The 121,457-nt window shown below is 52.0% G+C and overlaps 10 protein-coding genes and 1 pseudogene across 47 annotated transcripts; 6 read left to right on the top strand and 5 right to left on the bottom strand.

Annotated features, from left to right (window-relative positions):
* Nucleotides 1-11,482: 11,482 nt before the first annotated feature.
* RESP18 (regulated endocrine specific protein 18) lies at nt 11,483-15,829 on the top strand. Its single transcript, XM_054505882.2, is given in 5 exon segments — nt 11,483-11,795; nt 13,470-13,574; nt 14,777-14,888; nt 15,480-15,566; nt 15,733-15,829. Coding segments are annotated over 5 exon segments (714 nt in total).
* An 8,884-nt stretch (nt 15,830-24,713) lies between these two features.
* PTPRN (protein tyrosine phosphatase receptor type N) lies at nt 24,714-43,874 on the top strand. 14 transcript variants are annotated; one of them, XM_045867336.3, is made up of 23 exons: nt 24,714-24,958; nt 26,419-26,469; nt 26,710-26,823; nt 30,385-30,481; nt 31,410-31,671; nt 31,757-32,111; nt 32,549-32,680; nt 33,268-33,302; nt 34,016-34,290; nt 34,511-34,597; nt 34,953-35,032; nt 35,208-35,272; nt 35,989-36,207; nt 36,639-36,839; nt 36,927-37,074; nt 37,234-37,307; nt 37,546-37,623; nt 37,709-37,828; nt 38,956-39,122; nt 42,026-42,079; nt 42,692-42,756; nt 42,964-43,037; nt 43,226-43,871. In XM_045867336.3, the coding sequence occupies exons 1-23, from the start codon at nt 24,844-24,846 to the stop codon at nt 43,295-43,297; spliced, it is 2,940 nt and encodes a 979-aa protein (XP_045723292.1). In that variant the 5' UTR covers nt 24,714-24,843; the 3' UTR covers nt 43,298-43,871. The 14 variants fall into 14 exon arrangements, 8 of the variants coding, with proteins under 8 accessions (XP_045723292.1, XP_064443164.1, XP_064443165.1 ...); XM_064587092.1 differs by lacking the exon at nt 24,714-24,958 and adding an exon at nt 25,699-25,986 and having other exon boundaries at nt 32,483-32,680; nt 43,226-43,874; XM_064587093.1 differs by lacking the exon at nt 24,714-24,958 and adding an exon at nt 25,701-25,986 and having other exon boundaries at nt 43,226-43,869.
* A 45-nt stretch (nt 43,875-43,919) lies between these two features.
* Nucleotides 43,920-53,093, bottom strand: DNAJB2 (DnaJ heat shock protein family (Hsp40) member B2). 8 transcript variants are annotated; one of them, XM_064587099.1, is made up of 10 exons: nt 52,897-53,093; nt 52,517-52,616; nt 51,756-51,865; nt 50,352-50,405; nt 50,057-50,179; nt 48,913-49,330; nt 48,651-48,721; nt 47,605-47,811; nt 45,184-45,272; nt 43,920-44,944 (listed from the first exon to the last, which is right to left on the bottom strand). In XM_064587099.1, the coding sequence occupies exons 2-9, from the start codon at nt 52,579-52,581 to the stop codon at nt 45,202-45,204; spliced, it is 1,119 nt and encodes a 372-aa protein (XP_064443169.1). In that variant the 5' UTR covers nt 52,582-52,616; nt 52,897-53,093; the 3' UTR covers nt 43,920-44,944; nt 45,184-45,201. The 8 variants fall into 8 exon arrangements, 7 of the variants coding, with proteins under 7 accessions (XP_064443169.1, XP_064443171.1, XP_064443172.1 ...); XM_064587101.1 differs by having other exon boundaries at nt 48,913-49,015; nt 52,897-53,090; XM_064587102.1 differs by lacking the exon at nt 51,756-51,865 and having other exon boundaries at nt 48,913-49,015; nt 49,238-49,330; nt 52,897-53,090.
* A 6,563-nt stretch (nt 53,094-59,656) lies between these two features.
* Nucleotides 59,657-61,972, bottom strand: LOC123838836 (tubulin alpha-1B chain-like; annotated as a pseudogene). The gene is made up of 3 exons (XR_010410302.1): nt 61,837-61,972; nt 61,357-61,505; nt 59,657-60,589 (listed from the first exon to the last, which is right to left on the bottom strand). The product of XR_010410302.1 is annotated as a tubulin alpha-1B chain-like (transcript).
* A 12,897-nt stretch (nt 61,973-74,869) lies between these two features.
* Nucleotides 74,870-78,733, top strand: LOC123838838 (tubulin alpha-4A chain). Its single transcript, XM_064587087.1, has 4 exons — nt 74,870-74,982; nt 76,760-76,982; nt 77,290-77,438; nt 77,689-78,733. Exons 1-4 carry the CDS (start codon nt 74,980-74,982, stop codon nt 78,658-78,660), a joined length of 1,347 nt encoding a protein of 448 aa, XP_064443157.1. The 5' UTR covers nt 74,870-74,979; the 3' UTR covers nt 78,661-78,733.
* Nucleotides 78,734-80,188: 1,455 nt separating this feature from the next.
* Nucleotides 80,189-83,703, bottom strand: STK16 (serine/threonine kinase 16). 6 transcript variants are annotated; one of them, XM_064587089.1, is made up of 8 exons: nt 83,568-83,703; nt 82,991-83,180; nt 82,195-82,414; nt 81,808-81,941; nt 81,517-81,637; nt 81,307-81,411; nt 80,802-80,923; nt 80,189-80,686 (listed from the first exon to the last, which is right to left on the bottom strand). In XM_064587089.1, the coding sequence occupies exons 2-8, from the start codon at nt 83,074-83,076 to the stop codon at nt 80,548-80,550; spliced, it is 927 nt and encodes a 308-aa protein (XP_064443159.1). In that variant the 5' UTR covers nt 83,077-83,180; nt 83,568-83,703; the 3' UTR covers nt 80,189-80,547. The 6 variants fall into 6 exon arrangements, with proteins under 6 accessions (XP_064443159.1, XP_045727049.1, XP_064443158.1 ...); XM_045871093.2 differs by having other exon boundaries at nt 81,307-81,402; nt 83,568-83,701; XM_064587088.1 differs by lacking the exon at nt 83,568-83,703 and adding an exon at nt 83,385-83,561.
* Nucleotides 83,704-83,713: 10 nt separating this feature from the next.
* Nucleotides 83,714-94,152, top strand: GLB1L (galactosidase beta 1 like). Of its 3 annotated transcripts, none has more exons than XM_064587085.1 (17): nt 83,714-83,857; nt 85,049-85,172; nt 85,359-85,525; nt 85,769-85,919; nt 86,090-86,150; nt 90,407-90,501; nt 90,591-90,765; nt 90,852-90,910; nt 91,011-91,132; nt 91,239-91,279; nt 91,478-91,596; nt 91,929-92,003; nt 92,123-92,212; nt 92,354-92,467; nt 92,770-92,901; nt 93,135-93,350; nt 93,723-94,152. In XM_064587085.1, the coding sequence occupies exons 2-17, from the start codon at nt 85,107-85,109 to the stop codon at nt 93,990-93,992; spliced, it is 1,953 nt and encodes a 650-aa protein (XP_064443155.1). In that variant the 5' UTR covers nt 83,714-83,857; nt 85,049-85,106; the 3' UTR covers nt 93,993-94,152. The 3 variants fall into 3 exon arrangements, with proteins under 3 accessions (XP_064443155.1, XP_064443154.1, XP_064443156.1); XM_064587084.1 differs by having other exon boundaries at nt 83,728-83,857; nt 84,871-85,172; XM_064587086.1 differs by lacking the exon at nt 92,770-92,901 and having other exon boundaries at nt 83,728-83,857; nt 84,871-85,172.
* Nucleotides 94,101-100,348, bottom strand: ANKZF1 (ankyrin repeat and zinc finger peptidyl tRNA hydrolase 1). Of its 3 annotated transcripts, XM_045867949.3 has the most exons (14): nt 100,253-100,348; nt 99,703-99,880; nt 98,826-98,938; nt 98,498-98,600; nt 98,182-98,375; nt 97,684-97,796; nt 97,441-97,588; nt 96,924-97,152; nt 96,618-96,764; nt 95,446-95,935; nt 95,167-95,278; nt 94,865-95,032; nt 94,645-94,730; nt 94,101-94,431 (listed from the first exon to the last, which is right to left on the bottom strand). In XM_045867949.3, the coding sequence occupies exons 2-14, from the start codon at nt 99,848-99,850 to the stop codon at nt 94,308-94,310; spliced, it is 2,175 nt and encodes a 724-aa protein (XP_045723905.2). In that variant the 5' UTR covers nt 99,851-99,880; nt 100,253-100,348; the 3' UTR covers nt 94,101-94,307. The 3 variants fall into 3 exon arrangements, with proteins under 3 accessions (XP_045723905.2, XP_054361985.2, XP_064443153.1); XM_054506010.2 differs by lacking the exon at nt 97,441-97,588 and adding an exon at nt 97,319-97,373 and having other exon boundaries at nt 99,703-100,324; XM_064587083.1 differs by lacking the exons at nt 94,101-94,431; nt 94,645-94,730 and having other exon boundaries at nt 94,951-95,088; nt 99,703-100,325.
* A 148-nt stretch (nt 100,349-100,496) lies between these two features.
* Nucleotides 100,497-110,079, top strand: ATG9A (autophagy related 9A). Of its 6 annotated transcripts, XM_045867953.3 has the most exons (17): nt 100,497-100,654; nt 100,931-100,991; nt 101,653-101,710; nt 102,114-102,245; nt 102,370-102,413; nt 102,953-103,017; nt 104,037-104,198; nt 104,395-104,536; nt 104,774-105,522; nt 105,606-105,759; nt 105,869-106,048; nt 106,339-106,587; nt 106,801-106,979; nt 107,084-107,201; nt 108,162-108,384; nt 108,581-108,726; nt 109,015-110,079. In XM_045867953.3, exons 4-17 carry the CDS (start codon nt 102,143-102,145, stop codon nt 109,018-109,020), a joined length of 2,520 nt encoding a protein of 839 aa, XP_045723909.1. In that variant the 5' UTR covers nt 100,497-100,654; nt 100,931-100,991; nt 101,653-101,710; nt 102,114-102,142; the 3' UTR covers nt 109,021-110,079. The 6 variants fall into 6 exon arrangements, with proteins under 6 accessions (XP_045723909.1, XP_045723912.1, XP_045723907.1 ...); XM_045867956.3 differs by lacking the exon at nt 100,931-100,991 and having other exon boundaries at nt 101,656-101,710; XM_045867951.3 differs by lacking the exon at nt 100,931-100,991.
* Nucleotides 110,080-110,483: 404 nt separating this feature from the next.
* ABCB6 (ATP binding cassette subfamily B member 6 (LAN blood group)) lies at nt 110,484-118,066 on the top strand. Of its 2 annotated transcripts, none has more exons than XM_045867950.3 (19): nt 110,484-111,349; nt 111,665-111,802; nt 112,052-112,238; nt 112,437-112,538; nt 112,709-112,892; nt 113,457-113,578; nt 114,103-114,212; nt 114,764-114,829; nt 115,014-115,139; nt 115,295-115,371; nt 115,460-115,523; nt 115,627-115,712; nt 115,934-115,991; nt 116,206-116,310; nt 116,695-116,869; nt 117,016-117,128; nt 117,370-117,464; nt 117,533-117,601; nt 117,787-118,066. In XM_045867950.3, exons 1-19 carry the CDS (start codon nt 110,801-110,803, stop codon nt 117,887-117,889), a joined length of 2,529 nt encoding a protein of 842 aa, XP_045723906.1. In that variant the 5' UTR covers nt 110,484-110,800; the 3' UTR covers nt 117,890-118,066. The 2 variants fall into 2 exon arrangements, with proteins under 2 accessions (XP_045723906.1, XP_064443150.1); XM_064587080.1 differs by having other exon boundaries at nt 114,016-114,212.
* Nucleotides 118,067-118,190: 124 nt separating this feature from the next.
* ZFAND2B (zinc finger AN1-type containing 2B) lies at nt 118,191-121,138 on the bottom strand. 2 transcript variants are annotated; one of them, XM_045867961.3, is made up of 10 exons: nt 121,071-121,138; nt 120,875-120,947; nt 120,487-120,581; nt 120,119-120,250; nt 119,836-119,987; nt 119,487-119,582; nt 119,347-119,407; nt 119,172-119,239; nt 118,772-118,844; nt 118,191-118,566 (listed from the first exon to the last, which is right to left on the bottom strand). In XM_045867961.3, exons 2-10 carry the CDS (start codon nt 120,927-120,929, stop codon nt 118,522-118,524), a joined length of 777 nt encoding a protein of 258 aa, XP_045723917.1. In that variant the 5' UTR covers nt 120,930-120,947; nt 121,071-121,138; the 3' UTR covers nt 118,191-118,521. The 2 variants fall into 2 exon arrangements, with proteins under 2 accessions (XP_045723917.1, XP_045723919.1); XM_045867963.3 differs by lacking the exon at nt 121,071-121,138 and having other exon boundaries at nt 118,191-118,462; nt 120,875-121,061.
* Nucleotides 121,139-121,457: the final 319 nt, after the last annotated feature.

Raw genomic sequence — 121,457 nt, 5'->3', positions numbered from 1 at the left:
AGAAAACTGAAGCTCGGCCAATTTAATTAAGTTGCCCAGGGCCACAGAAGTAGTAAGAACAGGGGTTCCAATGCTGAGGGAGGCAGAAGGCAAACTCCTGCCCCCCAGCCAGTCTCTGGATCCCTCCAATGCCCTGTGGTCCTTACACACTTGGGGGAAAGCAGAAATTCTAATCACACTCTGGTTTCTGGGGTGGGCCAATCCAGCCGTCCCAAGTGTCACCTCACACTCCTCCCTTTCTTCCTGCAAGACTGTTCTGGAAGGATGATGACCCTCAAGATGTGAAGACCCAGAAGATGGAGGACATGCCCAGGCTCCATGCCTCAGAGACCTGCATGAAGGATGCATAGGCAGCCTTTTCCATCATAACCACTACGTCAAGGAGGGTGAGGCCTGTGGTCTGTCCACACTGCGCATGACTGGTAGACAGAACAGTTGGGAAGGAAAGGAGTGTCAGGGTTGTAGGTGGGATCCATCAGAAGTCCAGTGGATAGAATGAAGAGAGCACCTGTCTGATTTCAGCCCGAAGCAATACCATGATACATTGGTCATGTCTGCAAAAGGAGGGGATTTGGACCCATGGCTACTACTTGGTATCCCTGGCTTAATCTTTGTTTTCTAGGGGCAAGTGCAAAGAGAAACTCTGATTGCTGTTCCCTAAGGTTAGGGGCCCTCAGGGATTTTGAAATTCTTCATTTGGATCCCATCTCTTTTCCTCTGGGCCTTTTCACCATTTCCTCTTCACCTTTGACTCCTGCCTTCCTTCCCCTCAGAGCCCAGTGACCAAGGTGAACAAGGAACAATGCTTGGACTCTGAAATGGTTTCAGAGGTCCTGAACCAAGAGATGACCAACCATGGCAAGGCCCCCCTGCAGGGGACGGCTTGGCCTTGTCCAGGAAAACTGAGCCCACCCAGGGCCTGTTTATAGAGGGAGGCAGGGTGAAAGAGGGAATAGACATTGGTTGATAAGGAATGAAAAGACTTCATTCCTTATGGCTGAATGGAGAACCTTCTGGAAGAGAGGGCCTGGAGGATGGAAAAGAACAGAGCTTCCAATACAGAGCCCGCCCAATCCAGCCTCTGCCGCTGCCCAGCTGTGATCTTGGACACATTCCCTAGGCTCTTCAAGTCCCTTCTTTTACATCTGTAAAATCGCAATGCTAATAAAGGCGACCCCCCTGGTGTTGCTGTGTGGATTAAAGACAATATATGAAAAATGCCAGTGGTTATGGGATTGAGGGGAAATTCTCCCTTTCCCCACTGGAGGGCGCCCCCACTTTCTCTCTCACAGAATTTATCACGGATTTCAGCAACTGCAGGATGCAGGGTCTGGGGGCCTCCAGTGGCCTCTTGTAAGATCAAGCACAGGCACAGAGCTTGAAGGGCCTGCAGAAATCTACTTGGGAGGTCTTACAACTTAAAAGAAATATTGGCTCTCTGTTTTTCTAAGAAAATCTTGAGTATGACATGACCCTAATCCTTACCTTGCCCATCCATCCATCCATATCTATATATCTATGTAAATTTCTCTTTCTCTATACACACACATACATACATATATACACATTTATCTCTAAATATAAATCTAAAGCTACGATCCTTCAGTGGGACAAGAGTACCCAGAGCCCCTCCCATTCAGCTTCCCCCTTGCCTTCTCTGTGGTGTGGAGGAAATCACCTGGGGAAAAAGGTCTCAGGCATCCCCTTGGTCCCTTGAGCTCTTGGGAGCCCAGGTAAAAAACTACTCACCTCTTAGTTATCATTCATCTTTAGAGCTGAGAAACTGAGTGGGCAGGCCTGGAGCAGAGCCAGACCTGGTCTCCTGACCCAACTTTTCCCCACCCCAACCCCGCCTCCTTTCTCTCCAGGGCCCCAGGAGAGGTTGAGCTACTCTGCACATCAGACTTCTCCACACTAATGATAGCCTGAGGAGGTGGCATTTGAACTTTGACCTAAATGACACTAGGAAGCAGCCCGGGAAGATCTGGAGGAAGAATCCCCAAGGCAGAGAGAATGACAAACACAATTGCCCTTAGGTGAGATTGCAGGGTCCTTCAGAGGAGAAAAGACAGCAAGGCGTGTGGCAGGAGAGCGGCCCAGGACTACTCAGCATTCATAGTCTATAAGACAGGATTTGGGTTTTATTCTAAGTGCAATGGAAATCATCAGCGAGGGAAGGGCAATGTGATAAATATTTTATAAAGATACAGTGATCTGCTGGAAGATGGATTATGAAATGGACGGGTAGAACCAATTCGAACTGTTTGGGGCTACTGAGTTGTCTAGGTGGGATCTGGTGGTACCCTGGACTAAGGTTGAGGCAGCATTGCTGGGAAGCTCCAAGCTGGACTCAATCCAGAGGCAGCCTGCACCTCAGAGGTGCTCCAGCCTTTTACCCCTTTCAAAGAAACTGGTCTTCCTGTCTGTCACCATGGCAGCCAGGCCTCCTTAGCTTGGATTGGTTGCTGGACCACATCGTTGGTCCTGTGACTGACCCCACAATGGGGGCCGGTTGCCATGGTTCTATCAAGTGTGCAAACAAGGAGCTAACATTCTCCTTCAGGCCCAGGGGACCAACCAGCCCTGTGTCTAATGGAAAATCCCTGGAAGGAGTTAAGATTAGAGATGGGGACCAGGGAAAGGCCTGTAGTCTGATGGCACCTGAGTCCCTTGTCTCAGGCCTTATTCACATCAAGACTGCTATGGAGACTTGCTTGCTCTGCATTTGGTGGGGAGGGCTGGGGAAAGGAGTTGCAACCCCTGCCTCAGAGCATTCACTGAAAATTCCTTGTTTCTTTCCATTTTAGGCTGTTTTTGAGCCATTCCCTAGTCTGAGTCATGAGTCACGAGTCACAACCTCACAGCTGATTGAGGTCTTAGGGGAAGCCTCCCATCCCCCACACCTTCCTGGTGCTCTCAAGAAGGACAATTTCAGGCTGATCCAAATTTGGATCCAAATCCAAATGAAAGCCGATTTTCAAGCAAACTCTTTCTACAGACTTGTTTGGAGGCAGGATGGGTCGGGTTTGGACCTGACCGGAGCCTCTGAGGTGAGAGAGGTGGGATCAGAACCCAGGGAAGGTTGGGGTGCGGGATTCAGAGAGCAGAGCCCTTGTTGCCCCAATGCCTGGGTTCCGATCCCTTCTTTCTCCCCTCACAGATCATTTCTAAGGCAGATGAAAGGCAAGATGGAATCACAGCTGGAGGGGCAGCCATCCCCACCCACATCTCTTCTTTTTTTTTTTTTAAAGATTTTATTTATTTATTTGAAGAGACAGACACAGCGAGAGAGGGAACACAAGCAGGGGGAGTGGCAGAGGGAGAAGCAGGCTTCCTGCCGAGCAGGGAGCCCGATGCAGGGCTCGATCCCAGGACCCAGGGATCACGACCTGAGCCGAAGGCAGACGCCCAACGACTGAGCCACCCAGGCGCCCCACCCACATCTCTTCTATCTGTGGAAAGAAAGTCTTCCCTCCAGACCTCGGGTCTGGCAGGCCTGGGACCTCACTCTGCCTGTGAGGTTCACAGTACCTTCTGCGCATTAGGGTCCTCTACAGACCAGTCATGCCAGCTCAAAACCCAAGAACCCACACAGAGAATTCTGTGACTATAGGCTTTGCACATTTAACATTCTGATACCTGTGGTCACTTTGCCCCTGGGAGAAGGGGACTATCCACCATTGCTCAATCCAACCAAACTCCAGACATCCCATGCCTCAAGCTTTTTATTTCTCAAAGCACTTAGCTCATTGATCCTCACAAATAGGAGCACATGGGAAAGTACCAAACCTACGGTCTGTTGAGGCTGATGTGACAAAATATTATAAACTGGGCAGCTATACACAACAGAAATTTATTTCTCACAGTTCTAGAGGCTGGGAAGCCACTAGGAGGCTCTGGCAGAATTGGTGTCTGGTGAGGACCTGCTTTCTGGTTCATAGACAGTGTCTTTTCACTGCCCTCACATGGATGAAGAGGCAACAGATCTCTCTGGGATCTTTTTTATAAGGGCACTACTCCCTTTCATGAGGGGTCCACCCTTAGGACCTAATCACCTCACAAAGGCCCCGCTTGCAAATACTATGTTATCATTTTGAGGGTTAGGATTTCAACATGTGAATTTTGGGGGGACACAAATATTCAGATCATTGCACCTACCTACTTATACAACCCAGGGAAATTAAGAGCCACTCCTCTGATAATACAGGCTTAACCATGCTGCCAAAGCATGTCGTCCTAACCCCTGCATCTGTGCATCTAAGGACATAGCTAAACCTAATGCTCAACTCATCCCATTTATCTATGTCTGGTTTTTTTTTCTCAAAGATTTATTTATTTATTTATTTATTTGAGAGAGAGAGAGAATAAGAGACAGAGAGCATGAGAGGGAGGAGGGTCAGAGGGAGAAGCAGACTCCCTGCCGAGCAGGGAGCCCGATGCGGGACTCGATCCTGGGACTCCAGGATCATGACCTGAGCCGAAGGCAGTCGCTTAACCAACTGAACCACCCAGGCGCCCTATGTCTGGTTTTTATTAGTTAGGTTGGCCCCTACCACCTATCCTACTTTTCCCTAGCATACATTCACTGTGTCTGGCCACCACAACACATGGTTCCTGCCTCTAGGCAACTGAAGCTTAGTCAGGGAAGTAAGTTATACATATAACATATCCATGCAATAGCTATTTATTGAACAACTGTGTAGCAGACCAGCAGATGCCCTGCTTCATATCCCCGGCCCATCTCTGAGTTTGCCTGTAGCTGCAGGTAGGCTATGTCTGTAGACGCCAGCAGCTTCCCATCCCAAGCTGGGGCTCTGCTTCTTGTCCTGTGGGATTTCTGGAATGCCAGGGGATCTTGCCTACCTGTGCTCAAGACAGCTCTGAGGTGTCTGGGATTTAACACCCTCAGAGGTAGCTCTCAATAGTTAAGGACGGAGTTTAGTGGATAAATACCCCAGCAGATTCGTCCCTGGTGGGGAAAATCTGAGACAAGCTCTACACAGATCCTCAGAGGTCCCCAGTAGGGTTCATTCCCAGTTGCCCATGATGATGGTGAATTTTATGTGTCAGTGTGACTGGGTAAAGGGATGCCCAGATAGATGGTAAAACATTATATCAGTATGTCTGTGTGAATGTCTCTGGGAGAGATCAGTATTTGAATTAGTAGACTGAGTAGAGAAGATGCCTTCACTAATGTGGGTGGGCATCATCCAATCCACCAAGGACCCAAACAAAACAAAGAGGTGGAGGGAGGGTGAATCTGCTCTCTGCTTGAGCTGGGACATCCATCCATTCCTGCCCCTGGACATCAGTGTTTCTGGTTTTTGGGCCTTTGGACTCAGATTGGAACTTATATCATCAGCTTTCCTGGTTCTCAGGTCCAGAGATGCAGCATTCCTGGTTTTCTGCTTGCAGAGGCAAACCATGGGATTTCTCAGCCTCCATCATCGTGTGCATCCTTTACTTCCTCATTTGGGGTTATTGAAACACTTTTTAGTATTTGATTTTAATGCATCAATTGTGTTTTTTATTATCTTCCTATACTTTTTAAGTGGTTGCTCTAGGCATCTGAGTATACACATTTAACTTTCCAAGGTCTGCTTATAATTGCTGCTTTACGGGGCACCTGGCCAGCTCAGTCAGTAGAGCGTGCGACTCTTGATCTTGGGGTTGTGAATTTGAGCCCCATGTTGGGTGTAGAGATTACTTAAAAATAACATCTTAAAAGAAATAATCACTGTTTTACCATTTTAAGTGGAATGCCGAGGTCTTACCAGTGTACGTTCCTTCCCTCTTCCCCATTTATGTCATAGCTGTCGACTAGAATTAATTACATCTACATACATTGGAAACTCTATCAATGTTAGAACTTTTGCTTTGAACCATCAAATGCTTTGTGAGTAATTCAAAAGGGGAAGAATAGCCTGTAATGTTTACACAGATAGTTCCCATTTCTATTACTTTCTCCTTTCTTGATGTTCTGGGTTTCCTTCTGATATCATTTCCCTTTTATCTGAAGAGCTTCTGTTAGCAATTCATTTAGAACAGGTCTACTGGCTACAAATTAGTTTTTCTCCATCTTTGTTTCACCTTCATTCCTGAAGTATATTTTGCTGGGTATAGAATGCTGCATTGACAGCTTTTCTTTTACCACTTTAAAAATGTTATTCCATTCCTTTCTTGCCCCTGTGGTTCATCATGAAAAATCCACAGTCATTTGGACTATTGTTCTCCTGTAAGTGATATGTTGTTTTTCTCTGGCTGTTTTCAAGATTTTGTCTTTGTTTTTAGTTTTTAGAAGTTTGATTATGATGTGTCAGGGCATGGATTTCTTCAAGTTTCTCCTGTTTGTGTAACCAAACCCAAGTTCATCTGCCTGACACAAGGCAAAGGCCAATCAATCACTGAGACATTGAGTATGCAGCAAGGAGAGGGTTTATTCAAGAGGCAGCCAAGTGAGGAGATGAAAGGGCAAGCCTCAAATTTCCCTCCCCAAAGGGGGAGAGTCAGGGATTTTTAAAGGCAAGCAGAAAAGGGTCTCAGTAAAGGAGAAAGAAGCTTCATGACCCCAAAATAAAGGAAGTTAGAGAGTATTATATGAGGCAAAATAAGTCAGTCAAAGAAAGACAAATACCGTATGATTTCACTCATATGTGGGATTTAAGAAACAAAACAGATAAACATAGAGGGGGGAAAAAAGAGAGAAGGAAACCAGAAAACAGACTCTTTACTCTAGAGAACAAACTGAGGGTGTCTGGAGGGGCAGTGCATGGGGGGATGGGCTAAATGGGTGATGGGTATTAAGGAGGGCACTTGTTGTGATCACAACAAGTGCTGTATGTAAGTGCTAAATCACTAAATTCTACACCTGAAACTAATATTACACTGTACATTAACCAATGAATTTAAATAAAAACTTGGAAAAGAAAAAAAATAAAGGCAGTTACTAAGTAGGAGACGTTCATTTCATTTTGCTCTTTCATGTCAAAGAGGTGGCCATTGGTCCTGACTGGTTCTGGCCAGCTTCTTACTGAAAACTTGGGTCTCTGCAAAACTAAGTCAACACATGGTTATCAGGGTGTCAGGCCAGGATGTTATCTTATAGAAACAGGGTGGCAGACCCATTCTCAGAAAAAGTTGTACCTGTGCTTATCTGCCCCATTAATCCTTTGGTTGCTGGTTTCATTTGGAGTTCACTGAACTTATTGGATCTGTAGGTTTCTGGCTTTTGACAAATCTGGGAAGTTTTCAGCCATTATTTCTTCAAATATTTTTAATGAACTACCCCTTTTCTCCTCTACTTCTGGGACTCCAATGACATGCTCGTTAGACTTTTAGCATTGTCCCACAGGTCCCTGAGGCTCTTGGTTTTTTTCCCCAATGTTTTTCTCTCTGTTGTTCTGATTGGATCACTTTTATTATTCCATCTTCAAGTTAATTGATATTTTTTTTCTGTATTCTTATTCTGTTATTGAGCATTAAGTTTTTAATTTTGGTTATTGTATTTTTGGTTCTAAAATAGCACAATAGTAAATAAATAAATAAATAAATAAATAAATAAAATAGCACATTAGAGGAACAAACAGCGCAGCCAGTGGTAGGAAATGCAGTTGGAGAAGTAGGCCCAGAACTGGCTACTGCGGCCTTGCAGTTAGTAGCAAAGAGTCTAGATTTTATACAAAGAGCAGAAGAAAATCACTAGGGATTTTAAGGAAATGAACAGAATTATGTGGTGTACAATTTTAAAAGACCGCCCTAGGGGCGCCTGGGTAGCTCAGTCGGTTAAGTGTCTGCCTTTGGCTTGGGTCATGATCCCAGGGTCCTGGGATTGAGCCCCACATCCAGCCCTCTGTTCAGCAGGGAGTCTGCTTCCCCCTTTCCCTCCGCCTGCCGCTCCCCCTTCTTGTACACACTCTCTCTCTCTTTGTCAAATAAATAAATAAATAAATAAATAAATAAATAAATAAATAAATAAAATCTTTAAAAAATAAAAGACCACCCTAGCACTGCTGGATAATGTATTGATAGAGGGCCAGAGTGGAACCGACAGGCCTGTTAGGAAGTATTGTTTTGATCTAGGGGACACTGTGATAGCTTGGACTGGGCAATTGCCTAGAGCTGAGTACTTCCAGCTGGCCATGCACTCTACCAGGAGACAGCCTGAACCTTGGAGGGCGGGGGGGGGGGGGGGCAGGCGGGAATCCAGACCCTCATGCTCTCCAAGGAAACATCTTCTGCCTCCTGTCACCATGGCAACTGTGCTTCATTGCCTGGATTGGTCGCTGTGGTGACATCAGCAGCACTAAGTGACTGATCCCCACAATGAGGACTGGTTGCCATGGTGCTAAAGTCTGCATAAAAGAATCTGCCACTTTTCTCCAAGTCAAGGTCCTTGACTAGCTCTAAAACTATGGGGACATCAGGGGAGGGAAGAGAAGATCAGATATAGGACCCAAGGGGACGCCGGCTGTCAAGCAGTTGCTAAGTCACTATGCCTCAGGACTTGCCCAAATCAGGACTGCTATTAGAGCCTATTATTTATTGGGGGAGAGGGGGTTTATGTTGCAGATGGGAAGTCCTCCAGCACATATACACACAAATTCCAAATCCCATGTTTCCTTACACTTCAGAGCTTTTTAAACTGTTTCCTTCTTGAGCAGAACTTTGTAGCTGATTGAGGCATCCCTGCATTACCAGCTAGAGGGGAAGTTCTAGGACAACCTGCTTCTGGATTTTTAAAGTGGGTTTTTAATCAAAACTCCTTCTGTGGGCTTGTCTGGTGGCAGGACAGGTGGGCTCCAACCAGAGCCTCTGGAGTAAAATATGTAGGGCCAGAACAGAGAAGAGATTTGGGGTGGTGATGGTGCAGAGGGTAGCCTGGTTTCAGATCCCTTTCTCCTTCCAGACGTCATTCATCAGGTGAATGCAAGGCAGGGTAGGGCCACAGCTGAATTGCAATCCTTCCTCACCCTCTCCCCCCACCACAATTTCTGGTGATCTTTTTCCTCTTGGGAAAGGAACTTCCTCCCCTTGAACTCCAGGCCTAATAGGTCTGAGAACCTGCTTGGTCTTCTGAGGTTATTACTCCCAGCTTTAAGGTGCCTTGCAAGAATAGCAAAAAGAAGTGCAGTAGCAATGCCTACATAAGTTATTATTTTGCTAGCTATTTCCCTGGCAGTTCAAAATATTTTTTTTTCTTTAAGGTTTTATTTATTTATTTGAGAAAGAGAGAATGAGAGAGAGCACATGAGAGTGGGGAGGGGCAGAGGGAGAAGCAGACTCCCTGCCGAGCAGGGAGCCCGATGCGGGACTCGATCCAGGGACTCCAGGATCATGACCTGAGCCAAAGGCAGTCACTTAACCAACTGAGCCACCCAGACGCCCTGGCAGTTTGAAATCTCAGAAAGGAGAGAGAAGCACTGCCACCTCTGCTCAACTAACCAAGAACCAGTATGTGCCTTTTTCCTATAGCATTATAGATCTCAAAGCAGATTCAGAATCATTTGCTCTTAGGCCTCAAATTATTTCTGTAAACAATTTTCAAATATGTATAGCACAAGTTGGTGATAACCAGATAAACCTCTAGTTCCTGGTGTGACAAAATGGCTTGTGTTAGTCTCCTAACATTGAATATATATGCCCTAGACAAAATATAAAAATAACTGTTTGAAAGCATGGAGACCACCCAAAAGCAAGAAAAGCTAGAGGGAATATAATCCTTGAAAAAAAGAAAGTCCACAGATGAGTCCTACACTTAACAGGCTTTCCTCCTCAGGACACTTCACAGTTTCCTGCAGCACATGGGGAAATAGAGCTCAGGCAGAAAGTGGCAGTCTGACCAGCCTCAGAAACACAGGTTGGAGCACAGAAATGCCAGAGCAACTGGAAATTGAGGAAGAAATCTGGGAAATGAGTGAAGTGAACCCAAAATCCACATACAAATTTCCCTCAAATACTTAATTACCTTTTATTTATTTATTTTTAAAGATTTTATTTGTTTATTTGAGAGAGAGAGAATGAGAGAAGCAGGAGGAGTGGCAGAGGGAGAGGGAGAAGCAGACTCCCTGCTGAGCAGGGAGCCCGATCTGGGGCTCAATCCCAGGACCCTGGGATCATGACCTCAGCCGAAGGCAGAAGCCTAACCCACTGAGCCACCTTCTGAAGGCTTAAATGAAGAATCATTTTCTTGCCTTTTTCAGCTTCTAGACACTGTTTGCATTCTTTGGCTTGTGACCTCTTCCTGGCATCTCTCCAACCTCTTCCAATGTCACATCTCCTACTACTAACTCTGACCCTCCTGCTTCTCTCTTATAAAGACCCTTGTGATTGTACGGCGCACACCTGGAAAATCCAGGCTAATCTCATCTGAGGTTAATCACTTTCTAAGATTAATCACACTGCAAAGTCCCTTTTACCATATAAAGTAACATATTCATAGGTTCAAGAGACTCTGACATGGACATCTTTAGGGGCCATTATTCAGCCTACCACAGATGCCTGGTATTGTGATTATGTAGGAAACTATTGTTAATTCTAAGAGAGGCATATTGAATTATTTAGGAGTGAAATGTCATGATGTCTGTAAGTTACCTTTATTTTTTTTTAAGATTTTATTTATTTATTTGAGACAGAGAGAATGAGATACAGAGAGCATGAGAGGGAAGAGGGTCAGAGGGAGAAGCAGACTCCCTGCCGAGCAGGGAGCTCGATGCGGGACTCGATCCCGGGACTCCAGAATCATGACCTGAGCCGAAGGCAGTCGCTCAACCAACTGAGCCACCCAGGCGCCCTGTAAGTTACTTTTAAATACTTCAAGAGAAAGAAGCAATTTTGACAAAATCTTAATAATTGTTAAGTCTAGCTGATACATATATGTGCTCATTAGATTCTTCTCTTTTTTAATATTTGAGGATTTTCATAATAAATTTGTTAAGCTTAATGAAAAAAATATTGAGGGGTGCTTGGCTGGCTCAGTAGATAGAGCATGTGACTCTTGATCTTGAGGTCATGAGTTTGAGCCCCACGTCCGGGGTAGAGATGACTTAAAAATTTTTTTAATGTAAAGAAAAATGTTGAAATGCCAGTCTATGGTTTAGAAAGCTCACACACTAGCCTATAACTAAACAAGAATAGACGCAAGAGATCAGTTAGCTTGTTAGTGGTTTGAACCAAGGCGATGGTAGTGGAGAGAAGTGGATGGATGTGCGATATATTTTGCAGGTTGAACTCATGCATGTTGAAGGTTTTTAAGAGGTGAGGGTAAAGTAAGCATCAAGGATAATAAAAATAGACTAGTTACATTGAGTGTCTACTGTCCAGTTGCTATTCATATTTAATCCTCATAACAAGCTTATGAGGTAGGTACAATTCGCACCCGCATCTTACGTGCAATTCGTTTGTACAACTTTGGGGCTGAGAGTAGAAGCAGTAGTCCTTGGGACCTGGTTTACGTAAAAAAGCGGGTGCCTGGGGGTGAGTTGGGATGGCTCTGCCTGCGGTAAAGGGAAGGAGTTGGCTACGCGTCCGCGGGGGCAGGGACGAACCGCGATTGGCCAAGCTGCCAAGGGAGGGTTGTGCAGATCCAGCGCACACTGCGGGTGGGAAGCTACAGTCCAGCTCAGCCCCTCCAGCTGCTGTCTCTACTTTCTCTGCGACTTAGGAGGGGGGCGAGCGCGCGGAGCTGAGGAGGATGCAGCACCTGCTGTGGCCTAGGGGCTCCGGGGGGTTCTGGCTGCTCCTCTGCTTCCTGCTGCTGAACAGCCGCCCAGGGGGCTGCAGCGACATTAGTGGCCACGGTCAGGAGGAAACCTGGGTGGGGCGGGGGAGGGGGTGCGGGCAGACCAGAGAGCGCTCCTGAGAGAAGTGGAGGAGAGGGCCTCAAGATTAGGAACTCAGGAGGAAAAGGATGTGTTGAGGGACGTGAAAAGAGATCAATGTAGAGAGCGTCTTGTAGAAAGAGACGCAGGCTTGAGGTGGGGCTCCGCGTATGGGATCTGGACTTAAGAAAAGCGACGGAAAGACGAGTGGGCAGAGGGAAGTAAGCCCCGCCTATGCCGCCAAAGGAGAAGTAAGACACACCGAGGGGCCAAGGAAGAGAAGCCCAGGGCTGAGGGATAGGCAGGGGACCCGGATTTCTGGACAATAGGAGCAGAGACGCACGGGTACGGGGTCCTGGCTCCAGAGAGAAAGCTGGGCGGAGAAACGAACTAGGATTTCATCACAAGCCCTCTGAGCCTGGTATCTGCGCTCTGATTTCAGATCAGAAGGGGAATGTTAGGCTGGGGTAAAAGAGAATGGAGGGGGAAAGAGTCCATCCTTCTTCCTCTCCCTCCACTCTGAGCCTTCGGGGTAGACCAGCGCTGACAACGTCTGAGCGGCCAGAGACCGACTGCGCAGACTCGAAGATTCCAGTGCCAGGCGCCTGGGGAAGAGCGCGCAAACTCCTAGTCTGACGCCAACTTTCCCCGCCCGATTCTTGGGTTTAGAGGCCAGTGCAGAGGGCTCGCGAAGAACTGTGGGAGGAGGCCTGGTGGCGGATGACAGGAGAGATGTGGGTGTGGCGGGGGAGGGGGACGTTCTTGTAGGGATGCCTCTGCCGCCCAGACGCCTCTTCAAGCCACGCGTCCGTCACTCCCTCAGCACCAAGGACAGCGCCAGGAGCCCTGTGGGTCTGGCAGAGGGCGTCCAGGTCACCACTTTTCCTATCTGTCCTGGAAGGATGCCTCAGACAACAATCTCCCTTCCAGAAGAAGCTCTTTTCTTTCTCATGAGGGTGCTGGAGGTTCTGCTCCTTCCGAAAGCCAGGAAACTGGTGTGGGAATCCATTTGATTTCGGAGGACCATTCCCTTTTCTTAACGCCTGTCCATAATGACTCATGGTAATTCCACTATATAAAAAATGGACTCTCTACCAACTCTACCCCATCTACTTGGAATAATGAAGGCGTTGTAGCATTAGGGATTATCCCCTCCCACACTCTGTCGTTCCCCTATGCACAGTTAGATAAACTGTGGCTTTCAGGACAAAGATCCGGACACACAAACCCTATGCATACCAATACTTGCTTCCTCAAAGGATTCTAGGCCTCAATCTCCTCCAGGCTTCCAAGCCTTTGAGATGCAGTTCACCTGCTTCCCATGCCCCATTGTTCATCTGATTATCCATTCCATGTGTATAGCTTTCTGAGCCTCTGCTTACTTCATCCTCCACAGGCTGCTCTTTGCTTGTAAGCTTGGTTCTTATCTGGAAGTTGGCATCAAAGGCGAATGAGGTTCCAAATAACAGGGCAGGTGGTGATGGGGAAGGGAAAATGAAAAGAAGGAGGACTTGAGAGGAGGAAAGGGTCTGGTGAGGGGGACAGAGACTGGGGAACCCAGGGGTAATAGTGGAAGAAAGATGCTTTTCTTCAGCTGGGATTTGAAAGGTTTCTGGCCAAGCTCCTTGCTGATGCCACCATTCTGCCTCTTAGATGGTCAGGGCCAAGTGGGAATGGGGCAGCTCTGGCCCCTCCAAGGATTTGCCAGTCCAGTTTTCCAGCACTTACAAGCTGTATTCCAGCAGATTGTGCCCCAAGGTGAGTAAGGGCTGGAGAAGAGTGGCTGGGACCTGATCAGAAAAGTTGGAGAGAGTGAGGGGCTGTTTGACCTGAGGATGGGCTTTCTTCCCCAGATGTCTCTACTTGAAACTTTCCTGTCATGCTCACCTCATGGAGAAGGGGGTATGACTGGAATGGGGGTGGAGTTGGATGGGTGGGCTCTTTGCCCTTGAACACTCTGGAAGAGGCCAGCATCCAGTTCCTTCTGATGAGTCCCAACCCCTAGTGCTATCTGAGTTTTTCCATAGCCAGCAATCCTTGGGTTCTCAGCCAGGAGAACACACCTACACACCCCTCAGCCTCTGAGTAGGAAGCAGAATAAATAGGATGATGAATAGATAGGAGGCATGAAAAGGAGTGAAAATTCCCTTGGAGACAGAAGGCTGACACTTCCTTAGAGCAGAATTTCATGGATGGGGGAAGGGTCAGAAAGGAAATCTACCCTGAGTTCATATTACTGCTGTTACTACTACTGATGTCTAATATGTGTGTGATGCCTTAGAGCAATGGTTCTCAAAGTGCATCAGGACCAGCAGCATCAGCATTACCAGAGAACTTGTTAGAAATGCTCATTCTTGAGCTTCACCCCAGACCTACTGAATCAAAAACTCTGGGTGTGGGGAACAGTAATTTGAGTGGGGTTTTTTTGTTTTAAAGATTTTATTTATTTATTTGAGAGAGAGAAAGAGAGCATGAGTGGGCAGGGGGGAGGGTGAGGAAGAAGCAGACTGCCCACTGAGCAGGTAGCCTGGCTCAGGGCTCCATCCCAGGACCCTGAGATCATGACCAGAGCTGAAGGCAGACACTTAACCAACCGAGCCATCCAGGTGCCCCTAATTTGTTGGAATTGGAAATTCCAGAATTTGGAAATTCTGATGCACACTAAGGTTTAGGAATCACAGCCCAAGTTTTCTAAGCACTCTTTACACCCCTAAGCTCATTTAGTCCTCACAATAGCCTCAAATGAATCAGCAAACAGAATACAATCCTAGTGGAAGGTTCACTATACACCAGGCACTATGCTAAGTAATGTTTATACACCAGCTCATTTAGTTCTCTGCACAAGTTGTGATTCTTTATCTACTTGAGGGAGAGGGGGATTGCTGGTCTCACTCCAATTCCTGGAGTGGACCAGTCAGTGTGTCTCAGGTGTCAGTTCACCACATCCTTTTACCCTGCAGGTTTGTTCTGGAGGAATGACATTACCCAGAAGCACATCAGCAGATTCCACCCCCAAGATCCATGTCTGAGGCATGGGCAGGCAGCTTTTCCCACCAAAACCACTGGGATAAGGTGCGTGAGGTCAATGGCTGGCCCATGCTGTCTAGCAGACAGACAGCAGGGAGGGAACAGATGTTAAAACTGTAGGGAAGAGGGGCACCTGGGTGGCTCAGCCGTTAAGTGTCTGCCTTCGGCTCAGGTCATGATCCCGGGGTCCTGGGATCAAGCCCCGCATCGGGGTCCCTGCTCCGTGGGAAACCTGCTTCTCCTTCTCCCACTCCCCCTGCTTGTGTTCCCTCTCTCGCTGTGTCTTTCTCTGTCAAATAAATAAAATCTTAAAAAAAAAAAAAACTACAGGAAGAGCTGCGGGCAGGACTATGAGAGTCATCTATGAGAGGTTCTGTCTGGGATCCATGAAAAACAACCACCAGCCTCTGCAGAAGGAGAGGAGATGGGTGTTAGCAAGTTTAGCTTCCATCTGTCATCCCTGTCTCTTTAGGGGCAAGCAAGAGGAGAAACTTCGACCCCTATTCCCCAAGGTAAGACTTATGTGTCTTCTCAAGAGTTTTCAATCCCTGACTTTGGATCCTATCCCTTTCCCTTCTGGAACCCTGTCATCCTTTTCTGCCTTCTTCTTGACTCCTGGCTTCCCCTCTCCCAGAGCCCAATGGCCAAAGTGAACAGGGAGCAATGCTTTACCTCCAAAGTGGATTTGAAGACCCTCAATGAGAGGGGACCGACCCTGTCAAGGTAAGGGGTTTACTTTTTCTCTGGAGGTTGGAATCACCAAGAACCTATTTAAAAGAGGGAGGCCCCTATGAAGAAGGGAATAGATATTGAGGTGTGAACAGATAAGCTGAAGAAAAGTTCTTTCCTTTCCCAATCAAAGGTTATCCCCATCCTACTTCTCTCACAGAAACACCTGTGGGCATCTGTATGAGAGGTTGGGAGGGTATCAGTATGAGAGGTTAGGAGGGCAGACGCTGGGAGCCTCTAAGGATGAGATGATCTAAAAGATTGTGCACAGACACTGAGTCTCACATAGGCATTGAAAGTTGCCAAATTAAAGCAAATTAAATTAAATTCTTTTTTTTCTACTCCATGGCCTGGGCAAAGTGACCAGGGCAAGGCTCTGGGTTATCTCCTTGAGATGCTTGAACTCTTCAGAATCTAGATTTGAAACGCACATCCAGGGGCGCCTGGGTGGCTGTCAGTTAAGCATCTGACTCTTGATTTCAGCTCAGGTCATGATCTCAGGGTTGTGGGATTGAGCTCTGTGTTGGGCTCCTTGCTCAGCGTGAAGTCTGCTTGGGACTCTCTCTCTCCCTCTCCCCCTCCCCCCGCTCACACTCTAAATAAATAAATAAAATCAATCTTAAAAAAAAAAACAACACGCATCTAGCACTCCCATCTGTCTTTATAGATGAGACATTGGGGCTGGTCAAGGGTCAGGTTCATGGCAGAGCCAAGACTGGACCCAGGTCTCCTGAATCATAGACATTTCCCTTGCACAGCCCCTGCCTGTCCTCTCAGGGACTGCAGTGAGAACAGGGCTCTTCCAAACGTCAGACTCCTCCACACTGATGAAAGTCTTTTTTTTTTTTTTTTTTTTTAGACTAAGACCTGAATTGCAAGAAGGTGGCAGCCAGAGGAAGGTATAGGGAGGGGCATCCCAAGCAGAGAGCACTGCAGTGACAAATGCCCCGAGGCAGGTATACCATTCACTTTAGAGGAACAGGTGGAAAAGTCAGTGGCAGAAGATTAGGTTGGAGAAGTAGGCCCCGGAATGACCATCCAGGGGCTCATGGATCCTAGTGAAAAGTTTGGATTTTAAGTGTAGTGACAACTTCACTGGGAAGTTTCAAGGAAGGAGTGACATAATGTGATACACAATTTCAAAAGGCCCCTCTCATGATAATGGGGTATAATCTCTGTGAGAAAAGCAAGCGTGAAAACTGAGAGCCTGCAAGGAACTCGCACCTCAGGGGGCTTCCAGACGCTCAGGCTCTCCTAGGAAACCAGTTCTCACTCCATCAAGTGACAGCTGGCCTTCCTAAGCCTGGAGTGGTTGCTGGGTCGAGGCATTTAGAGCTAAGTGACAGACCCACTTGTAAGGGATGGTTGCCATGGTGCTTCTGTGAATGCAAACAAGGTGCTGCCATTTTTCTCCAGCCAAGAGCCCAAGGAAAAGCACAGAAGGGAGGGTGAACTATTTGTGGGAGCCAAGGGGACAGACAATGGGTGGGCTGAGTCACTGTAGCTTACATAAATCAGGCTCTTATTGAAGGATTTTGTGAAGGAGAGTAGGTAAGGAAGGGGCCACCTCCCCATATACTGATTCCAATCCTTTGTTTCTTCTTGTTTTAGGGCTTCTTTGAGCCACCCCCCACTGTGGGCCAAAGCCTTGTTGCTGACTGAGACCTCAGGTGGAGCCCCTCTGCCCCAATGCTCTCCCATTTGCCCTCCAGAGGGACAGTTCTAGGATGACCCTAATCTGGATCATTAAAATGGACTTTCATGCAAACTCTTTCTGTGATTTGTCTTGAGGCAGGATGGGTGGGGTTTGGAAATGGCCAGAGCCCCCGAAGTAAAAGAAGAGGGGTGGACCAGAACAGGTGTGCAGTGAAAAAGCACAGCTCTTCGGTACTGGTAGAAGGCTGGTTTTTGTCTTGTCTTCCCTGAAGTGGGGAAAGTGAGAGAAGGACCAAAGCTGGAATGCAGGCTTCCCCACTCACACCTACCTGCACTGTGTGGTCTAGTTGCATGCCCTTCCATGTCAGACACACCTGGACCCTGCTATTTTATGAGGGTCTTCCTCCCCCTGCCAGCCAAGAATCAAGAGAGAAGTGCTCTAACCAAAGTGTACACACATTAAATATTTTGATGGCTCTTGCCAGTTTGCTCCTGGTAGCTGAAAATCTTAAAGGGAGTGGGTAATCTGACCACCTATGCTCAGCCCAGCTGAACACCAGAATATCCTGTTTGCAGAGCTTTATACTTCTCAAGTACTCTCACACTCATTGGAACTCAGTGTAAGCAAATGGGCAGGTATCAGGATTTGATTTCTCTAAGGAGTTATGGAGTTGTATACCTATGCTAATGATCATATAGCTATAAACCTAAGTTTATAGACTTCCCTGGCTGTAAGTTATACTTCAATAATAAATAATAATAACTATGAACTTCTCAAAGTAAAAAATGTAAAAAGGAAATAGGAGAAAAGATGTTTCTGAAAAGAAGAAGATGGGATGATTTGCTTTACCTGCTATCAATACTCAGTATGAAGCTGTAGTAATTAAGAAAGTGTGGTATTGGAGCACCTGGGTGGCTCGGTCAGTTGGGCATCTATCTCGCCTCAGGTCATGATCCCGGGATCCTGGGATTGAGCCCCGCATCGGGACCCTTGCTCAGCGGGGAATCTGCTTCTCCCTCTCCCTCTGCCCTCCACCCCACTCGTGCTCTCTCTTTGTCTCTCTCTCAAATAAATAAATAAAATCTTCAAAAAAATATAAGATAGTATAAGAATAACTTCATGTCCTAATGGTTAGAAAAGATTTCTTAAAGAGGAGATGAAAGTGCAAAAAATAAAGGAAAAGATAGTACATTTAGTACATTAAATTAAGAATATCTATAAACTCTAGGGGCACCTGGGTGGCTAAATTGGCTAAGCCTCTGACTCTTGATTTCGGCTCATGATCTCAGGGTCATGAGATTGAGCCCCACATTGGGCTCCATGTTTGGCAGGGAGTCTGCTTGGGATTCTCTCTCTCCCTCTGCCCTTCCCCACGCTTGTGCACACACTCTCTCTCTAAAATAAATAAGTAAATCTTTTTAAAAAAGAATATGGATAAACACAACTGAAGTAAAAGTTTTAGGATATACTATTATCTCTGCCATGTGAATGCAAAATTCTTCCAGCTATCTTCCCTGATAAGAATGGGAAATAAAGAATTTTCTAAGTCAGTGTTGTTCAGTAGAACTATAATTTATAATTATATATGTAATTTAAAATTTTCAAAAAAAATAAAAATTTCTAGGGGTGCCTGGGTGGCTCAGTCATTACGCATCTGCCTTTGGCTCAAGTCATGGTCCCAAGGTCCTGGGATCGAGCCCCGCATCGGGCTCCCTGCTCCGCAGGAAGCCTGCTTCTCCCTCTCCCACTCCCCCTGCTTGTGTTCCTCTCTGTCTGTGTCAAATAAATAAATAAAATCTTTTTTAAAAATAAATAAATTAATTAATTTTTAAAAAGTACAGGGTTTTCATTCAAATAAAGGACAAGAGTAGAAGCTAGGATTAAGCTAGATATTCCCCATTTTCCCATCATATTCAGGCTCCATCTTTCTTCACCCTGATCTATGGCCCCAGGTTAATGTCTATGAACTGTATCAACTGTACGTCCTTGCTCACTGGCTTATAGTTGGATTTGGCCAATAGAAGGTATTGACAAGCTATCAGGGTCCAAAGAGGGAGAAAATTCAGGGTGTGCATTCCTCTGGCTCCCTCCCTGACTGGCTGTGAGTTGACAAAGGTCTATATTTCTTTACCTGTCCATACATTTATAAACAGATCTATAATTAAACTCTTTGGATTTACTTTGAGTGTACCATGGTTTCTGGCTGAGTTCAAGGCATCAGACTGTACACATGTGAAGAGAAAATTAGTAAACTGGACTGTAGTTCAAAAGAAAATATCCAAGGGGCGCCTGGGTGGCTCAGTCGTTAAGTGGTCTGCCTTCGGCTCAGGTCATGACCCCAGGGTCCTGGGATCAAGCCCCGCATCGGGCTCCCTGCTCTGCGGGAAGCCTGCTTCTCCCTCTCCCCCTGCTTGTGTTCCCTCTCTTGCTGTGTCTCTCTCTGTCAAATAAATAAATAAAAATCTTTAAAAAAAAAAAAGTCTTATAAAAAAAAAAGAAAATATCCAAAATGAAGTACAGAGAGACAAAAGAATGGAAAATACAAAAGATAAGGTAGAACAATAAAAGATATCACATGACAGTCTAATATACATTTACTTGGAGTTCCAGAAAGAAGGGAACGAGAAAATGGGGGTAGAATCAATATTTAAGGAGATAATGTCTGAGAATGCCTCAAAATTGCTGAAAGACACCAAGCCATGTATTCAAGAAGCTCTTTGAATCTCAAGGAGAATAAATGAAAAGAAATGTCTCTCTAATGACAGCCTAGTAAAATGTTGACAAAGATAGGTTACCTACAAAAGAGTAACAATTATACTGACAGATAATTTCTCAAAAAGAGAGAGAGAGAAAGACAGAGGGGGGAAAGGGGGATCAAAAGCAGATACCCAGATACCTCAAGTTTACCGCTAGGATCTGCCCTCTACTTGTCCTCACCCTATTTCCTCTCCCAACAAGCTAACCTCTATGGACTACTTCAGTAAGCTCCCTCTTCCTCTGGATCCTTTTAGGTTAGGACAATGGGAATACCTAGGAGAGATCAGAGGGAGGGAATGAGGAGAATGAGAATAGGGTGTCTTTCCCCCCCCATCTTCCTCCCTTTAAGGTTGTTATAGGCTGTTTGCTCCCCCTGGCACACATGTGCAACAGGAAACATGTACAACTGTATACATACTCACACTACTCATGATAAACCAATACCGGGGATAATCCAAAATCTATATATCTTTACTTTTCTTTACAGTTTCATAACCTAATCATGCATCCTTAGGTTATAAAACTGTAAAGAAAAGAAAAGCAATAGGGTCAAAAAAAGAATGAATAATGGCCACCTTTGGGGGGTGCCTGGGTCACTCAGTCAGTTAAGCATCTGCCTTTGGCTCAGGTCCTGATCCCAGGGTCCTGGGATAGAGCCTGCGTCAGGCTCTCTGCTCAGCGGGGAGCCTGCTTCTGCCTGCTGCTCCTCCTGCTGTGCTCTCTCTCTCTGTCAAATAAATAAATAAAATCTTAAAAAAAAATGGCTACCCTTGGGAAGAGATAATGACTGGGGGACATGATAGGGTTTCCAAGGTGCTAGAAATGTTCTATTTCTTGACCTGGATTACATGGGTGTTCACTTTGTGATAACTTACTGAGTTGTTCATTTTTGTTTTATGCATTTTTCTGTTTGTTTTATTTCACAATTTACACAGTTTTAAAAAAGGAAATAAGTGAGTGAAGTGATAAAGATGGCAGGAGGAGGGTGGCTGGGTGGCTCAGTCTGCTGAGTGTCCAACTCTTGGTTTTGGCTCAGGTCATGATCTCAGCGCCCTGGGATCAAGCCCCACATTGGGCTCATGCTCGGTGGGGAGTCTGCTTGAGGATTCCCTCCCTCTCCCTCTGCTTCTCCCCACCCCCGCTTGTGCTCGCTCTCTCTCTCTCAAATAAATAGGAGAAAATAAATAAATAAATAAATCTTAAAAAAAAAGATGGCAGGAGAAATTGTGGAAGGTGCAGAGAATTCCCTGGGTATATTTTATTATATAGTTTTGATTTCTGAAAAATGTAAATATTTTACATATTCAAAAAATAAAATTACAAAGTAAAAAAAAAACTTCTCCTCATGAATGGTTGAGAACAAACTGAAACAAACAAACCAAATTATATATCAAGTTGGTAAAAATGCCTACACAAAAGAACTATTTCAAATGACTTTAGAATGCAGTATTTTGATGGTATACCCTAAGGGATTATATTCCAAGGACAAAATGAACTACCACACATCTTAAATGTCTTTATTGTTTTATTAGTAGGGTAATATTTGCATTATTATTTGTAAATTATTATATTTATATCGTACGATTACACATATAAGCAATTATATTAATGTCGTAAGAAATCAAAATTTTCAGTGTAAGAATAAAGAGATATGGGGGTGCCTAGGTGCTTCAGATGGTTGGGCGTCTGCCTTCAGCTCCAATCATGATCCTGGGGTCCTGGGATGGAGCCCCACATTGGGCTCCTGGCTCAGCGGGGAGCCTGCTTCTCCCTCTCCCTCTGCCTCTCCCCCTGCTCATGCTCTCTCTCTCTGTATCTCTGTGTCTCAAATGAATAAATAAAATCTTTTAAAAAAGTTTTTTAAAAAAAGAATAAAGAGATACGAGTACAAAATCAAAAGAGCTCAGTAAAAATCACAGTTAAATTTTAGTTGGAAATATGAGTGTGTGTGAATGTGTGTGTTTATCTTAATATTCCAGCTCTGTGCACTGAAAGGGCCTATAAGCAACGTCATCTCAGTTTCTATTATGACCCTTAAATCCCAGACTGTGATCTCTAAAGTCAGTCCTTACTAAAAGCTACCAAGTCTCTTGGAAGAATGGCTGCTTCCATGTCTAGAGCAGGGAATAAAAAAGATGAACCTGGTACATCTTGGAGTGATAGAAAGCAAGAGAACTGTCAGTGATTAGTGGGATTTTTCTTTTCTTTTTTTTAAAGATTTTTACTCATTTGATTGACAGAGAGAGACACACAGTGAGAGAGGGAACACAAGCAGGGGGAGTGGGAGATGGAGAAGCAGGCTCCCTGCTGAGCCCAATGTGAGGCTTGATCCCAGGAGCTGGGATCATGACCTGAGCCGAAGGCAGACGACTGAGCCACCCAGGCGCCTCTAATGGGATGTTTCAAAAGGACCTCAGAGAGGGACGCCTGGGTGGCTCAGTTGGTTAAGCGTCTGCCTTCAGCTCAGGTCATGATCCCAGAGTCCTGGGATCGAGTCCTGCATCGGGCTCCCTGCTCCGCGGGGAGCCTGCTTCTCCCTCTGCCTCTGCCTCTCTCTCTCTATCTCTCATGAATAAATAAATAAAATCTTTAAAAAAAAAAAAAGGACCTCAGAGACAGTTTAAAGGAGCTTTCACTGACTTATTCTGAGGCAATTTGAATATAAAAAAAATTACTGCAATTGATTGATGCACATTGAATATATGAAAATCCATACTTCCATAGTAATGATCAAACAAGAAACGTCATTAAAATATTTTTTAAAAATTTATTTGTCACAGTTGGAGGGAACTACTATACCTAAATTCATTACGCTGCAAATTGGTAAACCAAAAAAATAAGAATGTATGCTACCTTTCCAGTTGGAGCTGTATTTCAGGGTAAATAACCCCAGCTGATGAAGAAAGCTCTTCTTTATAAAATAATATCAGCTAATAAATGTTAAAGGGATGATAGAATTAGAAAAGTCACCATTTTGCGGCCTCTAATGAAATAATTTAGTCGAGGACCATCAAGGAAGAACAAATCCATTAGGTGAAAAGTTGATGGGAACTAAATATTTTCACAGTGCCAAAATATCACCCCACAGATTACATATTAGTCACAAGAGGGAAACGTAAGTTTACATACAGTGATCTGTCTTTACCTTAAACCAGTGATCAATTTTAGCATCACTAATAGTAGGACAGGCAGACATTACCCATTTCCTGAAATGACATAATTGGACGCATAAGCATCACCTATAAAGCATTTTGCTTAAAAAATGTTTAACCTGATCCAATCAAGACTTTAGATATAACTCCTAGTTTACAGAAAATGCAGGGAACATACAGGATAGACACAGGGGAAATACAGGGAAAACTATCATGAGGAAATTATCAGACAAATTCAGAAGGTGGGGAGTTGTAAAGAAAAACTAACCTGGTCTATTCAACAAGACAATGTCAAAAATGGGGGGGGGGGTGTCTATATTATTTAGAGAGAATTAAGAAACATAACCACATGCAATGGTGGTCTTTGACTCCTTTTTTTTTTTTTACTCCTATTTTGAACAAAACAGATGGAAAAAGGCATTTTTGGAAACAATTTGAGAATTTGAATATGAACTGAGCATTAAGTGATATTAGAGAGTTACTGTAAATTTTGTTAGATGGGCATTTGGATTATGTGGGAAAATATCCTTATTTCTTGGAGATGCATATTGAAACATCTATAAGGGAAACAGAATGTCTATAATTGACTTTTTAAAAGAAGCAAATTTGGAAAAATAGCAATAACTATTAAGTCTAGATGATGAGTATATGCGTATTTACTATGCACTCTATCTTTTCCTGTATTTTGGAAAATTTTTAACGAGAAGCAAGAGAATAAAGTGACCAAATCTGAATTTTAGAAAGCTCACTCCCTAACTTATTGGGTGAGAAGACTGAAAGCAAAAGACTAGTTAGATGATTACAGTAATATTCGTGATGAAAGAGCACAGTGGTTTAGATAAAGTAGTGAATATGGAGGAAAGAAGAAATAGACAGATGGGAGATACATTTTGCTGGTAGAAACCATAAATTGTTGATAGGCTTGAGGCAGGAGGGGGTAAAAGAAAAGGGAGTCAAGGCTAATAACAAAAGCGAGTATGTATCATGTGTTTAGTACCTACCAGTACAGTCATTGTTCTAAGTGATCCACATGAGTTTAACTCGAGTAATCCCCACAACCACCTTGTGAGGTAGGAATTATTAGCACATCTCTTTTACAGATGGGGAATTTGGGCTCAGAGAGGTTAAGCAACTCGCCCAAAGTTATACTCCTAGTAGGTGGCATTGCTAAAACTGGAATCCAGGCCCACATGCATAACCATCCCTGGTGTTAAGGATGATACCAGTACCATCAATTGAGAGGCGTAACAGTACCTATTCTACTCACTTTTATGCTCATTTTAGGGCTTATACTTAGACTCACGTATATTTCCTGGCTCCCACCCAACTGTAGCCCTTTTCTCCAACCTTGGGATTGAGTGATAGAGGTGGTAGTCCTTGGGGTGAAACATTACGTCAAAAGGGGGTGGGGCCAAGTGGGAAATCTAGTGAAGCGCCTACTATTTGGTGGAGGACAAGAGCTGCGGGTACGCACCTCCGTAAGACAGAGCTCTTACGCCACGTATGACGCAAATACGCGTAAGAGCCGGGGGTGGAGATGCCGTCACCACCCGCCCAGGGTTGGCCAAGTTGCCGCGAGAGGGGCGTATAGACCCCGCCTCGTAGGTGGGTGGGGAGTGGCAGGCCCCGCCTCGGCCCCTGTGGCTGGCTCCGGCCGGCGTCGCTGCGGTTGTGGCAGGGGAGCGAGCGCGCCGAGCCCAAAAGGATGAGGCGCCCGCGGCGGCCTGGGGGTCCCGGGGGACCCGGGGGTCTCCGGCTGCTCCTCTGCCTCTTGCTGTTGAGCAGCCGCCCGGGAGGCTGCAGCGCCATCAGTGCCCACGGTCAGGAGGAAATGCGGGGGGTGGGGCGGGGGGTGGAGGGTGGTGCCGGGAGCAAAACTCGGTGGGGTGTGGGGGAGGGGTGTCACGAAGGTAGGAAGCTCAGGTAGAATATGTGTCTGGAGTAGGGTAGGGGGAAGCACTGGGAGGTGAGGAAGCTGAGAGGGCTTCTGAGAGGAAAGGGGCGTAGGCCTGGAGGTGGGGCTGGGAATACGGGGGCGGGACCTAAGAGAAGCAGGCTCAGGGCAAGATTGCGGGTTTGGGAGGAGGAATGGGGGTGCATATGGACAGAAGGATTTAGAGACTGGCTACAAGACCACGGGAGAAGTCGCGCTGAGAAGCCAAAGAAGTGGTGACGCGCTAAGGGATTGGGGGTAGGAAGTAGGGATAGGAAGAGGGAGTCCTGACGTCCAGGCAGTAGGAGTTGGGGCCACGAGCATGGGGGTCCCAGCTCCTAGGAGAGGATCAGGCCGAAGGAGGGGCCAGGGTTTCTCTTTAAGCTTAGAGAGGCAGATTGCTGCGATCTGATCTCCAATAAGAGGAGGACGGCTAAGGGAGGCGGCAAAAGAGGGTGAAGAGAGAAGGGTCTTTTCCTGTCCCCCTCCCCACAGCCAAGCCGGTGCTGACTCACATCTGAGCGGACAGAGACAGTCAGCGCTGACTCATGGGCCGGGGGAGGGTGGGGTGGTGGGGCGCGTGGGGGAAGGGGCGCAGCCTCATCGTCTGACACCCTCCTTCCCCACCTGGCTTGGAGGCCAATGCAAGGTACTTCCTGTGGCCCTGTGGGTTGGTAGAGTGGCAAATGAAGTCTGGAACGGCGGAGGGGTCAGGTCTTGTGGAGACTCCTGACCCTAGCACCCTTCCCTCCCCCATAACTGCTTCCAGGCTAGGTGGCCCTCGGCGGGGCCCAACTCAGAGCTTCAGCACCGCGGACAGCGCTACCGGCTCCCGGGCCACTGACTGCAGGGATGGTGTGGGGAGCATTGCTTTAGAGACACCCCACCCATACCCCTTTCCCACACGGAGGGAAGGTGTGCTAGGGTTTCCATCTCTTTTGAGTCCCAGCCCATCGTAGTTACAATGCTTTTGGAGATTTGGGGAGGAAAGTCTCACTTTCCTCAGAATTTGGCCAAAAATTCCCCCCATAGTAATTCTATGAGAGTAGAAGTATATGATCCTCCACTGCCCCCTGCACCTGGAAGCCTTATCCCCATCACTCAGTTAAGCAAACTGAGGCTTTTAGGGAAAGGATCCAGACTCTCAGATCCTTAAAATCCAAAGCCAGATCCTGTGCTTCCTTTTCTTAAGAATTCTAAGCCTCTTCCCTACTCTCCTCCCAGCTTAAAGCCTTTCTTAGGACGAAAGAATGGACCCCATCTGTTTCCCCCTTTCCCAGCCTGTCCCTCCTCTGACCATTCTATGTGTATGGGTGTCTGAGCCTCTGCTTGCTTTTCCCTCTACAGGCTGTCTGTTTGACCGCAGACTCTGCTCTCACCTTGAAGTCTGTATTCAGGGTGAGTGAGGCCCAGGCATAGGATTTACAAGACAGGGGGCACAACAAGAAAGAAGTGTGCGGGAGGCCTGGAAGGGGGAAGGGATACCAGTCCAGTCTTGGGGAGAAGAGAGAATGGCCTGAAGGAGCAGAGTTCTCTGAAGCCAAGAGAGGAGATGGAGAGAGTGATGCCCATTTGCAACCTGGACTTTGGAAAGCCTCTTGTCCAAGCACCCTGCTGACACCACTTTTGTGCTCTTAGATGGCTTGTTTGGACAGTGCCAAGTGGGAGTGGGGCAGGCCCGGCCCCTTTTGCAAGTCACCTCTCCAGTTCTTCAGCGCTTACAAAGTGTGCTTCGACAGCTCATGTCCCAAGGTGAGGTCTATCTGTACTGAAGGAAAGACACTGGGGCTTTGTTAGATAAGGGTGGGGAAGTGAGGGACCACCTGACTCAAGAATTTCTCTTCATGAAACATTCTTTTTTTTTTTTAATTTTATTTATTTGCGAGAGAGAATGAGACAGAGAGCGCATGAGAGGGGGGAGGGTCAGAGGGAGAAGCAGGCTCCCCACTGAGCAGGGAGCCCGATGTGGGACTCGATCCCAGGACTCCAGGATCATGATCTGAGCCGAAGGCAGTCGCTTAACCAACTGAGCCACCCAGGCGCCCCCATGAAACATTCTTATCACGCCTACTTCTAGAGCCTCACCTTTCCAGACCTTGCTGGAGAAGGGGGCAAGACAGGAGTCTTGGGCTGTTCACCATAGAGATGGGCTATTCACACTTGGACTCTTTGGAGGAGTCTAGAGGAGGCCTTCACAGAAGGAGCCACTGCAAGAGGCCAGTGTCCATCTCCTTAGGACCAGCCCGCTCCCTGAAACTGTCTGAGTGCTCCAGAACCATGAATTCTGGAGTCCTCAGCCAGGAGAACACCCCACCCATCAAATTCACTCATTCAACAACTTTTATTGAATACTTACTATGTGGCAAGCTTAGTTTTAGGTGCTTGGGATGTATCAGGGAATAAAACAGACAAAGATCTCTGTCTACTGGGGCTTACATTTTGGGGAGTAAGGGGAATACAATATATAAATTAGAAAATATATGGTATATTATAAGGTGATAAGTGCCATAGAAAAAAAAACCAAATCTTACAGCATGATAAAAGGGTCAGAAATGTTGGGGTGGGAAGCTTCAGTATCAAATTGAGTGGTCAAGGTAGACCTTATTGAGACTATGAAATTTGAACAAAGACATCAAGGAAGTGGAGGTGTTTTCCAGAAGGTTATCTGGGGGCAATGTTTCAACCTGATCAAAGAGCTAGAAAAGCCTTTACTAAAGCAGGATCATGAGTTTGAGGAATACCATGGAGAGCACCTCCATGGTCTGGCTGTAGAGGAGTGATAGAGAGGGAAAGTGGAAGGTGTTGGGGGAAGGGATGCAGATCATCATAGGGACTTATAAGAGAATGTATGGATGGATGTTGTCTTTACTCTGAGTAAAAGAGGAACCCATGACAAGGTTTTGAGCATAGGGGTGCATAAACTCACCTCTACTTTATTTTATTTTTTAAAGATTTTATTTAGGGACACCTGGGTGGCTCAGTCAATTAAGCGTCTGCCTTCAGCTCAGGTCATGATCCCAGGGTCCTGGGATCGAGTCCCACATCGGGCTCCTTGCTCAGCAGGAAGCCTTCTTCTCCCACTGCCTGCTTCTCCCCATGCTTGTGCTCACTTGCTCTCTCTCTCTCTCTCTCTCTCTGACAAATAAATAAATAAAATCTTAAAAAAAATAAAGATTTTATTTATTTATTTATTTGTCAGAGAGAGAGACATCGAGAGAGGGAACACAAGCAGGGGGAGTGGGAGAGGGAGAAGCAGGCCTCCTGCCGAGCAGGGAGCCCGATGCAGGGCTCGATCCCAGGACCCTAGGATCATGACCTGAGCCGAAGGCAGTTGCTTAGCTGACTGAGCCACCCAGGCGCCCCTCACCTCTACTTTAAAAGGATCGTGCTTGTTCTTGTTGAGAATAGACGGAAGGGAGTCAAGGGTAGAAGCAGGGAGATCGTGAAAAGCTACCACAATAACTCATGTAAGAGATGAATGTGGCATGGATCAGGTGGTTGCAGGGAGGTAGAAAGGAATGACAGAATTCTGCATATATTTTAAAGGCAGTAAGCATGATTTCATGAAATATTGGACAATGCTGTGAAAGAAAGGGAAGTGTTGAGGATGACACCAGGTTTTACTGCCTGAATAATTGGGTAAATGGAGATGTCATTAACTATGCAAAAGGATCAACCTGGGGAGGGGTGTTCAGTTTTGAATATACTGAATTTAAGATATTCATTCACGTAGAGTGGGAAATTGAGAGTATGAGATTGGATTTTGAAAGAGAGATGGAGGATTCTGGAGTGGAGATAGGAATTTGGAATTCTTTGGCATATTAATGACAATTAAACCCATGAGGTAGATGAGATAACCAAACGATTTAGTGTATATGAAGAAGAAGCCTAGAGAATTATAATATTAAGAGGACCAGGACAAGGAGAGGAACCAACAAGGGAGACTGAGAAGGGGGAGCCAAGGAGGTAGGAGGAAAAACAAGAATGTTCAGTGTCTAGAAATCAAATGGAAGTGTATTGCAGAGGAAGGAGTGATCAACAGTGTCAAATAATGATGCTATGTGAAGTAAGATGAGATCAGAGAATTGGCCACTGGCTTTAGATAAGCAGAAGTCACTGGTGATTTGGATGAAAATATTTTGGTAGAATAGGTGGGAATAAAATCCTAAATAGAGTGGATTAAGAGGGAAGGAGAGAAAAGAACTGGATACAGCCAGGAGAGAACACTTTCAAGGAGTCTTGGTGCAAAGAAAAGGAAAGAAATGGAGTGATCACTGGAGAGGAATGTGGGGTCATGCAGTAACTTTTTAAGATGAAAGGAATTCCATCATGTTTGTATGCTAAAGGGAATAATTCAGTAGAGAACAGAGGAAAATGATCATGTAGGAAATATGGGAAATTGCGGAGAAGATGTTCTTGAGTAGGTAGTAAGAGATGAAATCCAGTGCTCAAGTGGAGGAATTGGCCTCTGATAGGATGAGTTACCTAATGTTCAGAAGCAAGAAGGCAGGTATGGATGCTAGTCAATCTTAGAATATGAGTTAGGAGCAGTACAGACTATTAACTCAGAAGCAGGAAAGAAGAAATGGGGGTGGAGAGTGGGAGATTATGCCTTTAGAATAGGTAACTGACCTTTCATGAGAGCAGTTTCATGAAAGGAAAGAGTCAGACAGGAGATCTGCCCCAGCATAAGATGATTGATGGTGGTGGTGGTGGTGGTGGTGGCAGTGAAGGTTTAAAATGTGTATAGTGCTTTAGAATTTTGTTAGCACTTCCATTTCTCTGATTGCACTTGATCTTCACAATAGTCCCACGAAGTATGTATTATTCCCACTTTACAAAGAAAAGTAAGTTTCGGTATCAACAAAAAGGATAGAAATAATAATGATGATGATGATGATGATGATAAGAGCAGCTGTTTAAAGTTCACTATGTGACAGGTACTATTCTTACCATGTTATATTGGGTTATTTTAATTATCACAATCTTAGGAGGTATCAACCCCCATTTTACAGATGAGAGAATTGAGGCTCAGACAGGTTCAGCAATTTGCCCAAAGTTGCACAATGAGAAATGGCAGAGGATTCAAACTTTGTCTCACTGATGGCAGTCTGACTCCAAAATCTGTACCTGAGTGTGGGAAGAGAACAGCTCAGATTACCCACCAGGTCTCTGGACCACCTCCACTGCCCCTCTGCTCTGCCAAACTCAATACACTGCAGGGTAGGGAGTGCGGTTTTGATTTCCACTGGTCCCTGTTACTGGGCCCTCAGACTCTCCCAAGCCAACTCACCCTATCCTGTCCCCTGGCAGGATTGTCCTGGCACGATGACCTCACCCAGTATGTGATCTCCCAGGAGATGGAACGCATCCCCAGGCTTCACCCCCCAGAGCCCCGTCCAAAGGACAGGTAGGCATCCTTTCTCAATAGCTCTAACATGGCAAGGCTGGTGGGTCTGTGGTCCTGTCCTGATGGACAGAGGGAAGGGGGAGGGAAATGGGCATCAAGGTCAGCAGCCTCAGGCATGGGTAAAAGAGGTTCAGGAGTGGTCATGTGACATGTTCACATGCTCAGTATGAGCTGAGCGAGCCCCAGGGATCCAGCAAAACAGCAGGAAAAAAAAGTTTTGAAAAACTTGGACATTTCATAATTTAAAAGAAGCATCAAAGGAGTCAGCATGGGACAAATGAGAATTTTGTCATACGGAAAATGTTTAATGTTCCATTTCATTACTATGTGGAAGTGTATGTGGAGAGACCATCATCTTTCTGTGGTTAGGGCCTCTGAAGGCATTGTTCAGACCCTGCAAGCAGAGGAAAGTCAACAAGGTCCATGGGGCCCCAATAATGATAGCAGGATGAAAAAGGCAGAGTGGGGTAGAAGGGCAGAGTTGGCGGGGGGGTGGGGGAGGGGAAGGGAAGTACTGAATCTTTGAACTGAATGCTTGACCACACACTTGGAGAGCCAGGTGTGGGGATATGAATACAGGAGGAACGGGGCAGACTCCAGCCATAGTTTATCTATAGAGGTACCTGGCTGCCTTCTCCTGCACCCATTCTCTCCTCCATTCCTCATCTCACACATCCCTAACCTCCCCTGCTGTGTTTCAGGGACCTAGGCATGCTTCCCAGGGAGGCGATGACCTGTGCCCAGGCTTGGCCCTCTGGCCCTTCCCCATGCTACTCTCTTCCCCTGAGCCTATCTCATTTCTTAAGAGGTCATGTTTACTCTAAACTGCTGAGCCTGTCTGGTCCCACCATCTCTGCCTCCTGTAGGTTCTGTATGCCCTTGCCCCACACAACCAACACACACACGTACACTTTGCTTTCTTCCCCAGATCTGGCTTGGTGCCCAGGAGACCTGGTCCCGCTGGGGAGCTGCTCTTACAGGGCATCCCTACTGGCTCCACCCCTGCAGCCCAGCACCGGCTTCCTCAACCTCCAGTGGGTGGGGGTGGAGCTGGGGTGGGCTCTCCACTCTCCCCTCTGCAGGCTGAGCTGCTGCCTCCTCTCTTGGAGCACCTGCTGCTACCCCCGCAGGCCCCCCACCCTGCTCTGAGTTATGAACCTGCCCTGCTGCAGCCCTACCTGTTCCATCAGGTGAGCCTTAAACACTGGCCCCACCCCAACACCTATCCCTGAGCCCCGATACCTGCTCTTACCCGGATCTCTGGTTTCCCCACAGTTTGGCTCCCGCGATGGCTCCCGGGGCTCAGAGGGCTCACCAGGGATGGTCAGTGTCGGCCCCCTGCCCAAGGCTGAACCTTCTACCCTCTTCAGCAGAACTGCCTCCAAGGGCATGTTTGGGGCTCCCTCTGACCACTCTTATGGGGACCCTCCAGGGCCTTCACCTGGTCAACTTTTCCAGGAGTCAGGGCTTCTCTACCTGGCCCAGGAGCTGCCAGTGCCCAGCAGGGCCAGGGCACCAAGGCTTCCGGAGCAAGGGGACAGCAGCCGGGCACAGGATTCCTCAGAGGGCTATGAGGAGGAAGGGCTAGAAGGTCGCAGGGAGAAACCTCCTTCTCCAGCAGAGCTGCCAGGTAACAGAGTTCTCAGCATCCGTTCCCTTCCTGGGGGCTGCATTCAGGGGCTCCTTCCTAATGACCCATGCATTTGTTAATTTGTCCTTAAAGTCATTCATATATTTAACTAACGTCTACTGACAACCCAATCTATGCCAGGCACTAGGTAGGCAGTGGGGATACCGTGCGGGGTGGAGATAACATAACTCTTCTGCAGCTGGAGAGTCAAGATGTCCATGGTGGGCCTGAAGTTTGGTCTTGGCCCTAAGAAGGCCATTCCCCCAAAGTGTGGGCAAGGGCTGGAAGGTGGAGGGCATCAGTGTCCTGGGGTTGGAGAAGAAGCTTTTAAGTGTGCTAGTACCCTCCCGCCCCCAAATGCCTCCCACAAGTTCATCTCGCCAGCACCACCTCACCGCCACCATCTCGCCATAAGCTCTGTGTCTGGCTCCCAGCAGACGTGACTCTCCAGAGACTGGCAGCTGTGCTGGCGGGCTATGGGGTGGAGCTGCGTCAGCTGACCCCTGAGCAGCTCTCCACCCTCTCAACCCTGCTGCAACTGCTGCCCAAGGGCGCAGGACGAAATCTGGGTGAGTGTCCAGACAGAGAGACCAGCAACCACCAGCTACATGATGGCCCCTTGCCCCACCTCTCAAGCCCACATGGAGTAGCCTAGAGGGGAAGGTCAGGGGGCAGAGAAGGGAGCTCTTTTGAGACACGAACACAGGGTCATTGCCTGCCAGGGGCAGGAAGCAAGGGAGTGGGGTGGTGAGCTGAGTTAGAGTGGGAAAGAACTGGAGGGGAGAGTAATGGAAGAATAAGCCAACAGGGGGTATGAGCAGGGATCATGAGGCACCAAGGAACAGCTTCTAAGGAAGGAAGTGGCCAATGCCAAATGAAGCCAGTAATTGAGGGTGGGGGAGGACTGGACAAATAGTTTTGAGACGTGTGGCCAATAACTCTAGAAGGAACTGATAAAACAATTATAAGGTAGAAGCAAACAGGCATGAGACCATGCTTAGGATGAGACCAAAGGCAGGGCTGGGTCACTGACTGAGGAAAAAGAGGCCACAGCAGATGCAACAGGCTCAGGGTCGCTGGCCCTTTTTCCTACCTGTGTTGTATGGACCTTCACCTTGGCCCTTTGCCCAGAGTCTTGTTTTTCCTGTCTCTACAGGAGGGGTTGTAAATGTTGGAGCTGATATCAAGAAAGTGAGTTTGCGGCACCTCCCTGACCCATAGTGCCCCTAGCAGCAAACCCCCTTGTCAAAATCTAAACCTCAGCATTGGGATCCAGATCTGTATCTTCCAACACTCCTCATTTGTGGGGGAACCAGGGCCCAGAGCCTGCAAGTCCTTGCCTTAAGATCTCACCTCAACTTGATGGCAGAGCTGGGTCTAGAAGCTGGAATTCTCAATTTGCTGCTTTTTTCACTACAGTCATTTCAGACCCTGCTCTGAGGATCCCTAGGTGAAGAGGGGAATTGCATGCAGGCTCCTGACCCGCCTGTAGCCTGAAGAGCTCTATCTTTTTCACATGTTCGACTTCTGAGATTTTGTGGCTAAACAGAAGTCTAAAAACCATTACCTGCCTGTTCATTTCTCCTAACACCACCTTCCCTCACTCCAGAGGTTCTCCCCACTCCAGTTCCATCTTGTGGACCATTACTGATCATGTTGCATTCATTCAGTCTTTTATTCATTCATTCATTCATTCATTCATTCATTCATTCATTCATCCACCTGACTCACTTTTCTGGGTGACCTCTCTGTGCCCAGTGCTGCCCTGGGTCCTGGGGGAGGGTAGAAAGAAACAAGTCCCAAGGTCCTCTTTAGGGACCTCAGAGTCCCTAAGATGTGGACCCCCAACCCCCCCATCCCCTCTATCATCCAGAGACCACACCTCTATCCTCTCTTCCAAACAGACAACGGAGGAGCAGGTGCAGCGTGGAAGCACAGCAGAGCCTCCACCCCCCACACCCTCCCTGCCTGGATACCCCACTGCCAGCCCCACTTCCAGTAAAGCCCAGCGGGTGCTGAGCTCTGGATCCTCCGAGTCCCCCAGAGCTGCTAGCCACCTTGCCACACCTGTCCTGCTGGAGAAGAAAAGTCCACTGGGCCAGAGCCAGCCCCCGGTGGTGAGGCGGCCGGCAGCTCAGCCATCAGCAGAGGAGTATGGCTACATTGTCACTGACCAGAAGTAAGGGCTTCAGCCGGGGCAAGCCTTCCAGTCCCCCCAACCGGCTCCCCTGGGGAGGGGGTGTTGTGTGGGCTGGCCTGCCTGGCGAGAAGCAGAGAGCAGAAATCCAGATGTGAAGTGGACAGAGGGGGGCTCCTCTGTAGCCCAGGAGGTAGTTTGTTTCAAGAAAGTGGCCAAGAGGATCCCCACTTTCCTTCCTCTCCCTGCTCTCCACCTTCAGGCCCCTGAGTCTGGCTGCAGGAGTCAAGCTGCTGGAGATCCTAGCTGAGCATGTGCACGTGTCCTCGGGCAGCTTTATCAACATCAGGTGGGGCTGGTATCTAGCTGGGGCAGCCAGGATCTAGAAGGTAGCTTGAGGGGAGAGGTGGCTGGAGGGGCTCAGGGAAGGAAGGGAAGACAAAGTCTTGGGTAAGTGGCCAAGGTGGGGTCAGAGATGCTCCTAGCTGCATTGAAGGTGCCCCCCACAACACACACACACACACACACACACACACACAGGCACTGGATGCTGGCCTCATCCAGCATTTCTCTCAAACATCCCTGTAAGGCATGTCTGATCAGCCCCAGCTTCATCCTCTCGTGGGAGAGGGCCAGAGCTGGCCTCTCTGTTACAGTCTGGGGTCTGTGGTGGGTGAGGCAGTAATGTAGCTCCTGTTTGGCAGTGTGGTGGGACCAGCCCTCACCTTCCGCATCCGACACAATGAACAGAACCTGTCTTTGGCTGATGTGACCCAGCAAGCTGGTAAATATTGCCTGGTCCCAGCCCCAGCCTTAGTAGGACATACCCAGGCCTGTGGCTGATGCCCCCCTTGAAATATTCCCAACACACACGGGCCCTGCCTGCCACCTAGCATAGCATGACGTGGGGTGGAGACCACATGGAGCTGGAGAGAGTCTGACCCACAGCTTCTCCGCAGGGCTGGTGAAGTCGGAACTGGAAGCACAGACAGGGCTCCAGATCTTGCAGACAGGAGTGGGACAGGTATGAGCTAACCGAAGAATCAGCTGAAACCCCAGAGGGCTGACATTGCCCACAAGATATGGGGGCAAACTTGGCAGGAAAACCAGAGCTGAAACTTCATGTACCTGGCTGGCCCACAGGCTCTGCCAAAGCAGCCCTCCCCATGCGGTTCACTTTCTGGCCAGCAGATGGCCCTAGTGGCTGCCCCTCCTGCCTCCCTCCCTCCCTCCCTCCCTCTCCCCCCTTCTCCTCCTCCTCAAGGGCAGGACCAGTCTTCCTGTAGGAAGGCCTCCTGCTTGGAAGAACCACCTGAGGTGTCCATAGCCTTATGGAGCAAAGTTTCTAAATTCCAAGGGAAAACGCTATGCAGTAAGGACATTAAACTCAAAATAGATTTCTATTCTGCATCCAACACTGATGCCTCACATTCTACTATTCGATTCCTTGCAACTCTCCAAACTCCTCTACATTCATTTTTTAAATGCAAAAACTCCTAGTGGGGGTCATCCACTAAGTTTCAGGCAGTGCGGTGTGCTTGAGTTGGTCCGATGGGGATCGAGAAGGAGGATCTTGGGTCTATCTGAGCCCTTCTGCCAGTGCTGCCATGCCCTTGCCCTCCCAGCTTTGCCCTCGGAGATGCCCTAGCAGGGAGCGTGGCATGGGGGGTCAGGGGTTGAGGATCAGCTCCTAAATCTCCCCTGCCACTGCCCCCCTTGATTCTAGCCTTGTTCCCACAGAGGGAGGAGGCAGCTGCAGTCCTTCCCCGACCAGCCCGCAGCACCTCTCCCATGCGCTCAGTGCTGCTCACTCTGGTGGCCCTGGCAGGTGTGGCCGGGCTGCTGGTGGCTCTGGCCGTGGCTTTGTGTGTGCGGCAGCATGCACGGCAGCGGGACAAGGAGCGCCTGGCAGCCCTAGGGCCTGAGGGGGCCCATGGTGACACTACCTTTGAGTACCAGGTGTGTGGCCCCGAAAGCCTGTAGATGAGAGGGAATGGAAGGGCCTTGGGAGTCTGGGTCTCACATGGGGTGAGGGTGGGGTGTTGGATGGGGAGTGAGCACCCATGCCTGGGAATACCCGGGCTGGGGCTACAGAAACCCAAGCAGGGGCGTTGCGGGGACATTTTGAGTGGACGGGAATTGGGAGCAGATGCTTCCTAAGGTTCATTCCAGGGCCACACTTCTGGGACTCCACTCTCCTCTCTGAGGCTGTCAGAGGCACCACCCAAACAGAACAGCCTTGAAAAGAATGAGGACCAGGGCAGCGGAGCCTCCCCCAGAGGAGACGGGTTTCATACAGAATCAGTCAGGATGAGCCTAGGACGGAGCCCAGGACGATGCTGAAAGGGCTTCAGGGGCCCTGGGGCCCTGCCTGACCTTTTCTCCTGCAGGACCTGTGCCGCCAGCACATGGCCACAAAGTCCCTGTTCAACCGGGCGGAGGGTCCGCCGGAGCCTTCTCGCGTGAGCAGCGTGTCCTCCCAGTTTAGTGACGCAGCCCAGGCCAGCCCCAGCTCCCATAGCAGCACACCGTCCTGGTGCGAGGAGCCCGCCCAGGCCAACATGGACATCTCCACGGGACACATGATCCTGGTCAGGACAGGCCCGGGGCCCAGAGGGGCTGAACGGACGGGATGCTAGAAGAGGCAGGGCCAGAGCCAGGCTGTGGTATCCCTGCAGGCGTACATGGAGGACCACCTGCGGAACCGGGACCGCCTAGCCAAGGAGTGGCAGGCCCTGTGTGCCTACCAGGCAGAGCCCAACACCTGTGCCACGGCCCAGGGGGAGGGCAACGTCAAAAAGAACCGCCACCCCGACTTCCTGCCCTGTGAGTGAGTCCTGCTGGTCAACCGGCCCAGCTCTGTCTGCTGGGAGCCCTGGAGGGCTTGGGGGGAAGGGCTGGGCTCCTGGCTCAGGCCAAGTGGCAGAGGTACCAGGACCCCAATAACTGGAGGGGCATCTGAGGTGGGATGTGGGGTCTGTGCAGATGATCACGCTCGCATCAAGCTGAAGGTGGAGAGCAGCCCTTCTCGGAGTGATTACATCAATGCCAGCCCCATTGTAAGTGGCCCTGGCTCCAGCCCCCTCCTCCGCCCCGTTTTTATCCTGCCTGCATAAACTCCATTTCTTTCTGGTCACCATCTGCTCCATCTGACGCCCTGGAATTATGAGGCCTGATATCCTGGCGTGGAAATGGGGGTTTCTCAAGCTCTCCCAGATCCTGGCCCGCTCCCTCCGACCAAGCCTCTCCATTGTAGCATTTCCCACTCTGACTCCTGATGTGTCTTCCCTGCCCCAGATCGAGCACGACCCGCGAATGCCAGCCTACATAGCCACACAGGGCCCACTGTCCCATACCATTGCAGACTTCTGGCAGGTGAGTTCTTGGAAGGAGGGCTTCTCCAGGGACCAGTGGTCTTTGAGGGCAGCCGGAGAGGTTAGAATGGCGTCTCTGTCCCTAGATGGTGTGGGAGAGTGGCTGCACCGTCATCGTCATGCTGACCCCACTGGTGGAGGATGGTGTCAAGCAGTGTGACCGCTACTGGCCAGATGAGGGGTCCTCCCTCTACCACGTATATGAGGTCAGCAAGACCCCATGGCCGGGGGACGATGGGAATGGAGACAGTGGACGGTGAACCATACATACATGTATGAATGCATATGCACATACACACATGCACACACACATACATGTACTATACCTTTATACGTGTGTGTCAAGCCAGGGCCAGAAAGCATTTGTAGGGACCTATGATGAAAGGTACAGAAATAAAACTATAAAACCACCAAAACTGAGGTCAGAAGCTGGAAGCCGAGAGTATATGAGACAGGGAAGAGAAGTAAAACCAAAGACCAACATTAAGACCTACGTTAATCTAGCCTCACTTACCTCTCTCTGAGTTTCCAAAGCCAAGAAAGAAATAACCATCAGTCACGTATAGAATAGAAACAAACTTTTTCATTAGGAGAGAAGATAGGTGGGGGGGGGGGGGACTGGGGAGAGGCAAAGCCAAAAGAGGAACAGAGTCCTGACACGTGGAAGATGACCCCCTGTAAAGCAGGAGACACTAAGAGAAAACGGAAGCTTCTCATTACTGGGGGAGCACCGGATAGTAGTTTTTCATCATCCGATGAGCACTCAGCAGTCTTTTTTTTTTTTCTTTTTTTTTCCTTTTTCCGTCTTTTTAAATTTTTATTTATTTATTTATTTATTTTATTTTTTCTGTTTTTTAATTTATTTTTTCTATTTTTTCTTTCTTTTTTAATTTTTTGGGTTTTTTGTTTTTTTATTTTTTCTTTTTTTCTTTTATTTTTTTTCTTCTCTTTTCTTTTCAGCAGTCTTTTTTTAAAAGCTTTTTTTTTTATTGGTGTTGCTCATGCTTAAAGGAAAAGAGACGAATAAAAATATTATAGAATCTCATCAAAGTTTTTGGTGTGTGTAGCACAGACGCTTTGCTAGACTCTGTGAGGAAGGAGGAAGTCTGACCTCAAGAAGCCCACAGTAGCTGTGTCTGGGCGGAAAAGCCACCCGTTGTCCTGAGCAGCCCATAAGCGACACACACAACTAGGGGTCTTGGGGACAGCTGGGGCAGTAGGAGCGGGCGGTTGGGTAAGCTTCCGGGAGGATGTAGAGTTTGAGCCGGCCTGGGAGGCTGGGACGATATGGAGAGGCGCTGCCGTGCTCAGGCCCGGGCCCACTCCTCGGCAGGTGAACCTGGTGTCCGAGCACATCTGGTGCGAGGACTTCCTGGTGCGCAGCTTCTACCTGAAGAACGTGCAGACCCAGGAGACGCGCACGCTCACGCAGTTCCACTTCCTCAGCTGGCCGGCAGAGGGCACTCCGGCGTCCACCCGGCCGCTGCTGGACTTCCGCAGGTGAGGGGGGCGGGGCGGGGAGAGAGCCGCACGCGAGCCGGGGGCCGCGGAGCTGGGCGTCCCCACCGCCGCCCCCCGCCTCCCCGACCACCAGCTCCTCCTGGGGGCCCTGGTCTTGTGAGGCGGGCCCTCCAGCCCGACCTGGAGCCTCGGCCTCCGACCTCCAGCCGCCCCCGTCCAGACCCCGCAAGCCCGGACTGATGCTCTGGCTGGCTGTACGCATCCCTCCACCCGCGTGCTCCCGCTCTCTGCTCTTCTGCCTGCTGTGTCCCCCTCGCCCCTTTTCTCTCCCTGCCTCCCCGCGTCTGGCTCCTCCATCACCCCCGCCGCCGCCAAGAAGGGCTCACCTGAGTTCAAGCTCCCTCCCTCTCCTGGGTCCCGGCTCCTGTCTCACCTGTTCGTTGCCTCCTGTGCTGCTATTGGGGATCTCCAGCATATTCTGGGTCTGCTATGCCCTCGGCTCTCACTCCCTCCTGCCCATCTGTCCTTCTTTATCCCTCGCTGTTTCTTGGCCTGTTATTTCTCCCCCGTCTGTCTTTCCTTCCTTTCCCTCTCTCACCCCTCCCCCTGCCTCTCCCCTCATCTCTTTGTCTCTCCCACTGTCTCTGAGTCTGTCCCACTTTGTATCTCCATCTCCCCTGCCCTGCAGCTCTCCCCTGTTCCATCCCCTCTCTCCCTGCTTTCTCCACCTCCCTGCCCGCTCTGCCTCTCTCCGTCTCTCCCTCCCTCTGTCTCCCCACTCTGTCCTTCTGTCCTTCTTCCACCCTCCTCCTCTGTCTCTCTCCCTCTCACGGCTGCCAGTGTCATTTTTGTGATCTGCAGCTAGTGTTCTCTCTCCAGTTGCATAGTCACAAAAGTGATCATTGGCAGGCGTGGCCGCTGCATGGACAGGACAATCCAATCAGGACTGTGGGCCCAGGGGCCCCATGAAGGCTGCTGGGAGAGCTGGGGGCTAGGGGTGGGGGTGGCGAGGGACTCGGAGCAGACGAACACTATCAAAGGCAGTGCGGAGGATCTTGGGATTGCTGGGGACTCAGGGGAGCCGGTGGAGGCCGGGACAGGAAGCTAACTAGAGGACTTTGCCTGTTCTGACAACAGCCCCCCGACCAGGCCAGTCCTCCAGCACCCCCAATCTCCCCCCTCGCCCACACTGCAGCCTTCACCTGCTTCTCTGCCTCTTGCCAGGCTGGCCTGAGGTCTCCAGGTGCTGGGCAGAGAGCGGAGGAGCAGAGCTGGGCTGGGAAGCTGGGGATAGTTTCTTTCTTTTTTTTTTTTTAAGTTTATTTAAGTAATCTCTACACCCAATGTGGGGCTCGAACTCAGGACCCCAAGATCGCATGCTCTTCCCACTGAGCCAGCCAGGCGCCCCAGCTGGGGATAGTTTCTGAGCCTCAGGATGATGGTTTCTAACTGGGCCCCCTGGAGCCCGAGACGTGGGCTTCTCAAAAGCAATGCCAGGGGTCATAGAGCTATTTTCTGTTTTCCACATTTAAAAAAGTCTTTATAGAATTAGTGCATGGAGCGTTTTTAAGACCGCACAGGTAAGCTAAAAGATTATATTGCTTTAGGCCAGAAGTATGTAAACTCAGTTGCCATTGGACACCCAGAGCAAATTAACTGCTGCCTAATAAATATGGTTTGCTAAAGGTCTACCAGAGGGAAGGCACACTAATTTTTTTTTAAGTGCTAAAAAGTGACCCCAAACAAGTTTCTTGATCTCTGTTTTCTTACCTGTGAAATGAGGATGATGACCCATACTTTAGGGAGTTGTTACAAGAGTCAATGGGATAAAGTCTGTAAAATCTCGTTTAAGTGCCTGGCACACAGCAAAGGCTCGATGAATTCTAGATACGATTCATTGTCATTATTAAACAATTGGGAGCTACTGCAGAGACTTCTGTTCAACCCCAGCTCTCTAACACATGAGACAACTTGCTAGAAAATCATGTGGACTCCTGTAAAATCAGAGTCACCTAGCCCTTGCAGGTCTGGGGGAATCACACTGGTAGACCATTAAGTTCCAAGCTTCCCCCTCCCTGGTCCTGGCCCACTGAGGGTATCAGGATTCTGCAGGTAACTTTCCAAGCAGGAAAGTCATAAGGGACAAGGGCAGGTTAGACTAGGCCACTGAGGAAGGGAGAAATCCCCTGCTCCCTGCTGAGAGGGCAGCAGTCAGGGTAACAGAAAAGAGTCTGAGATCCAAGTGGACCCCAAGTCTAAATATGACCCAACCACAGAGCACCTGTGCTGAGATGAGGCTGATTCTGGGAGACAGACAGCCGCATAACATTCAGAGCTGAGAGGTTGTCTTCCCCTGGTCAAAAGAACTTTGTGCCTATGGCTACCTGACCTCATTGCTAGTGAGGACTACAAGGGCCTGAGTGGGGAGGGGAACAGCCTGGGCAGTTGTAAAGGAGGGCAGAGGGGCAGAGCAGGAAGGTGACAAGACTGACACCCTTGAAGTCACCAGAGAGCCTATTCTCCCTGGACTTTAGCAGAGGTGGCTATTGATATGATGTAGTATCATTAATAGTACTACCATTTATTGAGCACCCACTGTATGCCTTATGCTTAATTCTTTACATCGATTATCTCACGCAGTCACGGTGAGAACCCTAAGAAGAGGTTTACTATTATTATCACCCTCACTTTACAGACAAGAAAACTGAGGCTCAAAGAGGCCAAGTCAACCGTTCCCAGGTGCATCGCTTGGCACCTAGCTCATTAAGTGACAAGGCAAGCCCAGGGCCACCCACACCATCTCTGGTTCTTTGCCTCCTGCCCTGACTCATTCCTCCAGCCCCCTTCCCTCCTCTGCCCTGGGCACGTAGGGAGAAGAAGAAAGAAAGGCCCCCAGGGGTGTGCTGGTGTCTCCCTGCCCTCACACCCACTTCTTGTTGCAGGAAAGTGAACAAGTGCTACCGGGGCCGCTCCTGCCCCATCATTGTGCACTGCAGGTGCGTGCGGACGAGCTGGGGGCAGGGGTGGGGATCACAGGGGACAGGGCAGCCCAGGCCAGAGGGCCCCGAGGTGGGGCATTCCTGATTCCCGCCCCTCTCGCTGGTCCTCCGCCCTGGGCACATCTCCCATGCATGCTGCCTGCCTAGCCCCTTGATGCTGGCCAACGACAGCCCAAGGGCCAAGTTTAACGTACCACCTGTTTTTTTTTCAATGGCCCATGAGCTAAGACTGGTGTTCGCATTTTTAAATGGTTAAAGAAGAAGAAAAAAAAAAAGAAAAAAGTTTCCTGAACCAAAGCCTGGCCAGAGGCTGGAAAGGGCCATTCCCATCCCCTCTGGCTGTTTCCACCTTAGGACTGAGCCAGGGCTCTGCTTTTAGGCTGGCCCACTACCCAAGTGACACCCCGTGGGGCACAGGTTCCCCACTCAAGGCCCAATTCCCAGGGCCCAGGGGCTATGATCGCTGCCTCCTCAGCTCACTCATGCCCTCCCCGAGCCCAGCCTAAACGGCCCCGCCAGTATCTTCCCCACCCCAAGCCTCCCTGTCTCCTCTGCCCCTCCCCCTTTCTGCTGGTCCCAAGCTGAGCCTGTCATTATCTCTCGTTTCAGCGACGGTGCAGGGAGGACTGGCACTTACATCCTCATTGACATGGTACTGAACCGCATGGCAAAAGGTGAGGGCCTTCCCCACCACCCGCAGCCCCGCCCCGATGAGCTGTCCCAGCACCCAGGCTCACGGGAGCTCCTGGAGGGACCGGTTATCACACCCCCGGGCTTTGCCCAGTCCTCTAAGCCTCCCAGCCCAGGACGCTCCAGGCTTTCTGGGTCCTCTCCTCCTCTGGACAACCCCTGAGCAGCCCTGTGCCCTCTTCAATCTCCAGGAGTAAAGGAGATCGACATCGCTGCCACCCTGGAGCACGTCCGTGACCAACGGCCTGGCCTCGTCCGCTCTAAGGTGACTGTTCCTCCCTGTGCTGACCCGAGCTGCCGGCCTCCCCCAGGGAGGCCAGCAACAGCCTGCCTCCCCCACCAGCCCTCACCTTCCCCAGGAGGACTCCCCCTCACCCAAGTGACCTCCCCGGCTCCCCCTTCCAAAAGCCCGCACCCCCTCTCCATGACCATCCTCCCCCTGCCCTTCCCCAGGACCAGTTTGAATTTGCTCTGACAGCCGTGGCGGAGGAGGTGAACGCCATCCTCAAGGCCCTGCCCCAGTGAGACCCCTGGGGCCCCTCAGTGGGCAGACCAGCCTCTGTTCCCTCTTTGCCTGTGTGAGCATCTATCTGTGTACCCCCTCCTCACCCCCCGCCCCCACCGCCTCGGTCCCTCTGGGGCATGGCCAGTCGTCCGAGAGAAGTGTAAAGAAGAGGATGTGGGAAGGGTCGGACCTACCCCCGGGAAGTCCCATGGGGGCGTGGGGGGCTGGTAGCCAGCCAGGAGCAGAGGAAAGTCCTCCACCCAGAGCCTTCTCCTGCCTGAGTTCCTTGGCCCCCAGCTCCCGTTCTTCCGAGAGCTCCCAGGATGCCCGTGTGGACGGAACCGGGTAGAGGGCCTGCCACCCCCCCACCCCCGCCCTTCTTGCTTGTCCAGCCCCTGCTGCCTGCCGCCCTGCCTCTCTGGCCCACACTCTGGCCCCTGCCCTCCCTGCCTTCCTCAGGCCTCCTCCCCTGCCCTCCTGCCACGTGCCACTCCACTCTCGCCCTCTGGCACAAGAGACCATTTCTAGAGAAATCTACTTTTGTATCAATGTGAATAAAGTTAGTGTGTCGTGCGTGCAGCCACCCGGACTCCTACACTTGTCGTCGTCTCTGCTGCCAGCCTCCATCTCCAGGCCCCGTGAGGAGCCGGGCCCCGCTGCGCTGCTCGGGAGACGCAGGTAGTGCCGGGTGAGCCAGGCTGCGGAGTCTGGCTCTCCGAGGCTTGAATGGTAGCCAGGACCGAGGCGGTTGTCCCTCCGCAGCGCCTCCCCTGGGGCTGGCAGTTTCCCAGGTGCTCCCACGCACAGCTTCACCGTGATGCTACCCCATCGGTAGCCCAGAACATTCTCCCGAGGTAACCCCAGTTGCATATAGTGGAGTTTGGATTCAAAGCCCGGCATGCTTAACCTCTTTACTGCCTCTCCTCTTAGTTCGTGAGCAGCTGCTTCGTGTTCTTCAGCCTTAGGAGAATGTACCTCGGGCAGGCCAAGTGCCTGGCCCACCACAAGCAAAACTAGCTAGACTCCGATAGCAGCTTGTAGACCAGGCCTGTGAGACGTCACAACAGGCATCCATCCAGCTGGGGGCAGGGGGCACTTTCTCCCCCTCCCCCAACCCTCCTCCCTGTAGGGCCCCAGGGGAGCCCTCACCTGCATGTCAGGAGGCTTCCTTGGACACAGAAATGTGTCCTGGTGGGCACAGAAGTGAGGCCAAAAGAGCCTTGGGCCTGGAGCCACTTGGGAATTAGGAACATTTAACCTTGGCAAAGCTGTCCCCTCACATGAAAAACGGGGGTGGGGGGTGGTCCCATCTGCCCGGCACAGGGAGCAAAGGGACCAGTGAGCAGACCACAGGTCTCCCTACACCTCACCTGTGCTCCGCTGAGGCTCCGCTCCAGTGTTTGACATCTCAAAGACTAGAAGTGGGCAAAACAGCCATGTTAGAAACTTCCAGCAGCTTCTCTTTCAAGATAGAGGCCTGAAGTGCCTCTTTCAGCGCAGGCTGCTTCCTTGCTTTGAGAAAAGTACAATACAGGCCCTTCAGCTGTTGAAGACGAAGCTAGGCACTTATCCTGGAATGGAAGAGAGAGTCGCCGGGGAGCCATGGCGCTCTGCTTGACGATGGAGAGTTGTTTGTTCCGTGGCTGAAAGGGCATCTCCGAAGGTGTCTAGAGAGAAGGAAGGAGGAGGTCCCTGGCCCTTTCCTCCCTAGGTCCTGAGGAGTTTGGGGCCTGGACCCTGTGTGGGGTGGACTTGGACCGCTCGCTCCATATAGGAAAGGCAGGCCTCTGAGACTGGCCACCGGCCATGAGGTAAGGCAACCCGGGGAGGGGCTCAGTTTGTGGGCCTCAGGAGTAGTTTTTACAAGTTTTCACCACGTATTCCCTACTTTCGGTCATTCCCATACTTGCAGTCGAGTTGTAACTTAGTCCGGTCCTAGCTGTGGGGCAGAGTAGTGGATGGTGGGTCCCCTCCAGGGAGGCGAGCAGCGGCTGCCTGGGGAAGGTGAGGGCAGAAGAACGTGAGCGTTTCTTGGGACTCAACAATGTACTCGGGAGGGCAGCCTGGTCAAAGGGGGGGGGGGGGGGGACTTCTGCTGTCATCTGGGAAGCCTTGTGACCTCTGGGTGTTTGGGCAATAGAGGGGGCTACGTCACCCACTGGTCCCGTAGGGTCCCCTTTGGGGCCACCCTGGAAAGGAAGAACATGGGAACACAGCACACCACCGAGCGCTCAAAACAGCTTTATTTGTTGACTTCCAGTGTTTCTCTCTCCGTCTGAGCTCAGCCTAGCTGGCTTTGATAGGTCTCTGAGATGCAGTGTCACAGGGCTAGCAACACCCTGGCTCCACCGCTCCCCTCCCTGGCCACGGGGCTCCCCAGGCAGGGAGGAGGAGAGGCAGCTCATTTGTGGTGGTGGAGAAGAAGAATGGGCAGCAGGGTCAGAGGCCAAAGAAGCCATACAAGCAGCAACATGCCTGGAGCACCCATTACACACCAATCCCGGCCACGCACATGCGTGCTCTCTCTCTCTCTCTCTCTCTCTCACACACACACACAAACACAAACACTCCCACACCGGTGGCCTCCCCTTCCAAGCTCTCTGCCTGCCTACGCCCATCAGTCAGCCTTCTGGGGCCCCACCCTGCTTGGCCATCCCATCCGGGCCTGTTCCGACTGCCCACAGGAGAAGAGCCTCTCCCAGGTGCCGCAGGGCTTTGATTTGTACACTCTAAGCCCGGCACTAGCAAGAGGTGTCAGGGGAACCGAAGCCTGGCCCACTACCCCTTCATCCACATTCTTGCCACCCCTGCCAGAGTCAAATCAGATGACAAGATCTCCCCTTCTCACAGCGAGTGACAAGCTGACCTGGGCTAGAACTACATGTCCCAAGATGCACAGCTCCACAACCACACACCGCTTCCCCTAGCGTGATCTATCAGAAACGAGGCAGGGTGTGTTGCATTCTGGGACCTGTAGTCCCCAAGAGACAGCACCCAACAGGGAAGAGTTCACAGGCTAAGACTACGGATGCCTCCCACCCGGCCCCCCCCCACCACCCAGGCCCAGCTCTACGCTCAGCATGGGTGAGGGAGAGGAATGGAGGGTACCCTCCCAGCGCACAGGGGAGGGCGCTGTCCTGTTGGAACTGTGCAGCGGCTGTGGATCCCGGACATCCAGCTCAGAACACATCTGAGGAGAGAGCGGGGGCGGGGTGACAGGAGACAGGGTCAGCAGCCAGCCGTGGAGGATGGAGCTGAGCATGCAGACCTGGGCTAGCCCTGTGGCCTCTCCCTGAGCCCTGATGCATGGTGAAATAGGACGGGGTACAGTCCCCTCCTAGGCCTCCCTCCTGGGGCACCCTGGCCTTATCCCACCTCTCCAGGGATAGCCAGCCTCACCTCTGCCTAGTCCCGAGGCTTGGGGCAGGCTGAGGCAGCAAGAGGAAGGGAGGAGGAGGGGGCTCCGGTTCCGAATCTGGAGGAGAGGCTCCCGCCCCACCCAGCTAGCCTCCCCAGAAGACCTTATGGCCCTACCGGCCACAGCATCTTCCTGGTCACACTGAGGCTTTCTTGGGGAAGGAAGAAGGGAGTCCTAGCCAGATGGCAGTGAAAGCAAGCGACGCGGCCCGCGGGCAAGTGCAGAGAGAAGAGAGCGAGGGAGGAGCAGCAGCACCAGAAGGGAAGCAACAGAGACGTCAGAGCTCGATGCTGCACCGAAACCAGGGTGGGATGTCTGCAGCTGGACAAGGAGCACGGGAGACTCCCTGGTGTAGCTGCCAACTCCGGCTCAGAGAACCCCAGGCCAAGTCCTCCTTCCTTGATGTCATCAGCAACACAGGTGGCAGAAGACCTGGGCACAAAAGGCCCGACCCAAACCACTAATGCCCCTTAGAAACTCCCGATCTAATAGGAGTTAAGTGCATCCTGGCTCCTGGGAGGCCCTCCCACTGCCCGGAGGCTCCCCACCCTGGGCTTCGCCAGGGACCTATCAGCTGTGGGCTGAGCAGAGCAAATCCCGAGTCCACACTGGAGTGCAAGTGGACATGGGAGGGAAACCTGTTGGGGGAGCACTGAGTTGGAGAAGGGCCCCTGCAACTCAGGCCCTGCCCCTCTGCTCCTGACAGTGAGCAGGACCCCCCCGGTCGCCCTGAATCAGGGTGGTTTGGGCCTGGTGATCAGAGGATGAGGCAGCGAGAGGCCTTCTCCTCTGGGGATGGGCTGGGTTTGGCCGCATCCCCCCTTGCAGCCTCAGGGGTCCCCCCCACGCCGGGATCTTGGTCCTGGGCCTTGGGCAGCCCCTGCCGACGACGCTGCGCCCCCCGCCCACCTGCTGGTTTCTTCCCAGCTGCCTCCATCTCTGACAGGCTGTAGGCCATGGCGAGCTGCAGGTCTTCATCATCCTCGGAGAGGTCGCTGTCAGAGGTGCGGGAGGCAGGAGTCTGCCGGACCTGTGTGCCCCCTGGCCTGGAGGTGACAAACTGTTGCTGCTCGCGACGGCTCAGCTCCAAGCCCAGCGCTAGGTCATCTGGGACACCTGTAGGAGTCATGGCCACCATGGAGCCCTCTGACCCAGGCCAGGGGAACCAGGCCAGGCTGCCTCATGCAGTGGCAACTCTGACCGCTTACAGCCCCTCCTTTGGAACCGGCACGCATGCACTCTGGCACCTAGCATGGTGGTCATGTGCGTGGGCAGGTACCCAGCGCCAGCAGATACGAGCTGTCTCCTTGGGCAAGTCACTCAACCTCCCTAAGCCCCGCTTTCCTCATCTATAAAATGGAAACGGTGAGAGTGCCTACGTTGTCCGATTGTTCCAATGACTAAATAAGACAGACCAGGAAGCGCACTCAGAGGCGGCAAGCAGGGAAGGGGCGCGGCGCTGACCATCCCATCCGGCGTGACACTGTGGGAAGGGTTCCGCCCCAGGAATCCTGCATCCTGCGGGTCACTCATGGCTTTACCCCTTACTAAGTAGGACAAGGCCGTGGGCCTGGGGCTACTTGGGAGTTAGGGCCATTTAACCATGCTGAGGTTCAGTCTCCTCACATGAAAAATAGGGCCAATATCAAAGCCCTGCCTTCCCCTTGCCTGCTTCAATACAGAGCTCATGTTATGCGCACAAGTGCTTTCAAAATAGTCCATGCTCTGCAAACCCCGGGCACCCACTAAGGATGATGGTGATCGGCTGGCCCTCTGAGACTCCTCAGTTCCCTGCCCTTGCCCGGGGATCCCCATCTCTGATTCTGCCAGTGGGGCCTGTGGCCGCCATTCCTTCCCTGCCCCAAAGGAGTTCCGAGAGGAGCAGTTTGGAGGGGGCCTTGGGGCCTGGGCCTGGGGCTTCCTGCCAGGGACTGGGTGGCAGAGCCATTCCTCACCATTGATTGTGACTGACTTCAGCTGTCCGTCTTCTTCCACTTCTACCCGTTCCTGCCCGTTCTCCATGATTCTGTGGGGGACGGCACGGTTCACTCAGCGAGCACGCACGAATCCTGCAGGTGCCTGTCCACGCTCCGGGATGCCGCAGCGAACAGGACAGACTCTGCCCACAAGGAGCTGACCTTCTAGTTGTATGCTGCTCCCCCTCTACCCCTCACCCCTGCACCCCTGCACCTGGGATGATCCCAAAGGAGCCCTCACCTGCGTGTCGTGATGCGGTGTCCTTGGACAAAGGTGGTGGATGTAGAAACAGAGCGAAAAGCACCAGCCCCAGGACTGAAGGAGAAAGATGAGGAGGAGAAATCTGGCATGGACACAAGGGAGGAGGCAGAGAGGTTGTCAGAGGGAGGATGGAGCCGGCATGCTGCAGTCAAGACGGGGCCAGGAACCTCTGTGGGGTCTCCCTGCAGAGATGCCCGAAGGCAGGGCTCCACATACTCAGGAGAGAAGGCTTGGAAAAGGAATGAGCCGGGACGAGGGGATCCAGGACCCAGAGCTTGCAAAAACGCGAAGGGACAGCACATACCAGAGTGCCCAGGGAAGGAGGAAGAGAAGGTGAAGAAGGGGCCTGAGTGTCGGGAGCCCCGACTCTGAAGCTCTGAGAAGGGGCCCAGGTCATCTGCAACAAGCAAGCAGATTAACAATCATCTGGTAAAGAGAGTTGCCCCCCAAAAATGTGTGAACCCTGCCTTTCAGCCTAGAAATATAACCTGCTAAGCATTTCTGATATTTTTTTCTTTTTTGATTGTGGACTTGCTTACGAATTAAATTTTTTTTTAACATTAGATATGAAAAAGATCCCTGGTAAATTCTGTCCACAGTAGACAATGAAGGAGGGAAGGGAAAGAGGAAGCGGGGACGGCTAGCTCCTTCGGCACAGGCAGGTAAGCATGGTGTAAAGTCAAGCCCACCCGGCCAGGAGGCCCGACTCTCCCATTTGCTGCGTGACTCTCAGCTAGTTATCTGGAAGTATCCTTGTGTTCTCATCTGTAAGTGGGGAGAAAATGATCCCCTCACAGGGTTCATAGTCCTCACTGCGAACATGTTATCTGTTGTGTGTGATGTCACTGTGATTGTCACAAGGCGCTCTGAGTCCTGCTTTGACGGCTGCTATTGTGCAGGCCTGACAATGCACCATTGTTGCCCTCATTTCATAAGGCGAGTCTCTGTGGGCTCAGGCCTGTGTCAGGTTCTGTCCCCGCTGTCCCTGGACCCACCCGCCCAAAATCTTCCATCTGTGGAATTCTGCTGCCCGCTCAGCCTCCTGCCTCAGGGGCTCCCGGCTGATGGAGGGCAGGCCTGGAACGGGAGCCGAGCCAATCAGAGGCCTCCTGAGCCCACTCACCAAAGAGCTCCGCAAAAGGGTCTCCACTCCCGAAGAACTCCCGGAAGACCTCCTCGGGGCTGCGGAAGGTGAAGGTGAAGCCAGGCCCACTGCCACCAGGTTCCGCCCGGGATGGGCCAGTTCCTGGAGAAGAGGCAGGATGAGGAGGGGCCTTAGGGCATGCGTCTTGCTCTGAGCCAGGCCACCCACTGAAGGCATGGCCAGGAGCCTCAAGAGCATCCGCTGCACTAAAAATCTGCCCTCCCCCTCTCCTCAGTGACCCACTTCCATCCCTGGGCCCCGCCGCTCCACCTACCTGCCCCAGTCAGCCCTTCCCGGCCATAACGGTCGTAGATCTCCCGCTTATGCTCTGGAAAAAGAGACCCGATCATTTCTCCCTCCCTCTGGGATGATGGCCTCCCCTTCCAGGCTAGGACCCTCAGAGGATCACCCAGTGACTGAGTCTAGGGGGACAGCAGGGTGCACGGGAGACATGGGCTATAGGTTTCAGCAGTGCCAGCTCTTCGCAGTGTGGCTCCCTCTCATCTGTAGAATGAGCACAATAACAGCACCAATCTCACAGGGTCATTGCAAGGGTTAAATAAGACAATCCACATAAACTGCTTGGCACAGTGCCTGATAACATAGTAAGTGTTCAACAAATATCAGCTAATTATTACTATGCTATTTATCAGGGCTTAGCCTCAATGTCGCCTCCTCAGAGAGGCCTTCTGTGACCACTGTAACAAAAAGGGTGCCCGTTATTCCCTATCAACATCACCCAGCTACTTCCCTGCAGAATACTCTTGTCTATTTCCTTGGTTAATGTCCGGCTTCCTGGGCCAAATATAATAAACCCATGATGACCAGGACAGTGTCTGCTTGTCCTCCGTTGTTCCCAGCAACGGTCCAGCACCATAAACACTCAATGAATATTTTCTGAATGAACGAATAAAGAAATGACAGACCTGGAGGGGCGCCTCGTGGCTCAGTCGGTTAAGCATCCGACTCTTGATTTCGGCTCGGGTCATGATCTCAGGGTCGTGAGACTGAGCCCAGCATAGGGCTCCATGCTCAGTGCAGAGTCTGCTTGAGATTCTTCCCCCTCCTTCTCCCTCCCCCTCTGCTCCTCTCCCTGCTCGCACTCTCTTTCCCTCTAAAATAAATAAATAAATAAAATCTTAAAAAAAAACCCAAAACACAACAGACCTGGATTCGTATTCCGACTGTGTGTGACCTTGAGCAACTTACTTCACCTCTCTCAGCCTCAGTTTCCTTGCCTATAAAGTAGGGATGATAAATCCTGCCTCACAGGATGGCTGTGAGGACTCTTGGGGATTACACCCACCAATGCTTGGCACACAGAAGGCTCGGCACACTTGGTTACTTGCCCTGCTTCCAACCCCCTGTCAAGACCCATGCTGCAACTATCATCCCAGATCCCGGGGAGCAGACACTGAGCACAGGGGATTCGGGAAAGAATAAAAAGGTACTTTGCACATAGTAGGTGCTCACTTGAATTGAAGCAAAAAAAAAAAAAAAAGGTCGCAGAGTCCCCTGTTGGGCGGGGGGGGGGGGGGGGGCGGCACTTAAATGCCAGTTTGGAAATAGGCACAGAGGATATGGGAGGTGGCAGCATGGCTTTGGGAAGGAGTACCACGGCGGCGCATGAAATGGAGGCGATAGGTGCTGCCCTGCCCTGCCCCCTCCTGGCCCTTACTGTCTGACAGCACTTCATATGCTTCCGCCACCTCCTTGAACTTCCTCTCAGCAAATTCTTTATTATCCGGGTTCTTGTCTGGGTGCCACTGAAGAGCCTTCCGCCGATACCTGCAGGAAGTGGGTCCAGTGGGTCGGGTCAGAGGACAAAAGCAAGCACCTCTCACCATGAAACAGAACGACCCACTTGCCCATTAGCCTGCCACTATCCTTTCTCCACTCAGATCCCCGTCCACCCCAGCTGCTAGGGCTGCCTCTGCTGCCATGTTTTAATGGAGTCCCTATCTCTCCCCTCTGCAGCCAGTGCTAGGACTACTTGCGGCAGCAGATGATCATGTAAGCAGGAGAAAGCCCCAGCCCTAACCCCTCCCTGGAGCTCACTGGGGCTGCAAAAGTTGGAAATATGTGTGGCCATGGGCTGTACAGGGCACTGGCCCCTCCTGGTCACAGGGCTTGGACATTTTTGCAGGCATCCTGAGAAAGCCCATACCTAGGGGCTGAGGCTTGAGGCAGGAGTGAAGGGGGAGGTGGGGGGGATCCACTGGAGAAGGACGCACAGTGCACCTCCCAGCAGAACTTCTTCACGCTAAGGACTTTCTCCTACTCTTCCAGGGATCTTCTTCCTTCCTATAGAGGGAGCCCCCCCCCCATCCTTTCTAAGGACCTAGTTCCCTCGGCAAGGCCTCTGAAGGACCCTATGGTGGTGTGGGGGAGGGGTAAGGGGGGGTGAGAGGCTTTCTGATGCGCAGCGGAGGCACTTACGCCTTCTTGATGTCATCAGCAGACGCACTTCGCGGCACGTCTAGGATGTCGTAGTAGGATGCCATGGCAACTCGTCGGGAGTCAGACGGGCCTCGGGGGGCTGCAGGGGAGGAGGAGGAGTCAGGCCGGAAGAACCCAGGGTCCCTCCCTGGGCCTGGAGACCCCCCGGGGGAGCCGGAGGCGCTCCCAGGGGGAAGCGGCGCCCACCGGGTTCGGCTTGGGGCCGGTGACGAGGCACCCTCCGGCAGCCTTATCGGCCCCCCGCAGGCCGGTGCCGAGGGCTATCTCGGCGCCCAGGCCCGGGGAGCCCTATCGCAGCCCCGTGACTCCAGCAGCCCGGCCCAGGGCCTCCCAGCCTGACCGGGGCCCCCCGCCCGCACCTCCTCCGTCGGGAGTCCCTGGCCTCCTGCAGCGCCCCGCCCCTGCCCCCCGCCGGAACCGTCTGGCACCGGCCGCCCCGGCTCGCGGCTGCTGCGTAGGACGCGCCCGGCCCAGCTGTGCGCGCAAGCATGCGTCAGCGGCACTGAAACTACGAGAGACCCAGAGGCGGCCGGCTCGGCCTGTCACCCAGGGGGCGGGGGTTGGGGGACTGCTGCAGGGGCTGCCGGGAGATGGGGGCGGAGCCGGCTATTTTGGGCTTGCACCCGGGCGACGTCATCCCCAGACGGGACCGGGGAGACCGCGGCCGGTGCCATTCCGGCGTGACGCACTCGCGGGCTAGCGAGCCGCCCGGCCCTGGTCCTTCTGTCCTTTCCTAAAAACGGGCTCGATGATCGATGGCTACTCACTCCGGAAGAAATCCCCCATCTCAAGGACTCAGACTCCCCGCTCTGGGCCTAAATCCTCCCCCTTCAGATCTCTGCTTCCGCCCCAGGTCCCGAAAAGAGGCTGCCCCAACTTCCCTGAGTAGGTCAGGCCTGCCTGTCAGTGTCTCCTGACACCATCACCCTCGTCTGAGCTACAAATCAGCCAGCCCTTGCTTGTTTGATTCTTTGATGGACCTTCACCTCCCCCATTAGAATGTAAATTCCACCGGACAGAGATTGGGTCTTTTTCTTGCCCTAGAGTATTTAAGGCAGTTGTGGGGTTCAAAAATAGCCTTTGGATGATTAAATAATGAACAGATTGGAACTTCTTGTTGACAGTTTTGACACATTTGGGGAAGGTGGGGTTAAAGGGTAAAAGGAAAACAAAAAAAAAAAAAAAAAAGGAAAAGGAAATTCTCCAGATTCAAGGTTTTTTGGCTTTTTGGTTTTCTGGGATCCACCCCCCTCCCAGAGTGATCCCAAATAGACCTTGTCCACCTCAAAATAATTCCTGGGTTCAGGCCTCATGGGAGAGTTAGAGAACTTTCCAGAATTGGCTCCTGCTTGATATCGTCCAGGCTAATGCACAACTATTAATTGAACATCTATATAGTAGATGCAGCCAGGATGTAAAATGAAGAATATGACCCAGTCCCTGACTTCACAGAGCTCCAATTCGGTAAGATACCAGCCCAACAATATAGCCCACTGGGAAATCCCAAGGTTTTATAAACAGACCTGGGTTTGCAACCTGGCACTATTATTGCGTGACTTGGCAAAACCTTTGAGGACTCAGTTTTTCCTACCTAAATACAGGTAACGCCTAGAGCTGTTTGAAAGTCAAATGAGGTGTGGTACATAGTACATCTGGGTCTTAGTACACACCTCTCTGGCATCATGATTGGCCCAAGCAGTCATGCTTATGTGAGTCCGGAAGAGTGTTTTCGGCTGGGTGACCCAGCAATCCTTCACCAAAGAGAAGGGCTTGAGCCAGACATGAGGGAAGAAGGTGGTGTCCACTTTCCCTGGCTGCCCACAGTCTCAACCTTCTGAATACCTTTGGGGAATTCCCAATGTGTAGGCCTTGATGGGAGGCAGGCCACCCCCTGTCACAAAGCCCTGACATGTGCTCTCCCAGACTTCTCGGCTCTAGGGGTACATAGCCATTAGCTCTGCCAATTGAAACCTCCAGCTGGGACTTTGAATGTGGAGCAAGTCACAGGGAAGCAAGGGCCGTTGAGAATTCATTTCTGCGGTGATTGTGACAGCGGAGTCAGCAGCGGCCTCTAGTGTCTGGAGGAGGAAATGTCGGTCTCGATGCCTGGGTGGGAAGAAGCCTCATTGCAGCCCCCTGTTCTGTAGGGAACCGGGGTCTTTTAGGCAGGCTGTCCTGTGCCCTGACCTTGACTAGGGTGCTGGATGCTCAGCTTCCCTTGATGCCTACCTGTTTGCGGAGTCTCATCTGGCAGCCCTCATATTAATTCTGTGTGCTACCCAGTGTCTCTCCAATGTGTGTGTGTATGCGGGAAGGGGGGGAGGGGTGTCTTTTTTCTTTGTTTTAACTTGCCAGAGCTAACTTCTGCTGTTTACAGTGAGAATCCTGACTGGCCTTAGTATAAGAGGAGGAAATAGGGTAGGTCACTCCAAAATCTTCCAAATCTCTTTCTTCTTACTTCTCTTATCTCAACAGACATTTGTCTGGCACCTACTGTGTATGTGATATTATATTAAGAATTGGGAATACAAAGGGGTTTAAGTTCCAGTCCTTGTACTCAAGGTGATAAAAATCTAGTTGGGACATTGACAAATGACAGCTGAGGGAAATTATATTGAACACATGTGGCAAACAAAGTGTTAATTTCCTTTGTTCGCAAGAAAGGACCAACAATGCAGTTTTTTACATGGGCAAAAGGCACAGACAAGACAGTTTACAGAAGAGAAGATGCTGATTTTTAAACATATGAAAAGATGCTCGATCTTATTCACAGCAAGAGAATTATAAAGGAAAGCTGCAATAAAATACTTTGTTTCACTTATCAGATGATTGACAAAGATCAAAAAATTGTATACATTGTGTGGGCAAGGCTGTGGGCACAGGCATGCTAGTACACTAACAGTGGGAGAGCAATATGGTGCATATCAAAGTTAAAGGTGCGTAGCCTTTGACCCAGCAGTTCTGATTCTAAGAGTTTTTGGTTGTACACATGGGCAAAGAAGTATGTACAAGGGTTCCAGAATTTGTTTCCAAAGCAAAGAATTAGAAACCTAAATACTCACTAACAGCAGACTGGTGAAATAAACTAGGGTACACTATCCAATGGAATAGTACATTGTTACCAAAAAGAATGAGGCATATCTTTATGTACTGATAAGGACCATCTTCCGGATTTTTTGTTAAATGAAAAAACGAGGGTAAAACAAAGTGTATCGAAGTGTGTGTACAGTCGTCCCCCTTATCCACGGTTTCAGTTATCTGCGGTCAACCACAGTCTGGAAGCAGATAATCCTCCTTCTGATGTATCATCAGAAAGTCGGAAGTAACCAACCACTACATTGCAATACCTACGTCATTCACCTCACTTTGTCTCATCATGTAGGTATTTTAGCATCTCACATCATCACAAGAAGGAGGGGAGTACAGCATGAGATATTTTGAGAGAGACCACTTTCGCATAACTTTTTTTACAGTATATTATTACTGTATATATTTTTATTTTATTGTTTTTGTTAGTTTCTTATTGTGCCTAATTTACAAAGTAAATTTATCATAGGGATGCGTGTATAGCAAAAGACATAGTATATACGGAGTCTAGTACTATCCATGGTTTCAGGCATCCATGGGGGCCTTGAACATATCCCCCATGGATCAAGGGGGACTACTGTATACACATTAATATATATGTAGATGTCTCTGGAAAGAAACAAGAACAAAAATGTTAATAGTGGAGGCTGTCAAGAGCGGAACAAAAGAAGGGGACTTCCTTTCACTTATAGACTTATTTTTGCTGCTTGGAAATCTCTTTTGTACCTTTTCAATTTGGAAGCATGTTCACAAAATAACTGTTCGACTATATACAGAATTTTTTAACATCTAGTTGGAGAAATAAGATATTGGCAAGAACCTGAGTGCCACCATACAAGGCAGTCCATGCCAAGTGCTGAATGAGTGATAGAGACAGACAGGAGTTGCTGGGAGAATCTCGAGCGGGGAGCTTCCCAGGGCTGGATGGTTCTGGGTGACTGTGACCTAAGCTGGAAGGAATGGCAACACTGAGACAAGCAGGGGGAGGTGGCGTTCCAGAAGGAGGGAATGGTACGAACACAGTTTTGGAGGCAGGCATGTTCCTGACACACCAGAGATGAAGGAATAAATGTGTTGGGTGGAATCCAAGTTGGGAATCTGTCTCTTGTGTCTGCCTGCAGGAGGTAATTGTACTCTGGCTTTAGAAGCATCGGGGATGAAAGCATTCCCTGCATTGAGGGAGTCCCCAGGAGGCAGAATGGGTGGCGCTCCTGGCTGCCCCATGGAGGGCTGGGTTGCCACCTCCCCACACCCACACTTAGCGCAACTGAGGCCTGCCAGTGCCTGTCAGCAGAGTTACTAGCTGGGAAGGCCTTGCAGGGTTTGAGAGGAGATGGCCACACAGCTGCCCAGGGCGGGCGGGCGTGCTGGTGCCGCAGACAGGAGGGGCTCCTGGCCCCCTCTCTGGATGCCCAGGCATCCTGACAGGTGAAGACCTCACATCCTTCTGGCCTCTCCCAAGCCCTTACCTCACCTCCTATGAGATGTTCGGACTGGGAGCCCTTTCCAGAGGGCACTGATAGCCCCCAAACCTGGCCTCAAAGATGCTTCTGCCCTCATTCAGTCCCAGAAGCTGTGTATCTGCCCTCCCACGCCCCCCACGTGCCCTCCACCACAGCGCCTGGGCAAAGGAGTGTCAAGCGTCACTCCCTCCTTGCCTTTGAGGTAGCTGAGTCACTGTCTGGGCATTAGAGACCTGGCAGGTTCAGAGACGTGGTGTCTGGAGGGATGCCTGGAGCCACTGTGGCAGGCGTGGGAAGGGCATCTGAGGGAAGGGAGGACAGCAGCAGAAGCTTCTGTCCAGGCTGACCTGGGTTGGAATCCCAATTGCTCCATTTATAACTGAGTAACTTTGGGCAAGTGCCATAACTTCTCCGAGCCTCAGTCTCCACATCTGTAAAAGAGGCATTCATTTAGCAAGTCTATTCAACAAATATTCAACACACATGTTGCCTAATATGTTCAGCCAGCGACATTCTAGGTGCGGAGAGTAGACAAGCCTTGTTCCCATGAAGCTTCCAGTCCAGTGGGTCTAACTGTATTTACCTCAGGATTTAACAAGGTAATATGGGCACAGGGCCTAGTACATAGTAGGTACTCAATAAATGACGATCTTTCTTGGGATTTGAAGGGCTCCCAAAATGACCCCTCTTCTCTTCCCAAGTTTGAAACCAGCTGAGAGAGAGAAAGACACAGGAGTCAGATAGAGATTTGAAAGTCAGCCCTTTCAGTGGGGTGAGGAAGTGGATTTGAGGGCATAGCTGAACTCCTCAGCCAAAACGGGTTTCTACATACTCCCACTGAATTAAATTACTCTCACCACCGCCATCACACGCACATGGACACAAAACTGCAGGCCTCTCTCTTCCCAGGACAGAGCTGCCCCTGTAAGCTTCAATCCTCAAAGAGAAGTTGAGAATACTTGCTGTCCCTGGGCACATAATTACAAAATGGAAGGAGCAAACTACTGTGCTGGGCATGCCCATTTTCTTCCCTAACCCCCCCACCCCCACCATCCTGCTGCTTTCACTCCATCCTCTGCTTACTACAGAGCAATAATCAGGACAAGACAGGGACAGGTGATGGGGACTAGGAGTCACTCCTTTTCCAGTTTGACCCGCCACAGGCCCTGAATGCTAGCTAGACCTGGTGTGGGTATGTGTTTGCTCTGAGATCCATTCCCCCACCTTCCTGGCCCTGCTCCGGATATCTCACTTGCTGCACCCCCTTGTCCCCAGGCCCCCTCGCCACCTAGCTCCTGTCTAGGTTCAGACAGTGGGAGCCACTAGCCGGAGACTGAGGGTGGGAGGAAGAAGTCAGGGTTTTCCTCCCCCTCTCTCTAAATCAGGGGCCACCTCAGGCAGTGGCTCTGGATCCTGCCGAATATCCCTCCCTCCTTGGCTCCTCCTGCCACCTCTGGGCAGCTCTGCTGTGGTTCCAGCTCCCACCTGGCGTCCCAGCTCCAAGGGTCTGGCATCACCATCTCATCCCTTGGCTCCTCCAGCCCTTTGGGTTGCTAGCAGCTTCCTGGTGTTGCTGACCTTTTGGTTGCCTTCCCAGCCTCCAATCCTGGGAAAGGGAAGCCGCAGGAAGGACAGAGCTGAGGGCAACGCTGAGCATTAAATCTCTTGGGGGTGGGGGGATGGGGGGGATTGTCCTAGTTTCAATCCCTCCAATGGTTAAGTCATCTCATCCCTCCAGCCCAGCAGAGGCTACAGAAAATCCATATATAACGATTTTAGGGCCAGCCATCTTGTTGGAAGCTGTGCTTGCATAGCCCAAGGCATGGGATTGAAATGAGGGTCAACTGTCGTTATCAAAAAGTGGTGCGTTTTGGGGGAGATTTCTGGGAGGTCAGCCATTTCCCCCATTGTTGTTGCCACTGTGCCTTAGATGCCAGCTTCTGGGCCCTCTACCCAAACCTCCTGCCTGGAAAAGACAGAGCTCCGATCTGTAGGGTGGGGGTAATGAGTGCCGGCTCTGGCGGCTCTGGCAGACTACTTACTCGGAGGCGCACTTGTGACCCTCCTGTGTGAGAGCCAGGCTCCTGTTGCAGCCCTGGGTGGCTGGGGCCGACTTCACTCCCCTCCTGCCCCGGGGGTTCCCTGTTGATGCTGCAGCCTACGTGGGTGCCACCCGGAAGGGCAGGGGAGTTCCTGCGTCACGGGGTGAAGGCTTAAGCAGTGGAGGAACGGAGCCAGGGGATACATTTCCCCACCCTCACCTCCTCTCCTGCCCCCTCACCCAAGGGCTGATTCAGAGATGCCATTTATTCGGCAGCATCTTCTCTGGGGTGAATTCTGCCTCCTTCTCTGAGGTACTCTCTCAGATCCCCATTCAGCTTCCTGGAATCGCACGCTTTAATAAAATCTGGAACCAGATCTAGTTTCTGGGGCACCTAGGCTAAGATCCCAGCCTTCCTATCTCTCTTGAAGGAGAAACCCCTGCTCCGCAAATTTTCCCCAGAGAAAAAGACACTTGCGAGATGGTAAGGCTACAGCACTTTATTTAGGATAGACACACGGGATTCCCCTAGTATTCATCCCCCTCCTCTTCTCCCTCCCCCTCCACACTATCCATGCCTACCTCCTCGTAATCCTTCTCCAGGGCCACCATATCCTCCCGGGCCTCCGAGAACTCCCCCTCCTCCATGCCCTCGCCCACGTACCAGTGCACAAAGGCCCTCTTGGCATACATCAGGTCGAACTTGTGGTCCAGGCGGGCCCAGGCCTCGGCGATGGCGGTCGTGTTGCTCAGCATGCACACGGCGCGCTGCACCTTGGCCAGGTCGCCCCCAGGCACCACGGTGGGGGGCTGGTAGTTGATCCCAACCTTGAAGCCCGTGGGGCACCAGTCCACAAACTGAATACTGCGCTTGGTCTTGATGGCGGCGATGGTGGCCATGTACTTGCCGTGACGGGGGTCACACTTCACCATCTGGTTGGCAGGCTCGAAGCAGGCGTTGGTGATCTCGGCCACCGACAGCTGCTCGTGGTAGGCCTTCTCCGCAGAGATGACTGGCGCGTAGGTGGCCAGGGGGAAGTGGATGCGAGGGTAGGGCACCAGGTTGGTCTGGAACTCCGTCAGGTCCACGTTGAGGGCCCCGTCGAAGCGCAGGGAGGCCGTGATGGAGGACACGATCTGGCTGATGAGCCGGTTGAGGTTGGTGTAGGTGGGGCGCTCGATGTCCAGGTTGCGGCGGCAGATGTCATAGATGGCCTCGTTGTCCACCATGAAGGCACAGTCCGAGTGCTCCAGGGTGGTGTGGGTGGTCAGGATGGAGTTGTAAGGCTCCACCACGGCTGTGGACACCTGGGGGGCGGGGTAGATGGAGAACTCCAGCTTGGATTTCTTGCCATAGTCAACGGAGAGCCGCTCCATCAGGAGTGAGGTGAAGCCAGAGCCGGTGCCCCCTCCGAAGCTGTGGAACACCAGGAAGCCCTGGAGTCCCGTGCACTGGTCGGCCTAGAAAGTGGAAGGTGAAGGGAAATGTGGGATATGAAGCACAGCTGAGGAAAAGGAAAAAACCAGCTGTTTCAAATTCCCCAAAACTTTCATTAAATCCTTGGAAGACTTTTCCAAGAGCACAAAGCAGGCCCATTCTCTCTCCTCTTGTTCTCCTCCTCTCTAAACCCTCCTGAAGTCTCTAACACACAGCTCTCTAGAATCTCATGACATAGTCATTTTTGTCCTCATAACATCATAACCCGCCCAGCTCCATACCTGCTTACCCCTGACTTAATTTCACATGTTTCATGTTCCCTACTGAGGTCAACAATCCAGGAACCTGATCCCCATCCTTGGTAGAGGCCAAATTTGATCATAGAGCCTTGGGTCAGGACTATTTGGATCCCTGTTTTTCACAGGGCCTTCTGCCCACATCCCTGCAACACAAGGTGATATTCTGGGAATCCCTATGGACCTCCACAGCTTGGCCAGACAGCCCATGGTCATGTTTGCCCTGGGGGCCACTCTGCCCAGCCTTGGACCAGTTGCTATAGGAGGTAAAGAGGACACCCAACTCCAGGCCAGAGTGCACACTCTGCCTCCCTTGATCAGTATGCAGGGCCCCTCCTCACTGGTCCTGACCCTGCATCTTTAAAACTCATCCACAAATAAAATAAAGTAAAATAAAACTCACCCAGGAGGCTCTCTTCCTGTCTGGTGTCCAGACTTCTTAGCTGAAGGAATCCAGATTCCCCCTTCCCCAGCCCTCAGCCACCACCACTCACCAGCTTCTGAATTCAGTCCAGTACCAGGTCGATGAGCTCCTTTCCAATGGTGTAGTGACCCTGGGCATAGTTATTGGCAGCGTCTTCCTTGCCAGCAATGAACTGCTCTGGATAGAAGAGCTGCTGGTACATGCCCGTCCGAATTTCATTTGCAATGGGCAGAGTTTTACGCACCCCCCCTCCCCTTGCAGCCTGGCTCCCCAAGTTAACCAGAAAGGGCGGGGCCACCAGGCCCCTAGTCCTACCCTAGAGGAGCCCCATTCATGCTGGTGTTATGGCCCTTGACTTTTAGTATTCTTCAATAAAAAGGAAAGGGATATAGAGCTACCCTGAGACTCTGGAGCTTAGGGCAGCAGATCTGTGATTTAATTGGCTACTACTCCTGGCAACTACAAATTCTAGTGCCCCAGGTATGGGGAAGGATGGGCTGTGGTGCCCAAGACAAGGTGACATATGTGACAGAGACTGATCATCACTCACCAATCACAGTGGGCTCCAGGTCCACAAACACGGCCTGGGGCACATGCTTCCCAGCCCCAGTTTCACTAAAGAAGGTGTTGAAGGAGTCGTCCCCTTCACCAATGGTCTTATCACTAGGCATCTGTCCATCTGGTTGGACCCCATGTTCCAAGCAGTAGAGCTCCCAGCAGGCATTGCCAGTTTGCACATTGGCCTGCCCCACATGCACTGAGAAGCACTCATGCTGAGTAGGCAAAGTGCAGAGAACACTCTTAGCAAAGAGAAGCCTGTCATGCCTGGACACGGTTGCTGCCTGCAATCCTTTCTTGAGTGGTTCTCTGGCTGAGAGCAAAGGTTGCTGCCCTCCTTGCCCCACCTCCTGTGTCTAAGGAATTACTTGTGGCCTTGAGGATCCACAGGCAGTGGCTCCGGGGGCTGGGCCAAAATCCTCAGAGGAAGCAGATGTGGGCAGTTTTAAGATTATAGAGTCTTAGTCTCAGTGACTAAGCGTCTTAAGAAGTGTTGAGGGGATCAGATGAGCCTGGCAAAACATGATAGTCAACCCACCCGTGTTCAGAAAGAAATGAAGGGCCATGGGTGAGCAAAGTAAGATCCAAGTGAGGTTTCAGGGATCTGAGACAAGGGAGAGGTTTTGAAAGCAGGAATAACTCTAGATTCGCTGGCTAGAAATGCCAGCAAGGAAGGGAAGAGTGGGCCTGGAATGGTAGGGGGTATGCTGTTCTTTCCTCTCTTGGGTGTGCATAATTCTGGAGTAGAGTGGAGTGGGGCTGGGAAAAAGGTCTTCCCTACATGATTCAAGGCTGGTGGTCAAAGACCGTTTGGCCCCTAAAGCAGTACTGGGATAAACTACCTGGTCCTGGAAATCAGAAAGGTCCACGCCCTTCCTGGGGAGCCCCATGAGAATCAAGAAGGTTGGACACTCTTGCTTCATCCAACACTCTGAGCCTCTGCTCTGTGCCTGACGTTGTGCTGACACTGGAGATACATAGCACCCAAAGCACAGTCCCTGCCCTCCAGTAGCCCACTGGGCAGGGAAGGGAGACTTTCATATGTTAATAGGGGTGGGACAGCATGGTAAGTGGGATACCAGAGTAGGCCTTCTTGCTCTGCTTGAGAATTACCCCAGACCTTGAAAACAAAATGAGCACATCCATCAGGTTTCCCCAAGCTTCAAGGCTTAACCATGTGGAGGATGTGGAGAAATGGGACTCCTTAGGCAGTTGGTAGAAGCCTAAATTGATGCATCTCTTTTGGAGAAAAATTGGGCAAGATCTAGGAGAGCTGATGACACTCTTGCTCTAGAGAAGTTCTCACACAGGTAAACAAGAACAGGTGCAAGAAGACTCACAGCACCATAGCAACAGAAACCAATTAAATGTCCTTCAACAGGAGAAAATGGATGAAGAATGATTCAGAAGTAGAAATGGATGAACTACAAGAAAGGATCTTACCAGGGTGCCTGGGTGGCTCAGTCGTTAAGCGTCTGCCTTCGGCTCAGGTCATGATCCCAGCATCCTGGGATCGAGCCCCACATTGGGCTCCATGCTCAGTGGGAGGCCTGCTTCTCCCTCTCCCACTCCCCCTGCTTGTGTTCCCTCTCTTGCTGTCTCTGTCCGTCAACTAAATAAAACTTTAAAAAAAGAAAAAAACCCAACAAAAAAAAAGAAAAGAAAAGAAAAGAAAAAACCCCAACAACAACAAAAAAGAAATAATCTTACCAAAAAATTTTTACGGGGAAAAAGAAAAGCAAATTAGGGAAGAATCATACAAAATGATACCATTTATAAAAATCTTTAGCTCGTAAAACAATGCTGTGCGTCATTTACGGATATATTTATATTTTGCTATATATTCTTGTAGTGCATGTGTATTACAAAAATAAGGAGAGCAAGTGAAAATATTAACACTAATTTGGAACAAAGGTTCTCTCTGGTAGAAGACGGAGGTGCATGCAGTTGGAGAGAGATTCTATTTCTTTTAATATTTTTTTTAAAGATTTTATTTATTTATTTGAGACAGAATGAGAGAGAGAGAGAGAGCTCATGAGAGGGGGGAGGGTCAGAGGGAGAAGCAGGCTCCCCGCCGAGCAGGGAGCCCGATGCGGGACTCGATCCAGGGACTCCAGGATCATGACCCGAGCCGAAGGCAGCCGCCCAACCAACTGAACCACCCAGGCGCCCCGAGAGATTCTATTTCTTAAGCTGGGTAGCAGGTGTTTATTATATTATTCTTTACACTTTCCTGCCTGGAATATTTCATAATTTTTAATGAGGATACTTTCTCCATAAATTTAACAGTTGCCTGACTTTTTAAATATGATGCAAGGGCCTTGACTTATGATTTTGAGATGACTGGGATTAAATCATACATCGTCATTACTTCTCTACTTGCCTTGAGCAAGAGTATTAACCTCTGTGGGCCTCCCTCCATCCCATGAACTGGGGCAAATAAGAGCCCCCTCCTAGAATTACGATGGGGATTAAATGAAAGAAGGCATATAAGTTACCTGGCTCACTGCATGACACATATTGGGGGTACCATACCTGTTGGGTCCCCTTACCAACTCCCATCCCCCAACCGTGCTGTCATAGTAAGAGAAGGTAATGAATTAAGCTGGGGGGTGTTCAGGGACACAAGGACTCCAGAAATCCCTGTATCCCACAGGGAGGACTGACAGGGCTTACCAGTCCACTGGCAAGGCCAGCGCTGGCTGTTGTAACTTCAAGCCTGCCCAGGCTCTGTCTACAAAGCCAGACACCATCTTGGCGCCCATGACTGCCAGCCCACGCAAGGCATCTCTGACCTCTTGGGTATACTTGAGATGCTAGAAATGATGCTGTGGGGCAACAGGTTTGAGGCAAAGAACTCAACCCCTGGAATCACATAGATTTAGGATGAACCCCCATCCCTCTATGACCTCAGACAAGTTACTTCTCTTTAGCTGCTCTAGTGCCCTTTCCTTGATTGTAAAAATAGTATGATCTCGTATGTGGCGGGCTTTGTCATTATATCATTTAGTTCCCCTGTGCTAAGCATTAATTAGGGGCCAGGCACTGTGCTAAGCACTCCACATACATTATTATACATTTCATCTTCATGACAACCCCATAGGTAGGTAGTTTCATGATGCCGATTTGCACATGAGGAAACTGACCCACAGAGAGCTTAAGCAACTAGCTGAAGGTCATGAGCAAAACCAGTAATATTCAGAGTGGGAGCTTGGCTCCAACCATGCTCTTCACTGCTCTTCTATCCCTCCTGGTGGGGAGCCTGGCAAATGATATCAAATGAGCCCCACGCACAGCCAGGTCTCGATAAGAGGGCGCACCCTCCCTTCCCCGCCACCTCTTCACTGTCTCTATTGAAATAAGAGGTCAGATCAGATGCATCAGCTGGACAGGGCTGTGAGGATGCTTGCCCACAGCTGGGAGGTAAGACCAGAGGCCAAGGGTGAATCTGCTGTGGGGCCCAGGGTTTGTAAAATGCCTGTATTTCCTGCTCCAGTCCTGCTTACTCCATACTCCTTACCCCTAAATCCAGAACCCCTCAGCAGCCACATCCTGGTTACATCACCCTGTCCTCCACCCTTGCATGTGCTCTCACATACCGGCACAATTGGGGGGCCACACTCACGTCTGGAAGTCTCTTTCCCTCTCCCCACCTCACATGCCCACACACTAGCCCCTGGAACACTTGGACTTCCCAAGGATCCCTCACACCACCCACTGGGGTGCACTAGGACCCTCACTAGCATGTTCAGCCCCCCACCCCTGCTCACCATGCTGCTTGGCTGGGGGCTGGCTTGGGTTGTCTGTCTGTCTGTCTGCTGCTCGATGAGAGGTAGATATGGGTCTGTGAGAGACCCACAGCCACTGGCCTCCTTATACTCTCCGATCATCTCTCAGTGGGGAAAATGTAGTCAGAAACGGCCCCAGGAGGACAGGCCTGTTGACCTGGTTACCAAGCGCTGGGCCTGGGCTCAAACAGGGCAGCAAGGTGGGGTGGCTAGAGGAGGGGTTCGGCTGGTCACCCCACACAGGTACACAGTGTCTGCACTCAGGCACACAATCCCATTTCCTGGTGGCTCAGCGGTCTCTCGCAGGTGGGAGAGGATTCAGAAATCAAAGCCCCTGAGCTCCAGCTGCAAGGCCACCCCTAGGGTGGGTGAGGACTGGAAGTGGAATGTGAGTGGCACTAAGAAGAGTGCACTAAACTGGAAATAACAAGTCCTAGGGCAAGAGATCAAGCCTCAGGGCCTTCGGGGTGCAAACTCAGGCTATTATAGGAACATAGGAATTAGAGCTCAGTCTTAGGGCCAGCTCTGGCATTTAAGTTCTTTTCCCACCTCAGTTTGTGTATCTGTAGAATGGGGAAAGGTAGTATGGTGAGGATGAAACCATATAAACTAAGAGTGCTTAGTCTAGAATTGCTGTTATTCTCCACAGGGAAAGCACGATGAGGAGCAGGGGCTCAGGGCTACTTGTCATGGTCTCTCCCCATTCTAAGCAAGTGGCTGCGGGCATCACTTGGCCTTATTTCCCCACAGGAGTCTCCCTATGGCCTTAGGCAAACTTCTGAAATACAAATGTTAATCTTTCACATTTGTATCCCATTTTGTGGCTCTTGAGGTGGCTACACCCCTTATCTCCTTTGAGTCCCTCAACAGCTTTGTGAGGTAGGCAAGGCGGGGCCTCCATTTCCTTGAGAAAGAAAAGGAAATGGAAGCCTCTTGCCCGGTTTGCCCAAGGTCACGTGGGGGCTCATTAGTGGTGGAATTGAAATTCACCTGGGACTCAGGCTCAGTGCTTCTCCCCTTTCCACAAGACAGAGCTTTCACTGTCCCTCATCCCCCTCCTATGTCTTTATCTCCTTCCTTTCCATCTTAAATTCCACGGTGGCCATGATCACTCCCTTGCTTCCCTCCAGCTTCAGCATCCTCGTTTGACTAAATCACAACCCTGGTTCTTCACCAACTGTGCGCCTGTCCTGACCCAGCTAAACAGTGGCTATAGAAAAATCCAGAACTGGGCTGACTGACCTGACTTCAAATGTATGACCACTAACCTCAAATGGCCTCTAATGCTGACTAGAAACCACACTGCGCCTCTCCATCCAGTCATTCTTCCAGTCAGCAACCATGACCAGGAATAGGAATGCCAGCTTTAGCAAATAAAGGAATTTTATCTAACAACCTTATCCACGAAGCAGTTGCTAATATGAAACTTCAGTCAAGGTGCCAAATGGTGGGGGAGTTATTTTGAGTTTGGGGGCTTTTTTCAGAGCCCTTCTCAACACAGTATGCCAGGGAATGACCCAGAATATCAAGAGGGTTAACTCCGATTTTGACTGTGGAGTGCAGTCATCACTCTCCCAACTGGAATTAAGAGACCAAAATCCCCAGAGAGAATACACGGCCAACCAACACTTCAAAGGTAAGCAAGCCCAGCCTACACTGGGTTGATCCATGAAGCCATAGACCTCAGGAATTATTATCCAGATGGAGGCATTTGGTTTCCCAGAGGGCCCACTGGACTCAAAACCTTCTTGTCTTCAACTTCCCAACTGGCCTTCAAAGTTGGGCATCTCAAGAGTCAATGTAGACATCACCAACTCTGGAAAGAAAACTATCCTAAAGGTAGGCAGGGGGGAAGATCTTATGTACAACAGAGTAAAGAGACTGAGATTTTAAAGCATATTAATGTATCTCAGTTATGAAATGAGAGGAAATCCATATCTTAATTTCTTCAACAAATATTTATTGAGTGTCTGTTATGTGCCAAGCACTATTCCAAGTGCCAAGGATAGAGTGGTGGACAAAGAGTCTGTGCTTTTTTTTTTTTTTTAAAGATTTTATTTATTTATTTGAGACGGAGAGAATGAGAGACAGAGAGCATGAGAGGGAGGAGGGTCAGAGGGAGAAGCAGACTCCCCGCCGAGCAGGGAGCCCGATGCGGGACTTGATCCCGGGACTCCAGGATCATGACCTGAGCCGAAGGCAGTCGCCTAACCAAATGAGCCACCCAGGCGCCCCGAGTCTGTGCTCTTAAAGAGCTTACATTTTCATGGAGAAGACAGATAATAAATAAAAAAAAAAAAGAAAGGAAATTTCAGATAGAAATAAACACATGAAGAAAATAAACCAGGATAATGGCACAGAAAGAGATGGGGAGCCTACTATTGAGAGGGAACAGCTCTCTAAGAAGCTGATGTGAAAGAAAGAAGAAAGAAAGAAAGAAAGAAAGAAAGAAAGAAAGAAAGAAAGAAAGAAAGAAAGAAAGAAAGAAAGAAAGAAGGAAGGAAGGAAGGAAGGAAGGAAGGAAGGAAGGAAGGAAGGAAGGAAGGAAGGGAAAGAAGCTGATGTTTGAACTGAGACCGAATGCCAAGGAGTCAGCCATAACAAGATCTGGATCATAGTGCTCCAGGTCGAGAGAATGGTGAGGCCAAAGGAGCCAACCTGGTGTGTTCAAGGAGAAGGAGGGAGAGAGGGAGGGAGCTCTGCAAGCTGAAAACACAGAGGTAAAGGAGTCTTGAAAGAATGGCTTCCATGACTGGGGCAATGGGAGGGTTTAAGCAAGCATCATTGCCTACTTTGTGTTTTAGAGAGATTATTGCCGCTGCTGTGTAGAGGAAGCATTATAAGGGTAAGCAAGCCCAGGAGTTCCAAAGGAAAAGCAGGAAGCCCATTAGGAGGCTACTTCTGGCATCCAGGCATGAGGGATGGTGGTGTGGACTGGGGCAGGGATTGTGGGAAGTAGCTGGGTTCAAAATAAAGTTATAGGACACACTAATGTGGGGTGTGCAGATCTACCCAACAGCCTTACCTGCCCCCTGCCTCTATTTTGTCTTTGCTGGCAGGGTCCTGAATTTGTATAATTATTTACCCTTCCACTTGCTCAAGGAAGATGGCCTTTCCCAGGCCTAGGTGTGAGTATAAATTAGTCTAAACTATTAATGGTAATTCCAGTCCCTCCTTCCAATGACTGGTTTAGGCAAGGGGCTAGTGAGATATAAGGGAAATCTACAAGGATGCTTGAAGGCAAGGTTTTCCTCCCTGATAAAAAGAGACTATGGGAGGACTTCCACCTTCCCAGCCTTAGCAAATGAGGACATGACACTTGGAGCTGCTGCAGCCATTTTGTGATCATAAGGGAAGATGCCACCAGCCCATTGAGGATGCCAGAGCAGATAGCTTGAAATACTGGAGCTGTTGGTAACATCACCGAATCAACCCTGGGACTGCCCTACACTCAGATTTCTTGCAGGATAATAAATATCCTCATTGTTTAAGCCTCTGTTAGTTAGGCTTTCCGTTATTTGCGGCCAAGAAAAGTCTAACCAAAAAAGAGAGGAAGGAGAAAGGGAAAGAGAAATGTAGGATGATTCTAGGTTTTTAACGTAAGCACGTGGGTAGAAGCCTTGGAAGCCTTAGGACAGAAACATTTTTGGCAGGGAGCAGGGTGAGAGTGGGACATTGGGAGTTTTACTTTGAATGTGTGATATTTGAGATGTCTAACAGGCTTTCAAGTGGTAATGTCAAAAAAAGCAAATAAGCATGTGAGTCTGATATTCAGAGAAGTCCTAAAGGACATATAAATTTGAGACTTATCAGCACGAAGGTGATATTTCTTTCTATTCTATTCTTTCTCTTTGGTTTGTGAATGTATACATTCTTTTTTAATAACCCTAAAATGTTACAGTAACTTTTTATTAAGGACATTTAAAAATACACCCCAAAGTAGAGATAATATAATAAAACCCCATATACTCATCACTTACCTTCAACAATTGCCCCTTCAGGGAGGAAAAGAGAGCCTGGGACTGAACTATGGGAAACATCTATTAGGGGTAAGCCATCAAAGACGACCGAAAAGGAATGGCTGGGACCAAGAGAGGGGTGTGTCACTGAAGCCAAGAAGAAAGTGTTTCAAGGAGGAAGGAAGGATCAACTATCTCAAATATTGGTGAGAGGCTGAAAAAGATGTAAAAACGTGATCTTTGGCTTTGGTCAGTTGGAAGTCACTAGGGATTTTGGCAAGAACATCTCAGCAGAGCATGTGAACCAAGCCTGCGTGGACAGTGAAGAGGAGACAAGATGTGAAGATATCCCTTTGGAAAGATTGTGCTGTGAGAAGGAGGACAGCTGGTAGATGCTCCAGTCTAAAAAAATGGAAGGATATGCACTAAGGCTCAGTTCCACCTTTCCCAGATGGAATCAGTGGAGACATTTTAAATGTTGAGGACCTTGCTGCACTGCTCCAAGACAGAGGTGAGACTCTGGGAAGGGGTTAGAAAAGATGGAGATAGCAAAGGGCAAGGGGAGGAGGGAAAGAGATCCAAAGAGAGAGAGTGGTCTGCTGGACACCCTTGTAGGGTAGACAGACTAAGCAGTGATTCATTTGGGAAAATGAAGTGCCCAGCATCACCTTCTAGATTCTGTACATGTATGTGGATGTCCAAGTTCTCAGGGCGCCTGGGTGGCTCAGTTGGTTAAACATCTGCTTTCAGCTCAGGTCGTGACCCCAGGGTCCTGGGATCGAGTCCCACATCAGGCTCCCTACTCAGCGGGGAGTCTGCTTCTCCCTCTGCCCCGCCCCCACTGCTGTGCTCTCTCACTTGTGCGTGCGCTCTCTCTCTATCTCTCAAATAAATAAATAAAATCTTTAAAAAAATGTTCAAGTTTTCAATCTGGTAATATAGATTGCTACCTGTATACCCATCCAGATATTATGGCCCTAGTTCAGGAGACACATACACACTCACAGTCACGTGCACACGTCTAACAAGCCTGTTAGACATCTCAAATATCACACATTCAGAGTGTACACACACACACACACACAGAGGCAGAAGCAGAATCTGTATTCCATTAACATGCCTTGGACGTTTCTCCTTGCCCCCTTGTCTTCTCCATCTTGCCCGCCAGAAGGCCTGCTCAGGGGCTATAAACTCCTTGCTAAGGGCCAGGGTAACATAAATATGTTACAGTTGAGCATATGATGGTAAATGGTGGACTGGGTGATTTGGAGTAGCTTGCTGTCCATCCTGAGAAGTAGTCACCACCCAGCTCCATTTGTTGCCCTACTGGTTTCCTACTGCTGTTGTAACAAATTGCTACAGACTTAGTAGCTTAAAACAACACAAATTTATTATCCTATAGTTCTGGAGATGAGAAGTCCAAAAGAGGTCTTATGGGGATTACAATACTCCGATTTATAAGAAAAATATGTATGTGGTTATTGAGATGACCAAAATATATTCCTCATATATATTCGGTCTTTGTCTAGGATTCCTGGCTCACAGCTGCCAAAACTCTTGGAATTTCATAAGTGTTGAGAGTGATAAAGATATCTTTTGTTATGTTTATGACATAAGCACCTAAGTTTTGGAAAGCACCTAAGGTCGGGGGCTGGTTGCCAGTAGAACCAACCACGTGTTAGAGGGTTGGAACTTTCAGTCCCTTCTTCACCTCCAGAGAGGGGAGAGGGGCTGGAGAGTGAATGCAAACACCAAGGGTCAATGATTCCACAACCATGCCTGTGTATGGAAGTACACCCCCCACTGGAATTAATACCAGAACCTATTTAGGTATAAATGAACTCAAGGCGTTGGCAGGGTTGCCTTCCCTCTAGAGATTCTAGAGGAGAATCTGTTCCTTGCTTTTTCCTTCTTCTAGAGACTGCTCATATTTCTTGACTCATGGCTTCCTTCCATCTTGAAAGCCAATAATGACATCACTTTGACCTCTGCTTCTGACCTCTCCTTCCTTGATTGTCTCCCTCTTCCACTTATAAAGACCTTTGTGATTATATCGGCCCACCCAGAAAATGTAGAAGAACCTCACCTCAAGATCTTTACCTTAGTCACATCTGCAGTCTTCTGCCATGTAAGGTAACATAGTCAGAGGGTCCAGGGTTTAAAATGTGGACATCTTTGGGGGACTATTAACTCTGCCCATCACAGTTGCTAAATGAGAATGCAGGCCTGCAGATCTTCCAATTCTTTTCAAGATAAGCTAGAAATCTGGATTTTTATACGACTGTGCAGAAAGAACATGTTGAGACTGCTCCTTAGAAAGGTCTGCTTGTAAGATCAACCCTTGGCTGGCATCTGAGAACTTGGCTCTTAGAGTGTTTTCAAGTCAATGGTTAAAGGATCAGGATGGTTTGTTGTGCCTAGACTGTGTGTGTAAAGAATGTGGTTTATGCTGTAGGGGCGCCTGGGTGGTTCAGTTGGTTAAGTGTCTGACTCTTGATTTCAGCTCAGGTCATGTTCTCAGGGTTGTGAGATCGAGCCCCGCATTAGCATTAGCATTAGCGTGGAGCCTGCTTACGATTCTCTCTCTCCCTTTCTCTCTGCCCTTCCCCCCCTCAAATAAATAAATAAATAAATAAATAAATAAATAAATATATATATATATATATATTTTAAAGAATATGGTTTATGCTGAACAGCTGCTTTTCTTCTAGGAGTCTGGAATTTGGGTATGTGCAAGGCAGAGGTGTCTCTGTGACCAGCCCTCACCATGAACCTTAGGTGCTGAGTCTCTAACAGGCTTCCTTGGGCAGAACCACTGCAGGGAAATGTTGCTCCATTTTCATTTTGGAGGAAGAGAATGCTGTGTGAGCCCTCCTGGGAGGGAGAGGACATAGATTCTGCTTGTGTCTTTTCCCTTTATGGTCCAGCTGTGCAGCCTTCCTACATCACTGTAATAAACCTTAGCTAGGGGGTTATTTATTAACTTTATGCTGAGTCCTTCTAGTAAATCTCCTGACATGGGGGTGGTCTTGGGATGCTCCAGCACAAAGGTAGTTCCTGCTTTTTTTCATATTCTAAACGCTGTGGGGATGAACACTGTGAAGGTCAAACAAAACAATTCTGAGAGGGAACTTGGTCTCCAGGCTGCCAATTTGCAGCTTCTGGCTTCTTAGAGTTCTACCCTAATTTTATTCCCATCTCTGAAGTGAAACAATTCTGACACACATTTAGCAAATGCTTACCACGTGCTGAGCACTATGCTAGGATCTAGGGACGCAAAGATGAATAAGATCCAATCCTTACCTGGAATGAGTTTGCAATTTCTAAGACGGACCTGTACACAAATAACTGCAAGCTGGTGTGCTAGCACGCTACAGAAAACAAATAAGATGCTCTAAGAATCCATGCAGCTGCTTACATGGTGCTTTGCTATGTACACATCCCTACATTCATCTGGTCCTCACAATCTGAAGTTATCCCTGTTTCACAAAGGAAGAACCTGAACCTGAAGGTCAAAGGAATTTAAGGTTTTGCCTGAGAGAGCTCAGGTCTTTTACCAGACTCATTCTGCTGGGATTGGGGTGCACAAGGGGAAAAGGAGGGCCCGGGGAAGGTCTGCAAGAGACCATATGTTCTGTAATCACCAAGGGTCCTTGCTCTGTAGAGACCATGACCCCACTTCCCAAAGCAACTTCACTATATGCCCTTGCCACTTTCCATTTTTATGAATGAGTCTTGTTCTCCCAACCATGTGGCAAGTGCATAGGGAAGAGAGACCTTGTCATGCTTCACTGTGTTCCTTTCCATGCCTTGCCCAAATAAGGTGTCAATTAGGAATTCTGTTGGTAGGAAGTTGCCATTGCTAGTTATTTTAGCCTACTGTGCTGTCAGACGGCTCTGGTCCTAGGAAACAAGGGATTAGCCTGGGAGACAGGTTTCTTCAGGGCATGCCGATGGGTACATGGGACACTTCCTGATGATTTCCCCAGTGAAGGGAGATAGCTAGAAAATGTAAGGTATGTAAGGGAAAGCAGAAGTAGATGGATAAGGGGCGCCTGGATGGCTCAGTCGATTAAGCAGCTGCCTTCCGCTGGGATCATGATCTCAGGGTCTTGGGATCGAGCCTGTATCCGGCTCCCTGCTCAGCGGGGAGTCTGCTTCTCCCTCTGTGCTCTCTCTCCCTCTCCCGCTCTCTCTCTCTCAAATAAATAAATAAAATCTTAAAAAAAAAAAGTAGAGGGAAAAGGCCATTCTTGCAACAAATGGAAATGAAATGTGGAAAGAAGGAATAACTGCTGTTGAGGCCTCGGCCTGAGCGCCAAGGGCGTTAAGATGCCGGTCACAGATCCCTGCGGGGAACAGGAGAAGATGAGAAAGTCAAAACTCAGCTATGATACCAGAATCTCCACGTTTTTTCCTCATCAGAGTCAACACACATTTTGATACCTCACAACAATGCAGACAGTGTGGAATCACTGTCTCCTTTTCACCGATGAATATGCCAAGGACACAGTGAGGTTAGGTCACCTGCCCAAGGTCACATAGGGCAGTCCGGATGCGAATCCAGGTCCTGAGGGCTTCCGCCCAGAGCTCTGGCGGTTCTGGCAGCAGGGAAGCGGGCAGGTGGCGGTGGCGAGGGCTCACTAATAGTGACGGCGTTGATGACGGGGCCACTGACCCGCCTGTAGCCAGCGAGCCGCGCCAGATTCCTGGGGTCGGCCCTCGCAGACAGGCTGCAGGGCTCGGCTCTGTGGGGTACTCTGAGGGATTGGCACCCTGGGGCTCAGACTGTGCAGCTCCTGGTCCTCGGCCGCCCACAGGCATTGGCGAAGGCCAGCCGTCCCGGCCGAGGACCAGCAGGCCGTGTGCCGCTGTAAGGGGTTCCCCCGGAACTGGCCAGAGCCTCCAGGGAGGCAGGGCGGGGAGGGGGGCACGGGGGAAGGCCCGCGGCAGCCACTTCGCAAGGACAGCCTCTACAGCACTCGGCCTAAGTCAGAACACCTGGGCGATGGGCGCCCCCATGACTCAGGTGCAGGCGAGATGCGCCCTGGCACCGCGCCCTGCACCCCTGCAGTGGAGATCGGGAGCCCAGGGTGTCAGCTCAAAACCTGGAGCGAAGGGCTAAGGCCCGGATCGCTACACCTAACCCAAGTCCGACAGGTGAGAGGCCAGGACAGGGCAGGGGGAGGGAACCCGCCCTGACCCCACCCTTCGGGGGCCGCCTACCATTCGGGGGCGTGGCCTCCGGGCCGCTCAGCCCCTAGTGGGCGAGCGCAGCGCGCGGGCCCCGCCCCCCGCCTATAAGAGCGGTGCGGCACTGCAGCTAGCGCAGTTCTCACTGAGACCCGTCACCCGGACTCTACGTGAGACCCACCGCCCGGACTCACCATGGTGAGTGCGGCCCCGCGGGGATCGCGCCCCTCCCCTTATTGCCCTTCTCCTTCGGGACCCTCCATCCCGGGATGCTCCGGACCCCCCATCCGACGTTCCGGGTCTCGAGGAGGTGCGAGGGTTTGTGCATTCCCCCACCCCCACTCTCTTCTGGTGACTTTGGCCGAGCCGTGCTGTCCACTTTTGGAGGCTGGGGAAGGGGAATGGAGTGGGGTGGGATTCTTTGCTAGCTGAGAGGAGTCCTTCTGGAAATCGCCTCCTGCTCCACCAAGCATTTGTGCCCTCACCCTCCTGAAGGGGAGTCGTGATCCCGCGCCCAGTCCTTTCCGCGGATGAGGGAGACCCGCTGGGCTGCCCTCCGCCCCTAGCCTCCCCCCCCCCCCCCCAGCCGGACCCCCGCTCCCTGGATCTGACCGAACACGTGCTTAGCCCAAGAAGGTGGTAGGGGGTCAGATTACTTGGTCCAGCATCCCCTTTTCCTCCGACTGTGTGTGCATCCCTCCTACCCACAGGCCCCCCCCCCCCGTGACTCAGCACCCCGCTTCTGAGCCGGGAGGGGTGGCGGGAATGGGGTTCGGCGTTGTGAGGCGAGCCGGCCCCTCTCCAGCCGGAGCCGAGTGAACGGACGGGCAGAGACAGCTGGCGCTGAGCGAGAGCGCGGGCCCAGGCCAGGTTGGGGGGAGGGGAAAGAGGTGTGTGTAGGGGGGTGGTATTTATAGCCCAAGAACGGGGGCCGAAATCCAATCTTCACTTTCGGCTGGGATGTAACTGGAAAGAATCTAGAAGGGGGGCGAATGCAGGGCCCGGGTGCAGGATGGCGCTCACCCTCTGCAGGGCAAGGCGGGTTACCTCTGGGGCCTCACCGCAGGTTCCGCTTCCTTTTCTGGGTATTTGGAAACCGTCACCCCGCCATTTCGGTGTTGGGAAGGGAGGCTGCGCTGGGCCCTGCGCCGCACCGCTTTGGCTCTTTAGGGGTTAATTTCAAACTGGCAGGGATGAGCCTAAGGCGGCGAGTGCCCCAGTGCCCACAGCCCTTATTGCCTGTGCCTGCCATCTGCACTCTCTGCTATTTCCGTGAGGGCTACACGGTGGATGAAGGTGGTGAAGACACCCAGAGTGCGGGGGTGGAGGTGGGGAGAGGAGCCAGCTGGGATTGATCCCCAGAGCCAGATGGGATTTAAAGGTGGGGGAGAGGGCATCCTGATGGCCAGGGTGTGTGGTCAGTTGATGGCAGACCAGAAGGCTGAGACATCTCTGCAGCCCACAGGAAAGAAAGGGGGAGAGGGTTCTAAGAAATTCTAGTTGTTCCCCTTGAGGGCTTCTGGCTATAAACTCATGCCTCGGGCAAACCTGTCCCTTCTCAGGCTGGAGAAGGTGGCTTTGGGAGTAGAAAGCTGGAAACAGCTGAGAAGTCGTGTGTCCTTGTCTTTTACTGCAGTGTCTGCCTGTCTTTCATATGCACTTGCCCTCTCTGTCCTCCCTGAGTGTCTTGTCAGTGTGGCAGGGTCATGTGGAGCCACAGCTCTTACTTGACAAGTTTCCCACAGAGGAGTGAGCTAAGGGATTTGCCCTACTGGGTGGGTGTTTCCAGTTGTTAAGTCCTATGCGGGGGAGCCTGGGCAGGCTTCTAGCCTCTTCCGACCTCTGCCCAGCCCCAGGCCTCCACTTTCGCCAACTGAGCCATCCTCGCCAGTAGGTGATCGGGTGGAAGAGAGGCTCATGAGGTGAGGACTGCAGATGTGGGGCTTATGCTGTGTCCCCTCTCTTTATCCCTCAGCGCGAATGCATCTCAGTCCATGTGGGGCAGGCAGGTGTCCAGATGGGCAATGCCTGTTGGGAGCTCTACTGTCTGGAACATGGGATCCAGCCTGATGGGCAGATGCCCAGCGACAAGACCATCGGTGGAGGGGATGACTCCTTCACCACCTTCTTCTGTGAAACCGGTGCTGGGAAGCATGTGCCCCGGGCTGTGTTTGTGGATCTGGAGCCCACTGTGATTGGTGAGATGAAGATGGGGTGGAATTGAGGGGAGCAGACAGTGACTCTAAGCTCTCTGGAGAGCTGGTGTCTAGACCTGGCTTTCCTGGTGCTACACACTCTTTGCCCTGTTTGCAGCTGCAGAAGGGAGGCTGATCGCAAGCCAGCCTGGGTGGCGGGCTCCGGGTTTCTCACACGCTGGTATCACAGGCTGGCAGAAGGATGAGCTTTTCCATACATCTGACCGCAGCTGCCACACTGGGGGAGGGAGATCCCCGCTGAGCACAGCCTTGTGGTTTGTGCCCTGACGATGTGTTTGCGCCCTTCCAGATGAGATCCGAAATGGCCCATACCGGCAGCTCTTCCACCCAGAGCAGCTCATCACCGGGAAGGAGGACGCTGCTAACAACTATGCCCGTGGTCACTATACCATTGGCAAGGAGATCATCGACCCAGTACTGGACCGGATCCGCAAGCTGGTGAGAATTTGGGTTGGAAGGGAGGGGGCTTTTGAGATGATGCTAATGGTCAGGAACACAGTTTTGTCAGGATCCATTTTGGGGGGAGTCATCTCTAATTTTATGTGTTCCAGAGCATGCTGCCACTATGAGATACTTTCTAGTCTCTGCCCTGAGTCCCGAAAGAGTTTAGGCTTTTGTGGAGCCAGAAGGTAGAGTTCTTCAGGCCCCTGGCCTACCTACACTGCTCTTTCTCTTTCCTGCCTTTCAGTCTGACCAGTGCACGGGACTCCAGGGCTTCCTGGTGTTCCACAGCTTCGGAGGGGGCACCGGCTCTGGCTTCACCTCACTCCTGATGGAGCGGCTCTCCGTTGACTATGGCAAGAAATCCAAGCTGGAGTTCTCCATCTACCCCGCCCCCCAGGTGTCCACAGCCGTGGTGGAGCCTTACAACTCCATCCTGACCACCCACACCACCCTGGAGCACTCGGACTGTGCCTTCATGGTGGACAACGAGGCCATCTATGACATCTGCCGCCGCAACCTGGACATCGAGCGCCCCACCTACACCAACCTCAACCGGCTCATCAGCCAGATCGTGTCCTCCATCACGGCCTCCCTGCGCTTCGACGGGGCCCTCAACGTGGACCTGACGGAGTTCCAGACCAACCTGGTGCCCTACCCTCGCATCCACTTCCCCCTGGCCACCTACGCGCCAGTCATCTCTGCGGAGAAGGCCTACCACGAGCAGCTGTCGGTGGCCGAGATCACCAACGCCTGCTTCGAGCCTGCCAACCAGATGGTGAAGTGTGACCCCCGTCACGGCAAGTACATGGCCTGCTGCCTGCTGTACCGGGGCGACGTGGTGCCCAAGGACGTCAACGCCGCCATCGCCGCCATCAAGACCAAGCGCAGTATTCAGTTTGTGGACTGGTGCCCCACGGGCTTCAAGGTTGGGATCAACTACCAGCCCCCCACCGTGGTGCCCGGGGGCGACCTGGCCAAGGTGCAGCGCGCCGTGTGCATGCTGAGCAACACGACCGCCATCGCCGAGGCCTGGGCCCGCCTGGACCACAAGTTCGACCTGATGTATGCCAAGAGGGCCTTTGTGCACTGGTACGTGGGCGAGGGCATGGAGGAGGGGGAGTTCTCGGAGGCCCGGGAGGATATGGCGGCCCTGGAGAAGGATTACGAGGAGGTGGGCATCGACTCCTATGAGGACGAGGATGAGGGAGAAGAATAGAACAGCTGCCTGGAGCCCACTCACAATGTTTATTGCAAAATCCTTTCGAAATAAACAGTCTCCTTGCACGGTTTCTTGTCCCCTCTGAGTGCTTGAGCTTCTGCTGCCTTCCCGTCTGTGCTGTGGCCGCCCGCTGCTTCTGCTGCCGCCCTCATTCTTTGCTGCCTATAACCCTTTTCCCTTCTGTGGCTGAAGGTGAGACCTGCCAAGGGGTCTTTGCCAGGCCCGAGGAAATGTGACCCCAGGGACCTTGATGTAAGACCCCTGGGGTGCCCAGGATGGTAGAGAGGAAATGAGGACTGACTCCCGGACCTGTCTGTCCAGCCACAAGCTGTTGAAAGATGCAAGTTTTCACTTCCTTTCCAAAGTAGGAGTTTAAGTCTAGCAGTTTCTGTATTTGAGTTAGACTGTTACCCTATTCTTCCTGCTGCTTCTGCATTCACCGACTCTGGAAGCTTGGCCCGGGCACCTCTGCGTGATGAGGGCCTGGGAGCGGGGCCGGGCTGGACCTCAGTTCCTGGGCATGGAGCCTAGTCATGAGCTTGGGGGATGGGAGGGGACAAGGGCGAGCTCCCAGGGTGGTCTGTGCCACCGCACCTCCGAGCAGCTTCGCACAGCCGTCTCTCTTGCTGCATTGCTGGGGCCTAGGGCCGTGCCATTAAAAGTCAGGTCGTCTCCCCTGTTTGTTCTTTTTTTCTGGCCTCAGCCTCTAAGCTAGCCGGGGGAGCCTCCCACCAGGGCCCTGGGGAAATTTCCAACATTGCTAATAGGCACCCCAGGACCCACATCGACGTCAGCACATGGGGGTGAGCCTGGCTGGGGAAGGGGGGCAGGGGATGAAGCTTCGATCTCCGGAGCAGAAGATGTCAGCCCTGCCCTGCCCTCCCCCTCCCTGGTGATTCAGGGACGCAGTGCCCTTCCCTCGGGAACAGGTCTCAAGCCCAGCAAAGGCAGGGCCCCTGTTTACTCAGCAGAGTAGGGCAGGAAGTGGCAGCTGGATACTGCCACACCACACTGGCCTCATTAATCATTAACCATGTGTGAGCTGGAACACTCTGGGAGAAACTGTGGGCCAAACGGCTGCCACCTCCACTCCCCTTGCCCCAGGGCTGAGGCTGGGAGAGACCTGTTAAGTTGCTGTCCAAAAGCTTCCTTAGGTGTCTCCACCCAGAAGCCCTTGCCTGGCAAACCGGCTGGGCTGCTGTGACTCAGCTACCCACTCCTGGGAATGAAGGAGAGAACAAATTGAACGTGCTTCTGGGGAGCCCTGGTGCCAGTTCTTAGCAGAGAAGCCAGCTTGATCCAGAACAGCTTTAAGTTTTTGAATAAGGCAAGCTAGAAGAATTGCCTCCTCCCAGCTAGCCAGATCTAAGATAAGGACACCTGTCTCCTTAGGCGGAATGACACAGTCATGCCATTCCTCACTACGCCAGTCCTTCTTCCCAGTCTGTTCCCTTGGAAATGGCAACCAGACCTCGGGCCCCTGGCACCTCTTCTTTCTCACTCCAGGAACAATGAGACTAAGAGGTACACCAAGCTGCTTTCACTTTATTCTTCTATTTATACATTCTCCTGCTCCCAGATGTGAAGGCAGACCATGATGTAAGCTCAGCAGTCCTGCTCAGAGCCTTTCTAGGTTCTTTCAGTTTCCCTTTCCCCATCTCCCACCCTCGTCCACCCCAACTCAGTCAGTCCCTCTGTCCAGTTGTTGCTCTTGGGAGATAAGAGAACAGAAGCAGAGAAATAAGACTGAGTTGACTGTCTCCATCCACCTGCCCCCAATGACAAGACAGCAGTCCTGGAGAGACTGGACGGAGATTCTAATGAGGGACGGGAGCCTCCTTCCAAGGCACAGGGACCACCTTCTCAACGTGGCCACTGGTTCGTTCAGATCTGGGTGCTGTGCTGGCCCGAAGCTGGGGGCTGAAGTGCCTCCAACTGACTGAGGAGGACAGAAATGGGAGGGCGCTGCTGGGGGTCTACAGTCATCATTGAGGTGAGCAGCTGCCGCAAGGCCGAAGAATGCCTGTGGAAGGAGGCAGGCAGGGTGATCAGAGGGTTCCTATTTTCCGTGCTAAGGTTCCAACTCCGCTAACGTCAGGGCGGAGTCTGAAATGGTTGGTGCCCCCTCTATTGCTCACCTGGGGCTCTGCGGGATGCTGAGTTGGTTCTGCACAGCAAGGGCCACACTGTCACCCTTCTGGAACACCATGTCATATGGGCCTTCCCCAAACATCATGGCATATAGCACGCAGCCTAGGGACTGAGCATAACTTGGTTATTCTTTGACAGGGGACCAATGGAGGTGATAAGCTAAAAAGAATATGCTGACCTCAGCCACATGACACCACCAGGGTCCAGAGAAACCGCCCGTTAGCTGGAGGCCTCTGCACCCCTTGACTAGCCACTGCTTTCAGCCCTGACACTTCGCTGTACTCGCTCTGTTCAAAGGGCAGGATTATACCACTTCCTGAGCAGCTGAATACAGTGTCAGTGACAGTTCCCAGGAAGGAAGTCGAGGGGGATGGGGACATACACCGTTCCTGGGGCCCCATGCACTCGAACCCAAAGCTCTGCCCCTCTGCCACACAGCAGGTACAGAGTAGCACTCCTCCCCACCCATGTGCCCAGCCTCACACTCCTCACCCAGACGTCAGTCCGCTCGTCGATGACACAGTGGCTCTGCACGGAGAAGAGCTCCGGGGCCCGGTAGGAAATGGTGCATCGCTGGGCTGCCCAGTCCTGGAACAGCTCAAACAAGGGGCACAGGTCACAGTCATGTGACCAAATTGGGGGATGCAAGAGAAAAGGTTGAGGGTGGGGAACAGGAGGGCAAAGGAACCTGGACACTCTTACCTGCAGGGTCAGAGCCTGGCGGGAGCCCTCCACGTGGATGCAAGCTTGATTCATGGAACCCAAGTCCATTAAAACCGGCTGCCCGTCATCTCCAAGCAAGATATTAGTGGGCTTCAGGTCCCTGTAGGGAAGTGGAAATGGCCCATGAGCATCCCTGGATAGGGAGGTTAGAATCCCTGGGGGCAAAAGAATCATGGGGACTGTTCCTTGGGAGGAGAGCAGAGACCTCTCATTCCTTTTGGTGAGGCTCTTCCTTTCTGCCCCATAAGCACACAGGGCCCTCCCACTGACCTGTGGGCGAAACCTCTGGCATGAATGGCCTCAAGGCCTCTGCAGATACCCAGCAGCAGCTGAAGGATTTGATCTTCAGTCAAGAAGTTGCCTTTGTCCTTCAACCTTTCTATCTCGTTCCACAGCGTACCCCTCTGCAACACAAGTGTCCCCATAGTTGGACATGTTTTCTGAGCCTCTGCTCCCTCAGCCTGATCCCTTCCCTGTGTCAGAGCCTAGCAACTCTTTCACCACACACACTACACACCTCCCAGTCCCACTAGACCCCAAATCTGAAGCGGTCAACCCCAGGACATGGTCTCTGCTTCCTAACATACTTGGCTACTCACACAGCCCTCGGTAGATGACTCTGTTGCAAGCCCCTCCATTGCCAGGAGACTTTCTGACCTTGAAGAAGGGCAGCAGCAACCAGGCCTCATGTTTAGTGCCCCGCTCCCTCAGACAAGAAGCCACAAGGCGAAGGATGTTGGGGTGATGGAAGAGGCGATGCATGTCTGCTTCTCGTTGGGCCTCCTCCCGATCCTGCTGCTCGTGACACAGGATCCGCTTCAGGGCGTAGAAGTGTCCATCATGCAACCCCTCCACTAGGTCCACATAGCTGAACCCACTGTGGGCCAAAGGGGTCAGTGAAGGACCACGGTCACCTCCCATACGGCTCGGACCCAGAGGAACTCCCTGGGGAGAAGGGGAGGGGGGGTATCTTTCCCAGTTAGCAGAAACCCTCCCAAGATGTAGCTTCAAGAGAAGTCTGAAGATTTTACACTTTGAACTCAAGAGTAGGAACACAGTAATCCCTGGTCACAATGCACTGCTCTGCACATGACAAATGCTCCATAAATACTACATGAGTAACAGTCAACATTTACCAAGTGCTGGGAACCAGGCACTGGGTGGAATGTTTTATAGGCATTATCATATTTAATCCTCACAACTCCATCAGCGACAAAAGACAATTATCTCCGTTAAGCAGATGAAGAAACCACGGCTTTTCGAGGTCACACAAGGTGGATCCAGGAGGCCTGGCTCCAGAATCCACTTTCTTGACTACCATGTCACTAGGCTCTGTCAGGTGAGCTAAAGGATAGGTTAAGAGAATAAAACTTTTGTGCCCCTATCATGTGCAGACTGCTGTCCTTCAATCACCAGAACCTGGGGACTAGCTAAGTGATTTCCAAACACTCACCCCTCCCCCAGTTTCTGGATGAAGAGGTAGCGCTTATTGTCAATGATGACAGTTCCCCGAGAGCAGACACACAGCGCGTGGCCCATAGTGTCTCAGTCATCCTCCTCAAGGGCGGTCTGAGGTGGCCGACAGCTTCGTCCAAGTTAAGTGGGCTCTTCCAGGCGATGCGCTGGGGGCCCAGCGGATCATGCTGGAAGGAAAAGAATAGCAGGGTCGTGGGTCAGGCACGATCCAGACGACCCCTGCAGTACCAATGTGGAGAGCGGGCGCCCGGGTCTCGGAACGTAGAGAAAATGCGCTCTGGCGACGCCAGCTCCAAGAAGGGTGGGGTCAGGTGCCTTAAAGCCTCCGGCCACGCAGCGACTGCAAGGCCGCTTCCTCCAACCCAGCCCACCTTTGAGCGGCCCCCGCTCCCACGGCCGTCGGGGCGCCACGGCAGGGCAGAGGGTAGTTCGGCGGGGTGCGAGGTCCGGGCCCACCCCTGGCAGAGGCCACCCCCGGGAAGGGCCCATCCCCAGCCTCGGCGCGCAGAGCCCGGGGCGGGGGAGGGGGGAGCCAACCCGGACACCCCACTGACCTGGCTCGGGCTGGAGAGAAGCGCCGGGGACCGGAAGAAGTGCATACGTCATCAGGCCGCGCCGGCGTAACGGCCCGCGGTATCCTAGCAACCGCTGGGCATCGGGATAATGTGGGGGCACGGAGCCGAGAGGCCGGGGCCGGGCTAAGCCTGGGGAGGGAGGGTCCCAGGACCCGGGTGAGGGTTCCACACCTGGCCTTCAGGGGTCAAGACGCAGGCACCCACGCCAAAGGGGAGCAAAGCCGGGCTCGGCCCGAGGCCCCCAGGACCTCCATCTCCCAATGCCGGAGGTAGGAAGCTGACTACAGTCCAGCCCCGAGGGGCGGGTGCTGGGGCGCGTGCTGGCGGCCTGGACCCCTACCCCCTACAGCTCTGATCAATACAACCTTGGGGGCTCTGGCTTGTATCCCACTACCCTAGTTAGAGTGGTTAAGAGCTTAGGCTTTTGAACCAGATTAGGTTCTAAATCCTGTCTTAATAGCTTAGTTACTAGCATTGTGGCCCTGGACCATTTAACCTCTCTGAGCCTCAGTTTCCCTAATTGTAAACAAGGTATAATAGTACCTAAGATTAAGTGCACGTACTGTAAGGCCAGACTGCCTAGTTCAAATCCCAGCTCTGCTAAACCAGTTGTGGGACCTTGAACGGGTTATTTAAAATTTGTCTCTCAATTTCCTCATCTGTAGAATGGGAATGATAATTACCAACTGCACGGAGTTTTTTGAAGATTAAATGAGATGTAAAGTGCTTAGCACAATATCTGATGTAGCCCTCAGTTAGTGTCAATAAACAAATTACTATTATTTTTATTACTATTTTATTTTCTTATTCTGGTCCTTACATCCCAGGCTTGGGACTGTGAAGGCAGGACTCATGGAAATTCATAAATTCCCAAGCCTTGGCACCAAGTAGTTCTCCTTGACATCTCTCACACAGGCAGGCAGGGATAGACTGAAGAGCAGTGCACATCCAAAGAAGAAGGAATGGCTGAGGCGGTCTCTTTTGCTGTAACAGGGCCACCAGGAGAAAGATCCCTCTTATAACTTGGTCCCCCACTTTCATACCACTGGGAAGATCTGGTTTCTCTTGGTTCTGAACCTGTTTTAGCTCCCTGGTTCTGACATTCATTCATCCAGATTTAACCTGCTATGTGCTGGGCCCTGTGCTAGAAGCTGAGGATTCAAGATGGACAAGGTACTCTTCACCCTCAGGGAGCTCAGTTTAGTAGGACAGTGCTTCTCAATCTTGAATGTCTTTAGGATCGCCTGGGAATCTTGTTAAAATGCAAATTCTGATCCTATAGGTCTGAGGTAGGACCTGAGACTCTGCATTTCTAACAAGCTCCCAGGTGACGCTGATGAAGTGGATTCAAGATGTAGAGGATTTTTACAAACGTAGAGTAGCGGGTGGACAAGTCCAGGCTACTGGCCTGGCAACTTGAGGTGGTCCCCGCCCCCTTGCTCGCTGAGGTTCCCTCCCAGGAATCCGCCACGTGACAGTCGGACCGCCCTCTCAGACTAGAGGAGCCCCTTTAGCGCCATGGCTCCCAAGAAGCCGCTCCGCCTTCCTGTCCTGCTGTTACCACTTCTGATGCTGCTGCCCCAGGTAAAATGACAGGATTGAATCCCAGCAGGCTGGGTGTGGTGAGGCGGGATGAGATCTAGCCCGGGAGAGAAGGAAAGTGAAAATCACAGAACAACGGGCAGGCTAGTTCCATCTCCTCTCTGGACACTGACCGCCCCCACCCTCCCGACTCCAGACCTCTGCTGAGCCTGATCTCTCTCTTTGCAGGCAGACACTCGGTCATTCGTAGTGGATCGGGAAAATGACAGATTCCTCCTAGATGGGGCCCCGTTCCGCTACGTGTCTGGCAGCCTGCACTACTTTCGGGTACCACGGGTGCTTTGGGCAGACCGGCTTTTCAAGATGCGAATGAGTGGCCTCAACACTGTACAGTTGTAAGAAGTGCTCAGGAGAGCCATGGAGGGTGGGATTTACCCTTCCTACCACGCCCATAAGAAGGGGATTGGGACAGGAAGCCTAGCTTGGTATGAGAGCTCCAGGGCTTTCAGGCCAAGGGTGGGAAAGGGTGGACCAGGACCTCCTTCTAACAGCTTCCTGGAGATTCCCTGCAAGGCCTGAGCCCTTAGGCCTCTCAGCACCTCCCTGCCTGGGGCCCTGTTAACCTTTTTCTTTCTCAGTTATGTGCCCTGGAACTACCATGAGCCAGAGCCTGGGGTCTATAACTTTAATGGCAGCCGGGACCTCTTTGCATTTCTGAATGAGGCATCTGTAGCGAACCTGTTGGTCATACTGAGACCAGGACCTTACATCTGTGCAGAATGGGACATGGTGAGTTAGGAGAAGGGACAGAACCAGAGCCACTCCTGTGCAGTTCCTCCACTCCTCCCATCTGCCTGCACTGTAGGGCCACTTCCAGTGCTAGACTCAACATCCTCCCTTCTTACCTCCCCTCCCCGACTCCCAAACAACAAAACCTGCTGTCTTTATATTCGTCTCAGGGGGGTCTCCCAGCCTGGTTGCTTCAAAAACCTGATATACATCTGAGAACCTCAGACCCAGGTGAGTTGAGACAACATTTTTAACACAGAAAAAACGCAACCAACAGCAACAAAATGGGTAGTTTGGGTCCCCAAAACCGAAGAGACCATCCCCACACTGGAGATCATTCATGCAGATATTTGTTTCCATCAGGCCTAGCAAGATGCTACAAACTGAGGGACCAGATAGACCCAGCCCCTGTGCCGTGGAGCTTATGGTGAAACAGCTTTTTAAAAAACCAAAACCTGTAAGATTAGCGTAAGCTGTAAAAATACCACCCGAATATAGACGAGTTGAGATCGTGAGTAACAGGGAAGGCCTGTTTGGGGTAGGGAGGCCGGAAAAGGCTTTTCTGAGATGATGACACTTCACTTGACTCTAGGGAAGGGAAAGCGCTGGTCATATGAAGAGTGAGGTGACAACGACCAGGTAGAGGGAACAGTATATTCTAAAACCCAAAGGTGGGAAAGAACATGGCCTGGTTGAGGCCAGCTTGGCTGGAGCATAGCCGGTAAGGGAGAGAGGAATGTGACATGAAATTGGAGATAGATAGGGGCGCCTGGGTGGCTCAGTCGTTAAGCATCTGCCTTCGGCTCAGGTCATGGTCCCGGGGTCCTGGGATCGAGCCCCACATCGGCCTCCCTGCTCTGCGGGAAGCCTGCTTCTCCCTCTTCCACTCCACCTGCTTGTGTTCCCTCTCTCGTTGTGTCTCTCTGTCAAATGAATAAATAAAATCTTAAAAAAAAAAAAAAAAGAAATTGGAGATAGATAGGGACTGTTCATGCAGGACCTAGTAGGCCACTGTAAGGGTTTGCATCTTATTCTAAGCACAGTAGAAAGCCATTGGAAGAGCCTAACCAGACAGGTTTGATTTGTTTTCAGATTACTTTAGCCTGGATGTGGAGAATGGAGGGAGGGGAGTAAGGGTGGAGGTGGAGAAACGAATTGGGAGACTCTGACTGTAGTTGAGGAGGGAGTGATGGCTCCCGGACTAAGGTGATGGAGGTGGAGATGAGAAGAGGGCAGAATTGGAGATGTAGGTTGGAGATCAAAATCCCCAGGACTTGTTGATAGATTCTGACGGGAAGGAGAGGAGGGGTGGGAACAGCATGGGCATGGTCTGGAAAGAAAGCGGTCCCCTTTCTGGCCAGTCAAGATGGTGCCACCATTTACTGACATAGGAAAGATGGAGGAGACTAGGGGCGGCAAAGGACGACCTTTTTTGGGGAAAAACAGTTCGTCTGGTCATGTTAAATTTCTGTCCTATCACACTCAAGTGAGGATGTTAAGTAAGCCATAGGCTGTGTGAGTTTGGCGCTCATGGGGAGGTCTGAGCTAGAGATAAATTTGGGACTCATCAGTCTAAAGTTGGCATTTAGATCCATGGCTATTGCAACATTGCCTGAGGAAAGAGCATAGGGGGAGAAAAGATGAGAATTCAAGATTAAGCTCTGAAATGCCCAATACTTTCAAGGAGTTTGGATTTTACTTCAGGTGTAAATAGGAAGTCATCAGAGCAAGGGAGTGATTTTATCTGATTTATATCTTTTAAAAAGATCACTCTGGTAAAAATGCTTTGTATTTGCTGGGGACCCTGCGGGGACTCTTCCACTTCTGAGGGCACTGAAGAGCTTTATGCCCCCCAGAGCAACTCCAACTCAGCTGGCTATGAAATACATTTGAAATGGTAAAGTCATGCTGGAACACCTGCATGCGGTGTCCACTTTTCTCAAGAAAGCCAGGGCGCCTGGGTGGCTCAGTCGTTAAGCGTCTGCCTTCAGCTCAGGTCATGATCCCAGGGTCCTGAGATCGAGCCCCTCATGGGGCTCCCTGCTCAGCGGGAAGCCTGCTTCTCCCTCTCCCACTCCCCCTGCTTGTGTTCCCTCTCTTGCTGTGCCTCTCTCTGTCAAATAAATAAATAAAATCCTAAAAAAAAAAAAGAAAAGAAAAGAAAAGAAAGCCAGCGACCTCTTCACTCCTGAGTCCACAGTCCCTTTTCCAGGCCTCTCTCCTCCTTGGCCAGTCAGGAGCACCCAGCCCAGCTGTTCACTCCATCTTTTGACATACACTCTCCTCTTGGCTTCCAAGATACCACCTTTATCTGGTCCCTGCTCCTTCCCTGTGCCCCAGCCTTGCTGACCACTCCTTATTAGTCTCTTTTGTTTGTTTTAAAGATTTTATTTATTCATTTGAGAGAGAGTCAGGGAGGCAGAGCCTGAGAGAGAGAGATCACGAGTGGAGGCGGGGGGAGGGGATTACAGGCGGAGAAGCAGGCTCCCCGCTGAGGGTGATGAAAAGTAGCTGAATTCAATATATTTTGAGAGTAAAGCAGCAAGGTTTTCTGATAGGTTGAATGTGAGGTGGGAGAGAAAGGCATGAAGAATTACACCACAGTGCTTAGCCTGATTAGTTAGAAAATGGAGTCACCATTAACTGAGAGGAGATCATAGGAATAGCTGGGGGAGTGGCAGGCAGAGGGAGACTAAACCTAACCCTAACCCTGCTTAGCAAGGAGCCCGACGCAGGACTCGATCCCAGGATTCTGAGATCATGACCTGAGCCGAAGGCAGACGCTTAACCCACTGAGCCATGCAGGAGCCCTCCTTCTTAGTCTCATGCTGGTTCTTCTCCCTTTCTCTTTCCGCTAGATGCTGGGGTGTTGCAGGGCTCAGTCCTTGGACGCTTCTCTTTTCTATGTGTTCACTCCTTAGACAATCTCATCCATTCTCTTGGCTTTCAATCCCATCTAATAGTTAATGACTCTGAAATAGGAATCTCCAGTCAGGGGATGCCTGGGTGGCTCAGTCGGTTAAGCATCTGCCTTCGGCTCAGGTCATGATCTCAGGATCCTGGGATCGAGTCCTGCGTCGGGCTCCTTGCTAAGCAGGGTTAGGGTTAGGTTTAGTCTCCCTCTGCCTGCCACTCCCCCAGCTATTCCTATGATCTCCTCTCAGTTAATGGTGACTCCATTTTCTAACTAATCAGGCTAAGCACTGTGGTGTAATTCTTCATGCCTTTCTCTCCCACCTCACATTCAACCTATCAGAAAACCTTGCTGCTTTACTCTCAAAATATATTGAATTCAGCTACTTTTCATCACCCTCACTAATCCAAACCACCTCTCCCACCTGGACTACTTTAATAGCTTACTTACTGGTTTCCCTTCTTTGCCCCTACTCCTCTGTTCTCGATACAGGGTGATCCTATTAAAATAGAAGTTAAATACATATCTCAGATCATGGCATTTCACTGCTTAAACCTCTCCAATAGGTTCTCATCTCATTCAGAATATGAACCATGTATTCCTTAAAATGGCCTTCATATCAGGTCCTACCTAATTGGCCCTGTCACCTCCCTGACCTCTACTCTTTTCATCATTGTTCACGCTGACCTCATTGCTGTTTTTCAAACCCACCAAGCACATTCCTGCTTTGAGGCCTTTGCACTCAGTGCTACTGCTATCTTCCTGCAGAATCACCTTCTCAGTGAGGCCTGCCCTGGGCTACTCTCTAAAATTTAAGCTCCCCCACCATTTATACCCTTCTTCCCTGCTTTATTTTTTCTCCTTGGCACTAACATACTATATATTTTAGCAATTTATTTATTGTCTGCCTTCCTCATTGGGAAAGAAATTCTACAAGGGCAGAGACTTTTATCTATTTTGTTCTATTCTGTATCCCTAACACCTAGAACATTGCGTGGTGCACAGTAAGCACCCATAAATATTTGTTGAATAAGATTTAACATATGCTTGGATTAAAGGAGGCAGTTACATCTGGACACCCTTTATACAGAACACAAAATGTAAAGGAATTCAGTGTTCTTGTTTTTTAAAGATTTTATTTATTTATATGTCAGAGAGAGAGAGAGAGAGAGAGAGAGAGCACACAAGCAGGGGGAGCTGCAGGCAGAGGGAGAAGCAGGCCCCCTGCTGAGCAAGGAGCCCGATGCAGGACTCGATCCCAGGACCCTGAGATCATGACCTGAGCTGAAGGCAGACGCTTAACTGACTGAGCCACCCAGGCGTCCCTAACATTTTTCTTATGTTTAAAAATTAAATTTACAAACACTGCTTTAAGGTTTCCTGTGCTTAGATGGCCTTGCCATGCAAATTCACAAGTGCTCAGGGTTCAGAGTCACTGATGCTCAGATTCATTTGTGGACGGTGGGATGCAAACTGTAGCTCAGGGTTCAGGCAGCACTGAGGTTGCTGGCCTTGATGGGTGGGGGCTGCGAAGGTGGTGTCCTAATGTGCAGACTACTGCTCCTTCCTTTAGACTTTCTTGCCGCAGTGGACTCCTGGTTCAAGGTCTTGCTGCCCAAGTTATATCCATGGCTCTACCACAATGGGGGCAACATCATTAGCATTCAGGTACAAGTTGACCGGGCAAGGGGAAGGAGGCGCCGGGGGTCCTAACCTCCACTGCATAGCCAAGCTCCACTTTTCCTTCTCCCTGGCAGGTGGAGAATGAATATGGTAGCTACAGAGCCTGTGACTTCAGCTACATGAGGCACCTGGCTGGGCTCTTCCGTGCGCTGCTAGGAGACAGGATCTTGCTCTTCACCACAGATGGGCCTGAAGGACTCAAATGTGGCTCCCTCCAGGGACTCTATACCACTGTGGATTTTGGCCCAGGTCTCCTGAGCAAGGGTGGAGTGGAGTCTGGGGAAGGGGGAGCGTCTCTTCTATGTTTATCTTTCACCTTCACCTCCTTTCTGCAGCTGACAACATGACCAAAATCTTTGCCCTGCTGCGGAAGTATGAACCCCGTGGGCCACTGGTGAGGAGCTGGAGGGGAGGGCAATCAAAGCTGGAGTCAGGGTTGGGAATGGATCGAGCTCAGTTCCTATCCCGCTCCCGGCTTTCACTCCACGTTTTAGGTGAACTCCGAGTACTACACAGGCTGGCTGGATTACTGGGGCCAGAATCACTCCACGCGGTCCGTGTTGGCTGTGACCACAGGCCTAGAGAACATGCTGAAGCTGGGAGCCAGTGTGAACATGTAACTGGAGACACGGGGGTCAACATGAAGCCGTAACGGGGTGTTGGGGATAAAAATGATTCAGTGGGTCAGCTTTTGCCTTTCCCTCCACCTTCCCCCACTTCAGGTACATGTTCCACGGAGGTACCAACTTTGGATTCTGGAATGGTGAGTCCAGATGGTCCCTGGGGTGGAGGCAGGGAGGCATCAAGGAATTAGAATCCTAGGGCTGGGTAGATTAGGAGGTCTAGAAGCTGGATGTGGCCACCACTGCTCCCTCTGATGGCAAAATTTTCTGCATGAATGTCTTTGCTTAGTGCCTATTGTTTGAAAGACACTGAATGAAGGAAATTGGTTTGACCCCAGGTGCTGATGAGAAGGGACGCTTTCTTCCAATTACTACCAGCTATGACTACGATGCACCAATATCTGAAGCAGGGGACCCCACACCTAAGCTTTTTGCTCTTCGAAACGTCATCAGCGAGGTGCCCTACCACTTCATTAAGCGCCAAAGGCTCTTATTAAATTGGGGAAAGGGAGTACCTAAATTGTTTGTAATGGGATCCCATAAATCAGATTGTTGTCTGGGCCATGGAGCCCACAGAACCATTTCCCAGCTACCCAGATGGGACTACCTGGGAAGATACACTCAAGCATGTGCAAATTTACAGATCTTCATGACCCCTTGAAGCCCTTCCCTGGACCCCAGGTTGAGAACCCTGTGCAAGGATCTTGGAATAGGGGTTGTGTGTGTGCTAGGGTCTTGGAATAGGGGTTGTGTGGTTTTCCTATGGCTCCTGAGGGAATTTGGGCTCAGTTCCAGGAAATTCCCTTGGGACCTTTACCTCCCCCCAGCCCCAAGATGATGTTTGGACCTCTGACCCTGCATCTGGTAAGCTCTTCCTCATCTTTTCTCTGATCCTACCCCTTTGTTCTCTAAATGGCCCAGCCATTCTGCCCTCTATTCCGGAACTTCCCTTTTATTCTAATATCTTCTCCTTATTCTAATAGGATGGGGATTTGCTGGCTTTCCTAGACTTCCTGTGCCCCCAAGGGCCCATCCGTTCAATCTTGCCAATGTCCTTTGAGGCTGTCAAACAGGTAAGGCATAATCCCACATCCAGTAGGCACGGCAGCTTTCCTCAACAGCTGTAGCCAGTGGTTCCCTCAGCTGCGCATCTTCGCCATAGTATCCTCTCTGACCTCTCAGGTCATCTTAAGTACTTACTCTTCCATACCCAGGACCGTGGCTTTGTGTTGTACCGGACCTATCTGACCTATACTGTTTCTGAGCCAACACAGTTCTGGGTGCCTAACAATGGAGTCCACGACCGTGCCTATGTGATGGTAGATGGGGTAAGGACCTAATTCTAGGTTACCCTGTGCGCCTGTCTCTTCTCCTCCCCAGCACCCTTTAGCCTTAAGTTCCCCTTATCTGCCTTTTCCCGCTGTCTGCCTCCATTTGCAGGGGGGGCCACGGATAAGCTGGGATGAGGAAGAATTTGACTGAGGCTAAGGTTCCAGAATGCATGGGTAACTGACAGATAGGCTACATTCTTTTTGCTCTCCAAATACGTGTGCTAACTACCATAGCTTCCTCTGTCATGGCCATGAGTTAGATGCCGAGCCCTTCCTCTCACAGCTCGTCTTATCCACAGGTGTTTCAGGGTGTTCTGGAACGAAACATGAAACACCAACTATTTTTGATGGGGAAAGTAGGGGCCAAAGTGGACATCTTACTGGAGAACATGGGGAGGCTCAGTTTCGGGTCTAACAGCAGTGACTTCAAGGTGAGCTAGCCTTGCCCACCCCTTCTCTTCCAGACTCTTACTGACCAAACTCCCTTGGGAAAATAGGGGCCTAATGGAGGACAAACAAGAGCCCTGTGCTTAGGAGTCAGGCAGCAAAGTAGTCGCTTGTGGGGGTCCAGACATGGCCACCAGCTGCACCCCAGGGCTTGATTAGGGACAGTGTGGACTTAAGAGCTTAAGGAATGATGAGTTTTCATTTGCCTTCTTCACAGGGCCTGTTAGAACCCCCAATTCTGGGGCAAACAGTCCTCACCCAGTGGCTGATGTTCCCTCTGAAAGTTGATAAGCTTGTAAAGTGGTGGTTTCCCCTCCAGTTGATGAAAAGTTCACGTCCTCAAGTTCCCTCTGGCCCCACCTTCTACTCCACAACGTTTCCAATTTTAGGAGAAGGCGGGGACACTTTTCTCTTTCTACCTGGATGGACCAAGGTACTGCTGACCGTGGGGTCAGAGTGATGAGAGGAAAATCATGAAGGAGGGGGGAGCAGAAATTATCCCTGATTAGAAACCCAAAAGGGAGGGGCTCCTGGGTGGTTCAGTCGGTTGAGCATCTGACTCTTGATTTCGGCTCAGGTTGTGATCTCGGGGTCGTGGGATCGAGCCCCGCGTCAAGCCCCATGCTCAGCACGTGGAGTCTGCTTGGGATTCTCTTTCCCTCGCCTGCTGCCCCTCCCCACTGCACTCTCTCTCTCTCTCTAATAAATAAATCTTTAAAAAGAAAAGAAAGAAACCCAAAAGGGGATGATTCTACCCCCTTGTGAGCTGACCCTTTTATTTTCCGCTCTCTTTTCTCTTCCCCAGGGCCAAGTCTGGATCAACGGGTTTAACTTGGGCCGGTACTGGACAAAGCGGGGGCCACAAGAAACCCTCTATGTGCCAAGACCCCTGCTGCTTTCTGCGGGAGCCCTCAACAAAATCACAGTGCTGGAGCTAGAAAACGTGCCTCCTCAGCCCCAAATCCAGTTTCTGGATAGGCCTATCCTCAACAGCACCTTGCATAAGACATACATCTATTCCCTCTCAGCTGATACACAAAGTACCTTTGAACCAATGGAGTTAAGTGGGCACTGAAAGAAAGGTAACCCTTGGACCTGGCACATGGAGTGGGCAGGATCCCTTGGTGTTGGCCATGGTGACCACAAGGAACCAAAGGCCACAAGGCCCAAATGCAAGTCCAAGTGCAATTTCCTTGCCAAACTTTATTGTGATTAAAGTTCCAGAGACAGTCCCAGCTCCGCACCCCTCTGTGGCCCTGTCTTTGCCCTGGTTCCTGAGTGTCCTCCCTAATCTTCCAAATACTCCTGTTTCATGGGAAAGAAGAAACCTAGGGCTAGTGTGAATGCACCCTCTCCAGGCCGAGTTGGCTCCAGGTGCAGCCGTAAGAGATCAGGAAGAGGGCTTGGTGGCCTGGCAGCGGTGATCCCGGAGGCAGCGTGTGGAGCAGAAAGAGAAGTCAAGATAGTGAAAGGGAGTGAGGCCTTGGAGGGATGTCCCACAGCTCCAGCAGCGTCTGGACAAGAGGAAGACAGATGGCTGAACAGGTACCCCAGAAACTTTCCAATCCAAGCTCTCCCCACCCCTCGGGCCATTTCCGGTTTTGCTCCAGAGGGTTCCCAGAACATCTCCAGCACCCCCACCCCCGACAGCCTTTCTGAGGTACTCGGCAGCACTCATTCTACTTGCCCACTCCTGGCCTGGTCATCACGCCTGCCCCTGCACTTACGGACCACTGAGGGCTGCAGAGCTGGGGGTCTGCGGGGGTGGGGCTCCCAGCTGCGCAGCCAGCCGGCGCTCTGCGGCCAGAGCCCTCTGAGGGAAAGAGAAGTCTTGTTAAGGACAAGGCCTCAGTGGCGGACAGGGTGCCCAAGGGACAGCTGCACACTGGGAAGGGGTCAAACCTCTAAGGAAATCGGGGCTGCGGAAGAGAGAAGCTCCGGCCTCACCTTCTCTCGGTCGCTGAGGGCGGCAAAGCGCTGCTGCTCTTGCTGCTCCTTCTCCTCCTGCTCCCACTGCTTCCGCTGCCGTTCCTCCCGCTGCCGCCGGGCAGCCTTCTGCTCCCTTTTCCGCATAGCCTGCCGTGCCTCCATTTCTGGCGTCAGCGGCCCTGGCACCTGGAGGATTTCCGGGGAGGTGTAAGGTAAGACCCATACAAACTGTCCTAGGAAAACTAGAAGAAAGTAGAAAAGATCTTAGCCAGGATCTAGGCTGCCTTCCTACTCTGCTGCCGCTTCCTTTTCCAGCTGACCTGAGCCTTGCTGTAATCGTAAGCATCTGGATTCTTCTCCATGAACCTTCGGAACTCATTACGCGTTGGCTTGTCAGCTGCAACCGTATATGGTGGCCGGGCCCGGGAGTCCCTAGGTGTGAAAAGCCCCAAATATGGGTTCAGCTTGCCTCCTGCACCTCCCAACCTCCCCCAAACAGATCAAGGGGAATACCGTCAAGTAGCCAGTACCAACGTTAGCCTCCAGACGGTCCTCTCTATACCCCAAAGGGCTCACTCAGCTTGGGGACTCTTACTTACTGCACGGTAGGGTCGGCACCTGCCTCCAGCAGCAGGCGAACCACTGAGCCTCTCCCAGCTGCAGCTGCTGCATGCAGGAGGGTGAAGCCACTGGAGCCCAAGGGGGCACTGAGCAGAGACAGAACTCCAGGGCCTATGGGGCCGGCAGCTAGCTGGAGTTTCAACATCCCAACATCTCCGGCTCGACAAGCAGCTAGAAGCATGTCCCAGAGCTCTGACTGATCGGGGGTCTTGGCCTCATCCAGGGAAGGCCCCAAAGGGGCTGCGTGTGCCTGGGCGGACTGTGAGAAGGCCTCATCATCTCCTTGAGGTTGCTGGGGAAGAGTCCCATGCGCCCTGGCCTCCAGGTCTCTGCTTCTCTCCTTCTTATTCCTTTTCCTCCTCCTCCGCTTTGGCAGTACCTCAAACTCACGAAGATCCAGGGTCCCCACTGTCAACTCTACTAGCTCCAACTCTACCTGGAAGCTGTCCTCTCCCTCCGACTCTGAACCTAGGGAAAAATGCTACATGTTAGGTCCACCTAAAGAAATACACAGAGGGTGGAAGGATGTGGGCTGCCCCAGATGTATGAGAATGTACATAAAAAGAGAATCCAGATTGTCTTGAAATGAAAATAAGTATTTGTATTTTGTCATCCAAGATCAGCACGTCAAGAGCTGAATCCAATAATATCACACGCAGAAATGAGGCTCAGCTCAGAGGGAAAGACCCAGCAGAAGGTTTGGAGGGACAAGCGTCCTTAGACTCTCCCCTCGAGCCACATTAGGATGGTACACAACAGGGGAGAGCATGGGAGCACTGACAGCCACAACCGCTGAGTCTGCCCCGGGGAAAGCAGGCCTCGGTCCAAACCGCAGCATCCGGTGAGACAGCAATTTTGTGAGATTCGTGCCACACAAGCATCTGTTTCACGTACTATTTCGTGTTTTCTAAGTACTGGGGATACATCAGTGAACAAAACAGAACAGGAAGCTTGGAAAGGTCACTAAACCCGTCTCAGTAATTGCTACCAGGTGCCCCTTATCATAACAGACGTGTGTGTGTGTGTGTGTGTAATGCTGTATGTGTTGTGTAAGGGCTCATTATAAAGAGAGAAGCAGCAGCAGATTTGACACTGCATTTCCAGGATAGACACCCAGAGAGAGTTGACAGTTGCCAGATGGTGCTCAAACCCTGTTTGGGAGATTCCTCATTCTGCCCAAGGGCCTCATTTTCATCACTGGAGACCTTTCTTTCTGCCTCGATAGCCTTCTTCCCCCCTCTCGTCTTCCAGTGTGTCTGAGGTGACTCCAACCTGACTGTCTCCCGGGGGTCTTCTCCTGCCATAAAACAAAAGATGTTTCTCAAGTTTACCTGAGCAGAAGCCAGCCCAGGTCTCTCTCAATGAAGATGTTGTCTGGGTGTATAAATGAGAACTCAAGGCTTGGGCTGGAAGGTACAAGATCTAGGGAGTCTGGGGATCCGGATCAAAAGCTCACCATGGACATGCAAGGTGGTCAGCTTATGGAGCACACGCTGTAGCTCTCGGAAGGTGGGTCTGCGGGTAGCGAGGGGGATATCCCAAAGTCGGGGATCCCCCCGTTGCAGGGGTGCCCCATGGCCTCCGAAGAACAGGGACCGGCCAGAGCGGGGAGCACGCAGCAGTACTGTCCCAGCCTCCCCCAGCGCTTTAGCCCAGACTGGCCCTGCCAGCAGGTCACGAACATCCTAGAGAAGAGAGTAACTCAGACCCATGTATTTTCACTTGCTATTTTTAAATCTCCAACCAAAAAACCAGCCCACAGATGATGTGTAAGGAATGGGAAGCAGAAGATAATATAGAGGAAGAAAGAATGAGAGGATGAAGACTCTTGGGGATCCATCCCTAGTCTACCTTCGCCTTTCCAGAAATAATGAAGACTGGGAGGAGGCAGGCATCAAGCTCCCCACTGTAACATTTGATGAGAGGGAAAAAAGTAGATTAGCAGACCACCAGATCTGAGACGCCTAACTCACCTTGTATAACGTGGCTTCATTATGGCGCCTCAGGTTGGCTCCGGCAGAACGAGAAGCCCCACCCCGGGCATCCCGAATTCCCTGGGCTGTGCCCCGCTTGGCCCGCACTGTGTAGCGGTGAAAGGTTTTGTGGGTCACCATGTCTCTTCTGTAGACAACACAGACTCAGTGCTGGAAACCAGCCCGTACACCCAGGCTAACCGGACCCACTGCATCCTTATACCCCAGGCAGCACCCTCTCACCCTTGGAAAATGGCTCCAGCAAAGTGCCCAGCTGCAGCCATGAGCACCACAGAGTGTCTGGGACCTCCGTTTTGCAGGTTGTGTAGCAGCAGTTCAGGTTCTTCTGGGGGCACCTGGATGACAGAGGGACAGCACAAGCATGCCCGTGGCACGCACTCACAGGAAGAAACCCAGTGCCAAGTGTCTTACATGCGTGATCCCATTTCTTACAGCCATCCTGAGGCTTGTCTCCACTTTACAGACAAGGAAATTTGAGGCTTGTAGAGGTAGTCAAATCAAGTGGTAGAACAGCAATTCAAACCTAGACTGGTCTGTTTCCAAACTTAATTCCATTATACTGGACCCCAGATTCAGGCCAATTCAGTCCAAGACTGTGCTGTCAGTGGTGATACCCATATCCAACAGAAAGAAAAGAAGTAAGAAATGGCCCAGGCTTAGGGGAGACCTAGGCTGAGTGCATAAAGGTTGCAGTTGGCCACAACCTGGGCCGCCACTTGCCTGGTGAGGGCCCAGCACACAGCGATAGGCATAAAGAAACTGGCCCCGAGCGTTTTGGAAAAGAACCCGATGGGGGTGGAAGCCTTGGGGTCTGCTGGGCTTCTCAAACTCAGCCCTCTCCTCATCTGGTATCTGCAAGTCCTCCTCACTGGCTGAGTCTGAGTCCTCTGATCCTGAGATGCTGGAAAGATCTCCTGAAAAAAACATGAAGTGCACAAGTTTGGTGTGCCATCTTTGACCTTTCCCCAAGCTCCTAAACTAGGGCCTTCCTCCATCCCCATGTCCTACTCAACACAGGTCTCCTACCAACCATCACCTGTGGAACTCTGCTTTTCAAAATCCAGGGCAGACAGGAGAGGCTTGTCCTTGAGACGTTGCTTTAGGTTAAACCGATGCCAGTCAAGCTTATAATGTTCCCTCTGGTAGGAGGCAAAGAAAGAGGCTGAGTGTGGAAATATGCCCTAGCCTGGCCCTTTGTGGTACCCAAGACCAATGACAGAACCCCAGAAAGTATGACCAGGTAACACCAACGGCTTCAGTCAAAACACCGACTTTTATTAATGAAAGACAAACCACATGTCTGCCTCTCCTCACCCACCCTATACTTTTGCTTCTGCCATTTAGCTCTGCACCTGGCCTTTTACCTGCTCCTGGTGGTTGTGGAAGTTCTGGTCACAAGTGGAACAAAATAACTTGTCTGAAATATCCAGCGGACCCTGGAGTGGTTTTCTTTCTGGGCTTGCTGTCTCCCCTGAACCTAAATAAGGGGAGGGTAATAAGAGGTGGAAAGGGAGTACAAACCTGCAGTACCTGGAATGACATTCAGTGTCTGATATACAAAGGAGGATACAAAAGAAAAAGATGGCACATCCTTTCCTTCAAAGAGTTTGCCATCTAGGAATCACGAGATAAACAGCACAGTAATCACTTTATACAAGTATGCTTCTGAAGAGATGTGAGACAAATACACATCAAATACTTGACATTAACTAAAGGGACTGTTTAGAGGAACCCTGTAGAAAATAATTTTTGGTAACGTTAAGATTATTTTTAACTGCAAAAACCACTTCCCAAATGCCTGTGGTTTTTTTTAGCTTACATTTCCAATTACGGTGTGGTTTGTTTAAAAAAAAAAGTTCAAGAACAGCCAGAGGCAAATTAAGGTTGTAAAAAAAAAAACAAAAAATTGTTTTACATTCATTAAGAACGAATGATTTGATTTGAAACCCTACTTAAATTTGGACTATATCTAGGAATTTTGAAGTTTTTTGCGGGCAGTGCTGTAAACGTGACCAGACCTAAGCAATGGCAAGAGGCTTGTTTGGAGACAGTTCGGGGGCCTGTGCTGGAAACAACCCGGAGATTGAGTGAATTTAAGATAAATTTTATCCAGTAGAAAGCGATGTCAACAAGGGCTCTTAAACCGGGGAATATCAGTAAGAATGTGTTCCCTGGACGAGCAATAAACTCTAAAGAGCCTGTCACGTTCTTCGTGGGTCCTCCCCAAACCTTCCCAGATACCTGGACAGGAAGTCCGCAGAGCCTGGGCCAGAGCCTCCCCAGAAGGGTGGCTCACCAGGCTGAGGCCCTGAAGGATCGGAGCATCCGCGTTGAGGTCAAAGAGGGAGACCAACGTAGGAACCTGGGTTGCTGCTGAAACCGGCGACATAGCTGAGCAGAAATTCTTTAGGAGGAGCTCCTGGAGCAGAAAGGGACAGAAACAGAGCTCCCCAGAGTGCGATCCTACCGCCCGGTCTCCTGCCTGCCTGACTTGGTCTCCCCCACGCCGCAAAGCACCTCGGGCCTCACTCTGGTACCAGGAGTCCGCTCTGGGGGTTAATACGTGACCCCAGGCCGCTTTCTCAAACGCACAGTCTCGGACCACACAGAGTGAAAGGGGGAAGCAACCAGCTCCCAAATCGAGTCCAGTAGAGCTAAAAATCACTGAGGTTCCCTAAGCGACCGCTCCTCGATACCCGCGCGATGAGCTCCAGCAATGACTAAACCGCGTGGACTCGCCCCCACCCTCAGGAGCGGCACCAAAGGTCCCGGGGAGCCAAGCGGCACGCACGTTTACAATTCCAAGCCCGGATTTCTGCAACACCACAACAATCTCCTCACTACGGAGCAGCGAAGGGGACAAATGGCGTCGCCCACACCTCAGCCCCGCCCCACACAGCGCGCACTATTGGTCCTCTGACTGTCCAAAACCCACCTCGAACCTTTAGTCCCGCCCCCGAAGCCGAGTATTGGCCATCGTGTCTCCACCCCCTATGCTCATTGGCCAGACTGGCTGCGGGTGACAGTGAGTGGCAGGCGCCGGGCCTAGAGCTCTGGGTCCCGACGAAACGAGCGGAGCCGACCGAGCCCCTGGAATCGCTCGGGTCACGGTTCCTGAGGTGAAACCCGAGATCGTTTACTGGATTCCCAAGGCCCGGGCCGGGCCTGACGGAGGGTGCCCGCGGAGCCCTAAGTGAGCTCACAGCGAGTAACGGGGGAAGGGGCGCCGCGGGAGGGGCGAAGGCGCGCAGCCGGAATGTTTTGATGGCGGGGACGCGCGGGCGGGGGCGCGCGCGGGCGGCGGGGCCGCGCGCGAGGTTGTCCGCTGTTGGGAGCCGAGCCCTTGGCCTGGCGCCGGGCGACCCTGGGGCGCGCTGGGCTCGGGTCTTGGCGGCTGGGTGTAGGGAGGCAACCCAGCCCACCTGGGTGATCGGCTGTCGGACTAGCTCGATTCTTCCAACATCCGCAGGAAACCCTGAGCCCAGGCCCGGCCAGCCGGGGCTCCATGACCCTGGGTCCACACTGACCCGGTGAGTGGTGAACTCCCCGAAGGTTTGGTCAGCTCCTTTGGACCCAGGGCTCTCACTAACCCAGGGAGTCCCACTGGGGCCAGGCTGGGTCGTGTTCCACGGCCCGAGGGTCTGCACTGACTGGGTGAGTGCCGCCTAGACATGCCTGGTTCCAGGGACCTAGGGACCCCACAGTTCGCCCAGGATCTGGGTCTACACGGACCCAGTCAGGATTTCCCATCCAGGAACTATATGCCTGCCTGGTGGGCCTTTGGTGCTAGGGAACCAGGGGAAGAGGTTGACCAGAAAGGCCCTTTTCAGAAGAGACTCTTTTCTTGGGTTTTGGATTTGGGGCTTTGAGGACCCCGAGAGGCCTGTCTAATTTCTGAGGCTGAGGTGGGGCAATGGAAAAACAGTCCAGAGGAGCTGCCTGACCTCAGGCCTGTACTGACTCAGTCTTTACAGGCTCAACAAGCCACTTCTTGGGATCCTAGAGTTGGATGAGTGGTCCTGTATGGTACAAGCAGAGGAAGTAATCTAGCCCTAGTGCCTCTTCCCCACTGCAGCCTCCCTGCCCCATGCTTGGCCTCCTCTTAGTGGAGGGTGGGTGGGTAGGAGGGTTGGGTTTCTTTCTTTCTATCCTCACTGCCCACTCTCTGGGGCCTGACATCTTCTCCTCCAGCAGCTGCAGAGCGAGGGCATCAAGGGCTGGAGTGGAGCAGACGCTGCCCATGGAGCTGGTAGGGCCATGTGCTTATCTCAAACCTGTTTACAAAGTGCTTCCAATCTCCCAGAAATCTCTTGGGAGACCCGGGTTTCTCCAGGAGGGCACAGGGAAGCCCCCTTATCTCTGCTGAGTAGAAGATGAAACAGCACCCCCTACCCCCCCACCCCCCACCCTTGCAAAGCGGCAGACCAGCCAGACCTCAGTAGACACTCAGTAAAGGCTCTGGGAATCACTGACCTCCCAGACCCTGAGCTTACTGCTCTCCTGTGGTAACTACTCCTCTGCCTTTGAGCCGAGAAGACTGGGAGTAGAGACCAAGCCCAGAGATTCTTTCTCACTTTTTCTGGTCTGCTAGACAGGGCAGGAGACAAGCAGCACCATGGTCTGAACCTGGATCTCTTCGTCATTCCCTGCAGGGGGACAAAGTGGACAGGGGGCGGTGGTGATGGCGCAGTTCGACACTGAATACCAGCGCCTTGAGGCTTCCTACAGTGATTCACCCCCTGGAGAGGAGGACCTATTGGTACACGTCCCTGAGGGGAGCAAATGTGAGTTCTTGGACCTGACAGCGGAGCCGGGGCCTGGGGCGGGCGCAGGTGGAGGAACACGATGGAGGGAGCAAGGGGCTCCTGTTCCTTCAGGGCTCTGACATCTCTACTCCTGTGCCCACAGCACCCTGGCACCACATTGAAAACCTTGACCTCTTCTTCTCTCGAATATCCTTTGTGTCTCTGCGTGGGAGCTCTGGGACCCGTAGCCCCCATCTAAGCTGGGCCCCGGATGGGAAGTTGGGGTGGGTTTGATTCTAATCCCCGGAAGGGAGATGGAACTCTTCTTAAGGCTGAAAGAGGCTGGGGAAATAAGGATCATTATAGATAATGATAAGCCTGCGTTTCCCAAGAGCTATGTGTCTTTCACTTTGTGGTGTCAGTTCATAAGGAACCTCTCTAAAGGTGATCTTTCTTTTTGACAGGATGCTAATAACTATAATAATTAATATCTTTTGACCTACTCTGTGTCAGCTCTGTGTTAAATACTTTATGCCCATTATCTCATGCCTAATAATCCTCTGAGACGGGTGCTATTATTTCCAAAGTGCCACTGCAGACGAAAGTTGAGAGATATTAAGTAAATTTGGCCAAAGTCACACAGCTAGAAAGTCATAGAGCCAGGAGTTAAGTTCGGGCATGTGACCCCCAAAGTCTGTGCTCCTAAGTGCTGTCTCTGTTAACCACATTTTTCTTGACAATTATACGTTTATAATCTACACCAGAAGAATGGCTTCACTTGCATGCTCATCGGGGAGATCTTTGAGCTCATGTAAGTCTAAGAAGGGACGGTGATGTGGGGAAGGACCGCCTCTCAGTCTTTCCTCTTCTTGAGCTCAGCCCTGGCCGTACCAGCCAGTGCAGCTCAGTTCCCAGCTCAAAACCCTGCAGACTAATTTTAGAGCTCAGGGACTGGGTGTGACACCAAAATTTACAATCACTTTTTTTTATCTCCCTTATAAGGAATTCTTCCCAAATCCTCTTCTCTTCCATGAAGAGAACTCAGACTTGACCATTTCATCAGCTCATCAGCGCTCCGATGGAATGGGCATGGTTCAGTCAGGAGGTCTCAGAGATGCCAGCCACTTAAGAAAAGTGTGTGTTCTGCCTTAGTTACACCTAGGAGGGCAGAGCGCTTTCTAAAAAAGAAGGAGCCATATGGCCTTGCCAAAGAGGATGGGATTGGGGGCGCCTGGGTGGCTCAGTCGTTAAGCGGCTGCCTTCGGCTCAGGTCATGATCCCAGAGTCCTGGGATCGAGTCCCACTTTGGCCTCCCTGCTCAGCGGGAAGCCTGCTTCTCCCTCTCTCACGCCCCCTGCTTGTGTTCCTGCTCTCGCTGTCTCTGTCAAATAAATAAATAAAATCTTCAAAAAAAAAAAAAAGAGGATGGGATTGGGAAACCCTCCCTCAATCAGGACAGACTGTAAATCCCCTTAGGGCTTCTAAATACTGTCTCAAAAGGAAATCAGGGATTGGGTGGCAGAGACCACAATCACAAGGTCTTTGAGCTGAGACTAGTAAGTGGTGGCAGAGATTACTATGCCGTGAGGAAAGCAGGCTAATTGTGTGACGCCCAAGGCTAAGAGGAAAAAGCGGGAGCTGGTTTGGGCCTAAGAAGGTCTCGGGGGCTGAGCAGCGGAGAGAGCCCACTGGGAGTTCTCCTGCCCCTGCTCGTCCCCAGAGGCTGCTCTCCAGTCTTGTTCTGCTGCTTCCAGACTCTTCCCTTTCCCACACTATTTCACTGGTGCCTCTCCGACTCTTGGACTGTGGCCCCTCTTCCCAATTCTCCAGGCAGTTCCTCTTTGTGGTTGCCTTCACCACCTTCCTGGTCAGCTGTGTGGACTACGACATCCTATTTGCCAACAAGATGGTGAACCATAGTCTTCACCCTACCGAGCCTGTCAAGGTCACTCTGCCAGACGCCTTTTTGCCCGCCCAGGTCTGTAGTGCCAGGTAAGGGCCACAGCTCAGAGGACACCAGAGCCAGAGTTCCACTAACAGGTGGGAAATGGAGTGTGAGACGGTGGCACATTCCCCAGAACGCAGACTTGGGCTCAGCCTCACCATATCCTTCAGGATAGCATCCTGTCTGCCAAGACTCCTCAAGGGCCTCCCCTCCCGCCACCCCCCCCTTCCTTTTCCCCACTAGGATTCAGGAAAATGGCTCCCTTATCACCATCTTGGTCATCGCTGCTGTATTCTGGATCCATCGGCTTATCAAGTTCATCTATAACATTTGCTGCTACTGGGAGATCCACTCTTTCTACCTGCACGCTCTGCGTATCCCCATGGTGAGACTGGGGAAGTTGGGCAGTTAGCGCACCACAGCCCAGTGTGCCTTCTGTGGCTTGGGTGGGGTGGGGCGTACTACTGGGCCTCGGGCATCCTCATCCGTCGCTGGCAGGTCAGGGAGCCTCTGCTTAAAGGCTCCACCCAGCAAAGCACAGGGCCTCACAGCTAATGCGGGGCGAGGAGGAGTCCAGGCAATAAGCCCGCCTTCCCCACCGTGTCTCTCTCCCACCCCACAGTCTGCCCTCCCGTACTGCACGTGGCAGGAAGTGCAGGCCCGGATTGTGCAGACCCAGAAGGAGCACCAGATCTGCATCCACAAGCGCGAGCTGACAGAGCTGGACATCTACCATCGCATCCTCCGTTTCCAGAACTACATGGTCGCCCTGGTTAACAAATCCCTCCTGCCTCTGCGCTTCCGCCTGCCCGGCCTGGGAGAGGCCGTCTTCTTCACCCGTGGCCTCAAGTACAACTTCGAGCTGATCCTCTTCTGGGGACCTGGCTCTCTGTTTCTCAATGAATGGAGCCTCAAGGCCGAGTACAAACGTGGGGGGCAACGGCTCGAGCTGGCCCAGCGCCTCAGCAACCGCATCCTGTGGATCGGCATCGCCAACTTCCTGCTGTGCCCCCTCATCCTCATCTGGCAGATCCTCTATGCCTTCTTCAGCTACGCAGAGGTGCTGAAGCGGGAGCCCGGGGCCCTGGGAGCACGTTGCTGGTCCCTCTACGGCCGCTGCTACCTCCGCCACTTCAACGAGCTGGAACACGAGCTGCAGTCCCGCCTCAACCGAGGCTACAAGCCCGCTTCCAAGTACATGAATTGCTTCTTGTCCCCTCTGCTGACGTTGCTGGCCAAGAATGGCGCCTTCTTCGCTGGCTCCATCCTGGCCGTGCTTATCGCCCTCACCATCTACGATGAAGACGTGCTGGCCGTGGAACACGTCCTCACCACCGTCACACTCCTGGGGGTCACCGTGACCGTGTGCAGGTGGGCCAGGGCGGCAGGCGGGGGCAAGCCCACTAGCGCCCCTGGGAAAGGCTTCCCTCTCACCGTGACCCCGATTCCCGCAGGTCCTTTATCCCGGACCAGCACATGGTGTTCTGCCCCGAGCAGCTGCTCCGCGTGATCCTCGCGCACATCCACTACATGCCTGACCACTGGCAGGGTAATGCCCACCGCTCGCAGACCCGGGACGAGTTTGCCCAGCTCTTCCAGTACAAGGCAGTGAGTGGAGTTGGAGTTAGGGCCTCTTAGAGACTGGCTGATAGCTTGGTGGTGAGGGCTGGGATCCCTCCTGCTCTCCTGTGACCTGGGTCCCCCCCTCACCTTTTAGGTGTTCATCTTGGAGGAATTACTGAGCCCCATTGTCACACCCCTCATCCTCATCTTCTGCCTGCGCCCACGGGCCCTGGAGATCATAGACTTCTTCCGCAATTTCACTGTGGAGGTCGTAGGTGTTGGAGACACCTGCTCCTTCGCTCAGATGGACGTTCGCCAGCATGGGCATCCCCAGGTACCGGGGAGGACAAGGGCAGGTGGCCAGAGGTGATGCTGACACATACGATGTCTCTGGGCCGATTGCAGAAAGACACCCCTCTGAGCCAGTGCATCGCCAGAAGGCAGCCCTGCTTGGTAAATAGGAGCTTGGGCTGGATTTTAGCCTTCAGCTTGCACCTCTGGCCAAGTTCCCTTGAGAAAGGCACAAACCAAGCAGCTAGCCCAGTGTGCGACCGTCCCTGGGGTGGGCCCCGGGGCCCGGGACAAGATACGGCAGCCCCCCTCACTGTAGCCTCCCCTGTGCAGTGGTTGTCCGGTGGGCAGACAGAGGCCTCGGTGTACCAGCAAGCCGAGGATGGGAAGACAGAGCTGTCACTCATGCACTTTGCCATCACCAACCCCGGCTGGCAGCCGCCACGTGAAAGCACGGCCTTCCTCGGCTTCCTCAAGGAACAGGTTCAGCGGGACGGAGCAGCTGCCGGCCTCGCCCAAGGGGGTCTGCTCCCTGAAAATGCCCTCTTTACGTCCATCCAGTCCTTACAGTCCGAGTCTGAGGTGTGTTCCTGGGGACTGGGAGATGACAGCGGGCAGAGTGGACTCCAGGTGCTGGGAGTTGAGGACTGGGCTTGGGGTGGAAGGGCCTACCTACCCGGTTGGTTTCCTTCTGTCTGTTCCATCTGTGCCCTGGGGTCCTGACATCCAGAACACTGAGGGACCCTGCGGCCTCCCTCCTGCCCTGGGAACTCTACCCACCCCTTTCTTTCACAGCCACTGAGCCTTATCGCAAATGTGGTAGCCGGCTCATCCTGCCGGGGTCCCCCACTGCCCAAAGACCTGCAGGGCTCCAGGCACAGGGCTGAAGTTGCCTCTGCCCTGCGCTCCTTCTCCCCTCTGCACCCCGGTCAGGTGCCCACAGGCCGAGCTCCCAGCACCATGACAGGCTCTGGGTGAGTAGAGGGGGGGCCACGATGGGAGGGCATGGCAGTAGCCCCCAGCAACCTCTGCGGGTCTCAGAAATGTTGACGGCTCCTGTCTGTGCCGGGAGGGACAGGGTGGATGCCAGGACAGCCAGCTCCGGGAGCAGTGTGTGGGAAGGACAGCTGCAGAGCCTGGTGCTGTCGGAATACGCATCCACCGAGATGAGCCTGCATGCCCTCTATATGCACCAGGTGAGTGGGCAGGAAGGGCCCGAGCCACGGAATCAAGGTGGCCACTGACAAATAGAGGGTTTTAGGCGTGGAAAAGCAAGATGTGGGTTTGGAACCCTTCTCTGCCATTCCCCTACTCTGATCTCCATTCCCGCATATACCCCTTTACCATCCTTTTTAGCCAAGTTTATTGTCATCCAGGGCCCTTTACACACTGGTTGTTTTCGCTGCCAAGAATCCACTTCCCATGGGGCGCCTGGGTGGCTCAGTCGTTGGGCGTCTGCCTTCGGCTCAGGTCATGATCCCAGGGTCCTGGGATTGAGCCCCGCATCGGGCTCCCTGTTCTGCGGGAAGCCTGCTTCTCCCTCTCCCACTCCCCCTGCTTGTGTTCCCTCTCTCGCTATGTCTCTCTCTGTCAAATAAATAAAATCTTTAAAAAAAAAAAAGAATCCACTTCCCTGAGCTAGGCATATGGCTCCCTCCTTTATTCACCTGTTCTTACCTCTTCAATGAGACTGTCTCTGGCCATCCTGACCAAAAGAGCCTCCCTTGGCCACCCTCCTGAATCTTCCTGCTTTATTTTTCTTCATAGCATTTACCTGACATACTGCATTTTTTTCCTTTTTTATTTTATTGTCTATAACCGCCCGCCTCCACGCCCAGCATAGAAGCCATACAAGGGCTGGGATTTTTGTCTGTTCTGTTCACTGCTGTCTTCCCAGCACCTTGAAAGAGTGCCTGGCACTTACATGTGCACCCAATTTGTTCTTGACTCAAATGACTAGGTTCCAGGGATGTGCTGAGAATTTAACGTGTAAGACGTCATATGTGTGGTACACACTGTTAACGTGGTAGTTACTCTGGGTCGCTGATTCTAGGTGAGATGGTAAAAATGGAAACTGGAGGATAGCATGGTGGGGGGCATCTGTTTCAGATACTCTGTCCCCACCTAATGAACCCCCCCCCACCTCCACCTCTCAGCTCCACAAGCAGCAGGCCCAGGCCGAACCTGAGCGGCACGTGTGGCACCGCCGGGAGAGCGATGAGAGTGGGGAGAGCGCCCCTGAAGAGGGGGCAGAGGGCTCCCGGGCCTCCCAACCTATCCCTCGCTCGGCTAGCTATCCCTGTGCTGCAGCCCGGCCCGGAGCACCCGAGACCACCGCCCTGCAGGGGGGCTTCCAGAGGCGCTACGGGGGTATCACAGGTATCCAGCGGGAATCCAGGAGGGTACAGAGCCTTCAGGGAAAGGTGGCTCTTCGGGGGGCCTCCTGGGGAGGAAGGAGGTCAGAGCGGTCAGGCCCAAAGAGACTAACCCTCACCCTGACCCTGAACAGCCCCAGAACCTTTCTCCACATTTCTGTTTGTGTTCATTCTAAGAGTATGTTTACTTGTGTCTCTAGATCCTGGCACAGTACCCCGGGCTCCCTCTCACTTCTCTCGGTTGCCCCTTGGAGGGTGGGCTGAAGACGGGCAGTCAGCATCCAGGCACCCAGAACCGGTGCCCGAGGAGGGCTCGGAGGATGAGCTTCCCCCTCAGGTGCACAAGGTAAGGGCTTCAGGACCGGAGAACGACTGCTACAGGAAGTAGTAACTTCCAGGCCGTGATCAAAGTCTCATGTGAGAGAAGGCAGGCCGCTCGTGCAGAGATGCTGCTCCTCCCCCTCCAAAATACACTGCCCTTTCTTGCCTCACCTTCTCTGAAATCCAGGGCTTGATTTTCCCTACGAGTTCCTCCCCAGGAATCAAGCTTTCCTTTTCCTTTATCTCCAAGCTGTTTTTTGGGTAAGCAGTTAGCGGAAGATTATCTCCACTACTAACCCGTTTCTCTCCACAGGTATAGACAAGGCTGAGAGGGTCCCTATGTCCCAGGATGGAGGCCGCTGTCGCCCTGCCATCCCATCCGCCTGCCATGGAGGGCTCCTCTGAGTGTTGCCTGGCTCCACGTGTGTGGTATCTGTGTGTCTGCCTGGCCAAGGGAGGTGCCAGCGCTGGGCTTGCCACAGCCCCAGGAGAGATGGGGGCCCAGGAACCAAGGCACACAGGACTCCAGCCTCATCCCCAGGAACCCCCTTGGCTCAGAGTGTGGTGCTAGAAACTGGTCCCCAGCCCAGCCCCAGTACTACCACCTTTGCACCCACCCCTGCAAGTCTCCAGAGGACTGCCCACCACAGAAGCTGCCAAGCAGGGAGAACCCGTGCCAACTGTGGAGTGGGGAGGTTGGGCCCAGACCCTCAGTCTCTGCAGCCTCCCTCCCCCACCTTGAACAGATGAGCAGCTCAGGCTGTGGCCCTTACCTCACCCCCAGTTCACTCCCAGTGCTGCAGCCTGCTCACCTCTCTCCCGCTTCCTGCACATGACTGGCATGTGTGCTGCTTGCTCTGGTTCTGTTCGCTTGCTCCCATTCTGTTCAGCTTTTGCTTTGCATTGGTGCGGAGGCCCTAGATCCCAGCTCCTCTCATGCTATCTTTTGACACTAAGAAGGAAGGTTTCTAAATTGCAGGAGCAGGGTGGACATTCTTTACTGCCCTCTCCCAACTTTTAGGATGGGCCCCTGGGAGACTGAGGCCGTTCTGGTCCCCATTGCTGCTTATTATACCCCTTACCGCCTGCACATAGGACGGACTGGACTGGTTGTGCCCTCGGCTGTCTACCTCCCAGCAGGAGAGCTCTGGCCTGCCTCCCGCTGTCCTCCAGAGGGGGACAGAGGGACGACGGGAGGCCTTCGCCCTAGGCTTTGAGCTGCCGCATTGCATGCTGGGATCCAGCTCCTACTCTCCACCCCACCCCTCGCCCCTATCTGGTCCGCTGCGGGTGTGGTCAACTGTGCTGCCCGAGCTCACAGCGGAAGGCGTAGGAACTGTGTACAGCTTGATAACCCTTAATAAAAAAGGGACTTTGACCAGGTCGCGGCTTGTTGTCTCGCGCCGCTAGTTGTCTCTCGGCGGCTAGAATGACGGGAACAAGTGGAGTGGGGTGCGTGTGATTTTCCCTGATGGCCGGGGAGCCGGCCGGGCCCTGTAGGGAAGTGGGTCTATGCCGTCACTTGGATATACCGAGCTAGCCTGCTAGCGGAAGGGTCATTTCCTAGCTGTGGTTCCGTGGAGGTCAAGGTCTCCGGCCGGACGTGCGGTCAGATTTCGCGCCCTGAGCACGTGACCAAGCCGACTCCGCCCTGGTATTTTGCCTTTCCCGCGTGCACCCTCCCCCTCCCGCCCCTTCAGAGTCGTTGACCAATGGGGGCCCTACGTGGGGGCGGGGCCGCCCTCGTGGGCGGGGCTGCTGCGCGAGGGAGCTGCTCTGGTCAGACGCCGAGCATTCTTTCGGACCGGGTCTTGGCAGTAGGGTCCCAGGCTGCGAGCGAGGGCCGGACGGACGGGAGAAGACGGCGTACGTGCCCTGCGTGAGTGCGTGGCGGCGGCGCGTGCGCGAAGAGTGGGTAGTGTGGCCGGGCCCACGTGTGTCCCTGCCCGAGACCCCCGCGGCTTGGCGCCCCTCGGCTCCATGACCCGAAACACCCCACCATCCGCGCCCCGCCCAGAGCAGCCGGTTCCGTTTGCCCTTCTTGCAGTCCCCGCAGGCCCCAAAGTCCCCGCAGCCTCGGCCGGCGGCCACGCATCGCCATGGTGATTGTGGGCAACTACTGCGAGGCCGAGGGGCCCTTGGGGCCGGCCTGGGTGAAGGGGGGCCTGAGTCCCTGCTTCTTCTTCACGCTTATGCCCTCGACACTGATGGCCCTGGGGGCTCTGGCCTTGGTGCTCGCCCTTCCCTGCAAGCGCCGGGAGCGGCCAGCTGGCCCGCACGAGCCGTCCTGGAGCGCCGGCCCTCTCGTCGCTCCCTATGTGCTGCAGCTGCTTTTGGCCACACTTCAGGTGGCACTGCCCCTAGCCGGCCTCGTTGGCCGGGTGGGCACTGCTGGGGCCGCCCCGCTGCCAGGCTACCTACTGCTGGCTTCCATACTGGGGACTCTGGCCAGCGCCTGTGGCCTGGGGCTGCTCGTGGTGGAACATAACCAGGCCTGGCAGAAGCTAGCAATGGGCATCTGGATCGAGTTCAGGCACAGCTCGGGTCTCCTGCTCCTCTGGACTGTGGCATTTACAGCTGAGAACTTGGCCCTTGTGTCTTGGAACAGCCCACAGTGGTGGTGGGCACGGGCAGACTTGGGCCAGCAGGTAAGGGACCTCGTGGGGAGAGGAGAATCATGAGTGGCAAGGGCTGAGAAGAAGGATGGTATGTCTGGTCACACTGGTTCCACACTTTCGGATGCCTCTAAGAAAGGGAAGAAGGGGGAGGCCTGCATGGCCTGGTTGCTGATAGCCAGCTGGTGGGGTGTGTCTGTGCTGAGTCACTCTAGATTTTTTTAAAGCCTACTTGATGCTGGGCCCCTGACCTGGGTATGTGCCCTACCCCAGTCCCTAGCTCTGTTATAAGTGGTAACAATGGCATTTTGGCCTTCTTTGATGCTCTCCGGACACGTTTTATTCTAGGTTCAGTTTAGCCTGTGGGTGCTGCGGTATGTGGTCTCTGGAGGGCTTTTTATCCTGGGACTCTGGGCCCCTGGACTTCGTCCCCAGTCCTATGCCTTGAAGGTTAATGAAGAGGATCAAGACGTAGAGAGGAGTGAGGTATGCCTGAATTTCTGAACCTTAGGGTCTGTCTTAATTTCATTGCCTGTCTTCATTTTTTCCCACCATAATATTTCTTTCCCAAATCTCAGTTTGTGCCCTGTGAGCCTTTCTGACCTCATTGGGGATCACTTGTGGGTCTGAGATAACTGGGAGCTGTAATCCCATACATTTTCCCTAGAGGGGTTCGGCTAGGTCACTTCTTTTTGATTTCTGAGCTCCCCTCCCCTACGTGTTTGACCATCCTAGGTTCAGTCACCAGAGGCACCACCAAGATCTACATGGCAAGACCTTGGCAGGAAGCTCCGCCTACTGAGTGGCTACCTGTGGCCTCGAGGGAGTCCAGTTCTGCAGCTTGTTGTGCTCATCTGCCTGGGGCTCATGGGGTTGGAACGGGGACTGAATGTGTTGGTCCCCATCTTCTATAGGGACATAGGTGAGGGGAAGAAGAAGTGCCCGCTCAGCTCTCTGGTCCTTCATCGGCCATGTGAGGGGTGGGGGCCCTAACCTACGGAGGTGGGACAGTGTTAGGAGCTGGAGGGTCAGAAAGGGGATTGTGGCTGGTGCCTGGAGCAGTTTCTCCCGAAGAGAGCCCTCGGGGCCAGAAGTGGGCTCTGACTTATTTTCTCCATAGTGAACTTAATGACTGAGAAGGCACCTTGGAGCTCCCTGGCCTGGACCGTCACCACCTATGTCATCCTCAAGTTCCTCCAGGGGGGTGGCACTGGCAGTACAGGTATGAGGGACTCTGCTGTCACCCTGGTTGTCATTGGCCTCTCTCCCTCTTCCTCCCCAAAGCATCCCTCCCTCGGCCCCTTGGCGTTCTCGGACCTTTCATATCTCGGTAGCGGGCTGATGTCATTTGGCCCCTCAGCTCTACCGAGGCCTCTCCCCGGCTCCCCCTAGGCTTTGTGAGCAACATGCGCACGTTCCTGTGGATCCGGGTACAGCAGTTCACATCGCGGCAGGTGGAGCTGCGCCTCTTCTCCCACCTGCATGAGCTCTCCCTGCGCTGGCACCTGGGACGCCGTACCGGGGAGGTGCTACGGATTGTGGACCGGGGCACATCCAGTGTCACCGGGTTGCTCAGGTGCCAGGCCCGTGGAAATGGAGCGTGGGACGGTGGGGCTGGAGAAAGCACCCAGCTTCAGCTACCTCTCCGTCCTCCTCTTAATTTTTTTTTTTTTTAACTTTAAGATAAATATACACATGCTGCCATAACACAAATAAAATGGAACAAGTATCTTATAAATTCTACTCGCTTCTCCAGAGGTTCCCACCCCGTCTAGGATGTTGAGTTGTGCTCTTGACACTTTGACATACGTATGTGCAGAGACTCACGGCACTAATGGGGTACTGGGGAGGGTTTCCCTAAAACACATAGGGTCATGACACAGATGTCATTTTCAGAATTGCCTTATTAACAAAACGGTATGGAGACATCTTCCCCTGCATGAAGATCCTCCTCATTCGTTATAACTGACCCAGCGCATTCTGTACTTGGGGCCTGCTACCGTTTATTTAGCCATCCACCTGGTGAGGGGCATTTAGCTTGATTCTAGTCTGCTGCCACTGAAAAACAAAACACCACACTGAAACTCCTGCTGGCTCCAAGCCCCTAAACCTTCCTTTGTTGCCTGACTCGCCTTCCTAGCTATCTGGTGTTCAACGTGCTCCCCACGCTGGCTGACATCACCATCGGCATCATCTACTTCAGCATGTTCTTCAACGCCTGGTTTGGCCTCATTGTGTTCCTCTGCATGAGTCTTTACCTCAGTGAGTGCTGCTTGGTGGAAGTGTCTCCCTGAAGTATTCTGGGGACTTCCTTGGGCATGAGCCCTGCCCCTACTCAGGTGGCCCAGCTAGGAGAGGCTGTGGATTAGTGGACTTGAGTAACCTGCTGCTCCCCAACGTGATGGGTGGGCCTTCTCTTCTGCCAGGGGGGCTGTAGCTCAAGCCGGATAGAGGGACAGGGAAGGGCATCCTGGTCACATTAGGGGCCTGCTGTGGGTTCAAGTCAAGGAGAAACCTCATTTCTCTAACCAGCTGCAGCTCGCCTTCATTTGGTCACTGACAGCATTTTCACACACGAGGCTTTGTGTAGGCCGCAAAGACGCCTCAGGCATAGCCCCTTCCCCCGGGGAGCTTAGGGCTCTCTCCCTTTGGGATCTGGGTCCCTGGTCTATAGCTCAGGGTTCGTGTGTATGTGTCAGGTAGCGAACATCCGCCTGTGGTCTCTGCTATCGGGAGTGATGTCTTGATCTCTTCTTCGCCTTCCTCCCCCTCCTGTCACTCTACAGTTGTGACCATTGTGGTCACTGAGTGGAGAACGAAGTTTCGACGTGCTATGAACACACAGGAGAATGCTACCCGGGCCCGAGCTGTGGACTCTTTGCTTAACTTTGAGACGGTAATGAAGGCCTTGGACAGTAACGTGAGGCATGGAGATGTGAGGCAGCTGCGACCAGCGGGGCTGCCAGGGAGCTGCGAGGGGCGGGGCGGGGGGGGTGGTGCCTTTCCAAATGAGGATGGAGGGAGGCCTGGCTGGCTCAGTCAGAAGAGCATGGGACTCTCGATCTCAGGGTTGTGAGTTCTTGCCTCATGTTGGGTGTAGAAATTATTTAAATAAGAGTTTAACAAAAGAAAGAAAGAAAAAGGGCGCCTGGGTGGCTCAGTTGGTTAAGCGACTGCCTTCGGCTCAGGTCATGATCCTGGAGTCCCGGGATCGAGTCCCACGTCGGGCTCCCTGCTCAGCAGGGAGTCTGCCTCTCTCTCTGACCCTCCCCCCCCCTCATGCTCTCTATCTCGTTCTCTCTCTCAAATAAATAAAAATAAAATCTTTAAAAAAAAAAGAAAGAAAGAAAAAAGATAAAATGAGGAAGGAGGCACTGGGAATCTGGAGAAAATGATCCAGGTGTTCAGGCTGCAGCCTTGTCTCATACGGTGGCTTGACTTCGTCAGGTGAAGTATCACAACGCGGAAGGTTACGAAGTGGACCGCTATCGAGAGGCCATCCTCAAATATCAGGTGAGGATGCTCGTTTGACGCTGGCTGAGAGCAGTGGCCTAGCCTCGTGGAATTGCCAGGGCCAAGAGGAGTACAACTTGGGCTGAAAAAGTGAGGTTGAAGATGCCTGGGGGCTCAGGTTTGGATTTGGTGAGAGTGTATGTGTGACATTCCACCCCCCGGCCCCCCCATATCATTGCCCCAGCATTTGGAGTGGAAGTCAACGGCTTCACTGGTTTTACTAAATCAGACCCAGAACCTGGTGATTGGACTTGGGCTCCTTGCTGGCTCCCTGCTTTGTGCGTACTTTGTCAGTGAGCAGAAGCTACAGGTGAGGGAACTGTGCTGGGGACGGGGAAGGGGGGCCCGGGGTCCGTGTCGGGGCCCCCCGGTGCCTGGGGGGAAGTGGGCAAGGTGATAGCAGATGGGCGGGGTGCCAGCCCGTAGGCCTCCCGTGACTCCATCGTCCTCCTGGGATCTCCGCAGGTCGGGGACTTCGTGCTCTTTGGCACCTACATCATCCAGCTGTACATGCCTCTCAACTGGTTTGGCACCTACTACAGGTAACCTGATCTCCGACCCTCACCTGTCCGGGGTGCATGGTTAATCCCCAGCTCCTCAGAGGAGCCCCAGCCAGCGCTGTTTTTACAGGATGATCCAGACAAACTTCATCGACATGGAGAACATGTTCGACCTGCTGAAAGAGAAGCCGGAAGTGAGTGAAGCGCGGGGTGCGGGAAGCGGGAGTCTGCGTGGTATTCTGGTGGCTGGGGAAGAGCAGACCTTAGTGGCGGCACACATGGGTGGCACTTTCCCAGGTGAAGGACCTCCCTGGAGCAGGGCCCCTGCGCTTCCAGAGGGGCCAGATTGAGTTTGAGAATGTGCACTTCAGCTATACCAGTGGGTGAGTCTCCCTTTTGCCACCTCCCAGCCTCCTGTCCCATCATCCATTTACACATGGCCTCCGCCCCCCCCCATCCCTGCTTCTCAGCCCACCACTGCCAAGAAGGAGAGCCTTCTAGGGCACGGCCCAGGGGAGGGGCAGGGCCCAGGAGTAGCTCTACTGGTGGAAAGAGTCCCTGGGGGTGCAGCAGGCCTGCTGACCACGCCCACCCTTCCTTGCAGGCGAGAAACGCTGCAGGATGTGTCCTTCACCGTCATGCCCGGACAGACCCTGGCCCTGGTGAGAGAAGACCCAGGCACTTGGCCCAGACTCCTTGAGTTTCCCTACTCCGGTGCTCATGGAAGTTTGTGACCCAGGCTGTGGGTCAGAATCCTGTCACGACAGGCCACAGGATTGAATGTAGCAGCCTCGATGGACACCGGTGGCTTCTTGGAGAGCAAGCCTTAAAAGCGGTAGGCCTGAAAATATTTTCCCTCTGTTTCCAATGCACCAGGTGGGCCCATCTGGAGCAGGGAAGAGCACAGTGTTGCGCTTGCTGTTTCGCTTCTATGACATCAGCTCCGGCTGCATCCGAATAGATGGGCAGGACATCTCACAGGTAAGGTTGCTGGGGAGGAGATTGTGATTTAGGGGCCTGTGTGTGAAAGAATGGCTCTCTATGAAGTGCTGGCCACTCTCCAGGGAGAGAAGAAGAGGTCACTCCTGCAAAAAGCTGCAGCTGGAGACCTCAGCCTTACTAGTGTCATGTGACCTACCCCAGTAAAGTAGTCATGGGCATAAAAAGCATCTTTTTTCTTTATAGATGGAGAAGCAGACTCAGGGAGGTTGAGCGATTTGCCCACACAGCTAGGACTTGGGATGGTGGTGACAGGGTTCCTATACCCCATCCCATGTGCCCCCCCGCCCCCGATTCCATCTTACCTCCCAGAGGGTGGGCGTGGGGCAGTCTCATGGCCTGGGCCATACGGTCTTTTGGCTCCAGGTGACCCAGATCTCCCTCCGGTCTCACATTGGAGTCGTGCCCCAGGACACCGTCCTCTTCAATGACACCATCGCTAACAACATCCGCTATGGCCGTCTGACAGCCGGGGATGAGGAGGTGGTAGCTGCCGCCCAGGCCGCGGGCATCCATGAGGCCATCCTGACTTTCCCTGAAGGTGAGCTTCCTGCAGAGAGAGGCCCTGCCCTGCCCGATTCAGTCCTGCTATTCCCTCCAACCCTCTGTTCCATCCCATCCTGCTCATCTGGGCGCAGAAACCAAATGTATTCCATGTGACTTGAGGTAGGCGGGCAATGTTCACAGGATACGAGACGCAGGTGGGCGAGCGGGGACTCAAGCTGAGTGGTGGGGAGAAGCAGCGTGTGGCCATTGCTCGCGCCATTCTCAAGGCTCCAGACATCATTCTGCTGGATGAGGTGAGGGCCCTGGGCAGCCTGCTCCCCTCCTTCCTCCCTTGCGTGTGCTCAGGCCATTTGCTGCTGGGCAGTGGCCCATCGTGGATAGACAGCATGAATCCCTGCTTCATAAAAACACCTTACAGTCCTCGAATGCAGAGCAGGTTCTTTCGGATTCCCAAGGCCTCAGCTAGCAACTTGTGTCCTCCTTCCACGGGGTTCTCGGGTGGCAGGGGCAAGTTTACCCAGATCCTCTCTGTAGGCGACATCAGCGCTGGATACATCTAACGAGAGGGCCATCCAGGCTTCTCTGGCCAAAGTCTGCGCCAACCGCACCACCATCGTCGTAGCGCACAGGTACGGGACCCTGGGCAGCGGGCGCCCACTTGTGGTGTATGGTGCGTAACGCAGCTCTGATTTCTCAGGCTCTCAACTGTGGTCGACGCTGACCAGATCCTCGTCTTTAAGGATGGCTGCATTGTAGAGAGAGGACGGTAAGGAACAGCGCAGGATGAACAGGGCGGGGCCTCTGGAGGGGGGCGGGGAGGAAAAGGTGAAATCCCACGAGTGTCTCGGAGCTCCCTGGCTGATCCCTCTCCTCTCTGTGGGCTGGTGGTGAGGACTCTTGGGGTTAAACGGGTGGTTGGGACTTGCACTTTCCTCCTCCTCCTTGCCCCAGGCACGAGGTTCTGCTGTCCCAAGGCAGCATGTATGCAGACATGTGGCAGCTGCAGCAGCGGGGACAGGAAGAAGTCTCTGAGGACACCAAACCCCTGGGCTGAGACCGGTGACAAAGCTGCGGCCACGTCCCTCCCAAAGGAGAACTCAGAGGGGAGTAAGATGTATCCCTTTGCCCGGCACATTTCATCCCGGTGTTGGGGTATGGTGCTAGCTATAGTTGGGGAAAAGAACCTTCTGGAAAAGCACTTTTTGGGGAAATAAAAGTGTGGACTATGCTAGGATCCTTGTGACCTTGGTGTGGGGCATTGCAGGGGGCCTCTACCCTTAGGCGAGGGGCACATTCTTGACAGGACTCCTCTGGTTTCGGTTGGAAAGGAGAAAAAAACACACCACTTGGAGGTCTTAGTGACTGCCAAGATCCTTTATTCCTTCCAGGCCCCTCCTTGCCCCCTACAGATGGGGGCAGCCTCAGTGTAAAGGGGATGACATGATGCAGGGGGCTGTCCGGGGCCTGGCCAGCATTCGCCAAGGGCCCACCCACCAGACAGTTCTAGCTGCTCTCTTCCAGGGCCTTCTGTAGGCTTGGCTCCACAAGGTGCTCCTCCTGATGCTCCCTGGAGATGGCCTCCTTGTCTTCACTCCTGGCTGCTCCCAGCCTCCTCTGCCTGTGTACCCTAGAGGTGTGGGGGCCACAGTCCTCCTCAGCTGAGCCTCCCTCCCCAAGCCCAGGGCCCTAGCACAGGCTGCAGTTGGACGGCTTCAAGCTGCGGCTCTGGGCCTGGAGCAAGGAAAGGGGAAGGAAGGGAAGACAGGGTGCGACGTCAAGGAAATGAGGGCCAGTCCTCACTTCAGAGCCCAGTGTGGGCTGGAGTCACACCAAAAACGAAAGGATAACCACCATTCCGAAACTCTCTGCCACTTGAAGAAAGCCCCTCCCCACCTTCCTCCCAGTGCAGGACCTGAGCTCTCCCCAGTCCTCATACCTGCTGCCGTCGGTATTCTGCCTCGCTGGCTGACAGTGCTTGTGCTAAAGCTAAGTCTTCTTCCTCCTGAGAACTGGGAGAGAGGAATAGCGCAAGTTGGATGACAGTAATACCTAAAACGTGAGCATCTGATCTGTTAGGCATCCCTGTGCTGAGCGCTTCTGAGTATTCTCTCAGTCTTTCCACAACCCTACAAGGTAGGTAGTAGTACGGTCCCATTTTAGAGAAAATTAAGAACCCTCATGGGTTCAAGAACTTGTCAAAGGTCATATAGTTGATAAGCTGAATTTTGAGCCCAAGTTCTTAATTATTATCCTGCATGGGGTTGGAGTGGTCCCACCGCCCTCCCTCCAAACTGAGCCTTTGCCCACATCCCACTCTCTTTCACCAGAGGAGGTACCTTGGGACCTGGGGTTTGGTCTCTGCCAGGGACAGTTCCAGGGCTCTTTGCAGAGCCTCATCCTCACTCTGCAAAGAGGAGAAAGAAAACCAGTTGCCTTGGACTTTATTCTCCTGGCGGGGGCAGGGGAGGGTTTGCTTCTGCCACTCCCCCCCCCAAGCTCCGCCCAACTCACCAAGCCATTCTGCAGAGCAATCACTGGAGGGGCTGACCTGGATGGAGACTGGGTTGTTGCTCTACGGCAGACATTCAAGAGGCTGAAGTCAGAGATGTGAAGGGAAAAAAGGGAGAGAAGAAACAGGTAGGCCTGCCTACCTGCTGGGAGAGGTAGATGAAGACACTGTCCGACTTGGGCTGGGGATGGTGCTTGTAGAAGAACCCAAACCTTGTGCTCTGGAGATGGCGGCAAGTCTGTAGGGAAGAGACACTCTTGGCATGCCTCCAAGAACAGTCAGCTTGCATGTCCTCCCAGGCATTACCCAGGAAGTCAGGAGGGGAGTTCCTCCAGTCTGGAAAAATACGCACTTGAATAGGAAGCTAAAATAGACTCCTCTAGCTAAAGGCAACAGGTTTGCAGCTCTTCAACTTGTAACGATAGAGGCTGAGTCAGTTCCAAAAGGATGGGGTGATCCCAAAGGCAAGTACTGGACCTGGTTGCAATTACCCTGGCCGGCCGGTTGGGTGACTCTCCCCAGAGCAATCATGGTCCAGTGGGTGACGGTGCTTGATGCAGAAGTTTCCGCCACAGCGCTCACAGGTCAGTTTCATCATTTCCCGCTGGCGGCAGCCAGAGCGTTCACACTTATTGGTGAAGATCTGAGATGCAGAGGGAAGGTTTGTCTCTGCTGAGACTCTGACCCCGTTCTCCAATCCCATCATAACAGCTGTTCGGGTTTGCAAGCATCCATGGTCCCAGCTGGGTCACGGCTAACCCCTCCAACGCTTACCTTACGTTTTTGCTGTGCTGGATCTGAGCGACAGTCTCGGTCGATGTGCTCCCCCACAGCGCGGTCAGGGGGCTCCCCTCTGGCCACAGGCACAGGCACATTACAGAGTGGGCACACAGGTACCTGGATATCCTAGAGTTAAGAAGGAGTAGGGGTCAGTCTGTGGCCCGCTCCCAGTCCAACCAAATCTCTGGTCCTGAAACAGCCTCCCTGAAAGAACCTGGATATGCGCCCTATAAACGCACAAGGAAACAATGTTTCCAGCACTGAGCTTCAGAAAAACGAGAGGAAATGGGAGGCAGAGGGATTCCGGAGATGCTGCAAGCATCCTCCACCCGCCCCCTCCCGCCGTCACACCGCCCCCTCACCTTCTGGTAAGCAGATCCACAGTGATGCTGGGCGTACGCCACATGGTCTGCGCAGAAGATGCCGGAGCAGGCGTCGCACTTGAGCGGCAGAAAATCTGCAGGGAGCGGGTCGGACTGCAGGTCCAGCGGGACCTCGACGTCATTCCCACTCACTCAAGCCTTCCACTCAGGGAAGGGAAAACGCCGCCCAGTTTGCAACAAACTGCACCCGGTCCTACGCCACTATCTCCTTAGCCACGCCCCCTTAGCCACCGCCCCCAACTTCGATCCCCGCCCTCCTCTGGCACTGCCAGCCCGGGAGCCCAGCCTTGGAGCCCATCCTTCGCGCCACCTGCGGCTCCAAGCCGCGCTCGGCCCGGCCCCGCCCCCCGCGCGCTCCGCCCCTCACCCAAGCGCTGACAGCTCGGCTCGGAACAGTGAGCCCCGAGGTCCGGAAACTCCATCGCCGGGCCGGGCGGGGCCTGCTGGCAGAGGAAGCGGTGCTGAGCGTGTCTAGGGCTCTCGCTCCAGGTCCGCACCACGACCCCGCACTCCAGGGGGCTCCTGCCCCGCCCCTCCCTCTCCCCCCGCCCTGCCGGGGTTACCGGAGCCTCAGCCCTTCCCGGCCAGCGACTCCCACTCCCCCCCGGCGCGCGCGGGCGTGCTGACGTCATCGCGCAGGGCGGGCACGTCCCGCGCAGTCTCTGGGCGGCGGGAGGAGCCTCCCCTGCAGAGCCGAGTCCCGCCCTCCCCTGGGGGCGGTGACCGCGCGCGGCTCCGGGAGGGTGGGAGCGGGCTAAGCTCCGGGACTGGCCAAAGCGCCGGCGAGGGCGAGGCTGGATGAGATCCTGGGGAAGGAGGGCTGGGGTGGCTTGGGGTCTTTCACATATGGGTCCCTCGCCCGCTCCTCACTCCAATATTTTCGCTCTCGCGCTTTCGTTCACTGCCACAGGGGCTCTTACTGTCCACGAGCTGACGACTCCCGTATTTCC

Source organism: Mirounga angustirostris, unplaced genomic scaffold (genome assembly GCF_029215605.1).
Source record: "Mirounga angustirostris isolate CCGP_5_RB_7025 unplaced genomic scaffold, mMirAng1.0.hap1 SCAF_3, whole genome shotgun sequence".
NCBI lineage: Eukaryota > Metazoa > Chordata > Mammalia > Carnivora > Phocidae > Mirounga > Mirounga angustirostris.
This window is presented reverse-complemented; position numbering and strand designations above follow the sequence as displayed.

Coding starts and splice junctions, on each gene's coding strand:
- DNAJB2 (XM_064587099.1), bottom strand. CDS start 52,581: ATGGCATCCTACTACGACATCCTAGACGTGCCGCGAAGTGCGTCTGCT. Junction 50,406..51,755: donor ATATGAAGTGCTGTCAGACA/GTAAGGGCCAGG, acceptor CTCTTTTTCCAG/AGCATAAGCGGGAGATCTAC. Junction 45,273..47,604: donor AGCTGGGAAGAAACCAGCAG/GTGGGCGGGGGG, acceptor CACCTTCCCCAG/GCAGCCGCTGCTCGCCTCCC.
- ATG9A (XM_045867959.3), top strand. CDS start 102,143: ATGGCGCAGTTCGACACTGAATACCAGCGCCTTGAGGCTTCCTACAGT. Junction 103,018..104,036: donor GGGGAGATCTTTGAGCTCAT/GTAAGTCTAAGA, acceptor CCAATTCTCCAG/GCAGTTCCTCTTTGTGGTTG. Junction 106,049..106,338: donor GCCAGCATGGGCATCCCCAG/GTACCGGGGAGG, acceptor TCCCCTGTGCAG/TGGTTGTCCGGTGGGCAGAC.
- ZFAND2B (XM_045867961.3), bottom strand. CDS start 120,929: ATGGAGTTTCCGGACCTCGGGGCTCACTGTTCCGAGCCGAGCTGTCAG. Junction 120,582..120,874: donor GCCGAGCTGTCAGCGCTTGG/GTGAGGGGCGGA, acceptor CGCTCCCTGCAG/ATTTTCTGCCGCTCAAGTGC. Junction 119,408..119,486: donor TCATCTACCTCTCCCAGCAG/GTAGGCAGGCCT, acceptor TGTCTGCCGTAG/AGCAACAACCCAGTCTCCAT.
- PTPRN (XM_064587092.1), top strand. CDS start 25,758: ATGAAGTCTGGAACGGCGGAGGGGTCAGGTCTTGTGGAGACTCCTGAC. Junction 26,470..26,709: donor CCTTGAAGTCTGTATTCAGG/GTGAGTGAGGCC, acceptor TTGTGCTCTTAG/ATGGCTTGTTTGGACAGTGC. Junction 26,824..30,384: donor TCGACAGCTCATGTCCCAAG/GTGAGGTCTATC, acceptor GTCCCCTGGCAG/GATTGTCCTGGCACGATGAC.
- GLB1L (XM_064587085.1), top strand. CDS start 85,107: ATGGCTCCCAAGAAGCCGCTCCGCCTTCCTGTCCTGCTGTTACCACTT. Junction 91,133..91,238: donor CTGGGAGCCAGTGTGAACAT/GTAACTGGAGAC, acceptor CCCCCACTTCAG/GTACATGTTCCACGGAGGTA. Junction 92,468..92,769: donor CCTATGTGATGGTAGATGGG/GTAAGGACCTAA, acceptor TCTTATCCACAG/GTGTTTCAGGGTGTTCTGGA.
- LOC123838838 (XM_064587087.1), top strand. Junction 76,983..77,289: donor TCTGGAGCCCACTGTGATTG/GTGAGATGAAGA, acceptor GCGCCCTTCCAG/ATGAGATCCGAAATGGCCCA. Junction 77,439..77,688: donor TGGACCGGATCCGCAAGCTG/GTGAGAATTTGG, acceptor CCTGCCTTTCAG/TCTGACCAGTGCACGGGACT.
- ABCB6 (XM_064587080.1), top strand. CDS start 110,801: ATGGTGATTGTGGGCAACTACTGCGAGGCCGAGGGGCCCTTGGGGCCG. Junction 111,803..112,051: donor AAGACGTAGAGAGGAGTGAG/GTATGCCTGAAT, acceptor TGACCATCCTAG/GTTCAGTCACCAGAGGCACC. Junction 115,140..115,294: donor TCAGTGAGCAGAAGCTACAG/GTGAGGGAACTG, acceptor GGATCTCCGCAG/GTCGGGGACTTCGTGCTCTT.
- STK16 (XM_064587089.1), bottom strand. CDS start 83,076: ATGGGCCACGCGCTGTGTGTCTGCTCTCGGGGAACTGTCATCATTGAC. Junction 81,638..81,807: donor GCCAGAGGTTTCGCCCACAG/GTCAGTGGGAGG, acceptor ACTTCCCTACAG/GGACCTGAAGCCCACTAATA. Junction 81,412..81,516: donor GCCAGGCTCTGACCCTGCAG/GTAAGAGTGTCC, acceptor CCCTTGTTTGAG/CTGTTCCAGGACTGGGCAGC.
- ANKZF1 (XM_045867949.3), bottom strand. CDS start 99,850: ATGTCGCCGGTTTCAGCAGCAACCCAGGTTCCTACGTTGGTCTCCCTC. Junction 95,936..96,617: donor TGAGGAATCTCCCAAACAGG/GTTTGAGCACCA, acceptor ATTTTTCCCTAG/GTTCAGAGTCGGAGGGAGAG. Junction 94,731..94,864: donor CCCTCAGCGACCGAGAGAAG/GTGAGGCCGGAG, acceptor TCTTTCCCTCAG/AGGGCTCTGGCCGCAGAGCG.